General features: G+C 46.8%; 9 protein-coding genes and 1 long non-coding RNA gene across 16 annotated transcripts in view; 6 read left to right on the forward strand and 4 right to left on the reverse strand.

Moving 5' to 3' along the window:
* The window catches only part of LOC113035357 (glycine-rich cell wall structural protein 1-like), a 1,753-nt gene extending 749 nt beyond the window's left edge, over positions 1–1,004 (forward strand). The window contains exons 2-3 of the mRNA XM_026190891.1: positions 1–39; positions 712–1,004. The exon at positions 1–39 is cut by the window's left edge and continues 132 nt beyond it. Coding sequence (XP_026046676.1) covers positions 1–39; positions 712–746 — 74 coding nt within the window. The 3' untranslated portion in view covers positions 747–1,004. The remainder of the gene's footprint in view (positions 40–711) is intronic.
* Positions 1,005–7,036: 6,032 nt separating this feature from the next.
* LOC113035356 (PE-PGRS family protein PE_PGRS33-like) lies at positions 7,037–9,124 on the forward strand. Its single transcript, XM_026190890.1, has 3 exons — positions 7,037–7,170; positions 8,375–8,566; positions 8,889–9,124. The coding sequence occupies exons 1-3, from the start codon at positions 7,104–7,106 to the stop codon at positions 8,921–8,923; spliced, it is 294 nt and encodes a 97-aa protein (XP_026046675.1). The 5' UTR covers positions 7,037–7,103; the 3' UTR covers positions 8,924–9,124.
* Positions 9,125–16,235: 7,111 nt separating this feature from the next.
* LOC113034488 (circumsporozoite protein-like) lies at positions 16,236–19,627 on the forward strand. Its single transcript, XM_026189031.1, has 3 exons — positions 16,236–16,629; positions 18,304–18,654; positions 19,104–19,627. Exons 1-3 carry the CDS (start codon positions 16,593–16,595, stop codon positions 19,151–19,153), a joined length of 438 nt encoding a protein of 145 aa, XP_026044816.1. The 5' UTR covers positions 16,236–16,592; the 3' UTR covers positions 19,154–19,627.
* Positions 19,628–20,855: 1,228 nt separating this feature from the next.
* Positions 20,856–32,801, reverse strand: shld2 (shieldin complex subunit 2). The gene is made up of 11 exons (XM_026189508.1): positions 32,744–32,801; positions 27,165–27,332; positions 26,126–26,874; positions 25,354–25,504; positions 24,902–25,009; positions 24,634–24,828; positions 24,339–24,485; positions 23,775–23,984; positions 23,382–23,625; positions 23,147–23,262; positions 20,856–21,165 (listed from the first exon to the last, which is right to left on the reverse strand). The coding sequence occupies exons 2-11, from the start codon at positions 27,322–27,324 to the stop codon at positions 20,984–20,986; spliced, it is 2,262 nt and encodes a 753-aa protein (XP_026045293.1). The 5' UTR covers positions 27,325–27,332; positions 32,744–32,801; the 3' UTR covers positions 20,856–20,983.
* On the forward strand, positions 32,204–45,427 carry LOC113034681 (glutamate dehydrogenase, mitochondrial). Its single transcript, XM_026189509.1, has 13 exons — positions 32,204–33,123; positions 36,447–36,527; positions 36,625–36,680; positions 38,031–38,094; positions 38,285–38,379; positions 39,728–39,907; positions 41,224–41,361; positions 41,505–41,642; positions 42,331–42,411; positions 42,520–42,643; positions 42,724–42,815; positions 42,897–42,959; positions 43,745–45,427. Exons 1-13 carry the CDS (start codon positions 32,715–32,717, stop codon positions 43,862–43,864), a joined length of 1,641 nt encoding a protein of 546 aa, XP_026045294.1. The 5' UTR covers positions 32,204–32,714; the 3' UTR covers positions 43,865–45,427.
* Positions 36,687–37,501, forward strand: LOC113034682 (uncharacterized). Its single transcript, XR_003274209.1, has 2 exons — positions 36,687–36,822; positions 36,922–37,501. It is a non-coding gene; the product is annotated as an uncharacterized LOC113034682 (long non-coding RNA).
* Positions 45,428–47,402: 1,975 nt separating the features above from the next.
* On the forward strand, positions 47,403–67,255 carry nfkb2 (nuclear factor of kappa light polypeptide gene enhancer in B-cells 2 (p49/p100)). Of its 4 annotated transcripts, none has more exons than XM_026189781.1 (24): positions 47,403–47,501; positions 49,159–49,257; positions 55,704–55,743; positions 57,052–57,121; positions 57,825–57,865; positions 59,019–59,117; positions 59,888–60,039; positions 60,540–60,652; positions 60,935–61,093; positions 61,396–61,500; positions 61,582–61,670; positions 62,845–62,983; positions 63,230–63,340; positions 63,476–63,688; positions 63,782–63,923; positions 64,007–64,121; positions 64,442–64,649; positions 64,733–64,902; positions 64,987–65,089; positions 65,162–65,340; positions 65,544–65,631; positions 65,715–65,884; positions 66,536–66,647; positions 66,851–67,255. In XM_026189781.1, exons 2-24 carry the CDS (start codon positions 49,241–49,243, stop codon positions 66,919–66,921), a joined length of 2,706 nt encoding a protein of 901 aa, XP_026045566.1. In that variant the 5' UTR covers positions 47,403–47,501; positions 49,159–49,240; the 3' UTR covers positions 66,922–67,255. The 4 variants fall into 4 exon arrangements, with proteins under 4 accessions (XP_026045566.1, XP_026045568.1, XP_026045569.1 ...); XM_026189783.1 differs by lacking the exon at positions 47,403–47,501 and adding an exon at positions 47,564–48,265; XM_026189784.1 differs by lacking the exon at positions 47,403–47,501 and adding an exon at positions 48,289–48,354.
* A 4,690-nt stretch (positions 67,256–71,945) lies between these two features.
* On the reverse strand, positions 71,946–120,586 carry psda (pleckstrin and Sec7 domain containing a). Its single transcript, XM_026189008.1, has 19 exons — positions 117,499–120,586; positions 108,382–110,880; positions 107,872–107,974; positions 105,622–105,896; positions 105,276–105,544; positions 104,174–104,408; positions 103,838–104,097; positions 88,901–89,098; positions 87,142–87,222; positions 86,606–86,718; positions 86,472–86,530; positions 85,391–85,480; positions 78,993–79,036; positions 78,082–78,272; positions 77,916–77,986; positions 77,229–77,386; positions 76,943–77,087; positions 76,717–76,860; positions 71,946–75,875 (listed from the first exon to the last, which is right to left on the reverse strand). Exons 2-19 carry the CDS (start codon positions 110,710–110,712, stop codon positions 75,552–75,554), a joined length of 5,091 nt encoding a protein of 1,696 aa, XP_026044793.1. The 5' UTR covers positions 110,713–110,880; positions 117,499–120,586; the 3' UTR covers positions 71,946–75,551.
* Positions 82,060–85,368, reverse strand: LOC113034478 (uncharacterized). Of its 4 annotated transcripts, none has more exons than XM_026189011.1 (2): positions 84,000–85,368; positions 82,060–83,711 (listed from the first exon to the last, which is right to left on the reverse strand). In XM_026189011.1, the coding sequence occupies exons 1-2, from the start codon at positions 84,010–84,012 to the stop codon at positions 82,435–82,437; spliced, it is 1,290 nt and encodes a 429-aa protein (XP_026044796.1). In that variant the 5' UTR covers positions 84,013–85,368; the 3' UTR covers positions 82,060–82,434. The 4 variants fall into 4 exon arrangements, with proteins under 4 accessions (XP_026044796.1, XP_026044794.1, XP_026044795.1 ...); XM_026189009.1 differs by having other exon boundaries at positions 82,060–83,543; positions 83,628–85,368; XM_026189010.1 differs by having other exon boundaries at positions 82,060–82,519; positions 82,623–85,368.
* A 3,987-nt stretch (positions 120,587–124,573) lies between the features above and the next one.
* Positions 124,574–127,146, reverse strand: LOC113035101 (lectin-like). The gene is made up of 2 exons (XM_026190399.1): positions 126,197–127,146; positions 124,574–125,294 (listed from the first exon to the last, which is right to left on the reverse strand). The coding sequence occupies exons 1-2, from the start codon at positions 126,284–126,286 to the stop codon at positions 125,052–125,054; spliced, it is 333 nt and encodes a 110-aa protein (XP_026046184.1). The 5' UTR covers positions 126,287–127,146; the 3' UTR covers positions 124,574–125,051.
* Between the last annotated feature and the right edge of the window lie 13,629 nt (positions 127,147–140,775).

Genomic DNA, 140,775 nt, shown 5'->3' on the forward strand with positions numbered 1-140,775 from the left:
GTGGAAACAAGAATGAGGATCAAGGAGGAGCAGGAGGAGGTGAGCGCTGTCTAACTTCCTTTTCGTTTCCTCCTGTAACTGTGAAGCTCACAGCTACGGCAAAGCAACAGCTGTCACATGATGTGGATGTGATAAGATCCCAGCTGTGCCAGGATCTGTAACAGCATCCTTTTCTTACTTTAAAGTGAAACAACTTAAAAACTGATCTTATGTTGTGCAGGTTAATTTGCACTTCATGACCAGCAGTGGATCACAAACCTTAATAAATGACAGCACAATGCAGTTTCCTCATAAACGATAGACCACAGGAAACATGCCAAACATTTAAACTAACTAAAGACTCATTTTGAGTTTGGTAGCAGCTGAACATGTTTTCTGTGGGTTTATGAAATCGTTGCATCCCAGCTGTTAAAAAATTCAACATGTGAACAATAAAAACGTCCTCTGAGTTCCTCCTGACACATTCTTTAGCAGTCTGCCTACACTCAACATAAGAGCTGTAGAAGTTTCCTCCACACGCAAGCAAAAGTCAAGCAGTTTGTGTATCAGACTGTAAACATTTGTTTCTGCTGCAGTTTTAACATGGGAGTCTATGGAGACTGACTCACTGCTGCCCCTGCCGGACACTAGAGAAACTGCAGGTTTTGGCCCCGGCTGTTGATGTCTTTTCACATTCAGTGTCTTTTATTAATCGGATCCTTTTTCTCTCAGGTATGGGGAACGCTCTCGGGGGGCTCTTTAAGTAGGAAGCCAGAGGTCCAGATTCTCCTGCAGCCTCCTCAAACCTCCGTCTGCAGCCGCCTGAGATGAAAGTGTCCAACCGAACTGATGGGAAACTGCTTCTCTGAAAATGTGTATATTCATATATGTTCATTGGTTTAAAGGAAATCCTGAATGAGAGATCTTTTATTGGGAATACTTTAAAATAAGTGCTTCTGAAATGTACACAAGGTAAAAAAAAATTATGTGAAAATGAAATAAACTTGTTCAAATAACATGGATGATGATGTGGTTTTATTCATTTGAAGGTGTTTTTAATCTGGGTTCATGGAGAGACATCACTACTAATATGCTGCTAAGTGTGTGGATGTAGAGGGGGTGCATGGGGTGGAGTGATTGTGTGGTTACATAATTACACAAACAGAATGAATTAAATGTGTGATGCAGTAATACAATACCCACCTGTGTCACTCCTGCAATGCTCTCTTACATGTCAGCACCCAGCAGTTAATTATTTCACGATTAAATGCTAAACTTTAATAGCAGGCTTGTACAAAGTGAGATAGAGTCAGACCCTCTGAGGAGGGTTTCACTTTCTCTCTTCTTTATAACTGACCCTTGTTTTCTCTCTCTCAGCTCCTTGTCTCAGAGTGGGAGGGATTTGAAGCACAAAGGGAGGAGCTTGTCGTTTGGTTGGCTGATATGGATGTCCACCTGAGTGAGGTTGACCAGCTGACAGGAAACACCTGTGAAAAAACTGAAACAACTGCAGGTGTGGGCTTGTTTTGATATGATACAAACGTCAGAGACATGGTCCTAAACTGGACTAACAAAGGACAACGAGTCCAACATGAAACTAACCTCACATAATGCTGAAGTTCATTGATCATTTTAATCAAAAACGTTGTTTTTTACTGAACATGCAAACATCTGCTGGTGAAAATGTTATTTTATTGGTCTGTTATGAAGCTGTTGCTGTTTCTAATGTGTTTTTATCACTTTTTGACGTTTTATTAATTAACCAATACATGTATTCATTGTGTTATCTATAGATATAGTATTTATGTTTTTATTTATAGTGTAGTAAAGAATTTTATTTATTACTGTTTAAAACACTAATATGTGACATTTATGAGTAGTGATGTTGTGCTGAGGGTTAAAATGTCTTTTTGTCTTTTTGTATACTGCAAACTGGCAATAAACCATTAAAACATGTCTGTGCTGTGCTCGTATTTATTTTACCCTAGTCAAGACAATTCCATTTATGATGCATTTTATTTTGAAAGATTTAAAATGGTTCTTTGAATAACCACTCAAGTTTCTTTAAAATGATTCTGTAAAGAACCATTTTAAAAAGGTTCTTCAAAAACCATTAAAGGTTCCCCAACGACCCATTTCTTGATGGTTCTTTGGGGAACCTTTGAAGGTTCTTCTACGGCATCAGTCTAAAGGACCACTTTTGGTTCCAGTTGACACCTTTATTTTTCCGAGTGCAGTCCTCTTCAGTGTATTCCGCTTTGCTTCCTTTGTCTGGTTATGTCTGATCATTCCCAGCTGTTCCTCTCGTTGTCCTGCCTGTGTTGGTGTTTCTCCTGCTGTCATTCTCTCCAACGTTCAGCTTTTCTCTCGTTCTTTGTCTCAGGTTGCATGTTTCTCGTTACCAGTTTAGGTTTTTCTTAGTTTATGTCACTACCATTCTCTACTTTTGTTTGCACTTCATCCAGCCTGTAAATAAAGCTCACTCACAGGACCCCAGTCGTCAGTGCCTGCACTTGGTTCCTTCAGCATCCGTGACAAAATCATTGTTTTTTATACTTGGTGAGCCACAACCACAGAGTCCAAGCTCCACTTTCTGTCTCGTTTCTTAGGTGCTCTACTTCATTTGCTCCAAGAATATATTTATATGTGTGAGGCAGACCGTGTGATGATGAGAGAGAGCGGACCAAGCGCAGACAAACGGAGGTGTAGGCGGAGCTTAAACTGAGAGCAAGTCTTTATTCGGAGGCTCAACAAAAACACAACAAAGCTGAAACCAGGAGCAGCTAAACAAAAGAACACGAGGAACATGGAAAACATTACAAAAACCTTACAACCATGAGCAAAGACATCGAGGAGGAGGAGGAGGGGACACGGCTGACGACGAAGACAATCCGACAGAGAAGAGAGGGAAGCACACACACAGGGAGACGAGGAAACGGCAGCTGAGACTAATCAGACGAGACTCAAAACTCAAAGCACTGACTCTTCGCCTCCTTCATGTTCACGGTGGATCATAGATGTTATGCAGTAACTTCAACTGGAAAAGATGAGATGCTCCGTCAAAGGAGCCACGTCCAGCTTTCACACTAACTGGCAAACATTTCTGACATTTATTGGCAAATGGAAAGATGGACAATAGCTGCCTCCTCCACAGTGTGTCTGTACATGTCAAGTTTATATAAGTCGTTCTGCCTTTTTTGTTTTTTCTTTCTTTTCCTTCTGGCAGATGGGACGGTTTCAGTTTATGAGCAGTGTGTCCCTCTGCTTGTATGTTTATTTGTTGTTGTGACTGTATAAAAATCTCTTTCAATAAAAAGACCTCGATTAAAAAAAAAACTGCGAAACTCTCCAAAATACAACAGGAAACACACGAGCGTGGAGACAAGGAGGAGGCACACAGGAGCACCTAAACACTAGAAATAATAAACAAATAACCAGAAACTCAAACGATGAGTTTTAATAACACGGAGTCGTTCTGTACCATGACAGTGTCGGTGTTTTACAGAAAGGTTCTACGTTTAGATGTTGGTAAGATCTCCTGAGCGAATTTGAAATGCATGAATATAGTAAAGGTGGTGATGACGACTTGACCCACGTGTCCAAAACATACAGCTGCAGATCCGATGGTATGATTACAAAATCCTGGTGCCGCATGCAAATATGAACACCTTTATCCTTCAACACGGTGTTCAATGTGTGGTTAGCACAGAGGTCCAATAACAGAACACCACTCGTGTTCACACTGGGCCGTTTCTCCCATTCAAACCTGTCCAGGTCACACTCGTGCCCACACAAGTGTTGAAGTCCCTCAGCAGAACGATGGAGCACCTCCATGAGGACGCTCTGAGCTGCTGTGTGGCACACAGACACAGACGCCAGTCAAAGACCTGTTCCACGTAGCTTCTCTGCGTCTGCTCTTTAGATTCTTCCGGTTTTATTTTGCTCAGTCTCATCACCAGCTCAAGGAAGGCCTGGAGTTTTCTATCAGTCGTGGATTAAGACTGCATAAGGCTGGAGGATGACTACTGCTCATCTTACAGACCTCCTTTACAGCCAACTCAGTCATTCTATTGGATTCCCTCCAGAATCCGGCGCGTATCATAGGGACACGGAAGGTCAGCTTTCGTATTCCTGTGGGACACCTCGGGACATGACAAATCATCGGTATGTTACGCGTTGGGAATGAGAACGGTCTCCCTCAGCACACCTCTGCAGCTTATTGAATCACTGCACCCACAACAGGTGCAGACGTGGAAACCATGGTTCTACCTGTCAGGCAGAAATGTTTCCCCACGTGCTCGACTGACCAACCCCTCGAGCAGCAGCTGTTGCTTTAATATAACATTTTGATAATATTCCTGCACGCTCGCAACGTTCCTATTCACCACCGAACAAAAAGGCTGCATGTCCTGAACGATCCAGCAATAAACAAGTTTGTGCATCTGCCCATAATGTTTACAGAGAGGGAACAGGAAGGTCGGACCCGTCACCGGTGGTTACAGCGATGTGATATGAATATAATTAAATATCTCGTAGAACACAAGCTACAGATATCACAAAGATCACGGGTCTGGCAAAATTGTAAAGTAGCTTGAAATGTTGTGACTTCTTAACAAGAACAACATCAAGACTGGAGCAATTTCTATCCAATCACCTGGTTTCCGTGGTTACTATCCGCTCCGAGCTCCCTGACCTGCACTCAATCTACAGCAGGCGGTGCTGGACCAAGGCCAGGAAGATGGTGAAGGACCTCAGCCATCCCAACAACAGACTGTTCTCTCTGTTGAGGTCAGGAAAGCGATTCCGCTCCCTGAAGACCAACACAGAGAGACTGAGGAGGAGCTTCTTCCCGCAGGCGATACGGTCTCTCAATCACACCACCACACAGTCCTGACCCACACATATGGTTCTTACACACACTGGACTTTCTGGACATTGTTTTTGCACAACACTGGTCACTATATTCTTCATTTCCGGTTAATACTTGTACAGCTGCTGTTATTGTGTATATATTTATTTAGATTTAGATTTCTTCATACATTCTTATATAGTTCTATATTGTGTATTTTGTTGTACAGTTATTTTATTTTCAACTTTAATTTATATATTTATCTTATTCTTCCCAGTTAAATTTACCCTTCATTCTAATTTGTGTTGTACAGTTATTTCATTTTTAACCTTAATTTATATTTTATTCCTTCCTAGTTAAATTTACCCTTTTTAATTTTTCATATTTATTTCCTATCTTATTCATAGCCTTTTCCTTTTTTGTTCTCTTTAGGTCACGAGCAGTTGTCCAAGCATTTCACTACATATCGTACTGTGTATGACTGTGTACGTGACAAATAAAATTTGAATTTGAATTTGAATACTTAACCCACTTTTATTTGTGAAGCAAACAAAGAGAGGCGTTCAGTGACAGCAGGGCGGCTACAGTCAAACCCATAAATGTTAATCACTTGCCCGGAGCAACACCTGGATTCTGCAGCCAATCAGACACCGGATTATCCTTGGCGCCTCCATCGAGAGAAGAGCGTGAATCGACCGGTCTGACAGGTCAATAAACAACAACGAGCTTCGCAGAAACTGACAAGTGAACTCACACTGCGTTACTCCCCAAAAGGTTTCAGATTATAAAACGTGAGGCAGGCTGCACGTTTACCCTGATCACACATCTGTCTCTAGATGTTCAAACCAACACCAGGATGTGACTGAGTCCTCGCTGTGTTCACACGCTGAACGATTCCCGAGAGCTGTGAGGCAATCCTGCAAACAGCAGAAGATCCCAGTTTGGCTTCCAGCATGTTGTTTGTATCCCAGTGAAACAAACAACAAACTGCGAGATAAATGTAGGTCTCTGAGGTCACGGTGTACATGTGGACAGCTTCTGTTTCACTTGTTTGTTGTCTCTTTGTTTTCGTTGTTTGACCTTTTGAAATAAATCTTTGAGTTTCCATCAACGAACTGAGGCCTGGGATGTTGCAGGTACCCACGTGATGATGTCCTGTTGACCTGATTAACCCCGGAGTCCTGTGAAAAAGCTCTTTGTCAACGAGCTTATTATGAACATAAATAATACAGCGTGACTCATGCAGGGCTTTTAGAACACACACACACACACAGAGCAGGAGACTCTTCACATTTGTCAAAACATGAAGATTCAGTCACTTCAGCTCTGCCATGTTAAACACTGAGTCATTACGAAGTTTCGTCGGCTGGAGCATCGTTGGGATGAGCCTGAAGCTCATCAACTCCACCCTGCAGGGCAGCGTCAGCCATAGAGGAGCTTCAGCTGCATATTAACTCCTCATTCGGTCTCAGGGAGCACACCTGCCACCTGTCAGGCAGAAGAGCCCAAACAGATCTCTGCATTTCACCTACAAAACCTTATTATTATGTTACGTTGTGTTTTTTTGTCACACTGTCACTTTGTTGCTCTTGTTTGCACATTTGCACGTGCACTTTGCTGTCTCTTAACAAAAAAAAGTCTTCCTTAGATAGTTAGATAGTTTTTGTTCATTTATGTTAGGCCAGTCTGTCTTGCCTCTGCTAGCCAGCTAACTAGGCCTCTTAGTTAGCTAGTTTAGTGTTTTCTGTTAATTTATGTTGCATGTAGCACCTTGGTCCCGGAGGAACGTTGTTTCGCTTCACTGTGTACTAACTGTACATGGTTGAAGTGACAATAAAGCCAACTTGACTTGACTCATGCTGTTTTGCTCACATTCATAGTCTACAAATGATTTATGAGCGAGGTTTGCACTCGTCTCTCATCTAGAGGAAACTGTTCAGTCACCTGTTGGACTCCCACCATCACAGGTGTATTCCACCTCAGTGCTGCCATCTTCTCAAATTACCGTTCCTGTTTGAGCAGGTCTTTTATTAAAAGTCTGAAGTAACCAACCACAACAGCAGTTGTCGTGAGCTGACACTGTATACATAATATAATAGATAAATGATGCTGCCGCCTGGCCTCAAACCTGTGTGACAGGTCAGCCCTGTGCGGCAGCCTCACCTCAGCAGGGCGGGAGGGGCGCTCGTATCCCGTCACCTGAGGGGACGAGCGCACCCTCCTGTATAAGACAGATGCTTCAGCATCCACAAACACACTCCGGGCGGCAGCAGTCATGGCAGACTTCGGTGGCAAACCCGGGGGAAATGATGGGATTGCGCGTGCTTTGGGACAGCAAGCCGGTGAGTTTGAGGAAAATCTCTCAGATTTCATCAGCTTTAAATATTATTTCAAAGAAGAGAAGAGTTTTTATTCTGCTGTCTGCAACAGCTTCAAACCTCAGAGAGTTTCCTTCAAAAGGTTCAAAGTATGAAGCTAAAATGAAAGATTTTTAATTAGGTCATAACAGTTGAGTTGAATCTCTTCATTAGAAATGTAAACTTACGACCTCTGTTTATTTTGATGTTTCATTCTATTATCATGATTATGATTATCTTACTTTTTCTGTGGTTATCTAAACTGTCCACGCTTTTTAAAATCCTTTTGCTCTTTAAGCAAAAACAGAAAAATGGATAAAATGTTGTGTGGCGATCAGCTGACTGAGCACTCACACTTTAGTTCAGACTCACAACCAGGAAGCGATAACACTGTCTGATACTAAATCACAGACTTTATGAATGAGCAGTCATTTCATTTTCAGCCTGCAGTAAAAAAAATTTAAATATTTAACGTAATTTTTGGACTTTGTTGAGAAGATGAGGTGTGCAACAACATCGATGCAAACACCAACACCGACAGTTCCCCGGTTTGTCCGTCCACATTCCTGCGTGAAACTGACAGGAATTTCCACACGGCCGTGTCGGTGAGGGCGGCCTTGTTTACAGTGCAATCAATCATGTTGTCATAGAAACGTCAATGCAAAGTAAGTGTAATTATCGCACTCGGCCGTCGTTGTTCAGCCTGTTCTGCAAACTCAGCCGCTGAAGCTCAGGGAGCAGACACGAAGCACAGCAGGTACACGCCCACGTCACGCACGCCCACACCGCCCATCAGGTACTGCACACACAAAAAGAGGAAACTGGTCCACGCGTACCCTTCCACAGCAACGCTAACGTGAGGCCAGAAGCTTTAGAGAGCGAGCTGAGGCCACCAGCTCCAACCTAGCTGCTCAGCATGTCTCCAAAAGTAGGGTCACCACAAACTAGCAGCACTACACGCACAGACACGGTTCACCTTTCAGCGGCCGTGGCTCCTGTTTCTTCCCTCTGCCTTCCCTGACCTTTCTTCCATCTGTGGCTGTGGAGCTGTGTCGGCAGGTTGCAGATGGCCAAGTACAGATGAAATAGCTCACGCTGAAAGTAGAAATAAGCAGTAATAATCAGTACATATAAATGTGATGGTGAGAGCCCTTCAGGTGAGGATGCCTAAACGCTGTTTGTTGTGCAGGTAAGGTGGTGGAGGGTGCAGTGAAGAAGGGCATGAGTGCATACGCACAGAAGGGGCAGAAGGGTGGCCAGGAGGGTGAGAAGAAGAAGGAAGGAGGAGGAGGAGGAGGAGGAGGTCTCAACATCGATGACGTGCTGTCATTCGACGGTGGAAACAAAAACGAGGGTCAGGGAGGTGGAGGAGGTGGAGGAGGTGAGCGCTGCCTAATGGAGCAGCATTTTTAAACATTTTGTGTTTACATGTGACTTGGCATCGTGCAGGATGAAAGCAGAAAGCTGATTTAGACCAAATATTTAAATTTGATATGATTTCATTTTGAATTTGATGGCACCCTGTCACGTTATCATCCAAAAAAATCAAACCTGTACAGGTGTTATGAAAGAGGAAAATATCCACAGAGGTCAGTGTGTGGGAGTCGACTCGCTGCTGCCTCTGCTGGACGTGGGAGGAACTGCAGCTTCAGAGACGGCTCCATCTGTGTTTGTCTGATATTAATTTCTCGTTTCTCTCTCAGGTCTGGGGAACGTCGTTGGCGGGTTATTTAAATAGAAAACCTCCTTCAGCCCCATCAAACCTCCACCTGCAGCCTCCTGAGATGACTACATCATATCATGTTTGCTGTGTTTTATCTTCTTTCACTTCATGTTCAGCAGAAAATTCAAATTCTTCCGTCTGATTGTTTTATGATTATTATCATTATATTGTTTGCCTTAATAAACAGGCACAATTAAAAGAGCTTTGTCACCAGTGTGCATTACTTCCTGCTTTATTTGTTTAGTCAGATTTAAGCAGTGTCCCAAATCAGGGTCTGCATCCTCCTGAGGCCGCATCTGTAGGCCGATTACGTCACAGCGACATGACGAAGGCTGCTCCAAATGCGGCCGATAAATGCGTCCTTCATTTCCCCGGATTTGAAGGATGGCTCAGGTGTATAGACTGAGGGACCCACTGCTGCACATCATCTGTGAGGCTTTGCAGCCCTGATGATCCACCAGGACAAACTCAGCAGTGTGTGAGGAAGAGGAGGAGGAAGAGCCAGCAGCAGCTGACAGATGGAGAGAATAGACAGACTGTTCCCTGTTTGTGAAGGACTGCTAGGAAAGTTTAACATAACTAATTGTCTGTCCTGAATCAGTCTTATTAGGTAATGTTCACATAATGTGATCATCCCAGTGTTTCCAGTGTGGGAGAAAGTACTCAGAGTACTCAGGGCCTTCAAGTTACACACTATGAAAGGCAGCAACAAGTTTAATGTTCAGAAACCTAAAGTCTGTATCAGCAGCAGAATGGAGCTAAAATAAATGTTGGTTTCAGTTCTATGAAGCTTTGAGTATTTTGGATCAGTAGCTGCTGTGTTTGTTGCATCATATTGCTGTAATTGTTTATATGCTTTATATATTCTGAGCTAAGTTGATCTATAGTGTTACATCATATTCTATAAGGATGTTATGTGTTTGTAGACTTTCTGCCCAGTTTGACCCATTTAGCAGACGTCAGCCTGTTTAAGGCTCTGATATCTATTCTGTGTGACTTAAAGAATAATCCTTTAATTGTCCCACAGGGGGAGATTTGGTTGTAACAACAGCAATAAAAACAAATATACAAACAAACAGGACACAGAACAGAAACATACACTTTTTTTTTTAATATTTACATCAAAGACCATAGTTACCAAAAACAGAGTACTGTACAGTTATTAAAATTAAATACAGATAAGAGGCAAACCCAGGCTGTAGTGTGAATTGGTTAAAGCAGTTATGACATGGTCTGATTTTCTCACCCAATAAAGGAATATTTCATATATCAGTCGACTCTTCATTCTATCAGACACAGTTATCACAGCTCCTACATTTGCTTTTTACACATATATGTAAGCACTGAGCCAAATTTAGTGATGCCAACATATTAAAAGAACAATATTTGTCTCTTATATATAACACATCTGTATATACACTGTCAAAGATACTTACTTGTCTTTGAGTGAAGATTTAAGGTGAGGAAATATAAATAACTGCAGCTTGAATCTTTACTGAAGCTCAGTATTAGACACAGAGTTCAAGCTCACTGCTGTAATAACTAATTAGGACAGAGGCCTTAGACCTCCTGTCCTAATTTCCTCTCCTTTCTATTATTGTACGATCTTCTGTACGATATAAAGCGCCAATATAAATTCCAATTAGTTGAAGAGATCAAAGCATTATTCAGATTATTAAGCTTAAGTAAAATATACTAATACGCTGTGAAAAGACTTAAATGTTATAGACTTCATCTGTGTAAACAAGCTTTTTTGTGAACTCTAAAATAAGCCTGTTTTCAGCTTTGTGACCTTTTTGCGTAGCCTAATGCTCTCCAAATTCAGGGGCAGCATGCTTCAAAGGACCCGACCCACCTGGTCCACGTAGGACGGGTCCTTCAAAGGCCGGGTAGGCCAGAAGTGCGGAAGCGTAGAGCTGCCACCCAGGCAAAAGAAAAATACAAGTGTATCACGTTATAACGTGAAAGGTTTATTGTTCTAACAAGATACTTTTCCTGTTTGTACAATATAATATTTATATTGTAATAACGTGATATTATGTTGTTCAAACAGGAAAAGTATCTTGTTAGAACAATAAACCTTTCACGTTATAACGTGATACACTTGTATTTTTCTTTTGCCTGGGTGGCAGCTCTACGCTTTCCATACAGAAGTGAGTGGCCTACCCGGCCTACTGAAATTATCCATTGAATTAGCTAAGTAATTCCTAAATGCGTGTAGATTAAATAAAATTATTTTACCTGGATGTGATTGTCTCTGATGAGTCTAAGGTACCAAACATGCCGGTGACAACGATAAAGTTTTTCCAGCTCCTCGAGAATGAAAAATGTACAAAACAACGGAGCGACATTTCTGGGTCAATTTTAAAGTTTTCACGCTGTGGCGCTAGTGACCGGACAAAAAGCGCTACAGCGCACACTGTTAAACCTGGCACCTGGCAGACACACCCACCAGGCCTGAAGAACCGGTGCTCTGTCACACCCACACACACACCTATACACAAACACATGGAAACAAAGGGCAGCAGCACCAAAAATACACATGCTTATTCAAAATCCCTGGATCCTTCAGACCCAGGCCGGTGACACCGGCTCCTGTCATGTTCCTGCTCGCTCGTGGCGTTCAGCTGAGCAGCTGTTGCTGTCGGTACCTATGTCGCAGCCAAAACTCAGGAGAACGAGGGTTCTCAATTGCAGCTCCGATGCTTCCCCTCCATATTAGACAAGCGTCATCAGTGCAGGTCTTTAAATCCAGATTGAAAACCTATTTTTATTCCCGGCTTTTAACTCTGTAGGAAACTGACACCTTTCTTCTCAGTTTTATTGTATGTTTAATTTTGCTTGTTGTGTTGATTTGTGTTGTTCAGCACTTTGGTCTGCCTGCTGTGTTTTTAAAGTGCTATACAAATAAACGATGATGTTGAAATATTAAAGGTAAAAATATTAATGCTGCAGTAGAATATTCCGACTGCTACAGGTGTTGAACTTTGAGCTCATTTTAAATACTTCATATATTCTGTTTATGCATCATATTCTATAAATCATGTGTTTACATGACACGCAGCACAATCACGTGTGGATGTCCACATATCTACGAAATCTGCTGAAAAGGCTCAAGCTGTGTGGGAAATGGTTAACCGTTGGGATCTACAGGGTTATTAAAATGTAAATGAAAAATGAAGCACTGGCAAAAAAAAGTCAACAGGCTGTAAAGTAAAAGAGTAAAATGTCTGTGACAGCGCTGTGGGACACGGGGACACGGGGAGAGGACAGCGCTTTACTTTTAGATTTGTCCTGCTGGGACACCACTGCTCCAAACGAATGCACAAAACCATCACCGCAGCACAACAAACAGCAGTTCAGCTGTCAGAACCACACTCTGTGTTTTACATTTCTGTGAGGTCACAGCAGGTGGAACAGGTCGAGCTGGTCTGCAAACACACCTGAGAGGTGTCACCGGCTCCAGTCTCACCTCCACCTGCCTGAGAAGGGAAACGTCTCCTCACAGCAACACAGAAAATCACAGACATGGACAAACTGGCCGGGATTGTCGGGAAAAAAGTGGGTGAGTGCAAAAACAGTAATAATGATAAATGGAAAAGAAGTGAAGCTGATTCGTTTTTCTGCTCCTGCTTTGATTGGTGGAGCAGGCGGAGCTGCAGTCAGGTGGAAACTCAAACTTAAGTTTTTTTAGTTGAGCTGATGCACAGACAACAGTAACAACAACTCTTTCAGTGTGCGCTCAAATACTGGACTCAACAGGACAGCTTTTTTCATAATGCTCAGACACATCACAGACCCTGATTCGCTTTGATGGAGAGAAACACAAATAACAGTTTAATTCTTTTATCTTTAATAGTTTTGATATTTTCATGTTCAAGCATTGTCTCAGATTTCAATGTGTGAAAAATACTTTTACAGCTTACATGACAAAGTCGAGACTGGACAACCTTTCTAAACCAGTACGATACACAGTGACATTGCAAACATGCTCACTGTGATCTCACAAGTTCAAGTGAGATCATCTTTTCAAAGATGGCCTCCGGAGCTGGAAAATATAGTTGGAAAATTACTCTCGTTGGGTTCAGCTGAGTGATTATTACTGATTATCAGTATTAACAGTTACCTGGCATGGTTTAACATCCATAAAGCCTTTATACGAGTCGCAGTGGGACAACACCTGATTCTGCGGCTATAAAGGAAACTGAGGAAGAGGAACAGGAAGTGGAAGTGCAGGAAAGAACGTCGTGTATACCCATTATTTTAAACTTGTGCTTTTCGTACAGGAGATGCGGTGGAGGGTGCGGTGAAGGGCGCTCTGCATTTAGGGAACAAAGACAAAGACAAGAATAAGAAGAAAGGTGGAGGAGGAATCTTCTCACGGACAGGAGGCGACAAGGACAAAAAGAAGGAGGTGGACAAGGGCGAAGACAAAGGAGGACTCTTCAACAGAGAGGACGAATATGAGAAGGAGCGGAAGTCCGGATTCAAGGGTCTCTTCACTGAAGGGCCGCTCCCTGAAGCTGGCGGTGGTGGCGGAGCAGCGATGGAAGGAGAAGGTGAAGAAAAACCACAAAGTGCTTCTGCCAACGATGGGGGTACGTATGAGGAGCAGGACTGCACATCGCTCCGTCACACTGAAGCCTCTTTGTATATGGCAACCTCGGAAGTGTACAAGCTGTGCCGCTGAATGGATTCGTTCATAATGTCTCACTTTTGGTTCTTCTCAGATTTGCTGGATGATCTTTTCGAATTGGCTGAAGAAACATCTCAAGGAAACTAAAACAGGAAGCTGTAAAGCACATCCCGACCCCCGAGGAATCAACTCCCACTCCTGAATAAAGACTAAAAAAAAAATCCACTTTTTTGTCCGTCTTTCAGAAACGCACAGCTTCAGGCAGATAACTCGTAAGCTGGAAAGGAAATGGCGTGCCACAAACCATTAGAGGAAAAATGACCAATAATCATCCCACAGATGTAATATTATCTACAGCTACTTTCAGTACATTGATGTTAAGTTAGACTCTTTTTCTCCAATTGATCTTTCTGAGTTAACTTCAATAATTACTTCCTCCAAACCATCAACGTGTCTTTTAGACCCCATTCCTACAAAACTGCTCAAAGAAGTCCTGCCATTAATTAATGCTTCGATCTTAAATATGATCAACCTATCTCTAATAATCAGCATTTAATCATTTGTTATTATTAGAGCTGTCAGCATTAACATGGATCAATCCAACCAATCACAGCAGATGGCCCCGCCCCTCCCTGAGCCTGGTTCTGCCGGAGGTTTCTTCCTGTTAAAAGGGAGTTTTTCCTTCCCACTGTTGCCAGAGTGCTGCTCATAGGGGGTCATATGATTGTTGGGTAATAAAAACTAAAATGCTTGAACATGGACTTTAAATACATTCATTTATTGTTTCTGGTTTGGTTGTCCTTTAATATTGAATAAATTAAATGAATAAATTAGTTATGTGGAATTATTACTCTGGTCAAACAGAGTCTCTGAGGTAGCTCATCACACACATAAATAATCCATTTCTATGAACTGATCTAAATGTGAGGAGAAAATACCTGAAACGTTGCACAGGTTTGGTATGACAGTCTACCTGTGACACAGGTGACCAATCAATGACCTTTCTGTGACCTGATGGGGGGTCGTGAATATATGTAATACATGAATACATAAATTAGATGTATAACAAAAAAATAATTATAAAATATGTAATATATGTATATATTGTAAGGCAGACCCTACAATAGTACATACAGAGAAAAACCCAACAATCATATGACCCCCTATGAGCAGCACTTTGGCGACAGTGGGAAGGAAAAACTCCCTTTTAACAGGAAGAAACCTCCAGCAGAACCAGGCTCAGGGAGGGGCGGGGCCATCTGCTGTGATTGGTTGGGGTGAGAGAAGGAAGACAGGATAAAGACATGCTGTGGAAGAGAGACAGAGGTTAATAACAGATATGATTCAATGCAGAGAGGTCTGTTAATACATAGTGAGGGAGAAAGGTGACTGGAAAGGAAAAACTCAATGCATCATGGGAATCCCCGGCAGCCTACGTCTATTGCAGCATAACAAAGGGAGGATTCAGGGTCACCTGGTCCAGCCCTAACTATATGCTTTAGCAAAAAGGAAAGTTTGTGTCAAGGCTCTGTGTGCAGGCAGGCAGAGATGAGGATTCAAATGCAGGACTCGGAAAATGGAATGTAACTCAAAAAACCTCAGCTTTATTGCGGGCAGGAAAACAAACATAAAGTGAGGACGGAACACTGAGACCAAGAACACACAGGCAAAAACTGATGGTACGACGCGACACTGAGCATGGGAAAACACAGGGCTTATATACACAGGGTAGTAACGGGGGAATCGCCAACAGGAGGGAGACACAGCTGGGAGAGATCAGGGCTAACGAGACGGGGGAGCTAAGCTGCACACACTAACATAAAGACTTTCACAATAAAACAGGAAACATGAATTACTAAACAAGCATGCAGACTTTACACTGCGAGACAGACAGAATGACACATGGAATCTGAACTAAACTAAACGTGAGATATAACTGAGAACAAATCCTTAAGCACGGATAAACAGAAACAAGAAACTAATAATAATCATCATCATCACTACGAGAAGAAAACAATCCATGAAGCAGAAATAAACCAAAACATAATAAACTCAAAATACTGGGTCCAACGGACCCAGAACCGTGACAGTTTGAAGCCTAATCTTGAAAGTAGAGATAGTGTCTGTCTCCTGAATCCAAACTGGAAGCTGGTTCCACAGAAGAGGGGCCTGAAAACTGAAGGCTCTGCCTCCCATTCTACTTTTAAATACTCTAGGAACAACAAGTAGGCCTGCAGAGCGAGAGCGAAGTGCTCTAATAGGGTGATATGGTACTACAAGGTCATTAAGATAAGATGGGGCCTGATTATTTAAGACCTTGTATGTGAGGAGCAGGATTTTGAATTCTGGATTTAACAGGAAGCCAAAACAGGAGAAATCTGCTCTCTCTTTCTAGTCCCTGTCAGGACTCTTGCTGCAGCATTTTGGATCAGCTGAAGGCTTTTCAGTGAGTTTTTAGGACTTCCTGATAATAATGAATTACAGTCGTCCAGCCTGGAGGTAATAAATGCATGAACTAGTTTTATTCTAGGGTCAGATTTGTTATTTTACAGGGGAGCACGTGCACATTGTCTACTGTGCACGTGCACTGGTACAGACTACAAATAACATCTGAGCATCAGAGCAGTAGCTGAGAGTAGAAGCAGAAACAGAAAGTAGCGTATCATAGAAATACTTACTCACTGATTTTGCTTTTGTTTTCAGGTGAGTCACAGTTTAACAGTTCATACACTGTTATTTAAAGTGTGAAGTGTCTGTGGCCTGAAGAGCGTGGCAGCACTTTGAGCTCACATTCAGTGATGGGCGGTTTGTGTTGGCTCATGTTTTGGAACTAGTTCGATGCACAGAAACATACGAAGTAACATCAGTACAGAAAAGGAGAGCACTTCTGTGAATGATGAATTAGCCGGTGGAACAGGTCGGGCTGCTCTGCAGACACACCTGATTCCTCAGCTGAGCCACCTGATGGGCGTCGTCGGCCGCGCTCTCACCTGAGAGCTGAACTTAAAGCACACCTGAGTGCGCCTCAGAGACAGAAACACCGCAGAGATGGACAACCTCGCACAGATAGCCGGCCAAAAAGCGGGTGAGTAAAAAAACAAAGCATCCGTTTATGGTCTGATTCGAAACAGTGAAACTGGCATAAACTCTTCTACTGCAGACATGTAAAGAGGAAAAGATGTTTCATTAGTAAAACCTGAGATTTTCGCAGCCTTTGTTGTTGGCGAGACGGGTCAGAGCAGCTCCTTCCTGCCGGGCTTCACCTCCTCTTTGGCTCCTTTGGTCAGTTTTGTTGCTTGTTGTTAGAAGCAGGCTCAGAGGCAGAGGGCAGATTTATTCTGCGTATCAAGAAAAAAAACAGCTCATATTTTCTTTCGTTTTTGTTCATCTTTACGTCCTTTTGTTCAGGTTACCTGACTTTACCTGGTGCAGGTGAGAAGGCTGCCGTTTTAGTTAATATTCCCCTTTTCAGATTAAGTTAACTTGTGTTTAAGCATTTATTAATGATTGTTAATTATGCATACCCGACCTGTTAACTGATCGTAACTGTGATGTGAGTCCCACGCCCCCCTCGTCAGGGACGAGTCAGAGCTGAGGAATTGCTAGAAAAACCTGTCTGTGTGAGGAGTCAGTCATTTGGGAGGGGCTCAGAGTAGAGACGCCACTTGTCCACGTCATAACATGGGTTCATCTGAGGGCACCTCCCGGGCACCTCTTAGGTGAGGCCCTGGGGCACTCCTGAGTGTCCACCAGAAGATGAGGAGGAGGAGGAGGTGAGGTCATCTGGTCTTTATCGGGTCTAAAATGACTCGATACAGCCTCAGAAGAACAAAAGTGTGACGCACTGCATCATGTCAGCATTTATTTGATAGGAACTAAAGCAAACTGACTCCGCCCCCTGATTCAGCAGCATTAAGTTGCAGTGATGGTTTCTGTTGTGTCCTGTAATGTTAGATACCAAACGGCACCAGCACAGGGTGGTGCTGTAAAAAGGAAGAAAATGTCGTCCAGCGAGAGATCGCCAAGGTGACGAACTGATAAACAGACATGTGACTCCCTGCTGCATTTCATTATGTAAACATATGTGCTGTGTCCATTAAAGGGCAGCAGTTCCTCTTTGCAGCGTCGCTTCAGCTCATTCAGGTTTGCAGCATTCATTCATGCTCAGCTCTGAGCTCTGCAGCAGCTCCATGCAGACGTGCTGTCGCAGATTTGCAGCTGCGCTCAGAGCTTTGTCCTGCTGATGACCAGTTTGGTCCGAACTTTCTGTGAGACAGACGGCCTCACGCTGACTCAAGAATACTTTGGTGTAGAGAGGAGCTCGTGGTGCACTCAGATCATCATTCCTCCTCCACGGTGCTCACAGCTGCTCTGAGGCGTTTGTTTCCTCCAAACGTGCTGCTGTGCATGACGGTCAAACATCTGCAGTTTGGTGTTGTTTGTTCAGAAGCAGCTTTGCTGCCGTGTTCTGTTAAAGAGAAGAATATGGCTTTCTCCTGCAGCCCTCCAAACAACCCACATTTGATGGACAAGTATGGCTGTCATGAAATTTAACCTTTACTGAGGCCTGCAGAGTCTGAGACAGAGCTGTTGGATCTCACCTCTGGGTGAATTTTGGGAACGTTACTGAGTTTCTCCTCAGAGCCTTCAAAACATTAAATGAGGAAAATGTGTTGGAAACCTGAGCTGCAGAGAAGGGGGGCAGTGGAGATCGAGAAAAGATGTTTTTGAACCTAAAGTGTTTGTTTTTTCCGAGCAGGTAGCTTGGTGGAGGGGGCAGTGAAGGGAGCTCTGAATTCAGCCAACAAGAACAAAGGTGAGAAGAAAGGAGGAGGAGGCGGCATCTTCTCGATGTTTGGAGGCAACAAGAACAAAAATAAGGACAAAGACGATAAAGGAGCGCCCCTCCCAAATGTGCCCAACAAAGATGATAGTGGGGGCAAGAAACCAGTACCCGAAGGGAATTTAGCGGGAACTACAGGAGGGAGCGTGGGACCGACGATGGGAGGAGGTGCAGGAGGGAGCGTGGGACCGACGATGGGAGGAGGTGCAGGAGGAAGTGGAGGATCAGCTGGACCTGTAGGACAGGAAGGAGTCACAACAGACAGAGGTAGGGATAAAGAGACCCTCCTGTTGGTGCTCAGCTGTCCGCTCACTGAAGATGAAGCCATGAAGGCTTAAAGTCAGGAAGTTGTTGCTAAAAGAAAACATGTCAGGAAGTGACAAAAGAAAGAATCAGCTACAGGCAGGGTGCTCGCTGCAAGCACCAGTTTTTGCCCCTCAGCAGGCTTCCTGAAGTCAGCCATTCAGAGGAAGCCTTGATAAAAGTTAAAGGGGTTTTTAGGTACTGGGATTCTGGATGAGTCCAGAAATCCAAAGCAGATATATTCACACACGTGTTGCATCTTTTGGTTTAAGTATGTCATGACTTTACGCCTTCATCACTCACTGGTTTAAGTTGTCTTTAGTGAACCTCCGACTGACGTATCAGCAGCCCAGACTCACGTATAATCTGTTTAGAGTTAGTAACCTATCCTCTGTCTTCTTGGTTTGTCTCAGATCTGATGGATGATCTGTTCGAGCTGGGAGACGAAATGAAAGGGAACTGAAGCAAAAGGAAGAAAACCCGACTCCCACAACCACTCAGAGAAGATCCGGAAGGACGAGAGCGCCCACATTTTTCTCTGGTCTACAGTTTTGCACAGAACTAAAGATTTTAATGCATTATCAGCCTATTATTCACCGTGTTTTATTCACCGTGTTTTCTGCTTTTAGATAACCAGTCAGTGTGTTTAACTTTATCATAATAATAGCACCAGCAAAGACGTTATGAATGAATAAATTTAAATGTTTTACTGGAGGGGACTTTTCCTTCTTTTGGTCAGTTTGTCAGTATTTTGTCTCGTAGAAGCTTCTCGTAAACTCCATGGTGGATGTTTTAAAACATATATTAGTTTTAATTTTAAGAAAAATAAAAATCTTACACATAGTTCAATATATGATCATTGAAAATCAATAAAAGCAATCTGAAATAAATACTGTCATAACAAACAGAATTAAATAAAGAAATAAATTTATGAAAATGTGTTTTTTTCCATTTACTTCTGATGTTTTTCCTTATGTTGACATACACTTTGATTCATTATAAACTCAATCATTTAAATAACATTTCAAACCTCAAGATTACTCAAGTAGTGAGTAACTGTTTGAAATGTCCGATTTATTTTTTAGATAAATGCTATCAGACAAACAAAAATAAATAAAGATACAAATCTTAGTATTTTCAACAGGAATATATGTAAAAACAACAATTCTAATTTCCAGATTTCAGTTTTCCCAGCATAAAGCTTGTTTTCACCAATACCTGCAGTAAATAATATAAACATATAAACAGTGCAAACAATGTCCAGTGACAAGATATGCTGTAAACTTTATATTCATCTTTGCTCCAAATGGCACAGCAGCCTCAGAGAAAACTGAGCGAGGCATCTTCACACAACGCAGCTCAGTTTACCATAAGTTGTGCATCTATTTCTGCATATTCAGCAAAAATGTGCCCTTTCTTCACTCGGTGAGGTGATGGTTCAGCTTCAGCAGCAGTTTGCTCTCAAGGTTCTTTCTGTGAAGCTGTGACTGTTTAGCAGTGAACAGGAGTCCTGCACGACTGAGACGTCCTTCACAAGCAGTGCTCGCCAATAGATCCTCCTTGCACTGTTTGGCTGTTACTCTGGGAAAAGACAAAGGCAGTGATGGAAGCCGTGACTGGAGCTGCGATGTAGCCTCTAATCTCAATTGTATGAGATCAGAGGCTAAAAGAAGTTACCGGAAACTCCACTGGCAGCATGTTATCTAATGTGTTAGACTAATTTTTTTTTTTTAAAGTAACAAGTCGAATTTTGCAAATGTAGTGGAGTAAAAGTACCGTTTCTTCTTCACAAATGTACTCAAGTAAAAGTAAAAAGTATTGTGCAAAAAGGGTCCTTTAAAAGTACATTTTTTTCAAAAACTTACTCAAGTAAATGTAACTCGTTACACCTCAGCTGGGTTAGGGAGCTAACCCTGCTGCTAACAGTAAATACGAAGTATTAAACATTATTGTGCAGCACGTAGGATCGACAGCGCACAGTGTGCTTTGAGGTAGGAGCCAAAAAGGGTGCAGTTTGTGTGTGAGCACCCGTGTGTACACCTGTGAGCATGGACGCGCTGGCATTTAAAAGGTTCCTTCATGTAATGATCTGCTAGAGGGTACTCCAGAATATAGGGTACTTATCATTTGTAGGTATAAATGTGAAACATGAAAACATCACTGAAGCATTGAAAATGAGTTTTTATTGACCTATGACCTCTGATAAGCCCCGCCCTGTTCTTTACTTATGTCACACGTGTCCTCAGGACCCACAGATCCCAAAGCTGCCATCAGGTCTGCAGTCACTGTGAGGTCAGCGGGGTTCAGGGAGGAACTGAAGGTCCAGCAGTGTGAAGTCCTGACTGATGGGGATGCTGTTCTCATCGCACAGGAAGTTGCTTCTGATGGTGGCGATGAAGGTCTTCCTCGGGAGGGAGAGGAGGGTGTGGATCCTCTCTGCTGCCACCTGGATGTGTTTCACCTCCGACCCCGGAGCTGAGGAACAAAACAGATGCAGACAAGATGAGCAGAGGCGCCGAGAATCACACCAGGAAGGATCTGAAACCAAGAACTCCTTGTGTAACTCCTCCCCTCTGACTCCTCCCTCTGACTCCTCCCTCTGACTCCTTGTGTAACTCCTCTTCTGACTCCCTCTGATTCCTCCTTGTGACTCTTCTGTATGAGTCCTCCTCTGACTCCTCCCTCCTGTGACTCCTCCCTCTGACTGATCATTCTGCTACTCAGTGTACTGTAACCCAAAAAGTGCAGTTACCACAGACACGAGCAAACTGCACAACAAGTGCAGAAAGAGGAAACAGGCGATATAAACTACATTTTGGGTTACAGACATTTTCTACCTCGCGCTGCCTTTAGGGCCTCAGTGAGTCTGTGTGCGCGTTCAGCTGGCCGTGGGACGTGGACACGTGACAGCACAGTTACAGGAAGGATGCTCACTCAGCTTTCTTTCTTTGAACCAAACCAACAACACTGTTTATGTTTACATTTTATGTTGCTATATTTTATTTTACTGCTAATATATTATTGTAAGGTGACCTTGAGGGTCTTCAAGGAGGCCATAAATAAAATGTATTATTATTATTACCAAACTATTTTAACAGCCTGGCTTCATCAAACACACCTCAAAAATAGAATTTGCATGACTAACGATGATGTAATCACCAAAGAAAGCATCCCGGTGCAGCTCTCTGAGCTTTTATAACGATGAAGTTGGTTCCACCATGGAAAAGATGGAGGATGGAGCCTCGTCACCATTTTATTCCCTTTCCACTTGAAATGTTCGATCTGAGCGCCAGACTCTGAGGAAGAGCTTTAACAATCGGTTTGCCAGACCCCGATTCATCCATGCATCCACCCATGGTCCTCCATGGCTCCTCTATACCCACTGCGAGCTCCGTTTCTATCCCGCTGGTTTGGATTGGTCTTCTTGTGCATTTCCCGTTTTAGAGACTTGGAACTCCCGAAGCTTTGACATGTTCCACGACTGACCGTTTGTTTTCCTTTTATAATCGTCTCGCTGACAGGAACCAGCAGTCAGTCCGTGTTGGATTCATTCATGGAAGCACAGCCACTCATTAAGATCTGCAAACACGTTCTGCGAACTTCAGGCTGTTTCACACATTTACATCTGTGCACTTGTTTCAGGAATGCAGGTGACAGTAAATCCATATTTTTCACCAACACTGTGTCATTACAATGATTAAATGACTTCTAAGAAGCCAGGATGTTCAGCTGAATCAGCATCCTCTGACTGTCCTGCATATTCATTATTTTCCAGCAGGTTTCCTGTGCAGCAGGTTTGCAAAGCAGCGACTCCCTCTGCTGGACAGTTTCTGTAACTGCAGCTCCTCCTGCCCTCAGACGGTTGGACTGACATCACCTTTGCAGGGCTGAGCCAGGTGAGACAACTGCTCAGTGAGATTTACATGTACTGTATTAGCACAGGCCTCAGTTCACCTGTCAGAGGAAGTGATCAACAGTGAGGAAGGCGACATCAGTGAGACACACCAGCAGACACACTCTGGGTGTGCTAGTGATGGGCAGGAGAAGGAGGGCTGATTACTAGTGGATGTTTTTGTGCTTCATCTGCTTTGACCAGAGAGATGGTGAAATTGGAGGATGTGAGGTGGATGTGGTGGAGGAGTGTGATAACCTCGCCATCCACATTGAGCTCCGGCTGAGCTGGAAAAGCAGCACAGAGCAGATTCCTGAGCAAGCTGAGCTCCTTCGGCCAGTCGGAGATGTTCCATCACTCTGCATCGGAGCTGCAGACAGCAGCAGACCAGAGAAACCGATGAGGAGGTCGGGCTCTGTGGCTGGACACCGACCCAGCTGTGGCTGGACACCGACCCAGCTGTGGCTGGACACCGACCCAGCTGTGGCGGCAGCTTGTGGGTCACGCCTGTGCTGCCACATGCCTGCTTGGAATAAAGCGTCACTCTTTGAACGACAGTCTCACCTGAGCTACGATGGAGTTTATCAGGCGGAGCCTTGAGGATCTTCTGCAGAGGATCAGGAGGTACCTGAACACACACCTGGATGGAGCCCCGCCCACTCACTGTCAGCACACCTGGTCTGAAAAACACACCAACACATGCTGGTGTTTTTATCTGTGAGGCTCTGAAACTTGTTATTTTTTATATTTAAAACTAAAAGAAAGAAAACCGTTAATCATCCGATGATGTCATCAGTACCTGTAGTAGCGGCGTACAGCGGTGTGGGGCAGGCAGGGGTAACACGGCCTGTAGATGTCGTTGGCGTCTGTGTCGAGCTCTGCAGAGCAGCGCCCGCAGCCGGTGTAAGTGATGTCACCGCTCAGCGCCACCATGATGCCTTCCAGTGACGTGGAGCAGTCCAGGACGGGCTGAGGTGCATTCTGGGAAGCCGGTGCATCCTGAAAGCAGAACGTGATGACCTGGACTCTGAGCTCCACATCACCTGATGGAGCGGAGAAGAGAACCTTTTAAAAATGTAAAAATAAAAACGAACAGGACCATGAATGGAACCCTGAGGAGCTCCGCTGCTCCTTAAACGTGGCGATAAAGCTGCTGTGGACGTTTCAGGCGAGTTTTCGTAGTTTCACTCACCGCTGTACTTCTGGGACAGCAGCGTGTCCAAGTCCAGCTCCGGAGTGCTGCTGTTTCCTTTCTGGCACCGTCGTGTCCGGTGGAAGTCCTGCACTCGGCGGTCAGTCGGGTCCACGGGCTGAACGGTGCTCCAGGGGGTGGAGTGCAGCTCTGGAAGGTCAGAGGTCAGACCCTCCCTTACCAGGAGGACACGGAAGTCCCAAACAGCCCCTGAGGAGGCAGGATTTACTGTCGGTGTGATTCACAGCAACAAACTCTTAAAGTAACGCTAGAATCTAAAGTGACAGTTTCTTAGTTTGGTGGTACCAGGACGTCAGACATCCTCCTAAGCATTGTATCAACACAGCTTTTCTCCTTGTGTCCATTTCTAAGGAATCCATTTGAACTTCCTCTCACCAGCTGTGCTGCATGTGAAAGTGTCCAAAGGCTCATCCCTACAGTAGAAGTACTGCAGTACTCGTACCGTCCCACAGACACTAGAGTGAAAGTGAGATTTCACCCCACAGTGGGGTCTGGCGACAGCTGTGTCCATCTTTGACGTACAGCCTTTGTTCCAGAGCGTACCTTTGTCTCTGCTGAAGCGAGGCAGCCAGTCCACAGCTGCTCCCCACAGTAACACCGCCCCCTGCTGGTCCTCTGGCTGCTCCACAGTCAGGACAGCATTCAGCTGAATCGCCGACCTGCTGCGAGACTCCGCCTCAGCACGCCACTCTGAAAAACAGGGAAGGAAGCGTGCAGCGAACAGTTCAGCCGACTTAAATAATCTACATCACTGACTCGACTCGACTGCTGACAGCATTTCAAATGCTGAAACACTCAGACCTTCAATTAGAGCAGCACAGGTAAAGGTAGGACTCACCTGGGCTGATGTGTGTATGCGTGACTCGCAGCAGGGCGTGAACCAGTGCGTTTGCCCTCAGTGACCTCAGCGTGGCGTAGGGGAGGCGGTTCAGGTCTTGAGGGGGGCGACGTGGCAGAGACACCAAGAGGGGGCGCCGCTCTCGGAGAAAGCTGCACAGACACCTGAGAGAGCGAGCATTAACCTGCTGGGAAACTACAGAGAGAGAGAGAGGTAACTGAAGCAGGTCAGCTTTGGAGGCACGTGATTGGACGAAGGCTCGGCTTACCTGGTGGTGAAGAGGAGGAAGTGATCTGTCCCACGTTGAGCAGTTTGCTGCTGAAGGTTGACTGCAGCACAGTCTCCCCTCTCCACCTGTCCTCGTTCACCTGCAGCGCTGACAAAACACACAGAGAGCTTACGCACGTGGACACAACTCACCTCATGGCAGGGCGGCGACCATCTGAAGGTGACAGCCCCGCCCATTTATGAAGAAAAGTTGCAGACTGTAAATTAAAGATGGACAAAGCTGCCAAGCCTCAAAAATGAAGCCGAGGTGGGAGGAAGACCTGTTTTCTTCAGTGATCCAGAGAAACATGGATCCCTCCTGATACGACGCTGCGAACAGTAACTGAGAGAGTTTCTCTTTCTGCCTCCAGGTCTGTTTTGACGTCTTTTCTTCATCCATCCCTGACACAGAGCATCGTGTTCAAACTAAACCAGTCAGCTGTGTTTGTGTACCTGTGATGAGCAGAACGTCTCCAGGACCGACAGTCAACGCCCAGAACGCAGCCCGCCGCCATAGCACCACCTTCATCTCAACGCCAGATTGGTCTGTCACTACAATAGACGCTAAAGGCACAGAGGCGCCCGCCGACGGCCCCGACTTCACCTGTAGACATTAAACAAACATTCGTGAATTCAGCTTTTGAAATATTTCACCAGTAGATGGATAGAGTGTGATTAGAGCTCCAGTTTAGTCTAAGCTCAGCCCCCCTCTATCAGTAAAGGTGTAGCTCAGGGCTCGAGCTCACGTCTGTTCACCTGTATGCTGATGACACTGCCCTTTACGCTCGACCAGGCCGTCTTTCAGCAGTCGTCACTGATGAGCCCAACAGTCACCGCCCGGCTCTGCAGGGCTCGATCTTGCTTTCTTTTCTTTATATGACATCCTCCTTCATGTTTCTGGTCCCTACCCTGATGGGGCTTGTTTAGGGCCTTTTCTGCCCCCACACTTTTGTTAAATACTGCTGTCACCAGTTACTGGCCAGTCCAGAGCATCACTGCTTTCCAGAGGTTGTCCTAAACTGGTCACTAAGGTTAAATATTTTGCCTTTCTCACAGCTCATATCAGAGGAAGTAAAACATCTCATGCTCATGATTAGAATTTATTTCTTTATCCAGGTGTTTATTATTTCATTTCTTTCTAACCAAACATGGTTAGAAAGGCGTTATCCCACTGTAGCACGCTGTGGTACAAACTGGTGTTACCTGGAAACACACCTGGACTCACCTTGACTTCCTTCAGGTGACAGGGGTGAACCACCGCCACCAGAACTGAGTACCGCACCCCTGGTCTGTCACATCGGGCCAGGAGTGTGGTGGGACTGTGGAGTCTGGTGTTGGCACCTCTGTCAGGTGACTGTGGGGAGATTCTGGCTTTTTTGCTGCTGGGGGACACGGCGGGGGACACGGCGGGGGACTCGGCGTTAGTTGTGGACTCTTGAGAACAGAGGACCCCATCGGTGGTGGCCTCAAGGACAACACCGCCTTCCTCCACTCTCGGGGTCAGACAGGGGTGACTGAAGAGCTCGGCAGAGGCTGCAGGTGATGGCATCGCTGGGCTGAAGAGCTCTGGGGTGCTGGACGAGACGGAGGGAGGCGTTTGGGTGTGTTTGGGCGGGGTTTTCTCTAGGCTGGATGCTGATTGGACACTGCGTCTCAGGATTAACGCCTGGCTCAGAGTCCAGGTGGTGAGGTAATGAGTCTGGGAGGAAAGAGGTGCGGCAGCTGGCGGTTGTTCAGGTTTTCGATGATCTGGTTGAGCGGCAGGGAAACAGCGGTCCAGGTACTCGTGAACCGAAGCTGATGGCTGATCGTCCCGTCCAGCGTCTGACTCCTGAAACTTCTTCTCAGGCCGCAGATCCTCCTTCAGACTCCCTGTCTCTCCTTCCTGTCCGACTCTGTTTTCTGTCCAATCGCCTTCAGCGATTGTCGGATCATGGTGTGTACTCGCCTCTCCTGTCTCATTTCCAGGATCACCTGAAAAATTTACAAATGTCCTGGATTATTTTTCTTAGTCTGACGTTCAGAGAAGCGTTCACGATTCTGCCTCCTGAGGGATCCTGATCACTAAATCTAACAGGTGAGTTTTAAAACTGAAGTTACCTGCAGCCCATAAAGAGACACAAAGACGTCCTCACAGAGACTCGTTTTCCAGACAGCCATGGCCTGTGGCTGCCTGCACATTTACAGCTCAGTAATTCAGTTAATAAAAAGACCAAAGCAGCAGTGAGTGCTCCTCCCCCCTGTTTGGTCCCTGAACGTCTCACCTGCAGGTCTGAGCTGCCCGTCCCTCCAGGTGAGCTCCAGGTGTCTCCAGCGAGCAGGAGCACGATCGTCTTCCTCTAACCCGGCGCCAGGCTCTGAGGCTGGGCTGCAGGCGGGCGGAGGAGCCCCGAGGAAGACGTGGATCTTTCTCTGGTCACACATGCTCCCTGCTGGAGAGGCGGACACGTACGGAAGTTTAACCACTTCACTCTAAATCCATGCATGGATGCTTTTTCACAAGTGACTGATTAATCATCAGCTGCTGCTGCACAGAGCCTTTCAAAATAAGAGCTCCACTCGTAAAATGACTGTGAAAAATAAAAAGCATTCAGTTAAAGCTCTGAATGGTTTAGGACCAAAATACATCAATGACCTCCTGACCCAGTATGAACCTTCCAGATCCCTCAGGTCATCTGGATCCGGTCTTTTATCAGTTCCCAGAGTCAGAACCAGACACGGAGAAGCTGCATTCAGCTTTTATGCTCCTTATATCTGGAACAAACTCCCAGAAAGCCTCAGATCAGCTGAAACACTCAGTTTATTTAAATCCAGGTTGAAGACTCACCTGTTTTCAGCTGCATTTGAATAAAGCACCAAATCCACACTTTTAAGCTTAAATTTCAAAACTTACATTTAACTACTGATTTTATCTGTTTTGATCTTATATACTGTTGTTTGTTTGTTTGTTTGTTAATTAGTTAGTTAGTTTATTTGCTTGTTTTAATCAATTTTAAATCATGCTTTTTATTTGTTCTTGTTTCTAATGTCTCTGTAAAGCACTTTGAATCACCTTGTTGTTGAATTGTGCTATACAAATAAACTTGCCTTGCCTTATACTTGGATGGTCAGAAAATTTGGTGCATTTCCTTCAAAACAGGGCTGAAAAAAGGAAACGTGCGTCAGCATGAACAACAGTCCTGTGGTCACCTGGTCCAGTGTTCCTGCAAACTAATGGGATTAACTGTTTTTCCTTAAAAAGTCCTTTAAATACTTACAATTCTGAAAACTAGCTGTCACCAGTGTTCCTCTCTCATGAAGTCAGTATTTATTTGGGCTAAAAGAAGATATTTAATGATAAAAATGTTTAATTCTCTTAATCTAAAGAAAACGTAAAATGATGCACTTTATTCTGGAGCTAAATCAGCTTAATGCAGACAGAAGCCCAGCACAAAAAAGTAAATAATAATAAATAGGTTTTACCAACAAAATATTGATTAAATGACCCATCTGTGAGTCTCAGACTGTGAGACCAAAGATTTTTATCTTCTGAGACCTGCAGAAAGTCTGGACTCTGACAGGAAGCCAGGACGTCTGCGCTTTTCAGACGTCAGAGAATCCAAAGCTTCGTTAGAAGTGAAACATCTCTCAGCCAAACTCAATAACAAGTTACACAACAATGACCGAGCAGAAACGCAGAAGTGAAGACTGATGATGTGTTTCACAGCTGGGAACGATAACAGGGCCGTAAACAGCCCTCCAGCAGCTCCACCAATCAGAGCGCGAGACGCCGGGGGAGGGTCGCCCATCGGTGAGGGTTTACAGAGGCGCAGACACGTTTTAGACCCGCAGCCTTCAAAAGCACTAAAATCACTTTGAATCCAGGCCGACAGCTTCTGTTTTAGCATTGGGGTCAAAGGTGAGCACACCTCAGCACCTGCAGCACCTGACGCCTCAGCCACTCCTCCACACCGAGTAACCGTAACGACTTCACGTTCATTTTCTGATTCACACAACAGAAAACGGTGAAGTGCTCAGACTGCAGATACCTGCCAATCAGCAACATCCAATTCAAATCCTAGAATTTCACTCTGGCCTGGAACTGGAGAAAACACAGACAGGAAATGCACTTTCATAATAAAGCCATTTTTAATGACGTTCTTTTTTATTTGCTCAGTTAGCAGTTGAAGCCAAACATGGCCGACAGCATTTTCCTGGCAGCGGCCTGCTGGCGTCTCTTCCTGTGTCTGGTTTACCTGCAGACTCACGCTCCTCCCGTAGGATCGCATCACTCGGAGCTCGTACAATCTCCTCTTCATCACACGGTATTTCCAAACTTCCTGGGAGCAGGTATCGGTGTTCTCTTCGTCCTTCAGTGACTGATGTTCCTGCACTTCGTTTTGGTCCTCCAGCGTTTCTTCTTCTGGGGTTTCACCCTGCAGCTGGACACTGAGCTTCTTGGAGATCTCGTCGATCATCTTTTCGCTCATGTTTCTCCTTCCTCCTGCGCTCAGAGATCTGTGCTGCTCCTGGATTTGAACGTCCAACTCCTCCAGCTGTTTGACCTCATTGCTCAGCCCACTGTAAAGCGCCTGAGACACTTTGTCCTGTGAGGTTCCACTTCTAACCTTTAAAACGTTGGGACGTCATTCTTAACGCTCCTCTGTCTGACCTCCAGCTGCAGCGTTTTCTTTAGAAATCATGGATGAGTCGTGGAGCAAACTCTTCAAACAGCATTTCCATCAAAGCGTCTTCCATGTCCACCTTTGACTGAAGCTTCCACCATTTCTCGCTCCGGACCTCGATCTCTCCATAGAGGTTCTCCCCGTCCTCCCTCCAGGTCACTCAGGTACTGTAAGCCTGCTCTTTCAGCGAGTGAAAGCAAAGCTGAGCGTGCTCCCTCTCTGACCTTCTGAGTGGTTTAAACCTGCATTCTCTCTGATGTCCAGCAGGGGGCAACATAGTCTAAGCATCATCGTGTTCGTTGCATTTCGCATTCTCACACGAGACACACAGACTTGGATGCAAAAATTCTGATTGGCTGTTTTGGTCTCCAATCAGCTCGCTAGCTACTGTAGCCAAACCCAGGCAAATATCCCAGAATGCAATTCGTCCAAAACCCAAACGAGACAGTTGCGAGACCCAAACTTTTAAGATATTTTCAGGTGAGAATGGTGCTGTGCAAACTTCAAATATCTGCTCGATGTATCAAGACATCACATGTTTGCACTAGTGCTCAGAAGTGTGTGCTCAGAATAGAGGCACTAAAATAACGCCATACATTACATCCTAACCAGCAGTAGAAAAATGAGGGAACAAATATATGATGAGCCAGTATCTGATTGGCTGATAGCATCTGAGTGCTGGGGTTTGTCCCTAACACTGTAAAATCATCTTCAGACAATGTTTTTGTAAACTGAGGAATCTGCACTGACAATATTTACTTATCGTGTAAATGTTGTGTTTACACAGTCTTGGGTTTCATGGTGATATGTATGTGAATTTTTGCGTGTATTCTTATAATTGTTACTTTTTTCTTTTACCCCTGGCTTTGTGTGTTCATGTTCTGTTGTTTTGTATACTTCATCCATTCGTATGTTGTATATACTCATTGTTTGTTAAATAAAGTTTATTTAAAAAAAAAAAAAAACTTCCCCTGAGCACAACATCAGCTATGAAGTTAGTGTTGCTATGGACAATATCATGGTAGCAAAAGAACAAATAAAAACATCAACAACAGGACACAAATGGAGTGTAAAATGCTTTAAAAATAGGAGTCCGTCTTTTATGTACAGTCTTTGTGATATTCAGCCCTTTCTAAATGTGTTAGCGCCCGTCTACTTCAGGTCCGCCTCCCTACACCCCACTGTTTCCTGATTGGCCAGCTGTATGAATAAGTCTGTGACATGCTGACATCAGCGCATCACTAAAGAAGTAAGAACAGTGTAAAGTCAGAATCAGAATCAGAAAGGGTTTTATTGCCAAATGTTGAGCGGGTTTACAACATTAGGAAATTGCTGCGGTGCTTCAGTGCAAACATACTGTCATAAATTAAGCTTAAATAGACATGAAAATAAAAATAAGAATAAGAATTAAAAGTGCTAAGTGGATAGATATATACATGATATATACATGAGTGCAGGTGGTGATCAGTGCCAAACATAGAATGATGCAGTGACACAGCGTAGGGTCATGTGTTAGTGGTGGGAACAGTCATACGGTTATTGTTCATGTGTCCGACAGCAGAGGGGAAGAAACTGTTCTTATGGCGAGAGGTTCTGGTGCGAATGGACCGGAGCCTCCTGCCTGAGGGGAGCAGGTCAAACAGACTGTGTCCAGGGTGAGAAGGGTCAGCTGAGATCCGAGCTGCACGCCCCAATGTCCTGGAGGTGTACAGGTCCTGCAAAGATGGGAGTCTGCAGCCAATCACCTTCTCAGCAGAGCGCACAATTGCGCAAGTGAGCGTGTAGACACGGTCAAACCTGAGCTCGTGAACAAAAAGTTCGTGAGTGACCTGTTGGCCACATGCAAACATCCATCACTTTCACTTTTCACCGTTTTGGTTCTGTGGATTTTGCTTTAATTTCTCTTCGATATTTTTTAAATCGATGCTCAAACTGAAGTTAGAGTAAAACGCAGACATTTCTACTCTGGACTTGTTTTCAAAGAAGTGTCTGTGAGCTGCAGAAAGCTCAGAAAATCTGAACAGAAAAAGTGTGACGACCCAACAGATTTAGCTGGCGACCTTTAGCAGGAGCCTGACCCCTATGTTGGGGAGCGCTGGACTGAATGTACTGCTCGTACTTCTGCACTTTCACATACGTTTTTTGTGCAAGTTTGCATGCTGGGTTTTTTGTTTGTTTTTGTTTTTTTACAGCGCATTGTGTTCTGCGTCCTGATCGACTGTAGACCACTGTCAATCAATCCCTGTCTCCTGTACAGTACACAATGCGTTCAGCTTGTCAAATGTATATAAATCTTCGATCCTACAGTGTAACTCTGAAGTGCTGGACTGTGTGTTTTTAAGTTTTCTCCCCAACAAACACAAACAATGTCGTTTTGCACCCTCAAAGGCAACCGCGGGTGCCTTTGGTTTCATTCTATAATACTGGACTTTTTTTCTATGAAGTTTTGAAGTTTGAGTGTTTAAACAAGAGGACAAAGTGTGAAAAAGTTCACGTGTATCTGAGAAAAGTGTACAAAGCTTGTAGTGAGGGGTTTTACAGCCTTAAAACACCTATAATAATTTTAAAAAATAAAGTTGGCTACTTCGCGGGTTATTTTTGGAACGTAACACCCGCGATAAACGAGGGACCACTGTATCAGGAGAAAATGGCTGAAAATCTGCAGTGAACGTTGGGCTTTTATTTGGAAAGTTGAGTCCAGACGACCGGATATGCAAAACTGTGGCGATGCTAGCTTAAACCGCCACACATTAACTCTAAACGTGTTAAATACCATCAAAATGTCCATTTTTGGGTGGATGCTTCCGTTTTAGAGCGGTATTTGGTCCTCTCCGTGTGCTTCTCTGCACTTTATTTAATAAGTTGTTCAGTTTTAACGACTTTTCCGGGTGTTGCCAAAAGCTAACGATAAGCTAAGCTACGTGCCTCCCCGGTGCTGCCGTTACAGTCTCGTGCGGGTTTTTGTGTATGAAATTGAGCCGCACGTCTTGCCCGGCGCCGCACGCGGCGGTGTAGCTTGACAGGAAGGGGCGGCGGGAAGGAGGAGCCGCTGCTGCGGTACAGCTCTGTGTTTACGCGGCTCCATTTCCTCGTCTTCCCCGCGGTCTCGTCTCACCTCCCTGGGACAGCGAACTTCTACAAACCGTGAAAATGTACCGGTACTTCGGAGAGCTACTCACCCGGGGAGCGGGCGGCGTCCTGGCCTCGGGGTACCCCGCCGCCGCTGCTGACTCTGTTCTGCCGGCGTCCGCGTCCCTGCTGCGGCACCGCGGCTACAGCCAGGCCGTAGATCCGGCCGACGACCCGAACTTCTTCACTATGGTAGAGGGCTTCTTCGATAAGGGCGCCGCTATCGTGGAGGACAAGCTGGTGGAAGACCTGAAGACTCGAGAGACTGCCGAGCAGAAGAGGAGCCGGGTCCGCGGGATCCTGCGGATCATCAAGCCGTGCAACCACGTCCTGAGCGTCAGCTTCCCCATCAAGAGAGACAGCGGGGAGTGGGAGGTGATCGAGGGCTACCGGGCTCAGCACAGCCAGCACCGGACGCCCTGCAAGGGAGGTGAGTCTCCCGCGCCTGTTAGCACCGCTGAAAAAAGTTTCACTGAACAACGTGAAGCGACGTTCGCGCAGAGCCGGCGTGACACGATTTGAACCCACATGAAAAATGAATGTAAAGGGTTTGAAAGCAGCCTGATTCAGACAGACTAGATTTTTGTGCTTTTACTGTGATTTAAAACTAGACTCCCGTCTTTTAACCAACTAAAACCACATTGTGCATGCGCAAAGAAACTAAAATCAGATGTGCAGGAAATGTTATTCACACCAGCCCGAGGAAGCTTTCGTCCAGTGAGACAGCCACTTTAGGATTTTACTCTCCTCTCACTAATTAATGTGCATTCATCCCCAAAGCAGGGATTTCCTGTGTGAACCTGAAACACAGCTTTAATAACATCAGACGGTTGAGGTAAAGGTTCAAAGATAGCTCGGTTAAACCAATAACGACGTCAAGCAAACGGCAATGAACAATAATGCAAATATTGCACTGTAAAAGAGCTGTAGTATAAGAGCTGGGGTGGGCGAGAGTGAGGCGTGAATGCTGCATGTGTGTGCGTGTCTGGGGCTTGCTGAGCCATGACCCCTGTGGGATGTGGCCCCGCACCCTGCTGGAGGCTTCTGTTCTGGCCTGTAGCGGGTCCACTGCCTGCTGCAGATCACAGTTCTGACTGCAAAAGCTGCTGGACAGGATCTGTGTGTGTGACGTGTATGTACATGCTGAAAGGAGCGTTGTCTCCTGGTGCTGACGTTTCCGCCTGAGGCAGGAATGTTGTCAGTCCGGTTCGAGCTCAGGGCGCCGTGTTTTTGTTCTGAGCTCTGTGCCATCACTCTGTTTGGTCCGAGGTTCAGACTCTGCAGTACATGTGGAGACGGGGGTCACAGTGGTCCGACAGGTGGAGGTGTCGTGAACGAAATGCTTGGTTTATTCGGAGCACGAAAGACCACGTTTGGAGACTTGAACAGATACGATGGCGCAGCAGAGGATTCGAAGCTGCTTTGAGTGACTTTGAATGCAGACTTGCTGTGACACAACTCAGCCTGAGCCGCACTCACTCTTTAACATGTCAGCTCATGACGCTGACGGGGTGTCAGGTTATTGCCTGAGCTGCACCTTAATCCACCCACACACTGTCTCTGATGACCAGTTTCCTCCTGTGTGCTGGACAGAAACTGTCCTGCTCTGAGCTCACACCCCAGCCTCACAGTGGAAACGCTGGTTTTACTGGGGTTTCCACTGTGAGGCCGTGCCTGCTGGCTCCGGTCACACACAGACCTGAGCTTTTCCTGCTATTACAGGTTTACTCGGCTCATGTTTCTGCTGACAAATTGGTGCCAGTTTGAGCCTCGAGCCGCCCAGTGAAGGTTTCCTGGAAAAAATCCAGCTGAGTAAACGACCGCAAGCCGTCAGCGGCCTCCAGGGGGGCGGAGCTTGGACAGAAGTTCATAGAAAGGAGGGAAGCGATTATTAGGAAATGTTCCCCTCAGGTAGATTGTAGTTAGACGGTTTATGAGAACACAGAGAGCCTGTTTAATGCGTTCATGTGACCTGAACCACCAAACAAACAGAGACCTGAGCTGTCCAATCAGCTCAGAGCTTTTTCACACCCGCCTCAGCTGTCGTCATGGACCCCTCCACCTTTAACTGTCCTCAGAGTTCCCGCAGCTCCCCGAAGACTCGCAGGAACCTGAACGATCACATGATGCTGCTTCGCTCTGAAATCACAGAGCCGGTCAGATTAATTACTCAGGATTTATTCACGTCTGCTGCTTCGGCACACAATTTAATCAGTTAAACTTATAATGTTTCAAATTCACTCACATGATGGACGTGATGAACATACAGTCTCCGGACACTTTATTATGCACATCTTGCTAATATTCAAGTCTTCTCGATTCAACAAGATGCTGCAAACGCTCCTCACAGACTGTTTAACCTGATGTCATTAGTATTATTGCATTAATGATATTTGTAATAATAATAATGATGGATTGCATTTATATAGCGCTTTTCGAGACCCTCAAAGTGCTTCACAATGCCTCTATTCAGTCACTCTCACATCCACACACTGGTGGAGGCAGCTACAGGTGTAGCCACAGCTGCCCTGGGGCAGACTGACAGAAGCGAGGCTGCCATATCGCACCATCGGCCCCTCTGACCATCACCAGTAGGCGTTAGGTGAAGTGTCTTGCCCAAGGACACAACGAGCAAGACTGTCCGAGCCGGGGCTCGAACCGGCAACCTTCCGATTACAAGACGAGCTGCCAACTCTTGAGCCACGATCGCCCCATTGTATATGAGCTTTGGGTTATTAATCTTATATGTAATTGACTCCTGCTCATCAGTGATTGAGGGGGAATACAGGGCTCCATTAAGAGGCCACAAAAGGCTTTTTATTCCTGTTCACCCGTCATTCGCTGGTGACTCCACTCCACAGTGGCCTTTATGATGGCATTGTCCATCTTTGATATACAGTCTGCAGTTGGAGTTGATTGCTGGGATGACAGAGGGTTGGTTTTATTTCTATTTATTGGCATTTGTTTGTCCCAAAGAGCTTTGCTGACGGTAAGAAGAGGCGCTGTACGAGCCACAGACGTGTTTTACTCAGTAGACTGGGAGTTGTGGTGTGCTGATGGTTTGGTCACAGCGGTCTTTCCCGTGACTCTTGTCTGCTGCTGTGTCGTCAGCTGTGTGTCTGCAGGTCCTTCAGCGAGTCCAGCTTACAGCTTTTACTCATCACATCCAGTGTTGTGTGCGAATAAAGAGACGTGGTGGAGCAGGTGGAGGGTGTGGTGGTTTTCCTATAAAGCAGCGTGTGTCTGAGGCGAGGTGGCCACACCCGCCCTGAGTCACACCGAGTTTCTCTGCTTCCTCCTCCACGCCGTCCTTCTCACTTCTGCATTTCTCCGTCTTCCTTCTCTGCTTTTGTCTCCTCATCCATCATGTTGTCACTTCCTCCCGCCGCTGCTTTCACATTTCAACCTGCCTCCATGTGTTTTTGTTTTCCTTCCCACTCGCCTCCGAGCGCAGCCATTTTGTCCCTGCAGCCTGTGTTTGCAGTGATGCGTGAGAGCTGCTGGCCCACTTCCACGCTGACCTCCCTCCACTTTCTGAGCGCTCGCCTCAGCGGCTCAGGCCACCTTTATAAATGTTCACATAGCTGCACGTCCACCTTAAAGCTCAAACACACTTCCATTATGGACGGAACGTTACCCAAATATGGGCAGAGGCCTCCTGGTGGCCAAAGCAGGTAGTGCAGGTGGGCTGGCACAGATGGTGAACTTTAACCATTGAAAGTCTCGTGAAATAACGGCGTGTGTCTGTTGCAGGTATCCGTTACAGCACAGAGGTGTCTGTGGACGAGGTGAAAGCTCTGGCCTCGCTGATGACCTACAAATGTGCCGTCGTAGGTGAGGACACACTGAACCCAGCACCCCGTCGCCCTCTGCTGTGTTTGAGTGAATCTGCTGCTTGTTGTCTTGTGAACTAAAGTGACTTTGTTTCCAGATGTGCCTTTTGGTGGAGCCAAAGCCGGCGTGAAGATCAACCCGAAGAAGTACTCGGTAAGTGCGACGCTTCCACGCCGGCCGGCCCTCCTCGGTGATCCTTGTGGTTTTATTTCTTGATCAGCGCTCGGCCTCGAACTAAACTGGAAATAGGATTATTGGGGCGATTGTGTTGCCATGGAAACCTAATGCCTTGTGGGTAAGTGAACGAAGCGCGAGTGTGCAAGTGTTCTTTCCCACGATGCTGCAGTCGGCCCCGCTCATCAGCTTGTTGTTTGTAATGGTTCCACGGCTGTAGATGGAGAACCCGGAGCAGCTGCCTGCTGTTTTACAGTAAACGTTCCGACCTGAGCGGAAACGCTGAGCCATCAGCTGGCAGAGAGACGCCAGGATTCACTCTGAAACGTGATGACTCGTGACTTTCTCCCCACATTGATGTCAGGGCCCTCTGCCACCCCCTCCCTCTCTAAATGTTTGCTCGACCTTCGCTCTTTGCTGCTTTCTCTGCTGGAAAACTTCGATCAGCTGACACGAGCATAACTGGGAGGACTGCTGACCTCTGACCTCTTGATATGAGAGAAATACAGGAAATGGACGGACAGACATGATGAAATGTTAAAAGTAGAGCTGTTCTTGTCCTGCCGAGCGCTAGGTCAGACTTTGATTGCGTTTGATTTATACCACAAGAAAAATCACACGAGTTCGTTTTGCTTGATTATCGTGTTTTCTCCTTTGTGTAAAGACAGAATGATCGTTTAAATAAAAATGAAAGCGCAGTTACAGGACGCCATATTTACTGTAACATACGGATGTTTGCATCGCTTCACTTTCATGGTTACATAAGAAATAAACTCCAGAGATGCCTGAGGGCCTCTTAATGTCGTGGTTTATGCTGTTGTTCGCCTGAAGGTTGCTGGTTAACCCCCCCTGGAGACACGGATCCTGTGTCTGGTTTAAAACTGCCACTCGCGGTGACGACCAATTATGACAAACCCGTGAGGAACCATATCAGAACATCAGCAGAAGCTTCCTCGGGTCATTAACGCAGAGAGCTCATTTTCACTCAAACCCGTCGTGACCACAGCGCTCAGGGACCGCCTACAAAATGCCGCAATGGAAAAATAAAGTGGAGGATCACAAGAATCACGCCAAGCATTTCCCTTTGATCACACTGCAACACATAGCTTGTGGTAGTGGGGACTTTCCTTCATGTTCCCAGTTGCTGCTCTTTGGTTTCCCTCGTCAGACACAGACCAGACAAATGTGGGCGTGCACTCGTGCTGTCCTATAAAAGTGCCTGCTGTGTTTAATGGGGGTCAGACTGGGGTGTGTACTCCAGCCAGCACCGCTGAAAGGTGAAATGCATCAAAATAAAAATATGTGTATTTTTTTAAATTGTGTTTTCAGGACAACGAGCTGGAGAAGATAACCCGAAGGTTTACCATCGAGCTCGCCAAGAAGGGCTTCATCGGTGAGTGATGTCACACAGCGATGTCACACCTGTCAGCTCCACTGAAGGTGGTGCGGCTCTTAGAGCAGGAGGTGGGCTGCAGAGTGGCTTGCAAGTGGCTTAAATCTTACTGACAGGAAGTTCAGACAGAGTCAGCTGACGTGGGCTAATTTTCACTTCGCGTCCTCCCTGAACCGATGTGCTCTTGCAGGGCCCGGCATCGACGTTCCTGCTCCGGATATGAGCACCGGGGAGCGCGAGATGTCCTGGATCGCCGACACCTTCGCCACCGTCATGGGACACAATGTGAGTACTGACCCAGCAAAAAAGACGTGACGTCCAAATGCGTATGATTACACATTAGGGCTGGGCGATATGGCCTAAAATCCATATCGCGGTATAATTTGAATCATGTGCGGTAACGATATATATCACGATATAGTCTGTTCTTCTTTATAACGTATTTCCCACACTATAAGGACTTAAAATCCTTTAATTTTCTCAAAAGTCGACAGTGTGCCTCATGTATGAATTCTGGTTGTGCTTACTGACCTCGAACAGATTTTCTGTGCTACACGGCGCTCAGCAAACTGTCAAAAATGTTTTAGTCCGACTTTGATAAGCTACGAAGCCGGCTGCCGTAGTCAGGAGCCTCGCGGAGTAATCTGGGTCCTAAACTCTGTCAGATTCAGGTCCCAAAGTCAAACGAACACTGAGAGTTAAAAACGGTCTAAATTCTTTCATCTTTAATAAAACGATCAGCGTTGCTGCTTTACCAGGTGTAACAATTAAGTTTAACATCCAGGCATCCATGAAAACAAAATTTATTACATTTAACGGAGTTAGAAGTTTGCAGGGAGTTAGCTCGCTAGTTACCTAAACATGATATAGCATGTTCTGACTGAGAGATTTCTGAAAAATTCAAACGTACAGCTCTGTTATCACTTCCAACATAAATGAAGACAGAAAACTAAACAGCAGTGACGTTTGTAGGGTTACTGAAGTTGGGCTAGCTGGTATATAATGATGTGCTACGTGATCGCTAGCGACACAGCTATGTTAGCATAAACACAGAGAAGCTGGAGGATGAAGCTAACTTTTTTTCCATTCGATAAAAGTTAACGTGAAGGTTCCTGATGGTTAGAGACAAATGTAATCGCATGGCAGGATGCTGTAAAAGGACCAAACTTCAGTCAGGAGAACAACTGAGATAATCCATCCACAATACGAGGTTAGTCATTCATATACTGCTGCATGGGAACAGAGCAGCTGTGAGAGAATTCAGCATTAGTGAATCAATGATAGGGAAGTGAAGGAAGCGCAGTTTTTGGCTTTCCCCATATTTCAAAAGTGCTTCGTCTCTTTGCTTTTACTGTCGCCGCCATAATTTGCAGATGTTATTGCTGCAGCCGCTGCCATGCTTTCAAGCAGAAACAGGTGCAGCTTGATGACACCATCAACATGCGCTATCGTGGTAGAGCGGTATAGTCAAAATCTCTACCGGTGGCCAGATTTATATCGTTTCTACCGTATACCGTTTATACGACCCACTCCTACATGTATTTGTAAAAACGGTCACGAGAGCATTTCATGTGTTATTTCAGAATTAGGCTGTTGTTTTTGTCTTTGACCTCGGCGTGTCGTCCATGTTCAGGACATCAACGCCCACGCCTGCGTCACCGGGAAGCCCATCAGTCAGGGAGGAATTCACGGCCGCATCTCCGCCACCGGCCGGGGAGTCTTCCACGGCATCGAGAACTTCATCAACGAGGCGTCATACATGAGCCAGCTCGGGATGTACCCCGGGTTCCAGGACAAGACCTTCGTCATCCAGGTATGCTCCGCCATCGTCACAACAGAACGTCTGCAACGTTCTGACGAGTTTCTCACACTTCGTTTAAAAGCAGGATGAACAGTGAACGCAGCACGATGACCACGAGCCCGAAACCTCCGTGTAAAGTTCTCACAGAAGAGCTGAGGGACGTCAGCGGGAGTGGGCCGATGTGAAGAAGGGTTGCTCATGTTATAAATGATGAGCAGATTAAGCCTAAGTGACGTTTCCTCATCCGTTCGGGTCCGAGTGATGTAACTCTCATCATCAGACGGCGAGCATGAGGCAACGTGCAGATGTGCATGTAGCTGCCTGCTCTGACCACACTGACTCGGCTGTGGATAATTTACATCACACTGCAGCAACTGCACCTCAGACGGGGACATCGAGGAGGAGTAACAGGATCTCCAGCTGTCCCTGTCCATCTTTTATTTACAGTGTGAGAGCAGACGGCTCGGTCTGGATCCATTTATGAAGAACAAATGAGAAAAACTTTTCTTCCTCCTCGTCACTTCTTCCATCCTTCCCTCCTCAGGTGACTCATGTCCAGCTGCATGTTTTCATTTAATCAACAGGCGACCGCAACAAAGAGACCTCAGGATGCCCTTCATGACGTTCAGCACAAGTGTTGCTGGAGAGCAGGGAGGAGGCTCCGCCCGTCCTCTGTGCTGATGATGTTTGGGTTTTTTCAAAAGGCAAATCATCCAGCGACTAAGACGCAGAAGGACCACGAGGAGACGACGCTGACTGAAAACAGACCTGAGCAGATACAGCGACGTCGTGCCCACAACATCTGCTGCTGCGAAAACTCAACCACTAAAGTCACAGAACAACCGCCGAGGACTTCAGTCGAGATTACAGACGCACCTCCAGGTTTACCCCTGAAGGTGGTGCTCCTCTACGTCACCGCCTCAGGACCAAGTGAGGTCAGAGGGCAAACTGAAGCTATCAGCTTTTCCCTGAAGTTTTGTGAGCGCGTTTCCTGTTTTTATCTTCTGGCACTGACTTTGGTTGAACACACTGGAACATTTTCTCTCAAAGGGCCTGAATGACTTGGATAGAGATGGATGAGTGTCTGGATCCTCGCCACAGTAATGCAGCCACTTTAGACTGTCACAGAATCTGAGTTACTTATTTTTTCTACCCATACCGTGCTGGTGCCCAGTCTAAAACCAGTGCTGTGTCTGTCCACCAAATGGCTGACCCGGCTTCTAATAACTCTACATAAAAGTGTGCAGTTTCCTATTCAGGAGAACGCTGTGTGATTTCTGACAGTGAAGCAGACACATGGGTTAATGCGCCCTCTGCTCTGCCTGCAGGGCTTCGGTAACGTGGGGCTTCACAGCATGCGCTACCTTCACCGCTTTGGAGCGAGGTGCGTCGGAGTCGGAGAATTGGACGGAAGCATCTGGAACCCCAAAGGCATCAACCCCAAAGAGCTGGAGGACTACAAACTGGTGGGTACACAGAAACAGGAGCAGTGTGCCACCTGCTGGCAGTACTGTGTCACTGCAGTGTACTAACAGTCCAGCTGGTTTGTTTTATGATTCGTGTGAAGCAGCTGCTGTTTTCATCAGTTTGAACGGTTTGTCGTTTCCAGGCCAACGGGACCATCGTGGGTTTCCCGGACTCGACGCCATACGAAGGAAGCATCCTCGAGGCCGACTGCGACATCCTGATCCCCGCCGCCAGTGAGAAACAGCTGACCAAAAGCAACGCCCACAAGATCAAGGCCAAGGTGCCACGGTTACCAGATCAGCTCATCACGTATACGTGCGACGATAACTCATGCACGCAATATTTAATTCAGTCTTTAGTCACAAATTATTCCGACTCTCGGGAATAACGGCACTGGCAGGAAAACAAAATCCTTCATGCAAGAAGCAGAATTCATAGAAGGAAGAAACCCACAAACTTATACAGAAAACAAGGTTTAGTAGATTATAAATATACTGCGTATGTATGAATTTAAAGGAGTGAATGTTCTCAGATGTGAAGAGAAAAAAGTGCTTTACATAAATAAAACCTACAAATAAAAGTAAATAAAAACCTTTAAAAAGTACAAAAAGCAGAAAATTATAAAGAGAAACAAACAGAAGTTGAGGAAACAAGACTTTTGATTTAAAAATAGTCGTTGTTGGATTTTCTGACTGTTTGGGAACAGCTGCTGGGAAACATCCTTAAAGCTGGAGATGAACGTTATATTAAAATCCAGTGGGCCAATGATGGAGGAACTCCACATGCACCCCTGTATACCGCTGTGTCTCATGCACACATGAGGAACCGTGCCGGTCCAGAGGCTGGAAGCCGTAAACATTTCAGATAAATTCAAGTAATCTAAATAAATAGCGCTAAAAATGTCCGTCCTGGGAAACCGTTTGTGGGTTTCCATCAGTAAACTGACCTGGAGTCTGTGGTACCTTCAGATCATCGCAGAGGGAGCCAACGGGCCGACTACACCTGAAGCTGACCAGATCTTCCTGGAGAGAAACATCCTGGTGATCCCGGTCAGTGGACGCAAACGCTCGTGACCTTTGTCAAAGGTTAATTAGTCTCAGACTGAAGTAAACGAGACGTCTGTGTTATCCCCTCTCTCTTCTCCTCTCGTGGGTCAGGACATGTACCTGAACGCTGGCGGTGTGACGGTTTCCTACTTCGAGTGGTTGAAGAACCTGAACCACGTCAGTTACGGGCGACTCACCTTCAAATACGAGCGAGACTCCAACTATCACCTGCTGAGTGAGTCTGAGCATCCACTCAGGAAGCCTCCCACCAACGCTCTGATCTTTGTTGTCAGTAACGCTCTCGTCTCCCTGCAGTGTCGGTCCAGGAGAGTCTGGAGAGGAAGTTCGGCAAACACGGCGGCTCCGTCCCCGTCGTCCCCACCTCTGAGTTCCAGGCTCGGATCGCCGTGAGTACACACATACTCGTAGTACTCGAGTACTGTCTCCTCCTCTTCCTCAGGTGTGTAAGCTCCACTCTGTGGTTTCAGGGAGCGTCTGAGAAGGACATCGTTCACTCGGGTCTGGCCTACACCATGGAGCGCTCTGCCCGGGTAAGCACGCCAAACCTGCAGCGCCGCACGAAGGGAAAGTCATACAACGTCACCGCGACCAGTTTATGACTCAAAATAAGCGATAACGCAGATGATGACAGAGAATCGTTATTGTCACAGTCGATGTGGAACTGAGATAAATATACACGATGATGATGATGAGCGACTTCATCCGTTGATCCCAGTTTTGGTTTAACGCGGGTGATCAGACGACCCAAAGGTTACATTAAACTTTCACATCTCACATCTGCAAACACCTGGATCATAACCCGACTGTTATGAAGAGTACGTCAGAATAAATGCAGATGTACGTGTATTTTTATTTATTATAGTTGGCGCCCTCAGAGACCACACCTCCCCGAAGGGCGTGACCCTGACCTGATTTTGTTGGTTCGTTTCTACGGTGACACAAAAGTTAAACAGAAGCTGTAACTTTTGTCATTTCAACTGTCAAAGCAAATGAAATCTTTGGAACGACAGATATTCCTCCCGTGCTTCCTTCTGAAGAAATCTGAACGTGACAGCGTTAGCGGCTACACGCTTCCTCCCACCGAGGGGGGAAAAGGAAGTGAGCACATCGCCAGGAACTCCTGACGGATCGTTTATGACACGAGACAGCACAGTTTAAACGCAGTGTCAGGGTTATTAGAATAAATCTACCCCTCACCCTGATGAACACATGGATGATAAATCAATGCATCGCGTGCTCGCTGATAAAAGTCTGTAATATTTGATTTCATGAAACAAACGTGTTTGAGTCACTTCCTGTCTCTTCTCCAATGCAGCAAATCATGAGAACCGCCAACAAGTACGACCTGGGTTTGGACCTGCGGACGGCGGCGTACGTCAACGCCATCGAGAAGGTGTTCAAGGTTTACAGCGAGGCCGGCCTCATCATCACATAGACCCGCCTCCATCCACCTGTCCGTCCGTCTGTCTGTCCTACCTGAGTTTAGTTTCCACGTGTGTTTGAATTTCTCTGGGATTCTTCGTCTTGGTGCAGTCGCTCCTCCTCCTCCTCCTCCTCGTGTCTGTGTCCTTCTTTGAATTTAAACTTTAAAAAACCAAAGAAACTTGCGGTCGGCAGCTTTAACGCCACGGTCGCTCACCTGAATCGCTGCTTCCTGCACAGAAATGACAAATTATCTGAGCTCACTGGCCAAAAGTATGTGGACACCCCACAGATGATGTGGGCGGAGCCTTTCAGATGAAACGATTCCTTTCTCTGGAGTGTCGCGGTCCCGAAAGCCTCGAGTAGACGAGTCATAAAACGAGCTTCAGGAAAAAACAATATTTGTTTTTTCATTTTTATTGTTTTATTAATATTTTCGGGTTGAATCATGAACAAACTGAGCTGAAGTGTCGGTTTAACACGCATGATTAGAAAAAGGTGCAATCACTGAATAAACCTGAAGACGTGCAGCGGGACATTTCTGTTGGCACACTTGAGATGATTTCCTTTTTCTCATTTCTGTAACTGTGGGGAAAGTGCCGGCGCTCTGTGGGAACGCTGGATCAGTGCTGTCACAGAGATCACACACAGATCAGACCTGTGAGAGATTATAACTTCAGGATTAAATGAATCTTTTTCTATCTTTCGAAAGGTTAAAAACTTGAAACGAGGCTGAACTCTGTTTGGACGAGTGACAGTGGTCTGTAGGTCGCCTTCTTCAGGCTCCGTTAACGGGCCCGGTTCGTATCATGGAGGGAACGTCTGCTGCTGCAAACACTGATCCCAGATCAGTTCGTTGTGGGTGTCCACATACTTCTGACCGTGTCGTGCTTTTCTTCTTCTACTGTGACGCCGTGCGCACGTGCCTCAGGACTGTCGCTTTAATGTTCTTCTGCCCACAGTCACTTTATTAAGAGCAATAACTCGTTTACAGCCATCGCTGAAATTTTAAAAAACATCCAATTGAATGCAGACGTTTACAGCAGAGAAAACTTCATCATCTTATCATCAGTCCAGCCGCCGGAGCTCCAGACCCAAAACATTCAGGTCAGGAAAAACTCGACCAAAGAGCCGATATTTATTTTTCACTGTTTGAAATCTGTAGATTAATTTAGAAGATTTCATCTTTAGCTGCAGAAAGTTTGTTTCACTTTAAAAAAAAAAAACCAAAATTTATTCAAAAATTTGAAGTTTCACAAAAGTTTGTTTTTGTTAAATGAGGGGAAATCTGCTGCGCCGATAAAGTGCCGTTCAGTCAGGACGTCTGTTTCATTCCAGCTTTAGTTTTTATTTTCTGATAATGACCACAACCAAAAGTTGTTTCTTCTTCTTTGAAATGTTTGAAAAATCAGAAACCTGCTGTAAGAAAACTACAAACTATGCAAACACAGACGGTTCCCTGCGACCTCGCCGTCACAGCGCCCCCTGGCAGCCTCGCCTCTCGGGGTCAAACACTTGTTCCTTCTGTGGACTCTGAGTTTTTATGTTAAAGAGAAATAAAATCCAAACAAAGTGACGCCTGAATGTGTTTCGTTTTTTTAAAATCAAGCTTTATTGTTCAGTCTCCAGCTAACAGCGTTTTGTTTCAGTGCAAATACAATTTATATTTAAGAACAAAAGAGGTGCAGGGTCCGATCTGGCCGTAGGTCGAGTTGGAAAATGATCATTTAAAAAATGCAAAAAAAAAAAGTTTCATTTGTATTGGTGTCAAAATAAAATCTCTAAAGTTTGTTTTGTTTCCAGTTGTTTTTGCATGTTGCCAAATCATTTTGAAAAGCTGGATGGACCCTGTGCTGTAAGGCAAACCTGCAGGTTAATATGAAAACAATGTTATCAAAGTGTTTGATGTGTAGAGCTGGTCGTCACACACTGGAGTGAGCTCGTGTGCACATGTTGGCTCGTTACAGACGTTTGTTTGTTTACATGCTGATAAACACAAACAATAAAAATCAAATCAACTTTATGATGCAGAAGAGGAAGAATGAGTCACTCTGACCACCAAAAGTCAATAAATGAGGACGTTGAGTCGTAAAATGTAAGCTGTGCGAAGGAGTGCTGCAGGGGAGCCAGCAGGGGGCGCTGTCGCAGCACGACCTCTGCTCCCTGCTGTGACTGACATCTGTGGACGTGCAGGTGGCGTCTCACAGCTTGACCTGAAGGTGGCAGTGTTGCATCACTGGCTGCTGTTCATGGCCCTGACAGTGTTGTCTAAATAAAGTTTACCTGCTGAAGTACAGCAAAAACTATCTGAAGGATGGACACGGGTATGATGAACGAGCTGAAGACAGAATCTTAATGGGTCATCGGCTGAGCATGACGTCAGCACTCGCTGCAGGTGCAGAAGCACCTGAGACGTTTACCTGGATTCATGTTTGGTGGATCCAGGTGGAGAGCGGGGAACAGCGTGCACCTCCCTCCACACCGTTCTCAGCCTGAGCTGATGAGCGATGACGCTCACGACTCATCTGACGAATCAGTGATTTCATAGATACACAAGAGGGTACTTCCCCGACTGTGACCTGCACAGGCCGGCTCAGCTCATGCCACAGTGCTGTGAACGTAATAACACCTGAGTGCAATCACGTACACACACACACACACACACACACACACACACACACACAGCTGTATAGGAGCAGTAAAAGAATATATGTAATATTTTTCGTGTTTTTGTATTTTTCTCTTTATGATCATTCATTTGTTTTTACTATTTTTGTAAAGTTTTTAACTTGATTCGTTTTTTAAAAAACAAGTTTTTTTTTGTTTTTTTCTTCTTGTTTTTCTGCCTGGGTGGGCGTGGCTCCCCTTTACCATCCACCAATCAGTAGGTAGAGTTTGCCACGTGGTGCCGGAATTCCCCTTCAGCTCTGGGGCTTTCCAATCTGACTGCCTGCCTGCGGTCACCATGACAACCGAGCTGACCTAAGTCAAGTTTGTTGCGGAGGGCGGGACATGACTTCCTGATTATCAAAACAAAAGCATCATTTTACCGCACATTTTGAAAGGATAGTGAAATAGTTAAATATAATTTAGTTTAATTTTTTTTTTAATTTTTATACAAAGCATTAAAAGCTTCTTTTTTTGTTTAAATTTCTAATTTTTCTGTTTGTGTAAAAATGTTTGTATCTTTTCGCTTTTCTCCTTAAATTAATTATTTTAATAATTTGTATAAAATTATCTGGAGAATTTTAAATAAACAAAATCTAAAAATTCAAATGAAATAGTGATATCTCTGAACTGAATGTATTACAGTCGATGAGTTCACAGGAAATAAATAAAAATTAAGATAATGTGAATTTTTGATATATAAATAAAAAAAACATTTGAAATGCTGTTTTTTAATTTTCCTGAATATTTTTTGCGACTGTTATTGTTTTATTGTCCTCCTTTTTTGTTGTTTTTTTCTCTTCTCGTTTGAATGTTTTTCACACTGATTTCTCTCCTGTTCGCTTCACATCAGAGGTGCAGGGTTCTTAGCTTTATTTTGAAAATCGGGAGCAGGACGTGACCTTGGGGTTGTGATCTTGGTCTTGTTGCTGAATCCAGTTTGGAGTTTCCAGACTGAAGTGAACCTTGAGAGCTGCGCGCAGGTAACGTTTCTTTAACTTCGTTTAAAGTCAAACTGCTGATCAATAAAATAAAATTATTAACCGAGCGCTGGACACGCACCTGTAACTCAGGTGATTCCACCACAGCCGAACTTTAATGTGCCTCATTCTCGCGTGACAAACATTCGGGGTGACGTGAGCAGCTGTTACTCGATCACTGAGGATTATTGATGATCGATTATTGGGTCGTTTCAGCGCTGGCTGTGTTTGATGCAGATGAAGTGTGGAGGTGTTGGAGGTGTTGAGGTTGCGCTGTGATGTTTAAACTGGCTCGTTCTGCTTCTGTAATCCAGGCTCGTGTTTGTTGTCAGGCGCAAAGAATCCAGTTAAATAGCCACTGTGCTCGGCTCCTGGGGTTTGTTCTTGAGCTGCTTCACAGTTCAAAATGATCCTTTACCGCATACCGAGCCCTCAGATTCGCCAGTTTCCGGAATCCTGCCGAGGGGCCGCGGAGTGAGGACTTCCAGTGTGGCGTGTGGTGGTCTCGGTGTGGCCCACCTGCGGCTCAGATGTACCTGAAAGAAGTTCCAGAGGAAACAAGGCCTTTCTAACAGGAAGCGTGCTGCACGCCAGCCCTGCCGTCGGCCGTTTTACCCCGTGTGACCCGAGGCGGCTCCAGGCGCTCCGCCACACCTGCATCACCTCCATCCAGGTGTTCACGGTGGATCCAACGCGTGTGGCTCTGCTCGCACATTTCCCCGAAACGAACCCGTGAAACAGCCGTGCTGACGTCAGACATCTGCAGGGTTAGGGAACATTCATCGTTATGACACTGACCTCTGACCCTGAAGTTTTCCTTTAAGGCGCTCTGATGACATCCACAGACTTCATTACTGTAAATATGATCAAAAGAGAATTTTCTAGACACAGATGTTACAATATTTAATCATCTTGTCTGTTTTATTTATAAAGCACCAAAGACAACAGCAGTCGCCTCAAGGTGCTCACAGACTCACAAATATACAACAGACAGCAGCCAACAATCGCGTGACGCTCGCAGAGCACAGATGTGGTGCTGATGGTGCTGATGGTGCTACATTAAAATGAGACTTTTCTGTCCGCTCTGGAAAAATGAATGAAAGGAGAATTTCTACCTTACAGACGTGAAAATATCAAAGCAGATTAAAGAAGCTGAGGAGAGTTTAAATAAGGCTGAGGTCCGAGAGTCAAAGTTCAGAAAACTGTGTTTGGAGGAAGCAGCGAAGCTTCAGCAAGTCTTCCTCGTCTGTTTGTAGGACAGAAAGTTCTGACGGCGCCTAAACGCCTCGTTTGGTTTGCAAATCATTGAAAAAAATTCATCATTTTCTTTGAAAGATGAATTTTTCTGAGTAGCTTGAAAAACATTTTTCCAAAAACACATGAAAGCAGATGTAAATGTGACCTTTCCAGAGCTGCTCCCCCTCCTCCTCCTGTTGGGTTTTAGGCTAACAGTTTCCATTGGTTCTCAGTGTTTGTGCTAAGCTAACCCTGTGAAACCGAGGCTGTGGTGAAGGCGGACTGCTCCTTTAACTGTGTCTGTTGGGCCTGAGCTCCCTGATCGTCCCCACACATCACAGAGGAGGAGGAGGGTGGAAATTCCCACTGATGTGACTCCATCAGCACCGAGCTGTGTCATTAACCCTTCGCTTACCATCCACAGGAAAATCCCTGAAGGAGGAAGAACAGGTCAGCTGCCTCCTCCTCCTCATCATCATCATCATCGTCGTTGTCAGCGCTGAGCCATGGCAGGAGCCCTGCGGTACGTCTGCTGTTAACCCTGTAATGTGCTGTGATGCGTTTCCTGTTTGTTATGAGATGTTTTGGAATCCTGTTGCTCAAAGCTCAGCGACGCACAGGAATGTTTCTGTGGTTTCTACGGAAGCCCCGAAGCTCCAAAAAGTGATTTTTGTTTTGGTTTGTAGGTTGTGCACTGAAGTTAAAGCAGGTTGTGTATCTCACTTCCTGTCCTGCTCGCTGCAGCGCCAGGGTTTTGTTTTAAATCGCCATGGCACTATTATTATTATTGTTGTTGTTGTTATTAGTAATATTAATTCAACTTTATTTATAACAGTCGCCTCAAGGTGCTTTATATTGTAAGGTCGACCCTACAATAATACATACAGACAAAACCCCAACAATCATGTGACCCCCTATGAGCAGCACTTTGGTGACAGTGGGAAGGAAAAACTCCCTTTTAACAGGAAGAAACCTCCAGCAGAACCAGGCTCAGGGAGGGGCGGGGCCATCTGCTGCGACCCAAGACGTTTGGGTCCATGTTCTTTTCACCATTTTTAATCAGAACGACTTCACTTCAATGTTACACTGACTGCACTCACAGCGCTTTATGCAGCACACACAAACACACACATAAAGAGCAGTGATGTGATTGGTCCTCCAAACGAGTTTTTTACCCTCTGACAGTGAAACACCGACCGTGAGCTGATGAATGAGAGCAAACACAAACATGAATCAAAAGGTTAAAGGTCGTGAAAATGTGACAGTGTCACGCTTGGTGCACTCGGGTGTGTTTGTCCTCCACGTGTCTGCGTGGGTTGCCAGACAGGTGTGTTCGATCACCTGAGGAAATGAACCCAAACCTGCGTAGTGTCTGCGTCCTCCGGCTGTAGGCTCCACCCCCTCGCCCCTGACTTGATTTGCAGGAAAGAAATCATTTTTAAACCTCCAACAGACCGCCGCTCTGAAGCGTGTCATGCTTTCTCTCGTGGATTGCATAAATCATCATTCAGCGCAGCTCACATGTAGGTACGTAGTGCCCCTCTGCAGGCTTCCACAAGTTGTCCAATCAGAGAAAAGTATGTTTTTAAAGAGACAGGAGCCTGTTTGAGACGGAGGATGGACTGATGCTTCGGTCCCAAGCCGACAGCAGCCTGTTTTAGATTAAATAAATCATCTGACCAGCTGAGACCTCAGTCTGTTTTGTGTTTCCGTGACAACCAGCAGCTGATGACTAACACCTCGTTAAGGCGCATGGAGGTTGTTTCTGAAACAGCGGTTGCTACAAAACATCCCAGCGCAGTGGAAAGTTTGACTCTATATGGCTCTCACCTGAAAGCGATGGGAACCTCTGATGCAGACTGACGTTTGTTTATTCGTTCAGTTTGTTGCTGCTCTTCCTCATAATCAGAGCCAAGCTGCAGGAAGCGCCTGATGTTTACAATAGGGGCCAGTTTAATACGGGTCAGAATAAGAAAATAAAACTGACAAACCATCTCATCCTCAGATTTGGATTATAAGTGACGCCCTGTCTGCGCCTGTCAGGTAAAAATACACGTTAGACGCTGTCGGTTTTCTTCATCACTCCTGTATCAGCTCAGTGTATGTTTGCAATAATAATAATAACAACAGGAAATAATAATATTGTAGTGAGAATAATAACAGGTGTATTCGAGTCGTTCTAGTTCATTTTTCCTTGATGAGAAACTAAAAGAGCAGCGTTTGTGTCCCCGTGAAGCCCACACACACCCTGGTTTATTTAAAGTTTATTAAAGTTCTTCTGGCGGTTGTTCTGCTAACAGGCAGCAAAGACGACGTTGTTGCTGTTACATTTAGAAGTTCATATGTGGGGAATATTCTCTGACTCATGGCAAATATTTCCTGATTTTACATGCCTCCATTGAACTTCTCATCACAGAACAATAGTGGATTCAGACACTCGTATCACTGCAGTAAAAAGAACATAAATGTGTTTATCAGTGTGGAAACTAGTGCTGGGTCATTTCACACCGTTCACAGTAACACCGGTATGATGTTGGGCAACGATAAGAAAATGAAATATGGCGATAGAATATGGGTAAAACGCGCATGCGCAGTGCCTTTGTTTACATACGCACATGGCCGAAAAATGGCGGTGACGCAGAATGAGAAGAGCGAAAGCGGATCGTTGAGTAAAACCATGAACCTGAACTGGTTTGTAAAAATGCTGCAGCTTCACTGGTGTGGAACTGGTTTAGCTTCCGTCCGTCAGATACACAACAAAGCACTATTTTTGGTAGCGCATGCTAGCGGGCCGTCGTCATTACCGTGTTGTTTGGAAAATACGGCGCACTTAAAATCAATCCTTTGATTTTTCTGAAAGTCGACAGAGCCCCTTATAATCCCGTGTGCCTTATGTATGAACTCTGGTTGTGTTTACTGACCTCGAAACGATTTTATGTGCACGGCGCTCGAAAATCTGTCAGATGTTTCAGCACGACTTTGCTAAGCTACGAAGCCGCACCGCTTGATGGATTGTCGGAGCGTTACGGCTATCGTAGGCGGAGCCTCGCGGAGTGATACGTACTGTGCTTCAACATAATATTACCGTACTGTGTGTGTATGACCTCTTTTTAAGTGTTGTGGATATTATATGGATATATGTGGATATTATGCTGAGGATGTGTCGGCCAGTTTCCACTGGAAATGCCTTTTGGTTAAACTGTCAGTGAGGAATTTGCATTTGCACTGTTACGTTTTTATATAACTTTAATGCAGATAAAAAACAGCTGCTTGTTTCAGTGGAAATACATTGATGGGGTTTTTTGCACTAATAAAGTTGAGGAGTTGTAAAGTATTTTGTCTCGTGTCAATTATATCGTCAGTTATATCGTTATCGCAAATTTTCAAATGTATATATTGATATAAATATTTCTGCTCTGGTGGAAACAATCTGATTTATCTGAATGGAAAAGTTAAAGTTCAGCTTTTAAGGTTTTAATCTCTACTCGAGGCGGTTACAAGATGTTTGTTTTCATGACAGAAGCTCTGTTAATAATCTGGATCTGATTTGAGATTATTTCAGTTTCTTATTGGCTCTAACGTTCTGATCCATCACTTTGAGCGTTTCTTACTAACTAATGTTACTGACAGGTCGAATCCTCCTGCCTGTAAATCACTGTCTCATCTGTTTTAACATTTAGAAATGTTTGTGAGTCTAAGGGACGGTCTACGTAAGCATGAAACGCTCCACCTGTAGATCTCCACCCTCGTCCTGCTCTTCGTCTTTTCCTTCTAACGTATTGGAGGACGTGGATTTCCAGCAGCTGCAGGTTTTTCAGCCTGGCTCCACAGAAGCTGCTCTTTTGTCTGTTGTTAATGATCGCATGTGTTGTTGACGGTGGTGATGCTGCTCTGATACAGTGGATCACATGATCTGGATCTCCTGAACTGTCGGATACTGTCTCTGGGGCATACCTCAGGGTTCGGGTCTGGGACCACTTGTCTTTTCACTGCATGTGCTGCCACATGTTGCGGATCATTTCTATGCTGATGACGCTCTGACGGGTAACTCTTTGTTGTCATTGCACAGTCATACCTAGAACAACAGTACAATGAAATACGACACACAACACAAACAGGACAACACAGTAACTTAACTAAATAAAAGGAAGAAATAAAAGGGACGTTTTATTGCACATTTTTATTGTTATTATTATTATTATTGTTGTTACCCCCCCCCCAAAAAAAGTCCAGGGAGGTAGCCAATCAGGTCAGCTGATGTGCCGGTCCTTCAGGGAGGGAAGAGGATGTCCAATGATTTTTTGGGCCATATTAATGACCCTCTGAACCTACATGACGTTCATCAGCTGCCGGTCGCACTCTCCATAACTCCTCCTTCAGATCTTGAGCCCTGACATCAGGTAATGTTGGAGTCATATTTGATTCTTTCATTTGGCTCAGGTATCGAATACGTTGATAAAGCAGCGTACTTTAGACTTAACTGAAGTTAAACCGTCTGTTTCTGGTAGAAAGGTCTAATATAATGATTGCAGCGGGTTCATAATGCTGCTGACACGGAGGCGTGGCCATTATTGGCCCGTCCTCTGATTGTTGCACTGGCTTCCGGTGACGTGCACACAAACATTTCAAATATTGTCGCTAACTGCTTTACGGGGTTCGTCTACGTCACGTGTCATTCACTGAGGTCCGCCTACTAGCTGCTGATTGGTTCGCACTCCAGAATCTGTGAAACTCCAGAATCGTCTTCCTCATTACCAGCCTTCAAACTGAAGAAAACCCTTCTCTTCATCATCGTTCTCAGCTTCAGACTGGGTTCAGCTTCTGTTTTTCTATCATTGTTTTACTTTTTATCTTATTTCTCTTGTCTTTCTTTATTAAATGATTATTCTTATTTTTACTTGTTATGCAGCACTTTGCTCGTTGCTTCAGTGTGGGGTAGAAATGCAGCGACAGAATCAGGAGCGGCAGTGAGGCCGATAGCAGAAACTCAGTCTGCAGCTCGAACGTCTCAGGCTGATTATTTATAACCATCATAAACCAAACATAACCAGATTCAAGCTGCACAAGTTTCATGAAGGTCAGTGCAGCTCACAGCTGACTCACAAACCGTGAATAAGACACGAGAAGAACAAATCCAACAAAATAAAGAAAAGACACAAATAAACTAAACTAGGAACAATGTGCAGTAATCAATAAGCGCTGATCAGCAGGTGGAAGAAGCTTTCAGATCCATTCAAACCTGCAGCGTTTTTATTTACTGGTGAGACGAATCAGGATCCACAGTTTGGTTAAATACACACAAACGAAGAATGTGACATCACATTTGCACTGGCATGTTTTTTTTAAATACAGATGTTAATAATGTGCGTGACGATGACTCATTGTACCATCTGCTGGTGCAAATCGGTATTACACAAAAGTCAAACTGTATCTGAAGATAAAGTTTCACAAACTGAGCGCGCGGCTCTGTTCACATCATACATGCTTCCCTCAGGCTGGATCATCATAGCAAACATTTCTACTGCTATGCTGATGACACCCAGCTCTCTGTCCGTGAAGCCAGATAACACACATCAGTTAAACTGCAGGTCTTAAAGATTCCTGCAGCTGCTGTCAGCTGTTCTTCTGTGGTGAATGACTGAAGCTCTTCGGCTGTAGAGCGTCCGGATGCTTCGGGAAACAAGCTGAAGGAGCTGGAAGCAGCCTGGGACGTCTGCTCGAGGTCACAAACATGAAGTGTGTCGCATGGGCATCCTCAGCTGTTGTTTGTGTGTCTGCATCGCGTTCGGTGCTTCTCACGCTGCATGTTTCATCAGGTTAATTCAAGCGAATGACTGAAGCTGTTTCAGGGAAACATGAAAGAAATAACCTCTGTGGATTCCTGCAGACTTCCCCTCGGGTTTTCTCTCATCTTGCTCGTACTCTACCTTTGTGGGTTTGTCTCTGCACAGCGCTCTGATTGGTCGATGCGCTGAGAGGGGCTGTCCCGTCACAGCGGGTTGAAGCTGGGAGAGCAGTGAGCTTCGCATCAGTTTTGAGTCAGAGGCGTTAGACGAGGGACAGGAAGTCGAACGAGAAACCAGCAAAAAGACAGAAAAGAGAGCAAAGAGGAAGCAGAGCGGAGCCGGACGCCCGGCTGTGACAGAGCGCCGTTCACAGCTGTAACCTCTGCAGGTTCGTCCCTGTCTGCTGGTTCTAGCTTCACGCTGGGCTTCAGCTTTAATCAGCTGCTTTGTCTCAGTGTTAAACTGCTGGGGTCTGACGGCTGAACGCTGTCGGGCCGGTTTCTCGTCCGCTCTCTCGTGACTGTGCTGCAGACCTCATCAGCTGTTTACGCTCTGATGAGGTGAAATAAGCTGTGAGAGTGCGGCTGTAGTTATTTACTGCTCTTTAAGCTCCACACGGCTGCTTCCATTCGAAGCTGTTTCTGTAGAAGTCGTTCACACCATCATGAGTGTTATTTAAAGACTTTAACTGTCTCAGGATGTCGACTCTGTCTTTATTTTTCAGCTCGAATGTTTATCTCTGTTTTTCTTTTTGTTTGTTGTTGCTCTTCTTCCTCGTCTGCCTCACCGGCAGCAGCAGAGTGACATCAGCAGCTGTAGCCCCGCCTCCTCTCTCTGCAGGCCTGGGATTCTGGGGGTTTTCCTCAGCTCAGCCACTTCCAGGAAGTGACTGAAAGCAGAGCGAGATACGGGAAGGGGAGGGGCAGAGAGAGAGGGGGGAGATTAGAGACAAACAGCAGAGAAGAAGGAGGGAAGGAGAGAGGTCGTGCAGTGTTTGAGTGCGTGAAAGTGAAACTGCTGAACTTTGGATCGCTTTGCTGCGCTCTTGTGTCTTTGTCCGCCTCTCGGGACTTTCAGCTTCAGCCTGAGGGGGCTTAAAGCGACTCGGCTCGGCCGATGGTTCCTCCGACACGCCTCTGACTTTCTCAACGCTTCTCACTGACTGTCTCTGTTTGTGCTGCAGGATGACTGAAGCCCAGTTCATCGGCGGCTACGAGCACGACGTAAGTACTTTCTCTACATTTGTCTTTATTCTCTCCACTACAGGAAGTGTGTTTTTAATCCAGCTGATCAGCGAGCGTGCCTGAGCCTCGCTCTAACCGTTCGTTCTGACACGAGAACGTGGAAATGATTTCAGGTCTCCTCTGATTACATCATCCTGAGTGGATTCAGAGATTTTCTGCACATCTGTGAAGTTTTATTTGATGTCTAAAAGAAGAGACGCGTTTACATCAAAGCCTGAAATCAAAGCGTGCGGTGGGCTCTTTGTTGTAAACCTGTGGAGACCTCAGCAGGAAGCAGCGACACAAAACCAGTTCAGAAAACTTTTCATACGGTGCGCGAGGATCGGATCAGTGTTGGATGTTGACTCGGGAGCAATGACACCGTTTCCAGTTAAAGAGGAAGCCACTTCTCATTCAAAGAAGCACAGCTTTGTATTTAACCAGGCGAGAGGTGCAGGTGACACAACGAAGCGTCGCAGAGCTTCAGTCGGTTGCTGCTCGTTTTCGCTTTGATGCAACAACAACGCGTTTGAATAAAGTTGTTCCTGCTTCTCATTAACTGAGGAGGCCTACCACAAGCCAAACAGGCTCCAGATGTTTGCACTGGGTGTCTGCTTCAGGTTAGCTGCTGGAGTACGAGCTCAGCGCGGTGCGTTCATTAGGACGGCCGCAGTTGTCGCTCCTGTAGACGTGGCTCAGGATTAATGTGCAACTTACAAGCTTAAATTTGGTAAAGCATCCCAAAAATGACATTTAAAATCTTCTTCATTCTCTATATGAGTGAATTCTGTGCAGCTGAATGCAATCATGCAGAAAGGTGTAAAACAAGTGGAGGCAGTTAAAGAACAGAGTGCTTCAGTTACGGTAAGAAATAACCGATTCGTTTGAAACTCGTTAAAAAGCAGAAATCTGAGGGGCTGCGAGGGGGTTTACAGCGCTAATGATTCACGTTTAACTGATCAATCATTTTGATACCAGGGATGTGTCAGTTTTGCCGATAAATCGATGATTCACAGGAACGTTATGAAGCCCCTGAAACTGTTTTACAAGGGTTACCTAGGCAACTGGAGTCTGGAATGTCCGCCAGCGACCAATCGTAAGCCACAGAGTGAGGCACAACGAACGAGCCGCTTCCTGTGTGATGGAGGTGTTCCACAGGGATCGACATTGGGCCCGCTGCCTTTATACATCACAACTGTAACATGTGCTTTTACACCGACAGCACAGTCTGATGGTACTGAAAGGTCTGAGCTGTAAAGACGATCGATCGACGCTCTGTTAAAGATGTTTCTGCTTGTTCGTCCTCAGCTGCAGCAGTTCATGCCGTACGACTATATTCCAGTGGACATAAAGACAGAGCCCTTCATGCCTGAGACAGGTGAGCATTCAGGACGATGTCACAGTCACGTCAAACTATGGAACAGGTTGAACTCCCAGCTCATTTTTTGCCTCCTTAATCAGAAAAAAGATGCGTGCCATTGTAGGAAACAACATCAATCTGCAGACTCTCATTTGTGTTTGTTATTTAAGTCAGTTTGTTGCCTTTAACACACTGACCTCCTGTCTGAAGCATCTCACTGCACCACAACATCTGGTTTAAAAAGGTCAAAGGTGAACCATTAACGGGTCTGACTGAGAACACGGTCAGGCTGGAGTCAGGAGCTCCTGAGAACACACGAGTGTGTTTGAAACCAAGCCTTGTGAAGTCCAGAGCCTTTCACCATCTTTAGGTTTTGCTACAACCTCAAACAGCTCAGGATGGACGCAGCTCTCTGATCCTGCCCTGGGGGCGCCCCAGTACCCTCCCTCAGTTTTAGAAACATGTACAGTCTGGGTTTCATACCCAGAAGTGTGTGTGTGTGTGTGTCGGTTAGTGGGCATCAGTACTGTAACATGTTACAAGAAACTCCACAAAACTCCAGCGAATAACACCTGGTCATCTAGAACCTTCTAGAATTTACTCACGTCTGGTAACATTTTGCTTCTCACTGATGAAATAGTGAAAGTTGATGATGATTTTGAGAAATGATCAGTCACAGCGACTGACGAGTGTTTTTTCTTCACCTGTGTTTGTGTTGTAGCTCACGGCCCGTACATTCAGATCATCGAAGAGCCCAAACAGGTGAGACTCACATCTTACTTCCTGTTACAAACACGACAAGGCAGCGGTGGGTGGATAAAGACTGCAGTGGAAACATGGAGGTGACAAAGATAAAGATCGAAGCAGTCGTCAACAATATAGCGTAGCAATAAGACACAGACGGCCTGATAAACCTGGATTCTTGGTGGTTCAGATCTTCAACAATGGTTTAAACGTGATTGTTCCTTTGTTAGTGATTAACAGACGCCAGCATTACCGACGAACGGTCCATTAAGTGCTGTAGCTGCTGATGGTGTCCCACAGGGATCAGAGTCAGGTTCACTGCTTTGTCCCAGTCCAGTTTTATTCCCCTGAGCCTACCACAGACATCATAACATTAACGTCTTATCCTGATGTTTTAAAGTTTGAAGTAGAAAAGCTCTGACAATACAAAGTCTACAGCTGTGGTGGGATGCAGCGTGATGACGTAACACCAGCAGCACGACACAAAAATGTGTTTGTTGTTGTGTGTAACGTGAAGCCGAACGATGCCCTGCATGGCAAAGCAAACAAACAAAGGATTTGAACAGCGTGAGGTGATGAATGAGCTCAAAGCTCCGACCTGAGCTGAAGCTCAAACAGGAAGAAGAGACTTCGTTCAGACTCAGAGCGGTGCTTCCCCGGCGGGCTGATCCGCACGTTAATACAACAGTCACTTCCTTTTATCCAGGGTTTTCCCAACAGTCATATAAGAACACGGGACAGAGCCGACGAGCACAAACAGGGAGTTTCTGCTGCTAAAGGTTGCGTGTCTGCTGACTGTCTCTATGCAAATCGCTCAGTTCTGCTCTGAAGACAAAGGAAGTGCCGAGTTTACGCAACCAGTGCTGAAGTAGTGACGCAAACGCTCACAGCACCACAGCCTGCACACCGGCTCTGATATGCAGTCGCATTTTTAGCTTTTCTTCAGAATAAAGTTTTAATAAAGTTTAAGATCACGAGTCATGCACACAGCAGCTGTTTGTAATGAAATGAACAACAGTTTCAGACCCGTCGCCTTGTTTTAAATGTTGTTGAATTCATGCACTGCTTTGAAGAGAAAGTGAAACTGTGAGCGTGACGGCTCAGGGAAACAAATACAGATGTTCCCTTATCTTGACTGCTGTGCTTATCTTTAACGTGTGTGTGTTTACAGAGGGGATTTCGTTTCCGTTATGAGTGCGAGGGTCCATCACACGGCGGGCTCCCGGGGGCCTCCAGCGAGAAGAACAAGAGAACGTACCCCACAGTGAGGGTGGGTAACACACGTCAATAACAACCTCGGCATTTTGCCACGTTCACCTCTCCGGCGGTCAATGTTTCTGTACGTCGACCTAAAACTGAACTCAGTCAGGTCGTTTTAAAAACCAAACCTCGGACATTTGTTTCTGGACGAACGATCCAATAATCAATCAGTGCTGATCGGGAAATGTGGACGTGGAGTTTCCAGCCAGGTGGGGGCGAGCGCCACATTTGTACCGATCTTCACGACAGTTTGAGGAACAAATGTTCTTCACGCACACTGACAGTTTGCATCCAGGGAATCCGATGAGCGTCCCTGTTCGTGCTGTCTCTCTACATTTACAGTTAAAGACTTTTTGGAACTTTTTTATCGGGTATTTTCAGGACAGGAAATGTGGGAGAGCTCGGTACTACACCTGATCTCCCTGTGCGTGGAGACGCTCGGAGGAGCTCTTAGCAATAATAAACATAAATGTTTATCCGCAGAGAGCCACGCGTGTGTGGTAATGACGTAAAAGCCGGTGTCCCACAGGGCTCCACGCTGGGCTCGTTATCGTTCGTGTCCTAAAGCAGGTTTTGAAACGTTCTCCCACAATACGTTTTCTGATGTTTGTGTAATAATTGTGCAACACGTGGCTCAAAGTTCACCACTGCAGAACCTCCAGCCTTCATCTTTACACACCTTTAACCAGAACATCCACCATTTTTATTAAAGCTGTTCATGGAGTCCAACCTGAAGCCCGCCTGTGGCGTGCAGACCGTAATGCTGTCTTTGTTCCTCAGATCAATAACTACGTGGGTCTGGCCCGGGTCGAGGTCCAGCTAGTGACGCACACCGACCCTCCTCGCGTCCACGCCCACAGTCTGGTTGGACGCCACTGCGTCGAAAACGGCACCTGCACCATCGACATTGGCCCCAACGACCTCACCGCCTCGTCAGTATCCAATCACATCACGGCATTATTACCCCCTCCCTTTTTATTTACTTCCCCTTGGCCTTATTATTATTAAAAAACACAAGGACCCCCTCAGAGTCAGCTTCTAGTCAGTCTTTGGTCACTTTGAATCTTTTTTATTTAATATTTATTTTATTGTTATTTCGTTTTCTTTGTCAGTTGGATGTTGTTTTCGATGTGCTCTTTGTTGCTCTAAAGTTTGGATTTAGTGTCAGACAGTTTAAAGACAGAGAGGCAGACGGTTTGTGTGTTTGTGCCTCTTTGTGCTGCTGTGAGGGAAAAGTCCAAAGAGGAAGTCGCAGCTTTCTGTCTGAGATTCAGATGAAATCCAGCAAAGTGTTGGGAATCTTTACTGCAATGAAAAAACCCAGAGAGAAAAACAAAAACACACTGAACACATCGCTGCCTGTGTTTCACTGCAGTCACGACCTTTATGTAGAAAAGAGACTGTGCATAATGGATGATGTCACTTCCTGTAGGTTCAGCAACCTGGGGATCCTCCATGTGACCAAGAAGGGTGTGGTTGAAGTTCTGACCCGGAGGCTGAGAGAAGAGAAGAAGCGGCTCAAAGGGCCGCACTGTCACCTGACAGGTAGACTCACCTGAACACCTCAGTCCTGAGTCTTTGTTTCGCTTTGTCACCGTTTAAAATGGTTTGCTGTTCGTTTTCAGAAACGATAAGTAATCGTTTTGCTTTCAGACGTTCAGAAACAGAAAGTCAGAATTCTCCTTTCAGTTTTTGAACTTCCTGTTTCTTTAAGCATCAGAACATGCCGTGCTGTCATGTCCGCACACAAACGTCAGACCGTACACGTAGCGATCAGCTCAGCGGGACGAGCAGAATAAAAGGTGTCGAACTCGTGCGTGTTTGCAGATGTCGAGGAGTCGGCCATCGTGAAGGAGGCCAAGGAGCTAGGGAAGACGATGGACCTGAACATCGTCAGGTTAAAGTTCACCGCCTACCTGCAGGACAGCACCGGCGCCTTCACCCGAGCGCTGAAGCCCGTCGTCTCCAACCCCATCTACGACAGCAGTGAGTCCTCAGTAAAGATTTGCTTAGACGAGAGCTCGCTGTGCTGCAGAGGTGGACGAAATCAATGCTGACCATGCAGCGTCCTCAGGCCTCTGATTGGATAGAGGTTTGAGCGTCCTGCTCAGCTGATCTGAGCGCAGTGAACTTTGTAACGATGAGCTGTATTTGCAGACGTGTTTAGTGCTGAAGTAACCAGTTTGTTTATTAAAGTAAACAATGTAACTGATGAAGAAGCAGAAAATGAACCGCACTGCAGACGCTGACAGAAGCTCAGCTCTGATAAAAATCTGTTCCTCCTGCAGAGTCTCCCAACGCCTCCAACCTGAAGATCTCCCGCATGGATAAGACGTGCGGCTCGGTGCTCGGAGGAGACGAGATCTTCTTGCTCTGCGACAAAGTCCAGAAAGGTAAACAACAAACCTCCAGTGCTTTGTTTTCACCGCCGCTCAGGCTGCAGACATATCCCATCATGCCTCTGTGCTCCTCAGATGACATCGAGATCCGGTTTTACGAGGAGGACGAGGACGGATGCTGGGAGGCATTTGGGGACTTCTCACCTACGGACGTCCACAAACAGGTAAGTGTGTGTGTGGGAACCAATATCCCGTCCCCACAAGTTGGAGACTCAAAATGTGGTTTTAGTGTCAGGGTTACATTTGGGGTGTGTGTGTGTGTGTGTGTGTGTGTGTGCGTGTGTGTGCGTGTGTGTGTGTGTGTGCATGTGTGTGCATGTGTGCGCGCGCTCTGAGGGGAATTCCTCCAAACGGGCTGCAGACACATCTGCCCGCTGGACGAGTTCACCTGCCTCAGCTTCAGCTTGAGGCTGCGTTTGGGGGAAGCAGCTCTGCCAGAAATCCCGTCTCAGATCTGCTTCGTAGGAAATGTCTGAGTCGCCGAGAGACAAACAGAGGCAGCCTTCAACACAATAAACCTGCAGTTTGTGGGTTTGTGGTGTGTGACGTTAAAAATTGTGAAAAGAATATTAATAAAGTGTCGGTGGCTTTTTTCGATGTGCAGGAAAGCCCCCACGCACAGCACAGCATGTGTAACGTCATTAAAGAGGAAGTCATGTGACGCACTGCAGCTGTGCACAGTGAACACAGACGACTGTCAGTGTTTTTATAAATGCTCTCATCACTGCACTCACCTCAGGTTTTTCTACTCCTGCTCTGTATGATGTCACAAAGGGCAGGTAGCTCCCAGCCACAGAAGCCCCACCCACTTTAAAGTCTTGCATTTGTGAGCGTGCTCAGAGAGGAATAAGGCGTTTATTTAGTAGAGATCCATCGTGGATCACATGTCTGAACTGAAATGGAACCAGCCCCTTAGTTTGGCTCGCAGTGGAGCTGATGTTTCCCATAAGGCACTGCTGTCCTGCTACTGCGTGCTGATTGGTCGGTTAAGGGTTTAGGATGCTGTAAAGCGGCTTGTGCTGTTGTGATGTTCCTGATACTCACAGAAACCAGCAAAACTTTTTTCTCCAGTCTGTTAAAGACGCTTTTACCAGCTCAAGAGCGCCCCCTGTGGAACAGGAAGACCATACACGGGCGGTTCTCCGTGGTGTTGGAGGCTCTTTGGCATTGTCTTAAAGGGGGAGGAGCTACAACAGCTTATTTTAGGCCAAGGGTGATCTGAGGGGCTGTGTAATGTAAAGAAGGATTATTTCGAGCCTTCACTCATGCAAAGCTGGTCTAATAGAGGCCACGAAGAAGAAAACACTTAACACTGAGTAACTGTTCTCCTCCCTGCAGTACGCCATCGTGTTCAAAACGCCGGCCTATCACAGCACAGAGATCGAGCGGCCCGTCACCGTCTTCCTGCAGCTGAGGAGGAAGAAGGCGGGCGACAGCAGTGACCCCAAACAGTTCACTTACATCCCGCAAGTCCTAGGTGAGCCGCCACGCTGCACACAGCACATTCTAACCGGGCGCTGCCGGTAAATCCCCACAGAGGCTCGCAGATGTTTGGGGTTAAAGGTCACAGTTCTGGGGTTTCCCACAGTGGAAACTGTTGCCATGCACAGACTTTCAGTCCTCACCTACTCACTCAGGTGTTCATTACACAGCAGCGAGAGACACAAAGCGCACTTTCTAGTTTGTTTTCCGTCACCATCGTCTCGTCTTCTCTCCCTCGCAGACAAAGAGGAGGTGCTGAGGAAGAAGCAGAAGCCGCTGCCTCACTATGAGCACTGGAGAGGAGGAAGAGGAGGAGGAGGAGCCGGGGGATTTGGTGGATCAGGAGGAGGAGGTAGGAATGTTTCTAAGGTTGGCATGAGAAGGGGGATTTCCTCGCATGAACACGAGGAAGGCGTCTCTCAGACTCAAACGGACGCGGCGCCGGGCTTTCCTCAGCCGTCCTGAGTTTTGAATCTTCTTTCTGCAGGATTTCAGTTCCACCAGGAGATGAATGGAGCCGGGGGAGGAGCAGGAACGGGAGGGTTTTTTAATGTCTCTTTCTCTGGCTTCGGTAATGGGGGAGGGGCTCAGATGTCAGGCTCCGCCCCTCAGTCAGGTGCTGCTCAGCAGCAGCAGCAGACCGACAGACAGACAGGAGGACAGAGCGACTCGCCGCTCCGTCAGCAGCTCCTTCAGATCGGTAAGAAACAAAACTGTTCTCCTCTCGTCGTACGCCGATGACGTGCCGCTGTACGCTCTCTCACCTGAACCTCCACCTGTGCTGCGTTTCCAGCTGCTGCCCTCAACAGCAGAGTCTCTCAGAGCGCCCGGCAGACCGCCACCGCCCTGCTGCAGTACTGCAGCACTGGAGACGCTCGCGTCCTCCTCGCCATCCAGAGACACCTGTGTGGCATCCAAGATGGAAACGGAGACACGTGAGTGTTTCTGAGAACCAATCACAGCAAGTTTCTCCTCTGAGGTTTGTTTGGTGGCTTCACGTGTTTGTTTCTCCTTCCAGACCTTTACACCTGGCCATCATCCATCATCAGACAGGTGTGATCCAGCAGCTGATCCACACTCTGCTCAGCAGCCAGCAGCAAGGCATCATCCACACAGCCAACCACCTCCAGCAGGTAAGCTCCTCCCCCTCCTGTCTGATGTAGATAATGAGTAAACCCAGCTGTAACAGGTAATAACATCCTGCATAGTTTACAGGTTACTAGGTAAACTAGAACTCGCCTCATCTTTTTAGCTGCAGTCTGAGGACAGGTAAGCAGAAACTGGCAGATCAGGTGTTTTCAGATGCGCAGGTAAAGTCCTGGGAAGTTTTTCCTGTTTGGAGTGTTTGTGCTCTGATCGGAGCACGGAGCACACACCTGTTGGGCAGGTTAGGGCGCTGCAGGAAGCTGCAAACATCCTTATCACGTGACCGCTGACTCCTCCTCCTCTGCAGACTCCCTTGCACCTGGCGGTGATCACACGGCAGGTGAAGGTGGTGGAGGTGCTGCTGAAGGCGGGGGCTGACCCCAGCCTGGTGGACAAAGATGGCCGTACCCCCCTCCACCTGGCGGCGCTGGCCGGGGACCACAACATTCTTCGCTTCCTGCTGGCTCACCTGGGAGAATGCCACGCCCACCTGGTCAACATGCCTGATTTCCACGGTGAGAGGATGCCACACACACACACACACACACACACAGAAATATAAAAGGCTGAAAGTAACCGAAACGTTTCTCTCCGTCAGGCCTCCACCCACTTCACCTGGCTGTGAGGAGGGACGGCGAGCGCTGCCTGCGTCTGCTGGTGGAGGGCGGAGCCAAAATAAACGAGCCTGAGCAGAAGAGCGGGAACACCGCCCTCCACCTGGCCGTCAGAGAAAACCTGTTCAAGGTGGCCTGCCTGCTCATCACCGAGGTAACGAGACACAGCAGGGGGCGGAGCTTCTTTACATCAACCGGCAGTGTGAATCTGATGTCATTAATGTCTTTGTGTTTCCAGCTCCGAGCTGACGTTAACGCCTGCACGTTTGGAGGAAACACGCCGCTCCACCTAGCCGCAAGCCTCAGCTCGCCGACCTTCTGCTCCATGCTCATCGCTGCAGGTGAGACACGCACACATGGGGAGGCGGAGCCACGTTTAACAAACAGGTGATTAAAGGTGGGCTGTTCCTCAGGTGCTGATAAGTCCATCGAGAACGATGAGCCGCTCTTCTTCAGCTCCTCCTCCTCAGACGATGAAGATGAACCAATCAGAGAAGAAGAGAAAGAGCGAGAGGTCGCCCCAAAGACATCCAATCCCCGCAAGAGACCTGCAGGAGGCCACACCCCCCTGGACCTGGCTAAATGCCAAAAGGTAAGTTGTACTTTCAAAATAAAAGCATATTTTTCAGATGTAGAGACGACAGATGTACATGTGATCGACCAACTGCGTAAACAGCGGGGTAATCGATTCAGAGTAATCAGAGTACACCCTCAGGTGGCATTTTCTGAACGTCGTTACGGTTTGTGAGGACGCTAACAGAGAAGCTGTTGTGTGTGGCTACATCACCTCTTCAGGTCAGGAAAGTGTTGTCGCCATCTAAGAGTCCGAAGTCGGATCGCCGCGGCAGCGGGAACATCAGACCGACGACCAGCAGCACTGAAGGTTTGTCGGTTTTCTCTTTTTAGCTGATCGGCTTTCAGATGTTACTAAAAACAAGCTAACGTGAAGCTGCGATGCCGCCACAGAGGTGGAGCGCGCGGGGCTCGACGAGGACACGCTGTCACAGCTCGTGAACGTGCTGAGCGTCGGCGACGTCCCCTGGAAGAAACTGGCGGAGAAGTTGGGCATGATGACGCTGACTCACCTGTACCAGGACAGTCCGACGCCCTGCCACCAGCTGCTGCGCCATTACAAGGTAAGAGCCACGCCCACTGCACACGTGCCTCGCTGAGGCTGCGCGGGGTCACGTCTGACAGCCGGCCTCACGTGATGGCACCCCACGTGTCCGCCTCTCCCTCTGCCCGAGTCAATTAGAGGTCTCTTCCTGTTAACAGGGAGTTCGTCCTCGCCACCGTTTTAGGGTCTTTACCCTGAAATCAGCTGCAGGTAACAGCTCACCTGCCAGCCACGCCCCGGCTCTGCGACACAAACAGGAAGCATCGCTGGTGCTCATAGATGTTTCCGTAAGCTGTGCTGCTACTTCCTGTGCACACAGTCACATGATCGCTGTCAGTTTATTATTTAGAGGAAGACTCTGTGAGGGACGTTTCCTGTTTATCTCGATCAGGTTGTCAGACACACCTGTGACACCTGTGAGCAGCAACGCGTCTGTTATTACTGCCGAGTCTCTAACGTACCGCGTAAAGCACCTGGAGGGGACTTCGGTGATTTTCTGTAGAACTGAAACAAACTGAATGTCATGGGCTCCTCCTGGTGGAGTATGTGGGTACTGCAGCAGTGTGACTCATGTATCTCACAGGAGCTCGTGGCAGTCTTCCACGTTAAGCTGCAGAGGTGTGCTTTGTGACAGCTGCAGGTCAGATTAAACGTTTGTGTGTGTTTGCAGCTGGGTGGAGGTGCAGTCGAAGGCCTGGTTGAAGCTCTGCAGTCTCTCGGTCTGACAGAAGGAGTCCGACTGCTGAGGAACGCCGAGCTCCGAGACGACAAACACAACACAGGTAACTGACGGAGGCGTCCGTTAGCTCTGCTCAGATCTGATGTTTTACACGCTGCAGCGATAGAGCAGGACGGTACTGAGCATGTGCAGAACAGCGACGACTGGAATCTGTTTTTAGTCTCACATCTAACATCGAAGTGCTGCTTACGTTTTGTTACGTCCAACAGACCCACTCACCTCGTTCTTATTCTTCTCTTCAATCAGACATCACTGTCGACAGCGGCTTCGGCAGCCAACCAATGGAGGACGTGGAGCCGCCCGCGGGCGTGCAGTGACGAGTGCGTCACGAGCACCATCCTTCTGCGATCCATCAGAAACCTGCAGCGGGTTTCAGAGATCGGACTGTAAACGTTTGCTTCCTGTAGGATCGAGACGAACATTTGAAATCCAGCTCAGCGAATCAAGATGAAGTTTTTTATAAAACAAATACAGAGGATGGACGAATCGACGCTGAAACTGTACCATAGATCTCAGAGCGTGCTCTTTTTAACTTATGTTTCATTTTCCTGTAATAATTTCACTTTATTAAAGAGTATGTGTGTTGTGTCAATAACCTTTTTGAAAAGTTGGGTGGATGAAATGATCAATAAATCTGTTGTTTCACTTTCACACTGAGCTGCTTCTTCTCCATTCTGGAAACTGGAATTTCCCATTTTCTGTCCGGTCTGAAACGCAGCACGCCTGCTCCCTGATATGGACGATCCCAGCACCTCAAAAATAAAGTGACGATACCAAAACTAAACGTATAAGTTTGATGTGAAATATGAGCCAATCAGACCGCACTTCAGAGAGGAATTAAAAATAAACATTGAAGTTTACCAGAATGAAAAGACGGCGACCTGCCCGCCATGTGGCCGCGTTTTCTGAGGTAAGTTTAAAGGAGGAGCTAAGATCGCGGTCTCAGGTGTTTGACACACCGTAATCTCTCAGCAAGAGGATTTTAACTCTGATCCAAGAGGCGAACAAAAAGTGGCGGCTCACCATCAGCACAGGATTGATCCACCTGGAGACGGAGGAGCTCAGACTGCATCGTGGATTCTTTCACTGCATCTGTCTCCTGTGCAGAGGTCCTCCCTGCACTGCTGTGTTGTTGTGTGTCTGAGCTACACTGGGACATCGTGCTGGGAGAAGACTGTCTGACAAACCTGACTTCCTGTTTGTCCTTCTGATTCTCCCTCGTTGGTGTCTGACCTTCGTTTCTGTGCAGCTTCTCTGATTTGATGATAACCTTGTTTTAAGAGCCTCCTTTGCACATGTGTGTTCCTTTGTGGGAACATTTTCTGTGTTGTCCTGATTACTCCCAGTTTGTGTTCCCGAGGGTGGTGGGAGTCAAAGAGGACGAACTGGTCTGTGTGTGTGGGTAAACTTCCTCAGTGTTCACAGCACAGTGCAACACTGGTAACCTACAGCAGAACCCGCTTCACCCGATCAGACCTCAGACGCATATTTAGATACGAGTGGGAGACCAAGTTCAATGACATGAGTTTATCGGCTGTTGATCAAGTTGTTTCTTTGTGTGACGAACAGATTTATTTTTAGATAACTCATGACCAGAACTTGCCAAATTTGGCATACGCCATGAATTCATTTACTAGATGATGTCATTGCTGGAAAAACTGTCACTATGTGAGGGAGGGAAGATTAGCCAGTAGTAGCCTCAGCGTAGGTACAAAGTCCTGTCTGTGTCACAGCACCGGGTCTGCCACTCAGTGTTTTGTGTATTTCCTGTTTTATTCTTTGATTATTGTGTTTTCTCAGTGTTTCCTGTTTTATTTTGACAGAGTCGTTAGGTTTGTTAGTGTCAGCTGTTTCCTCATGTGTTTCCACTCCCCAGATTACCTCTAGTCTGTGGCTGTATCCCAATTCAGGGTCTGCAGCCTCAACGATCCTCAAGGGCCGCGTACTTAAAGACCGCTAAGGCCGGAAGTGCGAGGCTTGTGAAATGGGACGGTCTAACCTCCGTTGTGATGCCCAGGTTGCCTAGCAACCATGATACTAACAGCTGGAAACGTGTCATACAGCTGTGTTTGACAGAAATGAAGGAGAAAATCTTTTGTTCATGTGTTTGTTTCTACATGAGCTTTGATCATTCTCTGTGAGATTAAGCTCAGCTATTGAACGGCGTATATTTTAAAGTAAAGGCTTTAAAACCAAGTTAGTACAAACGTCACTAATGTCACATGACTTTGCCGACATGTGGCCAACAGTCATGTTTTAATGTTCTTCGTTATTAAACATTTGCACATAAATAAGTGACATCATATTCAGTACTTAAAGTTCACTCTTCGGCCGCCCCTCATCCGCCGTTTTTTTTTTCCTGCAAAATTATCCACACCCACCGCCGCGCTATGCATTCTGGGATATGTTGGGCCATGTAATCGGCCTTAAAATGCGGCCTTTAAGGCTGCAGACCCTGGATTGGGATACAGCCTGTGTGTTTCGGTCGTCTGTTGCAGGCACGTGCAGAGGGGGGGGGCTAGAGGGGCTTGAGCACCCGCCCCTTTCCTGATGGGTGCCCAAAGTGCCCTTTTGTTGAGGCAACTTTTAAAAAAATAATAATTTTTAATGTGTGTGTGCGGAGTCCTGTCTGTGCTCCTCAACAATAATATTTAACTATTAATCACAGTTTTGCTAAATAAAAGGATCTGGCTTGCATCAGTCACATGACCACATTTAACCAATGATCGCCCTTGACGGCAGAACGCGCTGGTTACGAGCCGGGAACGAGCTCACAAAGAGCACGCGCATTTTTAGCGGTCCGGAGCTGCAGGAGAAACACAAGTTAACTCAGAGACACAGACTGATGCGACACAACCAGTAAGTAGGTGTACAGCGCACACTGTAGTGTGTAGCACCCAGGAGTATCAGCTTATTACGTACACGTTGGACTGACGAACTGAAACAAACGAGCGTGCTGTGTGTGCAACAGCGCGACAAACATTACCTGTCCTTTTATTAACTGCACAGGTAGTGCTGGTCACAGCTGCTGGCTACCTGTGTAAGGCTGTCATGGGTCTGCAGCTGTGTCACATATTTAGGGAACATATTTAGTTTTAAAGTAAGTTTCTGGGCTTTTCCTGCCTTTCTGGAGGGATTATATTTCACTAAAAAACGATCTAATATGCATGTCCACATAATTATGCATTATTATAATATTTTAAAAAACACACGCTGTATTTTAAAGAACATACATTAAGAAGCAGATTATATTAGATTTATATTTTAAATAAGACAAAATGTGGATTTTACAGCAGTAAAATGATTGTATCTCTGCAGTTTAAACATGTAATAAGCTTTGCCCTGCACAGAGTGGATAGTGAAACACATGGAATCATCATAAATACATTATTTCATATTTATTACTTCCCCCTCCTCATTGCTTTATTATTGTAGCTCTAGTAATAAATATGTAAGGATTCTGGATCAGCACCATGATGCCCATAGTATATACAGTATTCTGAAGAAGGTCTAACATGTCACTGTGTGTGTGTGCATGTGTGTGTTTTATTTAGATGGATTTTTAAAAAAAATATTACTCATGATATAACATTGTGCAGACATGGCTGGTAAGGACATGAGGAGGAAACAGTAGGAGCTGTGTGAGGCTACTAAAGGCAGGGCTATAACATTTTTCTGTCATCATTTTATTATAGATTAAGTGCTGGAGTTGTTAGGTGTGGATAATTAGATTATAGTTTATTGCAATAGCAAGTTGTGCCTTGTTCTCAGATAGACAGCAAGTGGAGAGTGATATATGAAATGATGGGATGGAAGGAAGAAGAGAAGCAAAGAGTGATTCACAGGCAGAGCCTAAATTATTTCTCACAGTTTTTTGTGTCCTTATGGTTCCAAGCGCTGTCACCAATCTTTGCATTTTGTTATTATCTCATGACACTTGTTTAATCTGCTACCATCTCTCCTGTGGACTTTTTAATGTCTACAGTCTCAGATCAACACAGCCCTGCCCTTCCCATATTAGACTCTTGATGAATGTGTGTTGTTGTTATTCAGCCTGGTTCAATGTGCCCCTTTTTAACTTTGGGCACCCGCCCCTTTAAACCTCTCTGCACGGCCCTGGTCTGTTGTTCCTCACCGCAGTCATCATCGTTTTCCCAGTTCATAGTTGTTCAAAGGCTCACTTTTGTTTTGCTAACCAGCTCCGTCGTCTCTGCTCTGGGGTCAGTTTAAAAAGACATCGGCGCCCTGACAGCAAGTACAGTGAAATGACATTAAAGAATCATATAGTAATATTAATGTTTCTATACATGCATACAAAATTTCAATGATTGTAAAATAAAACCCAGCGTCAACCCTGAAGTTACTTAGACAAGCTTAAAGTCTTTCTTCATAGTATTAGAGGCCTAGGAAACAGGATCTTTGACTCATCCCGATAACCTCAGGGTCGATCCTGGTTTTCTGTGCCACAGAGGTGGTTTACTTCTTACAATCGTCCTGCTAACTTATGCTGTGAAGCTATAGTCCTGCCACTGCAGGTCAAGTTCCACATTAGAGATCAGCAGGTATGAAATCTGCCTGATGGATGGAATTTTACTTTAGTGGCAAAAATGATGACCTCCATCCTAAAAAGCTAACAAAAGCCAAACAGGAGCTCCATGTCATCACAGAGACGTTTAGATGTTCAAACTTAGCATTCTTGAAAGCAAAACAAAAATCTGCTATTTATTTTCTCTTAAATGAACGTATACTTTGATTCTTAAATGAAAATGCATTGGCCCTCGTATATAATATAATATGCAATGTTTCTTACAAATACTGTTGAATGAATAATTCCTCACTGTTGTTCGTTCTTCTATTAATGTAAAAATGCTCATGAATATAAACATTTCTTCTAAGGTCGTTTTCAACAGTTGTTTCTGAGTTAGCAGCTGGAGCTTTTGATAACCAGCGAGGCACCAGAAGCCTTTCAAACTTTGAAACCAACGGGTGCTGCCCCTCGGCAGGCTTCCAGAAAATGGCTGAATAGTAAAAGAGAGGCGGGTTTTAATAGAAATGACAGCGTCTGCATACAGATGACAGGAATCATGTTAAAACTACTAAGAGGAGACATTAAGCAGATAACAATCATTAAGAGTGTTTTCACATCGAAGGGGCTGGACTGTCACAGCTCCTTGAAGTCGGTGCATCAGGTGAGGTTGCACCGAGGTTCTGCAGCTTAAAACGTGAGCCTGTAAACCGAAGGTGCTGGGTTCAAATCCCAGCCACGCCTACCGAGTCAGAGGAGCCGTGACTCGCACGGAGCTCTTCACGATCCTTTGAATAAAAATACTCAACGTCGATGTTTTCTTTTGAAAATCTCTTTATTTTTTGCCTCGAAGCCTTCAGGATGATACAAACAAGTTGTTTGCGTTTCACTAATACCAAACCTCACAGGAAGTGACAGCGTATGTACAGATACTAATCGGCGAGCCGGCGGCGAACATTCAGGCCGCAGCAAAGCCCAAAAACAAAGCAAGTTTTCACAGGAACTAGTTTGTCGTCCTTCGAGAGACGAGCAGAATAAATTAATGGCGCCGCCTCTCTGAGGAGGCTCAACCTCTGCGTCACTCTAAAATATCTAAACCAAAGTGCTCTAAAACGCAGCGAGCGCTAGCTAGGCGTCCAGCCCAACTACGATATGGCTTCTCGAGGTTAATGCGAACATTTATTTACAGGACACAGACGAAGAGCTGAAAGCGGCCGCGACGCTCACACAAAGTCATCCTACGCTGCTTCACGTTGCACAGTGCGGAAATACACGGAGTGTTACAGGATATGTGGGAGATAAATAGGAGTCGGCACCGCGGGAGCAGAAACGAGAAAAGTTAGCAGGCGAAGCAGCGATTTCTCCGCACGGAGATCCACGGCATCGCTGACCCAAATCCTGCCGCCCGGCGGTCACCTGCGCGCAGCTCCAGGTCCAGGCTCAGGAAAAAGCCACAAACGATTTATGTACACTGAACCAAAATGGTTTCCTGAACCTCAACCAGAGCTCAGAAGACCCGAGGGCTTTGTTCACCCTCCATCCACCCCGACCTCCTCCTCATCCTTCATCCTAATCTGAAAGATCACGCTGCATCTACATATGGAAAAATGATTCCTGCAGCCGTAGGCGTGTTGATGTTGAAGAGAAGGATGATGGATTTTCAAACGGATGCTGACTCTTCAGGAATCAGCAGAGAGTTCGGAGCCATTTCAAAGGTACCGGCGGAGCTGTGCTCAGAGACGGGCCAACGAGACGAGAGCGTCGCAAACGAGCCGAACAATTCAGAGCCGCAGTTCCTCAAAAGTGCTCCAAACATGACTCGTTCCCCAGAGCGCCGTCCATCTTTTAACTACAGGCTGTGTTCCTGGTATGGACCAATCACAGCTCTGCAGCAGTGCCCTGTTAGCTGATGCCACAGACGCCCCCAGCTGGATCTTCCAGCCTCACGTCGGGAACTGCGAGAAGGCGAGGGGAGCAAACCTCAAACACGGACAAAACTACGATGAGTCTGTTTTATAAACAAAGACCTGAAAGCTGCGACTGAGACCACAAGTTCACTTCTATACAAGCCGCCCCCTGCTGGACATTAGACAGAATGCAGGTTAAAACTCAGGATGGATTCAGGTTTTTCCAAAGACGCCAGCTTAAACTGAGCGGACTTCTTGTGTCCAGAATACCTAAAAGCGTTTTTTTCCTTGTTTTCAGTCACATGAAGACTCCCAGTGACCCGGGTTTCATGTTATGAGGTAAAAATGTTCACAAAGAACTGATTTCTGTTCGGTACCTTTGAAATGTTCCCTCTGTGGCGTTGTACCTGCAGCTGAAACACAGCGTGGAGACGCTTGTTCTGGAGATAATAGTCCAGAACGTTTTTCCTGATTCCAGCGTGGAAGCTGCCGTTTCCCCTTTTTCTCTTTTTTCCACAGCCTCGAGTTTCCTCCACAGACGACGCCGGCGGTTCCAGCATTACGTGGCCAACAGTGACAGAAACAAGCTTCAGAGTTTTTCCCTGACGTTAGAGTTCAACATTGATCCTCTGCTGCCACCTGGAGGCCTTCCCTGTCACTGTCAGCCTGATGAGCTGCATCGTGCAAACTCTGCAGCTTTACATAAAAAAAACTTCCTGTTCCTGAGCTTCAGACCTGCTGAGGTACAGAAGTCACAGAGTGCCAATATTCAAATCCACCTGAAGTCACAGATTTTACTGTCTAAAAAATAAAGGTCAGCACTTATTTCAGAATTAAAAGAGTACCTACTGAACAGGAAGTCATCTTCACCGGATCAGAGGGAGACGTTAGGATTGTGTAGATTATTTATAATATTCTCAGAACCTGGATGTAAACAGAGCAGATTAGATCCCTCTGGTTGAACGCACGTCCATCAACACTGTGATTCAGGACTAATGTTCAGTTTTTGGCACACATCTCGTTTTCAGTCATGGTGTCAGAGACGCTCTGGGCTGTAATCTGAACTCTCAAAGTGGGAAACAACATTTCCACACAGCGTTGAGCTCAGACGAGACCACGCTGTCACATTAACACCCTGACTGACGACCTCCGCCAGTGAAGAACATGTTGGTGGACGCTTACAGCACTCTGGCGACCCCTGGTGGCTGAAAGAGGAAACTGCTGCTGAACATCAGCACGCTGGTCAGGATTTGAAACAAAGGGCTCTTTAACAGAAAGCTGTCAGGTGCTTCTTCCTGGATGTCAACGACGAGAAAGGTTTACACAATAATAACTCTCAACTCCTCCTCTCCTACGGTCATGTGACCGAATCCACCTGTCACCTGTTTGGTCCACAGCACTTTACAAACATGTTAAATGAGATTTACATGAAGAAGAACACCGTCCTCATGACGATGAGGTGGACGGACTCCAGCACACACAGAAACTATGGAAGCCCATTAGTGACAAAACCCACAGAGTGAAACCAGCTGCAAAACAAATCCGACTTTTTCAACAAGAGAAAAAATTAAACATACTCTCACCAAAAATGTTCGATTTTCCAAAATTTCTCTCTTAAATTTAAATTTATCCTCATATTTTTATTTAAAAGTTCACACTGAGATTTTTAACTTGTGGTTTTTAAAGTTAAAGATTTTCAAGTAGTACAAACAACAAAACATCAAAATCTGAATAAATAAGACACCTGGCTCTCTGCAGTGTGAACTCCTGAAGTTTTATTTTGTTCCCTCAGCAGATTTTTGTCACTAATGGTCTTCCGTACAGCCTGTTTTTTTCCAGCAGAAGTCAGAAAAACTAAAAACCCGTCTCCATCCAGCATGTTCAGGCTGTATTTACACATCAACGCAGCACTACTGTGATTACTGTGCACACTCACACACACACACACTCGCACGCGCTCAGTGGAGTGCAGAGGACGAGGAGGTTCGGCGTTCCTGTGTGGCCGCTCCCTTTGTTTGTTTGTTTATCTCTCGCTCTCTTGTCCCCTTTGCTCGGTTGCCATGGCAACAGTCCCACGCACTCTGTCCGTCACATAACGTCGACATGGCAACCCGCTCTCCTGTGGGTTAATGGGAGAAGCAGAGCGGCGGCGGTGAGGTCGAGGACTAAAATAAAAAGTTCCCGCTGCAGCTGAAAGCTGAGCGGCTACTCACACTCCAGCAGGAAGTAAAGCTTTTATTCTGAAAGTCTGCAGCTGTCCGTTCCTGCTGAGGCCTATGGGAAATAAAGGGACGGCTGAGCGATGAACCGTGTTAGTGTTTCCTGGACGACTCGCCCATCGGGTCGCCCTCAGACCTGACAGGCGTCTCCTCTCCCGCGGACCTCGAACGTCTCGGCCAATCAGGCGACTGAGGTTTAACAGAAAAGGTTTAAAGGAGGATGTCAGCCTGCTACCCATGATGCTCCGTGTCCGTCTCCAGCTACATGACACTTACACGACGCCGTCCTCACCCCTTTACGGCGCCTCCTCCTGTTTGCTGCTCTGTTTCTCCAGCTCCGCCCGCTGGCCGCTCCCACCGCCGTTCTTCTTCTTGCTCGCCTCCCTGCTGCTGCTGCCGCCGGCCTTGGAGGTCGAGGAGGACGTGACCTTCAGGCTCTTTGACGTCTTGGAGCTGCGGGTCTTTTCCTTGTTGGTGGTGTCCTGGGGCAGCGAGGGGCTGGAGTGCGCCCTCTGCAGGCCGCCGTCATCAAACAGCCGAGCCTCAAAGGCGGAAAGGTCCTCATCGCCGCTCGCCAGCTTGGCCCGAAGCAGCATGGCGTACGTACCGTACCGGGTTTTCTGTGGGAGAGAAGAAGGAGGAGATGTGAACAACGAAAGTGCTGTTCTGGGTCTAACGAGGACCAATCAGGGGGCTTTTCAGAGTCTGACCTGATAAATCATCATTATTATTATTATTATTAATAATAATAACGGTGCTTCTCTCCGGTTTTCCAGCATCTCTGTTGTTATGTGACATCAGGGCGAAACCTTGTGTGTGAAGGGGGCAGGAAAACGGCGCTGTGTTCCTTCCTCTAAGAACACGGCGTGCTGGAGTGTGTGCAGCCTGTTCGACACCCGACAGACTGATGCAGCGACCGTCTGTGACGAAGACGAGCAGACGCGAGGCAGAAGACATTTTACGGCTTCGCATTCAGCCGGAGACAAAAAACACGAGACGAAGATGAAACGCCGCCACAAACAAAGCACAACTCCGGTTATCGTCTGCTCCAATAACGTCTGGGTTTGGTTCCAAGGTACGGAGGACCAAAACCGCAAACAAAAAATCAAAAATCAAAAATAAAACAAAAAACCCACAAATAAGTGACTCGATCAAAAAAATCAAAAGTCAAAAACAAGAATAAGGTAGTGAATCTAATTAACTTGGACTTTGGCATCTCTGGTCCTCCATACTTGGCCTGGAATAATTTTTTCTACGAAATCATTAATTAATTAATTAACTTCTTTCTTTTAATTTAACTGCTAACTATTTTTAATGAATATCGTATTTCATTGAAATGCATTTAAAAATTATTTTGTAAACATTTATTTTTGGCAGCTTTGGTCCTCCATAATAAGGTGCAGATTCAGTACTGAATACAAGTACTGAAATACTTCCTGCGGGTTATTTTAACCTCCTCACCTCAAACTCCAGGTACTCCTGTCGGAGTTTCTGCTCCTCCAGCTCACGACCTTTCACCTTTCGGTCCGGCGTAGCGGCGGTGAGGTCAGACAGCTCAGAGGACACCGCCCTGAAACGGTTCTCGTGAGATTTGACCTGCTCCTCCTGTCGGGACAGAGGGTGGGGGAAGAGGTGTGAGTCTGGTGAAAGTGGGCGGAGCTGAAAAGGACGGCGACGGCGTTTTTACCTGTGACAGTTTAGTGTTGGATCCCGGCAGTAGAGGACGGCTGAACTTCTTCTGGGACCCGATCGCGGCCGGGAACGGGGGAGCAGAAAACATGGCCGCAACTACGTTGATGCGCGTGATCCACGACTGCATCTGCTCAGCGTTCCTGCAGGAAACACAGGAAACACCGTAACTTCCTGTCTCGTCCGGTTTAGTTTAAGCTGTTTGTCCTTCTTGTACTGCCTGCAAGCTGCTTGGAAACCCTCCTCCCCCCTCTCCCTTAACACAGACAGACTGAGGTGCTTACGGGGCCTGGAACAGGAAGACCCTCCAGTCGGCGGTCCGCAGGTAGAACACGTTGGGCCTCTTGCTGTAATCGGCAGCCCGCATGGCCAGAGAGTGATGGATGGACACGGCGTTCTTCACGTCCTCCTCCGTCAGCTCCTTCTCAGCTCGGTACTCGTCCTGCGGATCAGATTGGCGTCAGCTCTCCAGAAACTCAAACATGAAAGACGCTTAAACGCGATGCTCACCACATTCCAGCTCGACTGTCTCGCTATAAACGCTCGCCGTTTCTGATTAAAGGAGTTAAAAAGAAATCTTTGAAACTGAAACGGTTCTTTCAAAGCTCTGACAAAGTTTCAGAGAAAAAGTTCTCATGGCACAAAAATCTGTGTTTTCATGTTAAAGTGGAGCTGCGAGGAGTCCATAAGTATGTGGACGGGTACTCACGCTTTATAGTTTAACCCGTCCACTTACTTTTGTGCGGCAGTGTGTAAAGCAGGCCTCACTAGTTCAGATATTTTAATCAAAGCTCTAAAGTTAAAGATGAACGCGGCGGTGGGCGGAGACGTTAAAAACTGCCGCTCTGGAATCCGTGCAGATAGAAAAACAGGCTGACGCCTAATCAGCTCGCTGCGTTTCCTGTCCTGCGCCTGACCCGGGGACACAAACAGAGAGAGGGGCTGCTGGGAAACGTAGTGCAGACGCTTACCTTCTGCAGGTAGAGGACCATGCCCTTCAGCATGGCGTAGAAGGACTTCCACCCCCTCTTCCCCCGCGGCGCTGCAACAGCACAAACACCAAACAAACAGGAAGTGAGGGATCAGCTGACAGGGGGCGTGGCAAAACTGAAAACTGAAGGAGGAGGAGCGGTGTACTTCTCTTCCCGTCGGGGTCGGCGTGGACTTTGCGGACCAGGAAGCCGCTCTTGTACAGCTCGCCATCGGCCTGATGGGCCACGCCCACCAGCGGGTTTCCGCTACTCCCGAGGCGTTTCATGGTGTGGGAGGCAGAGTCTGTTCTAATGTCCGCCAACTCCGACATGGACTTCCTCAACTCCTCTTCATCACTTCAAGAGAGGAAACAGTTTAAAAGAGCCTGCGTCAGCTCGTCCTCGTCGCCATCGCAGAGCGTGTTTACGTTTCATTGCTAACGACTCGCTCGGGTAACACCGTTCTCTTCCATCATCCCGTCGGGTTCATGTTTTCCGCTTACCGTCACCTTGCACTTCATTTTCTTTAATTCTCATAAATGAATAAATGACCTCATTTCCTGTGTCAGCCTGTCAATCAGTTTCATCCTCTCAGTGGATCCATTTCACCAGGTTATCATTTTAACAGAAGTTTTCGAACCTGCTGAAAGTCGTCAGCTGTTTGATGGCAGAGATTTTTAGATGATTTCTCTTCATAACAGCATGAATGTTAAACGTGACCTGAATAAATACGTTATTTATCAGAAAGAAGCTGAATGTCACACAGGAAGGAAACAGTTTAGGAGAAAGAACAGGCTGAACACGAGGGCGGACAGATGCTGAACGGATACAGACACCCAGTAAATCTATGTATTTATGAGTGTGTGTGTGTGTGTGTGTGTGTGTCCACAGTCAGGCATGGGCGTTGGGATGCTGACCTGTAATTACAGTCAGGAATGAAGCAGGGAACGGTTACCACAGCAACAGAGGCTTAAATAAGGGAGTCAAGGCAGCAGGGACACACACACACACACACACACACACACACACACACAGTGGAGATGTTTGTACATGCTGTGTGTCGAAGCAGAAACTCACATGGTCCACTGCAGCCTCTCGTTCTTGATGGAGCTGTACAGCGTCTGCAGAAACACACACACACACACACACACACACACACACACACACACACACACGACATGAAGAGCTCATATGGATTTCAGGATTCACAGTAATCTGATTACTTGATAGGACATTCAGTATTTAATCCACATTTTTCACGTGCTCAGACTAAAGATGGTCACATGGCCTAAAAGCCAGGTGCTGATTGGCTGTGTGGATTTAATGGCTCTGGTCATCATTTTTAACGGAGACGAGTTTCCTTGGGCGATCACACCTGGTCCAGTGCTACCTGTTTAAAGGGCCGTCCACACAGGAAACCACGCCATCACCTGAGACCGCCGCTGACACTCAGCCTCATACGAGCACCTGCGAGCAAAATAATCGCTGGTGACAGGAAGTGGGATATTTTGATGTGCGCGACTGAAGCAGCTAGCAGTGAGAGCTGATTGACATATGAGCCGCTGGTACTTAAATTAGCTAGTTGCCCAGGCAACCAGAGGCTGGCGTGTGCAGTATGGACCAGCCGGCAGCAACTTAGGAAGGAGCGGGTCACTTCCTGTGTGGAGGCGCTTTCCCTCGAGCATCGATCTGTATCTGATCCCAGTCTCGGTTCACCCTGTGCCTGAAAACAGCTGGTATAGCCCCTCCCCCTTTAAGCCCCACTCCGTACCGACAACCCACTTTCTTCTGATTGGCCGGATTGTGGAAGCCTGCTGAGGGGCCTTTGTCCATTATTACAGAGACGTGAAGAAAATTTTAATGAACTAAACATAAATGTGTGTCTGACACGGACCGACAACAACGACAATAATAACAAAAACCAGCCAATGAAATATGAAGAAACAGCTGATGTCATCACAAAGGGATGAACACAGGTGTAATGTGAAGCGGTCGGCGCAGAGGATTGCTTTCATAGAGGTTTGTAAACGTGTGTCACGTCAGGAGAGCGTCTTCAGGACGAAAACAAACCTTCACAGGTTTTTAAACGGGGTAACTTAGGTACAGGTTCAGGTAAAGGTTCACAGGTGTGTCTCCGGCTCTACCTTCTTCTTGCGGCTCTGCGGGTGCTGCTGCCCATCCTGGGTTTTTCCCAGCAGGTCGGGGAAGGCCAGCGGTTTGAGAGAGCGGGAGCGGGGGGTCCTGGGATACCTGAACGGGTCGTTGTCCCTCGAGTCCCGCCCGCTCCGGACCGAGCACAGCGAGCGCGAGCGCATGCGGCCCGTGGAGTGGATGCTGTTGACGCCGATCATCTGGGCGGTTTGAGTCGGGATCCAACAGATAAAAAAAGTCCAAACTTTTTATGTTTCCTGTACAGAAGATCCTTGGGCCAGCATTCACCGCTTCCACGGAACGGCGCGGCGGATCTAACAAAGTCCAGCCCGTTGATGACCGCCGGTCTGCGTCGCTTCAGACTCGAACCCACGTCACGAGCTTCCAGACTGTAGATGAGTGCAGGAAGAAGCCGAGGAAGCGAGGAGGTGAGGGTGTGTAAAATAGAGACGGGCTAATGACGGCCACTGACGAGCGGCTGGATGGATGGTGCCTCTGCGAGCTCGGCCTGCTGCATTATGGATCCGGCTCTATTCATTATGCATAAAAACACAGCAGCTCTTCATCAGCCTCATGATCCTGCTGGCTGCCGGCCGGAGCCTCGCTCAGGTGTTCAGAGCCAAAAGCACGAAAGCAGGAGGACGCTGCCAAGAAACAAACCTGTGGACTCCTCTGTGCCTGGAACGCACTGGAATCTGCAGTTACGAGTCAAACGTACGATAGTTTAGTCCCAGGGCTGTGATTTCCAAACTGAGGGACGACTTTCTATCACTCAAAATGTTTCATTCTTGCTATTTTAAATCAAACAAGATGACATTAATGTTGGCTTTAAGGCTAAAATGAGCCTTTTTGTGCACGAACTCATATTTCTGTTTAGGAAAGCTAAAATCATTTTATTTTGAAAATAAATCACATTTATGCCGATGTCTGATAAACTATTTCATAAATAACTGTTTACAATTAGCTTTAATATGTTTGGACTGCAATTCATTTAAAGCAGAAAATTTTAGCTGCAGAAATGAGCGATTCAGACAATCAACATCAAACGTTTGACGTTTTCTACAAATTAATATATTTTTAAAGGGTTTTACAGTTTTTATACATTTGATCAAATTCAAAATCAATTAAAACTGAAAATTTGAGACTTTAAAGTTGCTGTCAGCCGTCGACACATCTGCCTCCAAACACGCACACTCCAGACTGTCTGAGAGTGCGTGTGTGCGTGTGTGTGTGTGTGTGTGTGTGTGTGGTGTGTGTGTGTGTGTGGTGTGTGTGTGTGTGTGTGTGTGTGCGTGTGTGTGTGTGTGTCTAATCCATCAGCGATTCAGAGGCAGTGACATGAAAATCATCCGAACCACAGCTCTGAGCTCGTCCTGGATTTTGGGGGGTCTGTGCTGCTGTTGAGCCTCCTGATGCAGCGGCCGTGGAGGTGCTGTTAGCGGAGGAGAATCCCTGGACTGCAAATAAAGCTGCGTGACGGAGGAGAGGCATCAGCTCGCTCTCACATCCAAAAAAGAAAAGAGGAAAAGCAGGGAGGCTGGGCGAGCGAGCACACCCACACAGGCAGACAAGGAGAGAGAGAGAGCACCCCCAAAACTGACGTCAGCTTCCTCCAGCTCCCTGATGGAGGACGGACGGACGGACGGACGGACGGACGGAGGGCGGAGGTGGAGGCACAGGAGAGGCTAATGAGGAGAAAAAAAGCAGAGAAAGGAGGTTCTCCTGTTGCACTCTGATGAAGAGAGAGAATCCCTCCTTCCTCCTCCTCACATCTCTCTTGATCTCTTCGTCCTCCAACTTCACTCCCACTCTTCTCCTCCTCCTCATTCACTTGATTTCCTCCTGCAGGAGAATCCCTCTGTCAGGTCAGGTGAGCTCACTCGTCCTCCTCTTCTTCGTCTTCTCTTCCTCCTCCCCACTGAGACACTGAACTGTTGAGGACTGTTTGCTCGCTCTCCCTCCTCCTCCTCCTCCTCTGTCTCCCTCTCTCTTTTTTCCCTCGCTCTCGCAATGCGCATTTTCCCTCAGCTGCAGCAGCCAATCGGAGGCCAGGGATGGGAGCTTCAGCCCGCCTTCTGTCCTCCTTGGAGCTGTCAGTCACGGTGGGTTCACAGAGCTGAATGTAAATGCAGCTGAGAGACGATCAGCAACAAAAAGTCAAATTCAGCTGAACGTGAAAAATATGACAGCGAGCCGACGACGTGTGAGCGAAGACACCAATCACATTCACGCCCAATAAAATCAATAATCAATACAGAATCAGTTTTAGCTCAACTTCAGTAAAAGCACACTCAGGACCTGAATGTTGAACTGTGGAAACCGTTTTCACAGCGCCGTGATGAAGAGAGGCAGCTTCCTCCACCCGAGCCTAAAACGACCCTACTATGCTAACACTGATGCCCGTTAGCATCAGCGCTTCTCTGACCTTCGCTGTGCCGCCGAGACCAGGAGACCACAAAGAGACGCAGAACAACCACAACGAGACGCAGAACGACCACAACGAGACGCAGAACGACCACAACGAGACGCAGAACGACCAAAAAGAAACATAACGACCACAAAGAGACGCAGAACGACCACAACGAGACGCAGAACAACCACAACGAGACGCAGAACGACCACAACGAGACGCAGAACAACCACAACGAGACGCAGAACGACCACAACGAGACGCAGAACGACCAAAAAGAAACATAACGACCACAAAGAGACGCAGAACGACCACAAAGAGACGCAGAACGACCACAAAGAGACGCAGAACGACCAAAAAGAAACATAACGACCACAAAGAGACGCAGAACGACCACAAAGAGACGCAGAACGACCACAACGAGACGCAGAACGACCAAAAAGAAACATAACGACCACAACGAGACGCAGAACGACCAAAAAGAAACATAACGACCACAAAGAGACGCAGAACGACCACAAAGAGACGCAGAACGACCACAAAGAGACGCAGAACGACCACAAAGAGACGCAGAACGACCACAAAGAGACGCAGAACGACCACAAAGAGACGCAGAACGACCACAAAGAGACGCAGAACGACCAAAAAGAAACAGAACGACCACAAAGAGACGCAGAACGACCACAAAGAGACGCAGAACGACCAAAAAGAAACATAACGACCAAAAAGAAACATAACGACCACAACGAGACGCAGAACGACCACAACGAGACGCAGAACGACCAAAAAGAAACAGAACGACCACAAAGAGACGCAGAACGACCACAACGAGACGCAGAACGACCACAACGAGACGCAAAACGACCACAAACAGACGCAGAACGACCACAAACAGACGCAGAACGACCACAAAGAGACAGAACGACCACAAAGAGACGCAGAACGACCAAAAAGAAACATAACGACCACAACGAGACAAATAACGACCACAACGAGACGCTGAACGACCACAAACAGACGCAGAACGACCACAAAGAGACAGAACGACCAAAAAGAAACATAACGACCACAACGAGACACTGAACGACCACAAACAGACGCAGAACGACCACAAAGAGACGCAGAACGACCACAACGAGACGCAGAACGACCACAAAGAGACGCAGAACGACCACAAAGAGACGCAGAACGACCACAAAGAGACGCAGAACGACCACAAAGAGACGCAGAACGACCACAAAGAGACGCAGAACGACCACAAAGAAACATAACGACCACAACGAGACGCAGAACGACCAAAAAGAAACAGAACGACCACAACGAGACAAATAACGACCACAACGAGACGCTGAACGACCACAAACAGACGCAGAACGACCACAAAGAGACGCAGAACGACCAAAAAGAAACATAACGACCACAACGAGACAAATAACGACCACAACGAGACACAGAACGACCACAACGAGACGCAGAACGACCACAACGAGACGCAGAACGACCACAACGAGACGCAGAACGACCAAAAAGAAACATAACGACCACAAAGAAACAGAACGACCACAACGAGACAAATAACGACCACAACGAGACACTGAACGACCACAACGAGACGCAGAACGACCACAACGAGACGCAGAACGACCAAAAAGAAACATAACGACCACAACGAGACGCAGAACGACCACAACGAGACGCAGAACGACCACAACGAGACGCAGAACGACCACAACGAGACGCAGAACGACCACAACGAGACGCAGAACGACCACAAAGAGACGCAGAACGACCACAAAGAGACGCAGAACGACACTCTGAGTGAAAAATGACCACAAAACAATCCAGGACAACGTCTGTGGCTCTGTGAATATTTAAAGATGTTTCTGTGGTGTTTGTTCACCTGTTGGGACTATTACTGAAGTAAACTGTGTTACTGTCTGAGCTTGAGCTTTGAATCTGATCATCCGTTTCCTTTCTTACAAACTGTCCCAAATACAGAGCGCTTCTGCTGTGGACAGCGCGAGGACTTTCCTTCCTCTCTGACTGCAGATAATTCATGTTTTTGTCTCATAAATATTCGACATTCACTGTTTTCTGCTCTCAGCCAGTCAGTCGGTGCTGCTGCCCACACACTCAGCGCTTCATCAACAAGCAGCCATCCAACCAGTGCCAAGCTGAAGGCAAGAAAACACTCAGCACACACGTTAACACAGAGCAACGACGATGATGATGATGGTGGAGGTGAAGAGGTGACGCAGATTCACGTTGATCGCTCCGAGGCTGAGATGGAAAAACTGAGACGGAAACAAAAGAGTGGGAGACTGACACACGTATCCACGAACGCGCGCACACGCACACTCGTTCTGCCTGGCGGCCATAAGAAGTAAAATTAATGCATCTCTCTCCTTTTTCTGCTCTGACGGCCACAAACCAAGAATCGCTGCGGGGACTTCACCTCCTCCTCAGGACACCAAGCCAGTCCTCACAGTGCCCATCATCCAATTTAACGCTGAAGACTAGTGTAAGGCTGGAAGAATGTAATGTCCTCACAGGGAATGGAAACAAGGATGTGTGCGCGCTCATGCTTTAGTGTCTCTGTGTAGTCCGATGTCACTTTGAACTCCTCACGCTGAGGACGCGTCCACATTACAGGGACAGGTCTGAAATCCGAGCACTCCACTGGGCTGGAGCGGCCCATTTAAGGGTTCACACTTGTGTAAGCATCGTTCTGGTCTGTGGGCTCGGTAGCTGCAAGCACCAACAGTGATGTCATCGCAGGCCGGTGGCCATCCATCCCGGCGCTCGAAGCGTGCTGGACTTGCTGCAGTCTTTTAATCAGTCATAGGCGTGTGTGTGTGTGTGTGTGTGTGTGTGTGTGTGTGTGTGTGTGTGTGTGTGTGTGTGTGTGTCGTACCTTGAGCAGATCTTTGGGAAAATCTTTTCCGTTGTTGAGTCCTTCCAGGTTGGAGATGAACTGGCTGCAGGACATCCTCTTGCCCACGTTCTGCACGCACACGCACACACACACACACACACACACACACCTCAGATGTGATTGTGACAGACTGAACATGAACACACAGTCAGCTGATCTGTGACGTTAGCTCGGGATGTGAAATCATCGGCTGGTTAGCAGATCAGCTCGCTGAGCTTGGACGACTCGTCCCCGCTCAGCACACAGTAAGTCACCCGTGTTAGCAGCAAAGCTAGTCTTACCCCAAATTACCCAAAGTTAAAACAGCTGTGGGTCGGATCTGACCCCACAAACCAAAGGACGCCTCGCTGATGCTGACGGGAGCGCTGAGAACGCTCTGGAAACAGAAACGGTTCCACCTGATATAAAAGCCGCACAGGTGGAGTTAAACCCTTCTATTCGGTGCTAGAGTCGGGTTTAACGCGAGGGGGGCAGCGGAGACCGTCTTCCTGTCACTCCTGCTGTAACGGTCAGAGGAAACGTGCAGGCATGTTGCCGCAGTAAAAGTCAGCACTTCCTTAAAAAAGTTCATTAGCAGAAATGAAGAATGAGCCCGATGAGCCCGCGGCGCTCCTCAGTGATGACGAGTCAGTCAGTTATTTGTTAGTATTTTCATATATTTGTCACATTTTTAGATCAATATTTCAATAATAACACAAAGTGGATTTTCACATTAACGTCTCCGAATATTTCTTTACTCATTTTTATATTTATTCACATTTTTATAAAACTTTCCTTTTTTAACATTTTTCAAATGATATCATTATAATGAAATTCTGGAAACAAATATTTATCATTTTATTATTTTTTCCGTTTATTAATTTGTTATTGATGAAATTCACACTGAACTTTAATATTTCCTGTATGTCACACCAACAAGGAAGCAGCAGGTGACATGAAACAGGAGGAAACTCGCGGGAACGCTCGAGTGGCAGATGACGCCGACGTGCTTTCAATCGACCAGATTAGGAGTTCCTATTAAACGTAACTACCAATCAGCCGACGGCTCGGGTTCACTCACGTTTCCGTGCAGGTCCGTGTTCAGCAGCATGATGGCACAGGTCAGAGTGTGGACGCTGTCTGTGGGACAGAGCGACAGACAGAGGGGTCAGACGGGTAGGACAGGTGAAAGAGGACAGGTAGGACTGACGGTACCTTCGCTGGTCAGGCTCTCCGAGTTGCACTGTCTGTACCTCCTGGAGAAATGAGCGAGGACTCTCTCTCTCTCCTGAGTTTCCCCCATCAGAGCAAACTGCCTCAGAAACATCCTGAACGAAGAAACAGATGTTAAAGAAGCTCATTATGATGTCACCAGAACACCTGAACAGGTGAGATGAACACAGACACACCCACTGCACAGGTTTTTCACATTAAGCCCTGTGATAGTGCCAGTCCTGCTGTAAACTGACAGAATTTGGGATGAAGTCAGAAAAAGTTCCGCGTTTAAACTCTGAGCTTCTCCATCAGAAAGGTGACAGCAGAGCACGCAGGAAGTGACTGACTGCACGCCACGGCACACCGTGACTGGTTCATATGAACATCTGGACCTCCTGCAGATGTTCAGGAGGCCATCGCGCAGTTGCACAAACATTAAAGAACCGCAGAGCGACGGGAGGTGCTGCCAGTGAGCGAATGTAAGACAATCGCGTCTGCACGCTCTGAAATACACACGGACAGGAAGCGGGACTCACCTGAGCGCCTGGTCGATGGTCAGACCCGTGAAGTCAAAGTTGGTGAGATATTCCTCGGCCACCATCTGACTGAACTCATTACTGCAGAGAGAAGCAGGCGTGTTGGTGTAACACGAGCACGTTTTTTATTATTATTATTATTAACCTTTATTTAACCAGGAAAAGTCCCATTGAGATTAAAAACCTCTTTTGCAAGGGAGTCCTGGCCAAGAGGCGACAACACGTTGAAATTACAAAGTTACATACATATTATAAATAACAATTACATTTTAAAAACATTTTTCTCTGGCTCTCTCAATCTGGACTTAAAAGCATTTAATGAAATAAGATCTGCTATCTTCCAGTCTTTTTGCATCATGTTCCATGTGAAAGGGGCAGCATAAGTAAAAAGTTTTACTAAGGATTATCACTGTATCACTACACCGGCTGCCTTATTTCTGTGACAGGATATTACAGAAAAGAACAGAGCATTAAACCTCCACCTGCAAACCAGAACTTTACCTGAAAGGTGAACAGGAAGTAAAAATCTGCATGTTTATATTAAACCTGGAACCAGGAAGTAACAGTAAAGCTCGACTAGCTCGTCCCGTGACGTGTCACTCAGACTCAAGGAAGTGAAATCAGGACATTAGCTCTGCTGAATCTGCCCGCGCTAACTGCGCGGTGACATCATCGGTTAGCTGGTTGAGTCGCTGCAGTGTGACCAGCAGGAGGCCATGATATGTTCACTGCACGCTGGAAATTCCTGTTTTTGTTGGATGTGAAAAAATGTAATGTTGTGAACCAGCTCTGTGTGCAGGTGTACTGCTGTAAAGGCCACACACTAAAACTCGCTGAAAAGCCTTCAGCTGATCCAAAATGCTGCAGCAAGAGTCCTGACAGGGACTAGAAAGAGAGAGCAGATTTCTCCTGTTTTGGCTTCCTGTTAAATCCAGAATTCAAAATCCTGCTCCTCACATACAAGGTCTTAAATAATCAGGTCCCATCTTATCTTAATGACCTTGTAGTACCATATCACCCTATTAGAGCACTTCGCTCTCGCTCTGCAGGCCTACTTGTTGTTCCTAGAGTATTTAAAAGTAGAATGGGAGGCAGAGCCTTCAGTTTTCAGGCCCCTCTTCTGTGGAACCAGCTTCCAGTTTGGATTCAGGAGACAGACACTATCTCTACTTTCAAGATTAGGCTTCAAACTTTCCTTTTTGCTAAAGCATATAGTTAGGGCTGGACCAGGTGACCCTGAATCCTCCCTTAGTTATGCTGCAATAGACGTAGGCTGCCGGGGATTCCCATGATGCATTGGGTGTTTCTTCTTCACTCACTATGTATTAACAGACCTCTCTGCATTGAATCATATCTGTTATTAATCTCTGTCTCTCTTCCACAGCATGTCTGTATCCTGTCTTCCTTCTCTCACCCCAACCAATCACAGCAGATGGCCCCGCCCCTCCCTGAGCCTGGTTCTGTCGGAGGTTTCTTCCTGTTAAAAGGGAGTTTTTCCTTCCCACTGTCGCCAAAGTGCTGCTCATAGGGGGTCATATGATTGTTGGGTTTTTCTCTGTATGTGTTATTGTAGGGTCTGCCTTACAATATAAAGACCTTGAGGCGACTGTTGTTGTGATTTGGCGCTGTATAAATAAAATTTAATTCATCAACTGTTCTGCATGAAGTCCCCTGCTCTTCATGTTACTCTGCGAGCCCAAAGTTTTAACACACACACACACACACACACACACACACACACACACACACACACACTGACTTCTTGCTGAGCTGGCGAGCGACGTCAGACTTCCTGAAGCCCTCCAGGTTGTAGAGGCGTTTGGCGAGACGTTTAGCCGCCTCCAGGTCGGGCTTCATGCCGTTGGCCAGCGTGTCGTCACTGCCGCCGAGTGCCAGGCGCTCCGCCACATCGGCCTGCGGGTAGAGCAGCTCGGGCGGTCGATTCACTGGACGCTCCCTGACAACATAAACACAAAAGGAGATTCATGCTTCAGGACTTTCAGATCCTTTTTCACTGAAGGACAAAATGATTTCTGGTTCCTGTTCTCAGAGTTCCTCCTGTGACGCAAACACGCGACACAAAAACACTTGGAGTTTATCTTAAATGTTACAAACACGAGGAGGACTCTGGTTTAATGTGAGGAAATCTGTTGGATTTAAGGCTCAGCTGAGCAGGAGAGGAAAAGATCCCTTAAAAGTTTCAGCTTCAGGGTAAGGAGGAATAACACCCAACTGTGGACAGTTGGAGGGGGAAACTCAAACCCTTTGCCTGGAATCAGCCTGCTCCCCAACAGTCACTGAACTTAGACTCAGCTCAGTGACCAGACTACAAGCTTTTAAAGATTACTGCATTCCACATCTCTGTGACAGGCTTATACCCGAATGTACAGGTCGGAGGGATGTTAACGGAGACGCACATCAATATGGAGAAACTCCAAGTAAAAGACGCAGTTCAACTTCCAAAACTCAGAAACACTTTAGAGCAGGGGTGTCAAACCCCATGCCTCGGGGAGTGAAAACGTATCCCTGCTGCAACACACCTGACTAAAATTAAAAGGTCATTAGCAAGACTCTAATGAACTAGACTGCAAGGTGGCGACCCCTAACCCTACTGAAGTAAATTTAAATAAATATAAGTGTTCGGAAAAATGTACTTCTAAAAGTTCTTTTATTGCACCGTGTTCGTTCACTCATCAGCTTCTGTAACATGAATCAAAAGGCTGAACTGCCACCTCAGCATGCAGTCAAGTTAATTAGTCTAATGACCTTTTAATTTTAGTCAGGTGTGTTGCAACAGGGACACCTTTTCAAGAGTCTGACACCCGAGCTTTAGAGGGGGGTTGGTTGGGTGTACGGAAGGACAGACGGATGGTTGTTTGAATGGATGGATGGATGCTTGGTTGTTTGGATGGATGGATGCTCGGTTGGATGTTTGGATGTTCGGTTGGCTGGACGGATAATTGGACGGACGTTCTGTTAGGTGGATGGATGGATGGATGGATGGATGCTTGGTTGTTTGGATGTTCGGTTGGCTGGACAGATAGTTGGATGGATGCTCGGTTCGGTGGATGGATGGATGGATGGATGCTTGGTTGTTTGGATGGATGCTCGGTTGGATGTTTGGATGTTCGGTTGGCTGGACGGATAATTGGATGGACGTTCTGTTAGGTGGATGGATGGATGCTTGGTTGTTTGGATGTTCGGTTGGCTGGACAGATAGTTGGATGGATGCTCGGTTCGGTGGATGGATGGATGGATGGATGCTCGGTTGGTTGTTTGGATGGATGGATGCTCGGTTGGATGTTTGGATGTTCGGTTGGCTGGACAGATAGTTGGATGGATGCTCGGTTCGGTGGATGGATGGATGGATGCTCGGTTGGATGTTTGGATGCTCGGTTGGCTGGACAGATAGTTGGATGGATGCTCGGTTCGGTGGATGGATGGATGCTCGGTTGTTTGGATGGATGCTTGGTTGGATGTTTGGATGTTTCACATCCCAGAGGAAGTTGTAGTTATTCAGAACTGGCAGCATCATGTTCAGTTAAAAACAAAACTTTATGAAAATCAAACTTATGGTGTCCTTCATATACAATAACAATAATAATAAGACAGTGTTAGATTATACAGCAAAATAAAAACATATAAACAAATAAAACTATAAAACTAAACAAGGTAACAATAGAGTAAGCCCAAGTAATAATGAAGGGCCTGCAGTTCTGAGACGTGATTTACAAATAGAGAGTTTATAGTCCGGAGACGGAGAGTTATCGTTGCAGTTTTAAGAGAGGGTGGAACAGAACAAGAGATGAGACAGGAGAGGACAGTATTAGTGATCATCGACCCAAGAGAGCGGACTGAAAGTTTAACAACATTAAGATTGGATCGAGTTACTAATAATAGAAGATTTTTGAATTATTATAGGAAGTTTAAAACTGGAATAAGAAGGTGACAGTAGGAATTACCATATCAGCAGAAGAAGGCAGCTGTTAATGAAGATTCACAGGTTTGGTCTAAGAAAGTCCATAAATGTGTGTGTGCAGCAGAGTGTGTGTGGTAACGGTATCTGAAGGCTTAACAATACTGTATGATGTCAGAGTACGAGTGTAGTGAGCAGATACAGCCTGAGAACGAGCTTCTTTCTAATGCTAGATATGTGAGATACACGTCCTTATGAAGTCCAGTTCGAAGAGACAGCTTTGAGTGCGAGCCCACCAGGCAAGGCTAGCTAGCCCACTCTGGTCAGCCTGGGTCTGCTGAGGCTGCGCTCGCAGCTGGCTCTGCTCGCCGTACCTCACCAACCAGCTCTCCACCTGCCGCAGGTTCTGTTAGAGCGAGGCTCCGCTCACGGAGGAGCTCCAGAACCGCTGGCTGCACCCAACGTGGAGGAGTCGAGTCGGGAGCAGCCGAATGACATCAGGGACGCCACAACCCGGCACGAGGGAGCCGGGAGCAGAAGCTTGCCAGCGAGGAATCGATCACGGGTGACATCACGCTCTCAGAGGCACCAGAAAATAAAAATGAAGCAACAAACGATCAGCGGATGTTCCAGGACACGGATTTATAGATCGATCATGAAACCGTCAGCGCGGAGCGAAGGCGCGACGATGACTCCGTGAACCTCAGTGTCTTTGTGACCTCACATCTCGCTCACGTGTCACATTTTGAGCATCAGCATGAATACAGCGATTGCTTTCTGTTGCCATGGTTACCCTGCAAACAGGAACTGTTAGCAGCTAATGCGGTGTGACATTTAGCAGGTCACAGAGTGGGAAAAGCTTCCTTTTACATACGTAGGCGGAGACACTGAAGAGGTTATTCCTGAAAAAAGTGATAAATTATGGAAACAGGTGGCGGCGGGCGGCGAGCAGCGGTTTCTGTTTTTATCAGCTTCTTTTTGGGTGTGGAGCGAAAACTCGAGCAGGTACTTGTCTGTTACTCTGGAGATAAAAATACAGAATTCATTCAAACTGAGGAGACGCTCTCCGTCCACTTTGATAACACCTGATATCCTCCTTCAGTAACATCCAACACACAAACATCCAGTTCAACCAGTGCTCAGTGCAAATGCTCCCAGCCAGCGTCAGCATTTGAACGTGAGAGACGGGGCACATCTAACTGCAAACACGTTAATGCGCCGTGTGCGGCTGTGTTTCCTTCTCCAGCCTGCAGTCTATTTATAACCCGAGTGTTTGCTGCTGCATCGACCAGCCTCTCCTGAAGGATCGATACGGCCTCGTGTGCGCAAACGTCACCAAGCCGAGCAGGAATACTTTTAATTTAACGCACCTATCTGCCGCCGTCGTCGTGGGAATGTGTCCGTTGTCCATCGGCCGTTCTTCGCTCGCAGTTGCTCTTTACATAAACGCACTTTTTAAAACATAAAAAAAACCTCAGGCACGAAGAGGAAATGAAGTCAGAGTTTTGAATGAGAGTCTGAAAGTGGGAAGTGGTCAAACCACCGTGTGGACTACATCTACTTCCCTTAATGAGCTTCCCTTTACTGGACCGGGCGGTCAGCAGGCCTGCAGGCAACTAAAGGTTGTCTCATAACATAATAATTCATTCAGTTATCCATGTAAGTATGATGGATCAGAAAGCAGCAAAGGCATGTTTGTCAGAGATTACAGAGAAACACAACGACGCCGAGAGCCTCTCCAGAAAGAAAACACACCAAATGCAGCCGAATACAAAGCTGGGACAAACCACAGGAAACACAACTACACAGCTACACGACCACAGAAATAAAACAGAAAAACACTTGAAGTGCAATCGAATCTCCTGGAGCACGACACATTACAGGAAGAGCTTCTAATATTAAAAACAGAAAAACATACTGAACGTCCAAATAAACACGACAGTAAAACACGTCTCATTCAATAAAGACAAAAGGTCAGAATAAGAAAACGTGACCACACAACACCGCCGGGTACAGAAAGCACCGCCTGATCCCTGCAACACGATAACCAGAAGCACACGAGTCAGAACCAAAACCAGACGCGGGCCAGAAAACAGAAAATACAATAAAACAACCGACACGACGAGGAGAGCGCAGGGCTGCGCCGCGGCAGCTCGCTGCGCCGCGGCAGCTCGCTGCGCCGGATCACTGCAACATGTTTTATTTTTCCTACAGCTTCAGTTTGTTTTGTTTGACATTTACTCTGATTACTCAAACATCATGTAGGAGTACATGATTACAGGGCGCTGCTGTTACAGCCAATGGCAGGACTGCGAGCGCCTCAGACTCAGAGCTGCATCAGTAGTATTTCCTGGTGAACGGAGGGAATGTGAGTCCGGATGTTTCTGTCGGCGAGTCCCTCCCACACTCGCCGATGCAGCCCACTCATCCCGGACAGAAATAACCAGCGGCCGGGGAACCTCGCTCAACAGGACGCCAGGAAATTCTTTCAGTGCATCTCTGAGTGCTCCGCCCACTTCCACCGACCGAGTTCAAGGTCAACGGCAGGCAGACGACGGCCTGCTCTGCCGCCGCCAACACGCTTCACAGAAAGCGCAGCTGCTTTTACAAAAGCCGAGTCTCGAGTCAGCAGGAAGAACACGCTCGGGTTTGTCGTCACGTCTGCTGTGAAGTAACAAACGTCCTCGTTCAGCTACGGCGGCTCATCGTTACTGACGCACATCAGCCTGCATCCAGCAGCCTCAACTCGTCGATGACCGCAATGTGTCATCAGCTCACGTTCATTTTGAGAGAAAAGCGTTTGAACGCCTGCGTTTCATTAAAAATGGCCGAAGGTTTGATTACACTGATGAGTAGGGATGAGTACTGATAAGATTTTCACGATTCCATTTTCGATTCTTTATCGATTCTTTTTAAAAAAGGAGAACACTAAGGTCGATTAGCTTAGAACTTTGTTTTATATCCTCTCTTGTCCCTGCCTACAATTAAACACATTCACTTACCGAAAATCATCTGCTGTGGCAAACGGCTGCAAGCCTTTGACCACAAACTGAGTCACTGCTCGGTGACATTCGTCTATCCTGGCCTGAAAGGAGACGCTACCGGTAGACTGCAGCGAGAACTGCCAGCATCTGAGCCAGACTCTGTCTCTCTCATCATGGTCACTAAATGCACAGTAATGGCAGGTTTGTAATAAGGCAGATCGCCCTAACATAATATGTTAGTTGATTATTTACCTGCCGCATTAACGGGAGAGGACGTGCAAACGTTACCGCTGGTGCTGGGTTGAGATTCACGAGTCTGGAATTAAAAACACGACATTCATTTAAGGTCATCGTTTTGTGAGCAAATGCTTTTGCATATTCGTAGTGTTTCCTCCCTTAAATGAAATATCTACTTTGCAAGTATTGCAAGTTGCCCTGTTGTCATCCGTTCTCGTAAAGTATAACCAAACTTTTGAGCGTTTGAGCCGCCATGTTTCCTGCCAGGTAAATGACGCTCCACAACGTGGTGACGTCATTCGGGGCGACTGGAATCGATAAGGGAATCGTTTGCAAAAATGGCAAACACTTCCAAGGAACTGAAACAGTGGGAACCGGTTCTCAACAAGAGATCGGGTTTCGATTCCCATCCCTACTGATGATGTCAGAGTTGATGTTATTTTATTGCTGATGCTTCTTAAACTCAGTGTGACTGATCCATCCTGTGACTGTCACAGCAGTATTACAGGATTATCATGATACTGTAATAGTTATGGATTCAAAATGTACTCTCCTTTATTTTTATTAACACATCATTAAAGCTTTAGCTTTAATAACTAGAGCATCAGGTGCACAGCACTCGGTGTTTCTGTTAAACATGTTTCACAAATGACAGACTGGACCTGTAAATCAGAACCGTGAGTCCTCTCTAATGGAAAAGCAGCAGCTCTGATAATAATTGTTATTAATTTGTGATGCTGTAAAGCTTTCACTTAAAGCACAGAGCAGCGGTCTGTTTCTCTGTGTTGTCCTGTTCTCTAATAAATGATGAATTTACTGAACTAAACATCAGAGAGAAGAACTACAGCAGGAAGGGGGATATTGAAAACTTTGAGAACTTAAATGTAAATGACCTCCTGTGACGTGCAGATTCTCTGTTTCCATACCAGGTGGAGATGGATGACAGCATTAGGATGCACGCCCAGATCCTTGTTGTTGAAAACGTCCATTTCCATTTTTCATCAGGCCCAATCTGGACACCTGGCGCTCCCCCCATCTGAGCTGAGACTGGTTTGATCCACCAGCTGAGACAGAGAGGCTTAGAACAATGAGTCACCGAGCAGCAGAGCGAAAAAACAAGACAGAAAGCTCGAAAACGAAAGGCCGGACGGGAGGAAAGCAGGAATGCAGAGAAAGGCAGAAACGCTGTTATTTTCCAGGGCGTGTCAGTCAGACTCACACCACAACAACCAAACCACAAACAGGCGCTGAGTGACAGCCAGCCGACACGAACATGAGGCTCTCGGAGCCCAGGTTTAAAGAGTTAGCCTGCTGTTAATCAGTGTTTGTGTTCATGTCAACAAAGCCCACATGCAGACCCCAAAACAGCGCCGATGGAAAGCGTCTACAAACAGCTCACAGACCGACTGGTTCACAGTTCAGAATGACGCACGTTTACGGTCCTCAAAATGTTTCTGAGCGCATTATATGATTACTCGTTAAAAAGGAGACTGCAGTCCCTCTGGTGTCCAGCAGAGGCAGCAGTGAGTCAGTCCCCACAGACAAACACGTTTACAGGCTGATACACAAACTGCTCGTCTCTGTAGTAACAACGGCCCAGCGAGTTTGCACCATCAGGGGCGTGGCCTCTTTGACTGACAGGCAGCTGTAGCTGCTAGCTGTGTGCTAGCTTCACCTGAACTGGACCTCTGCATTGTGTTTATACTGTTGGAGCTTTTTTAATGACATCACGTGACCAATAATATGGCTGCTGTGAGGCTACTGTACAGACTGTGTGAGGAGGCGGAGCTTCAGTTGGGCTGCACAGTGAAATTTGATTTGGATGTTACTGATTAGCAGATATCTGTGTCTGAGCGATGCTAACATACAGCCAATAGCTTAGCCTCGCGTCCAGACGTGGTCATCAAACCCGTCCAGATTTAGTGATCCGGTTTGGAAACACTGCCATGGCAACATGTGCCAGACTTTATCCTCAATCAGTCTGAAACAAACCCAAACGTCGTCCTGTAACCCGAGGACGATGAGACACCTCAGTGAAAGCGTGAGGCTTTCCTCAGACGGAGGTAAAAACAGCTCAGCCGTCACATGTCCCGCTCAGGCCTCACCACGAATCCAGCGCTTGATCTATAATGGATGCTCAGCTGGAAAGTTAAAACAGCAAACTTCCTGCAAACTCCAGAGGAGATCCTCTGCCTGCAGGGACTTTTATTCAGCAGGAACGTCTGGACCCAGTAAAAATCACAGAAAGGTTCATTATGGAGTCTGTTTGAAGCGATGCGGAGCGAAGCCTCAGAGCAGAGCAGAGTTCCTGCTGAGTCAGATCACACAGTTTAACAGGAAAACCGAAGCAAGCCCAGAAACATGCGACGAACTCCTCCATCAGCACCCTGAGAGATAAACCTGAGGCTCACGTCAGGCTGTTAAAGGAGTGAAGGTCACGCCCTCACGAATTCAAACCCAGGCTGTGAAGACTGGACCAAAGGCACTCACAGCATCGGGAAGGGACTCCTAAAAAGATGTGTTGCAGGAAAAGCCTCAGTGTCCTACATAGTTCACACAAAACACTGAGAGGCTGCACGAGCTGCAAGTTAGCTTTTGTGACTGAAACCAACATCTGAGGAATGAGAGCTTTACTAGAATAAACCTTTGAGCGCTCCGAGTGACTTTTAATGTGAACATTTAGGTTTCTTTGATTGAAGGAAAACTTTGTAAAGTCCAAGGACGGTCTGCCTTTAACCTGCACACACAAACGGCAGAGTGGGCCGCAGTTTGCAAAGCTTTCATATATCAGACTGGCTGATGGTCAGTGCGTGCAGCACATCACACAAACACCGGTTTGTTTTGGTTCCATAATGTGAAGTTTCTAAAACCACACTGTGTCAAATCCACAGTTTTAGTGTTTTTAGGGTTTTAACATCCAGGTTAAAATAGATGTGAAAACACATTTTAGTGAAACACGAATAAAAACTGAACGTACGGTGCACGAGAGCCTGAGTCCGTGTTAGAAATGTCCTGAAGTCCTTAAAGCGACTCAGCTGACTGGTTTTAAACCATCACGATGATGCGTCACATATCAAACACACCCCTTTGCTTCTCAGCCGTGTGTCCCCGTCGCCAACAGCTCACTCGCTCTTTAGTTCAGTTCAGAAACTTCAGTTCAGCAACAAGGACCGAGGTGCCACAGCCCGGACGTGCCCCAAAACCCCGCCCACCACAGCGTCCGACCATCAGGACATCCACGGCGCCATCTTTGGTGGTGACCGCTGCTCACGAGGTTAAAGTAAACTGTCGGTTCAGCTCTAGCCGGGACGGCACACAGAAAGTTTCAGTCAATAAAATAAATGTGGGAATGAAAGGATTCTTCTCCTGCTGGGCCAAAATCAATCCGTCCACAGGTGACTCGAGCTCAGATCAAAGCTTCATCTGTCACGTCAGCTGAACCAAACTGACGGACAACAGCGCGCCATGAAGCAAATCCCAACGCAACACTGTAGCTAAACAGTCGTTTTACTTGTAACTGAATGTAAAGCTCCAGCCTGACCTGCAGTTACCGGGCAGGTTTCCTAAGAGCGCCTCCTGCTGGGCTGGCTGGTACCAGCAGCTGTACTGTAAACTCGGTACGTGACGCCCGAGTCCCGCACCGCCTCTTTTTTATTTATATGTGAAATCTCCTGTGAATCAAACAAACAGCCCACATTATGAAAGAACTGAATCAGAACGAGTGAAAATACAGAGGAAGGCGTGCTGCACGGTAACGGCTGAGCAGAGGTTAAAACTGGCGGGCGGACGGCACGCGTCTCCTCCCAGCCTCCTTCCTCTCCTCGTGTACCCTGACACACAGCAACGACTGACAAACACTGCTGCGGAGAGCGCGCGGCGACGGCGTGGGGACGTTTCACAGAGTTGCATCAGTGGAACAAAAAAAACGAACAGGCTGAAGTCCTGGGAGACGGCGACAGGACTGAGGGGCGTCTAACAGCAGGCCAGCCCAGATCCCTCTCTGCACAACCGCACAAGTTCAGAAAGTCATCGACAGACTGAGCTTACCCTCAGTGAACATTTTTAACAGGCCGCTGTTGGTTTTACAGATAAACTGCAGCTCACGACGTCTTTGAAACAACTTCCACTCATGAAAACAGTTCACCAATCACAACAAGACCCAAGACTCAGCTGATTCTCGTTCACTTTTTTTCTGTAGCTCAAATCACAACAGCAGTCACCTCAAGGTGCTTTATACAGTGAGGTAAAGACCTGCAATAACAGACTATCAGCACACATTTGGTGACAGCAGGAAGGAAAAACTGACAGGAAGAAGCAGGCTCAGGGATACGGCCATTTCTGCAGCGCTGCCGGTGTTTTCGTTTGCGACGCTAGAATAAATCTGTGTTTATGTGAAAGACGGGCGATATGAAGCTTCTGGTAGACGGACGCTAGCAGCCACAGACTGTATGGGAGCTTCGCTCAGACACGGACGTCTGCGAATTAGCAACATCCAAATCAAATCCTCACATCTCACTGTGCACTCCGCAAACACCTCCAGCTCAGGTGAAGCTAGCAGACACCTAGCAGCTCAAAGAGGCCACGCCCCTAATAATGCGAGCCATTGTTATCTACAGAGCCAATAACAGTTCGTGTACCAGTTTTAACATGGGAGTCCGTGGGGACTGACTCGCTGCTGCCCCTGCTGGACGGTAGAGGAACTGCAGGGTTTGGCATCTGCACGCACTGGTTTTAAACCTCAGCATCACTCAAAAACAGCCGGAGACCAATCACACACCAGAACAGATCATCTCTTTGACCTTATGCTGTGGTGTTGTTTCCTGCTGACAACATTTAACTTTGTCATTTTTGTCAATAACAAATTAATAAATAATAAATTTAAAAGGATAAATTCCCTGCTGACATGTTTACAGATCAATGACATCACTGATCTCATGTTTCAGACACAGGAAGCTTTAACCTCACCTGTACACAGCCGGGTAGGGCGAGGCATACATGTACCTGTCCTCCAGAGCCCCGCCCCCCCAGCACAGGATGTATCTCGCCATTACGACACGGCCCCGCCCACTCTCACACAGAGCCTGTGAGAGAGCAGCCGTCGATCAAACAACATCCACATCGACGCCTCCGAACCACGCCGAGCTGTTGTCGAGGGAAACGGAGCGACGTCACCCACACGTTAATCTGATGACATCATTAAGCTATGACATCATCTGCTCCCAGTTCTCCCCTTCATTCGGCGCCTCGGTAAGGAAATCCTCCAGCAGCAGCGCCTCCTCTCTGATCCGTCTGCTTCCAGTCCTCCTCTTCTTTCTTCCACACTTTTGAAACCTCGGCGCGGCTCCTCTTCACAACTTTCCCTCTTTCTCCTCTCCGCTGGCCCGTCTCCTCGTGCTGCCTCTCTCGTCCATCAGCTGGCTTATTTTCCAGCACTGAGGGGAAGGAGGTATGCGCTTCCTCCCCCATTTGACCCAGGATGCCCCTCCTCCTCCTCGGCTCCTCGCCCTCCCCCCTCTGTCCTCTCCTTCCCCTCTTCCTCTCTTTGTCTCGTCTCACCATCCTGGAAGTTTTCAGCGGCTCGATAAACTTCAGCCTCATCGAGGCGCCGCATGAACGTGACTGAAAGCTTAAGGAGAAACTTGGAACATGAGGATTCCAGCTGAGCGCGAGCAGCAACTTGTCTTTAATGTTCACATGAATAAGATAAATTCAGAATTTACTCATTAAACTGAACTCAGTACAGCATTTATATACACACACATACAGGGGTACAGTGTGTGTGTCACTCATGCAGAGCTCGGCGGGGCGGGGCCAGAAGCTACACCTCGTCCAAACGCTGCTCACACATCTTCAATATGAGCCACGACCCTGTAACCATCACTCGTCTGCACCACGTCAGCCTCGCTTCAACTAAAGTGCGTTTTATTCACAACGTCGCAGAAACACGACTACACTGCACACAAACCGAAACAGCGACGGCTCTGATTGGTGGAAGTGTTTAAACAGCAGGTCACACTGTGAGGCTACATCTGTGCACAGCCTGCTGCTGCGCTCGACCCACATCACATCTTTAAACCTTCCAGCTGAAAGTTGATCGTAGAGTCGTTGAAAAGAGCGTGCAGCCGCCGCTCTGCACCACGGTTATCAGAATCCATCTGAAGACACACAACTCAGAGTATTTACAGCCGCACACGAATGTGTTTCAGCTCACAGTAACAGCAAGGGACGTAGCTCCACGGCAGAAGCATCACCACGAACCGAGGGGAAGCAGGTCAGAGGTCAAAGGTCTGAACACACAGACAACAGATGGAAAACATCCACATGAATGACATCGAGGAGGAGGAGGAGGAGGAGGAGGAGGCTTTACTGAAAACATTTCAGACTGTTTCTAGTTTTCAGACAGGAGTGGGAGGTCTTTACTTCCACCCTTCCTGAACCCATCTGGAATTTCCATCTATAGGCTGATGTGTGTGTGTGTGTGTGTGTGTGTGTGTGTGTGTGTGTGTGTGTGTGTGTGTTTTTACACCTATCCCTGTGAGGACAGACCTCCCACATGAGGCTGTTTGAAGCTGCAGATTAGGATTAGATTTATGGCGGGGGGCAGGGGGGCGGGGGCTGTAGTGCTGGAATGCATCATGTCCTCTTAGGATACGACGCACAGAGGTCCTTCGCGCATGTGAGCGTGAAGGCGCCTGGACTCGATGAGCGGGGACAAGGATACGAAGCTTCGGCCGTGATCCTGTTTTCATGTCCAAGTCTGAATTCCTCGCTCGCTGCAGCGCGATGTGAGTTTCTGCTGAGAACAATAAAGTTTTTGACTGCGTCTGAATTCGTCCACACCCAGCAGAAGCCGTGGCGCGAGGCCAAGAAGGAAAACGGCGAGCTCCTCCAGCTCGTGCTGGGAAAGCTCCCAGCAGCAGGCCGGCTGTTTCCATTTTTACTCCTCAGATGTTTGAACGTGTTCGTGAGCAGAGCGACGTTTCAACAACACGAAAGCAAGAAAACGTACGAATTCTTCCGCTGAAGCCAACAACGGGCGGGAGCGAGCTACCCGATTTTATCCCGCCCCAGAATTTAAATCCATATTCTGCTCATTTCCACCTGAATGCTGTTATCCTGCACTCCGCTGGAGCCCGAGCAGGAATACAAACGCTCCAGGTCGTAATCCTTCAGGAGCCGAGCTGCACGTGGGCAGATTAGCTCAACTAATCTGGAGAAAAATAGAACTAACGGTTCAATTTAACAGCCGTGCTGCAGCCAACACAAACAGCAACTGCAAATGACGCTTAGTCAAAATAAACTGAGCAGGAAATGAAATGTTTTATCATTTGTTAAAAAGTAAAATGAGTGGTTCAAGCAGCCCAAAGCAGGTGAACGTGTGAAACTGTGAAGATCTGCAGGAAATCTGCAAAATTAGAGTGAGCTGCAACGATGCGGGTACGGACACGGCAACAGTCAGATGTTGTATTTTGGTAAGTTGTAATTAAAGCAAACGTGACGGTAACATGTGATGTTTAAAGTCAGGAGGAAGCAGATGATTGGCTGCAGAGAGAGGAAGTACGTGAGGGTGGTGCAGGACACGAGGACCGAGGTGTGGAGCAGGAGTGACAGGTGGGGGTGGGATTACATCAGGGATCTGCTCTGAGCTCCTTCCTGTCTGCAGCGCTGACGAACAGACTGACAGGTGACGTCAGGCAGGAGTCTGCAGACAACACTGCGATCTGCAGCGAGAGCGGGCGGAGGAGAGCCTGGAGAGGTGGAGGCGTGCTCTGGAGAGAAGATGAAGGAAAGTCGGTGGAAGCGAGACAAAGAGAGAACGAGAAGGTTTAAAGATGAAGGTGTTCAGATGTTCAGACCGCTCAGAGCCACAGAGGCTGAGACTGTCTGAGCATGTGCAGAGGAGGGAGGAGGGAGGAGAAGAGGGAGCAGTGAAGGAGGACACGCAGAGAGGCGGTGTAACAGAGAAGCATGCTGGGACAGGAGGTGGTGGAGGCAGGTGATGCTGGTCTAATCAAATCTGTTTGTTTTTGCCTTATTAATCATCCTGATAAACAAATGAAACATCAGCTGTCAGGATGAGTTTAATGCATCAAGTGCTGAACTGGTTTAGAGGGATGCACTGCTGCAACACAATGGATGCAGCGGGACACGCTTCAGCTGACCACACTCCATCAGCTGATGGGACCCGCGTCATGTGACCGCCGTGGTTTGGTTTAAAGGAAAGTAACCGTATAAAGCTGGAAGTGGAGCACGAGAGGATGTGCAACCAAAACCGCTCGGCGAGCATCAAATACGCCATCTTTGTTCTCCACGCAGAGCACGGAGCAAAGGAGAGCGCCGTGGAAACGTGTCGCTCATCGTCCTGTGGGAGCAGCCTGCAGTCAGCCTGCGACTCAGTCGGGTCGAGCTGTGCGTGTTGCATGCTGCATGGACAGAAGTTCAACCATCACCCCTGCAGGCAGCAGCAACCAGAGGAAAAGCAGCTGCAGCGCTGAGTCGAGCCGCTGCTGTCAGGTGACCTGAGCAATCACGCCACACGTTATCCTTTAATAATATCACAAAATAGCCACTGACTTCCTGTTTCTTTGTTGCTATCGAGCTGTGAGCTCGCTCTGCAGCGAGCTTTATCGAGAGGATGATTTTTCAGCTGATTTAGCATGATCTCAGGGCGGTGGTGCGTGAGACGTTTGGGGATTTTTGTTTATTTAATGAAACATTTGATGTCCCTCATGTTTGGTGATATTTACTGTCTCTGTCTCAATATTTCTTATTTTGTGACCTCATACGTCTGACTGTGAAAATTCATATAAAACAAACTGAAACTTAAGAAATTTAATGCAAAAAGCCTGAAAAGTGTTTCCAGCTGCTCAGATGGCTGTTACACGACTTTAAAATGACGGTTTCATGATGTTTGTACGAAGCTGAGCCGAGGTTCAACACAGAAACACGAGCCGCCAATAACACAAATCGACTATTTCTCAACCATCAAACTTAAATTCATAGTTTAGTTCAGCTCACCTCGTGCCTCATTAAGTGAAGTGCGTGAGGTGAACGAGGCTGAAAGCTGCTGCTGGTTTTTTAGGCTTTTAATCTGAGGATTAACTGGAGGAAAATAAAACGAGGTTAAAAACAGCTGCAGAGCCAGAGGGTTAAAAAAAGAAACGGAAAAATGTCCCGACTCAGCAAAGCGCCAAACAGAGCCGAGCAAATGTCTGCACTCTCCATCTGTATGACACACACACACACACACACACACACACACACACACACACACACACACACACACACACACACACACACACAGAGCTGTGCTGCCACCTTGTGGCTGATCTGAGTCCCTGCAGCAGTTTTCAGCTCTCATCACTTTAATCTGCAGATCACGTTTGCACAGCATCCAGAAAGTGCTACAACACACACACACACACACACACACACACACACACACACACACACACACACACACACACACACACACACACACACACACACACACTGACACTAACCAGGAGCTCGTCTCCTCGTCTGGTCGGCCGCAGAACGAGCGAGCGCTCCGACTCACCTGATGCTGCTGTGGAGCGCTGGTGTCGAGCTCGCCTTCCTGAAGCCGTCTTTGAGGATGGAGCGACGCCACGACTCTCTCTCCGACTTGGACCTGACCGGAGGGCCGCCGTCGTCCTTGGAGCCTCCTCGGAGCCCCGCCCCCGAGGCGCAGAGTGCAAGTTCGGAGCGAGACGTTTCAGAGGCGGCGGACGGGTCCGGACGGGCCAGCGGGGCGAAGCTGAGCTCGATAATCTGCTTGGCGCTCTCGCAGATCTGACTCTGAACACACAGACGAGACAGCGTTATGTCCTGCTGCGCACAGGAAGCCGCGACCCGCCTCCTTTCTGCGTCCTACCTGGATCTCTGGCGTGAGGGTGGGGAGGTCGAAGGTGAATACGGATGTGGATCCCGAGGTCAGCAGGTCCACGCTGTCCAGGCTGCTGTACGACGTGCCCTTGGCCCGGTGGGACTCCATGATGCTCTCGAAGTGGCGGCTGAAGGAGTCCAGGTTGCTGTCGGAAGGTCGGCGGGGGCTGCCGATGGAGATCGGAGACTTGAGGCCCCCGTGGCTGTCGGAGGACTCGGGCGACCTGAGGAAGAAGAGTTAAACCGTGTTAAAGCCTGACTGCGTGTTTAATCCTGGCTTTCAGACGCTCACGCCGAGTCTCCTCATCAGACCCAACTGGGATCAAAGAAAAGTTTAAAAAGCCGAGCGGGAGGAATCTGAGGAGGAAAAGCCTGCACACGGCCTCTCAGTTTACACGCATGTGCGTTAAAGAGGATGAAAGAAGCAGGAGAGACGACTGCCTCCTACACAGGCAGCCCTTCTTCCTCAGCTGCAGCTCTGAATATAAAGCAGGGGGGTCAAATAGACGGCCTGCGGGCCAGAAACGGCCCACTGCGTGACATTTTAAAACGTGGCCTGTCATAGGCCAGAAAAGTAAGATACAGGAAGTCAGGACTTTACTGTTATGTTTAATCTGACAGGAGAAAAGCTTCTTCCAGGATTTACAGCTGAACACAACTTTTGTGGTTGTCGGATAATAAATCCTTCATTTCTGTGTAGCAGCGTCTCGTGTGATTATTCACGCAGGCAGGGCGGAGCTTTGAACATGAGCAGAAACCCTGATGAAAGTCGTAGTTTATAAAGTTTATAACGCAGCCAATAAACAGAAAACGTGCATATTTGTACAGGTAAATGCAGCCGTGTGCAAACAGACAGCAGACTGGAGTAAAAGCGATGCAGCGGCTGCAGAAGAGAGAAAAGCAGAGTTCAGTAAAGCTTCGAGGGTTTGTGGTGTAAATGAGCTCGATGCAAACAAGCCTGAAAACAACAATCTGAGCTTACATCGCCAAGTCTTTGAGTAATCAGTTACTCTAACAGCTCGACTATGAAACAAGCTGCTTCACTAAAGCTCACCCCCCCTCCCCCGCAGCCCCTTTCCTCGCCCTCTCACCCCTTCAGCAGCAGGCTGAGCACCTCCTCCTCCTCCTTCATGGCTTTCTGTCTCTGTCGGTCTCCCTGCATCCTGACGCTGGCCCAGCTCACCACTCCTCCTTCTTCCTCATCTTCCTCGTCTTCCTCCTCCTCCCCATCAACCTCCTTCCTTCCACCTGGGCGAGATTTTGGGGAGGGGTCAGCGGGGTTAAAATTGGAGTTTCCGAGGACACTGCGGTTACTCCCGAAGGCCGAGTCCGCCTCCTCGGCTGCCTCCGCCCGCATTACCTACACCATACGAGAGATGATGATAACGTATTTTAAAAGGAACCAGGTGAGATGCAAACAGGTGGAGGCGCACGCACCTCGTCCAGGTCGGTCTCACGGTAGCAGCGCAGAGGCACGGCGTCCAGGTCCGTCTCCGAGTATTTGAGGGTTCGCCGGATGATGCCAGTCTTGGGGGAGGAGCCTCGAGGGTCGGCGGTCACCAGTTCCACCTCGATCTGCTGGACCTCGTGATGAGACAGCTTTTGTCCCTCGGTTTCCCGCCCCCTCCTCTGATTGGCTGGTTTCAGATGGAGGGAAGAGGGTGGGGTGGGACTGGGCGAGCTGCTGGTCGGAGGCGTCGTGGACGGAGCGTCTACGGGAGGAAAAAGCAGATGTTCATAACGCCAAGTGTCAAAGAGCACAAAACAGGTCCTACGAAGTGTTGAAGCTAAACTCTGATTGGTCCCCAGTTTTCTGTTATTTTTATCCAATTCTAGTTTATTACCAAATCTTAGAGGCAACTTCAAGGTGTTCATATTGCAAAGTACTGACCTGCAATAACACAGAGAAACCCCAACAATCAACAACGCCATGTGAGCAAACACTTAGCGACAGCGGGCAGGAAAAACGGCGTTTTAACTGGATGTAACCTCAGAACGAGGTTCTGCATCCGGTCGTCCTTTGCTCAACTCAACCTGGTTACAGGATACAGACATGCTGTTTAAAAGAGGCAGAGATCTGGTTGGAGATTGGCCTGTAATTAGCTAAGACTGCTGGGTCTAGAGATGCTTTTTGAGTAAAGGTGTAACTGCAGCCAGCTTGAAGGCCTGTGGTACATAGCTGATTATTAGAGATAGGTTGGTATTTAAGGCTGAAGCATTAATTAATGGCAGGACGTCTTTGAGCAGCTTTGTAGGAATGGGGTCTAAAAGACACGTTGATGGTTTGGAGGAAGTAATTATTGAAGTTAACTCAGAGTCCAGAGTAAATATCAGTAGTGTTAAAAGTAGCTGTTCCTAATGATGCGCCTGTTGGATGGCTGTAATGGTTAAAAAACCCAGGGTTGCTCCTGCGCTCCTCGATCGGTGGTGAAGGATAAGCTGTTTGAGTCCAGCAGATATCCTCGTGAAACTTTGATGGATCATGGTGTGAATAAAGTTTAACACAGAGGAACCAGCACTAAAACCCTGGATTTGGACCCGTTTCTGATATTTCACTACAGAAACGTACGAGTGCAAACAAATTAGATCAGTTTATACACAGAAGGACTCCAGATAAGCTGTGTTCCATGTTGAGACTTGACTTTATCAATATCAAACTGTCTACAACGACCTGTTGGAGCTCAGAGTTACACCGACACGATCGGAGCTGCAGCTCAGAGCACGCCAGCGCAAACTTTAAGACTCGGTTCTGTGTCGTTTAGGGCTGACGCCCGGTTTTAAGTGAGAACGTACAGAACAGGAAGCGGTGATGTGTAGCAGCACCTGTGAGCACAGTTGTACTCTCTGTAAAACCCCTCTGAGCTTACGTTAAGCTGCAGCTTCGGCTAATTGGCTTAGAAGACGCTGGGAACTCCGGGAGCTCCGTGTTTACTCCACAGCAGCAGAGAAAAGACAGAACGGCCCTTTAACCTGCTGCAAACAGACTCCGGGTCATCAGCACACTGTTGCTGCTGCTGCACCACTACGAGCAGTCCCAGCATCAGTGCTGTCAGACGGTTGGAAGAACACAAAGCCTGTAAGGTCGTATTTACCTGCTGTGGTATCTACGAAGAGGTGGGTGTGGCTTCACTTAAGGGCTGCTGTTAAATTATATATGCTGTAACATTTACAGTGTGATGCCAGAAACACACACCTGCTGCACACGTCTGCGCTTCATAAACAGTCATTAGTAAAGAGCCGCCATCAACACTGGTATTTACCTGCAGACGCCCCGCCTGCTTCAGAAAGCCCACCAACACCGTCACTCAGCAGGTGACCTCCAACAACACTACTGTTTTAACCCGTCCAGGTGTCAGTGCTCATGCTCCCACCTGTTTAATATTCCAGTTTACACTCTGAGAAACTGAGACATGAAATTAGCTGACTGAGTGAATTATTGAAATCTAAGAATGCATTGGTGGAGCGTCGTGTGTCGTCCTACGACTGGACGCAATAAAATTAATCTGACATTTACAGATGTTAGAGTTTATAATAATGTGTGTCTGCTGACATAAACACGTCCATACTGAGAAACAGAGTCTGGACCCAACATGGACAGAAGCGGCTTCTTTCTGATAGAGTTTATGCGGATTTGGTCCACGGTGTAGGACCTGAGGTCAAAGGTCATGTAGGAACTGCCTACAGCACCTTTACTGCAGCGGCTCTTCTGGCTTCCGAACAGGAACTCCCACTTGGCCTGGGCGATCTTCTGCGACCTGGAGGACAGAGCTGTTGCTGATCCGACGTCTGACTGAAACGGACAGGAAGTAGCATGTTTACATGTGTTTATAAACACGGGAAGGAAGCAGCGGTGCGTTGGATACGTGCCGTTCGCTGACACATTAAAGAGAAGCAGAGTTTGAGCTGGTGCAGAAGCTTTTGTGCTTTAATTGCTGTGACAGTCTAAAGCAAAAATCATCATTATGTAAACGTTAGGCCGGTCCTGTTTCAGCACAGCGGGAGGAAACGTGCGCGACGGAAACAAAGACAAGTCGCTGAATCAAAGTGAAAGCTGCAGTTTTACTTTGCTTTCATTATCGAGTTATTGCAGTCGAGGTGAAGATGACGACTTACTGGAGCTCACTGACTCAACACACACTCTACTTGATGACCTCCTCTTACACAACCACACCCTCCTCCCCCTCCCATCCATCCGACCTGCATCCCGGAGCCACCGTCTGCCGTATCGTGGCTCGACTGGCTCGAGGTCTCCGGGGACAGACTGTCCCTCAGGCTCCCCGTCACTCCACTGGAGCTGTGAGAGGACGGCCCGGCACCGCCGCTGTGGTCCTGGACGTCCTCTGTCTGATCCTTGGTCACGCCCACACCCAGCCTCTGCTGCTCCTGCCCCGATGTCTTCACCCCTTTATCGCCCCCATCCTTTTCACGACTCTCGTCTTTGTGTGAAACGTAAACTCTGGGAGGTGCCTGACGGTAGTTTTCTTTGAGTTCGCTCCTGTCCTCCATCCACTCCTGCTGCCTGGAGGTCCAGCTCACAGGCAAAGCTTCCACGGTCGGTCTGGAGACAGGTTTCCTGGTGATTTCAGGGCTGTCTCTGGGTGATCTCTCAGACAGGTGATCGTACTGTCTTCGCTCCACGCCAGGTGACCTGTGGTCTCCGGTGTACTGTGGCGGCTGGTAGCGGTGCAGGGAGGACATGTCCTTAGTAGGTGATGCGCACCGTTTCTGCCGTGGGTCCAGTTCAGGTGACTGAGAGGCAGCTGCACGGTACAATCTAGCAGGCATGGCTGGCGATGCTGGTGAGGAGAGGCCTTTCTGTGACGAGACTGGGGAGATTCGTCCTGGTTTAGTGTGAGGTACTTCCTTGTCAGTTTTCCGGCTGTGGTTCCAGGGATCCACCTGTAAAAGCTCAGGGGAGCTCCGTCCATAAAGGGCGGAGTACGGTTGTGATTCTTTCCGTGCAGTCTTGGGACTCTCGGGCCGAAAAGACTCAGGAGGAGTCGGAGTTCGTCTCTCTGCAAAAATGCTGGAAAGTCTGCTGGCCTCCAGAGCTAACTTAGAAGCCACATCGAGGTTTAAGGATGGGGAGGCACTCCTCCTGCCGCTGACATCGCTGGCTGCGTCACTCGCTCTGCTGCAGCGTGACAACCTGTAGGGACTCCTGCTGGTTAAATTCAGTTTATTGCTTGAGCTGCTGTCTATCCCGTCTGTGGCTTTTTGGCTGGTGTTGGTAGTGTTAGCATTACGGGCGCTGTGATGAGAGGTCCCAGGTGTGCAGGAAGTGCTGGCAGGTAATACGTTAGTTTGAACCTCATGCTGGATGTCTGTGGGCCTCCCTGCAGGTAACGGTGGGTGAAATTTACTTGAGTGTCTAGGGCTCTCGTCTCCCATCCACGGCCTGGGTTTGCTCTGAGTCGGGCCATTGGAGTGCAGTTTAGCAGCTGGATCTGCAGAGTAAGACCAGCAGCTAGTGTGGGCACACAGATGGTTGGAGGCAGGACTTCTGGGTAATCCGTTCACTGGACTACGGGAGAGGGTCCTGTCCAGTTCCATGAGCTGGGTCTTGCACGGCAGGGTGAGGGTGCTGCGGGGCAGGTCAGGTGAGCCCCCCCAGGACTGGCAGCGAGAAGGCTGATAATGCCGAGGCAGGGAGGGGCTGCTGTTCTCAAATCGGTGACCTCCAAATCTGCGCTTAAGCTCTGGAGATCCAAACTCCTCAAGGGCCCTGTAGGTGGCACCTCTGGCCACTGAGTCCAGGTTAGCTCTCTGCAGGTAAGGTGAGCCCCGTGGGGCTGGACTCTGAGCCGGGCAGGTGTGGCTCTGTGACAGGTAACCATTGTACGACATTGGATCGCTGAGCCTCTTCCGAAGGTGAGCGGGCAGCACCTTCCTGCTTCCCATTTCCTTGAAAGGACTGTCCGGCTCATTATGAGACAGAGAATTTCGGCGGGCGGCCGTGTTGTGCACGTTTGCTTTCTCTATGTAGCTAAACGACACCACGGATTTCCTCCCCTCATTGCCCTCCACCCCTGGGACCTCGCAGTACCTGCGACCGCTGACTGGTGTGGAGGGCACAGTCAGCCTCCCAGAGGATGTTGATGATGGTGAGATAAACACCCTCCTCTGGTGGGGATCCATGTCTGAGGAACAGATGTGTCCAAGTGAGCCGTGGTGGCGTGGAACGGTCATTCCCGGTGTAAGGACTTCAAGTAACTGCCCAAACCTGTCATGCAGTGCATCTTCTTGAAGCTGGGCGTTCGACCGGAAGTTGACCGACTGCCTGGAGGAGGTCTTTGAGAGAGGCAAGCTGTGGTTCTCGCCCCCCATGTGGTGCTGTATCGGAGAGAGATCCGGACTGGGGTTCCGGCTGGAGTAGGCAGAGTTCCTCTGAGAGTGAGGGAGAACATCTGGACATTGACGCATCAGATGACTGGAACCATCATCTCCTCGGCCCGGCACCTTACCTTCCTCCTCAGCAACAGACCTCACCTCGACGTACAGGTGGAGGACCTTACCGGCCTGGGACATATCTGCCCTTCCTTTAAAACGCTCCAGAGTTCCCTGCTGTGGACCTGTGCTACAAGTCCAAAAGGTCCTTAGACTTGTTGGTGTCCAGCACAGAATTCATCTAGTCTTTGGTGAGGGGCAGGACTGGGGTACCAGTTCCATCCTGCAGCTGCACATCTTCTCTTCGACCTGCAGCAAGAAACACAGACAGAGTTCAAAGTTAATATTCCAGTTTATCCTCTACAAGGGTTGAATCCATAAAGGTTTGATCATTTAAGCTTTGCTGTTTTAAACCTTCCATTTCCTCAAGATATCAAATCATCCACTTCACCCACTAGGCCAACCTCTGCAGGGTTGGGTTTTGTTTAGGCATAAGCCGAACCCTTAGCTCCAAGTCTGGATTGGTCCACAGCGACAAAGTGGATGTTAAGAGGTTAAAGACACCTAGCATTCCTAAAACTTGGAGACTGAAAAAAAAGATCTTTTCCAAACCAAGAAAGTACAAACAAACTGAATTTGAGGCTTTTCCTGGGTGAATGCTTTGAGCATCGCAGAATGATCATCATCAACAGGAAGTAGTTATTATGTAACTATAACAGTTGCAGATGTCACTAGAAGCTACCAATCATATGGTTTCGACTGTACCACATGAAATTTGCATGTAAAGTGTGACAGAAAGACGTTTTCCACCCCACTAACTGCACAGCTTCAGGCTGATGATCATGTTTGACCTCACGCTTCATCAGTTCTCACCCAATCCTGTATTTAGGTCACAGTGTCCTCAGACTGGTTCACTGCTAGAAACCAAACACCTCATGTTTTAGTCATCAGAAGCAGAGTCCAGCCCCACAGTGTGGGTTAGGAAGGTGAATGTGTGGAAACTGGATGAGAACGAGTGAATTTCAGACAATGTCAGGAAAAAACTCAGAGCGGGAAATTCTCTGATAACGCTCACACTTCTTTTTTAAAAAATATATATTTAAACTTTATTTTAGAAGCATTTCCTTGAGATTAAAATGCATTTTTCAAAGAACGCCGGGCCCACAAAGAGGAGACCCGGCAGAGAGCAACACAACAGGAGGTTTTATCTAGCACGAACCTCAGGGACAGAAAAATGAAAGCAACGCTGTCAAAACAACAGCTCCTCTCCTCCAGGGTGCACCAGGCCGACTCCGAGGGAGACCGTCGCCAAACGCTCATGGTTTCAGTCCTTCAGGAGGTTCTGGGGGAACCTTGGAGGGGTTCTAGGTTCTGGCTCACAATTTGGTTACAGAAGCACCAAATGTGGATTCGACCACAACAGCTTTGCATGATTTGAGGTTCTTTATATCATACGTTGCCATAATTCAGCTCCTCAGATAATCCTCTGTCTGAAGTAGGCCGTTTAACCCCCACCCCCCGTTTCAACAGCACATGGGCGGGGCTTCTGAAATTACCATATGGGGGTATCCCCTCTGTACGATGTCATAAAGATCTAGAAGAAGAAAAACGCTGTGATAAACTGTTTATAGCAGTCACAGGATTACTGCTCATGCACAGAGCTCATCGTAGAAGGAAGGAGCGTTTGAATGTTTGGAGCGAAAAACTCAAAGTCTTAAAGTTTACATGTACTTGTTTGGTCGGTCGGTGAGGATGATGTGCGGCACGTCACTGTGACTAAACAGGAGCTGAGGGGTGAGGAGGCTCTGCGTGGCCTCAGGGAGATCTTGGGAGTGAAACCTTCGATCAAAGGGGTGAGGAAGGTGTTTGCTGTGCAGTGTGGCTCATTATCAGCTGAGAAAGACAAGCTGCTGCCCTTCTCAGTTCTCTGGTATCTACATGTGCTCTCTTGCCCTTGGCCGTCCTCCAACGGGGCGGCAGGAGCGCGTGGGCGAGCAGGCTGCGACTGACACGTGAGTTCAGCTCGTCTGTTAAAGGGAGGAGCAGAAGCAGCTTGACGGGTGTTCAGGTGAGGAGTCGGCAGCCACACCGTGACCTCTGTGACCGCTCCTCCTGAGCGTGTCCGGAGGAACGTCTGCGCAGACCGGCGTGTTTTACACAGCCCGCTCCTTCCATCACGCTCCATTTAACCACCTCACTGAGGCCGCTCGTGCTTCTATTCTCGGCTTTTTACAGCTCCTATCTGTGTCGTCGCCGCTCGCCTGTTCCACATTTTACAGTAAATCTGAGCTTCTGTGCTGCTCGCTGATGTAGGTCAGCAGTTTAGATCACGAGGAGAGGTCACATGAAAACACAAGAGGCTGCAGGAAACAGTGGCGTACAGGAGACGTTTGAGATGCTGATCAGGCGTGACACGTGCTGAGCAGAGGGTCGAAAGGTCATTTCGGTCCCTTTCAGTGTCGTCGGCGTTCACCTGCAAGCGTCTTCCACACGCGTGTGCGTGTTCGTCCTGCAATCGTGCGCCTTGCTGGCACGTGTGGGGGTGTGAAACGGCTTAAAAACCAGTTTTGCTGGTTTCTGTCAGAGGAAATGACACACACACACAAAGTGTTGCTGCTCTGATCTCCTGATCTCGAGTAGATCCAGAACAAAGAACCTGAACTTTGTTATTCTGCTGAGTGAACTTTAGAGCGTGCGCCACGGCGGCGTGCACGAGCAGCACGGCGGATGTGGAGCAGATGTTGGTGCTGAGATGCGAGTCAGTGCGCGTCTCCTCTCAGAAACAACAAGGCGACCTGTCGGCTCGTTTCTAGCTCCTACCGCAGCAGCTTAGCATGATTCATGGTTCAAAATAATCCTTCTTTGTCTTAACTCGGTGCTTCCTCGCCTCTCCTGGCTGCCCCTCACTAACCGGAGGTCTGAGAGCAGAGATTTATAAAAGCGGTGGCCTGCTACTTAAATCAGGCTGAACAGAAGCGTCCACGGTCAGAATTACCATGGCGTTCACTCAGAGGTCTGGTGGGAGGAGCCATCAGTGGAGCTGAGTGTTTTTAAGCCTCCTTTTAAAATGAGAACTTTAATCACATCTATACCTGCAGTTTTCATGTCCTGCAGACCTCTGAGATGAATCTGTGGAAATTCCACAATGGCTACCAACTCAGTGGGTGACTCCTTTGGTCCCGAGATGACCATACAAGATACCCACTCTCTATGACATCATATAAACCCAGGAGTAGAAAAAAACTGAGCGTTCCGATCATTATTAAAACACGTTCACCACGAACAGGAAAACAGGACAAACTCATCAAATCCACATCAAACTGTAGAGCAGGAAGACGTTGCTCTGTGATGAACGGAGAGCAGGAATGATGCTTTAGGGCGAGGAGAGCGAGGAGAGCGACTCCGTGGCGTGATCAGCGGCATTTACAGCTATCAGAGGGTAAAACCTGCATCTGAGGCTGACAGGGTCCAGCAGTGCTTTAATCAGATGTAAGTGCTGCCCTCGGGTTATGTCATACTCAGGTCCCGTGTTTCTGCACCGACGTGTTCACGTCCACAGAGAAGCGACGGCGCTGTAACGATCAACACATTAATAACAATCTGATCGGCGGTTCGTCCTTTTTGCGACGGCGTTTCTGGTAACAAACTGCTACTCTCGTCTTCACAACGAGCATCAGCTCCAAATAATCCTGACACCTGAGTGATGTAACCTGCTACAGGACGCCGTGTCAGGTTTTTGCTTCGGAGCGCGATCAAAGGGCGCTTTGTCTTTCCTGCAGAGGAACATCAGAGAGCTGCTTAAGCGCCCCCCAAACCTCTCTAAGCAGCTCTCTGCCTTTATTGAATCTGACTCCTCTGCTGCTCACGCATCAGTCCTCATCACCGTCACGTCCACTTTCATCACCTCCAGCACCGGACGAATCCGGTGAGATGGGTTTCGCTGTGAAATCTGCAGTTCCTCTAACGTCCACCTGAAGAAATCACAGTTCTTCCAGAACTGCAGCCAATCCGATTTTCTTTCCTTCTCAGCAGAAATCAAGCTGAAGCCTCGTCTCTGCACCAAAGCAGCTTCAAGACAATCAGCTTCCTGTCCTGAACAAAAACACTGGATCATCCCTCCAAACCTGCTTCATGGACAGGTGTGACCAGGGGGGCGGTGCTCCTTTTAATAAGCAACATCATCACAGGTACACAACTCGTGCCAAACCTGCAGTTCCTCTGAGGTCCAGCAGAGGCAGCAGTGAGTCCGTCCCCACAGACCTTTACAGCAGACATAAACATGTTTACAGCCTGATCCACAGACTGTGTGTGGGTCATTTCCTCCTTCATAACAGCTGTACGAGGGGAGGATGTTTTCATAGCTCACCTGGATTAAAGTCTGTGTTGTTAGGGGCGTGGCCTCTTTGACTGACAGGTGGACGGCACCACAGGCGGCCATAGCTCTCAGCCGTCTATTCGGCTTCACCTCAGCTAATTTTTATCTTATCCAGCCAATAACGTGGCTGCTGTGAGGCAGATGTACTAACAGACTTTCTGAGGAGGCGGAGCTTCAGGTTTGTGGTCACAGTGAGAGGAGCCCACTGTTCTCCGACTCGCTGACCTGGACACACATGTGCTTCAGAGGACATAAACACTGAAGTTCAAACGACGCATGGAAGGAGGCGCTCACGCTGATGGCGTCACTGAGAAGGTCTCTGTGAGCTGCAGCTCTGCAAACTGTTGCTGTCTCTGTGAAGTCATTTTCCAGACGCCTGGCTCGCATTTAGCAGCCGGAAAGTTTTATATCTGCAGCCAATTAAAAGCAGAACGTGACTTTAATTCCTGCAGCTGCTGCGAGCGCCCGACACGTCGCCGGCTCTCAGCTGGAACGACTTGAAGCACGAGCGCGTGCGAGTCCTTCCTCACTGACTGCGATCCTCACCCTGAGCTCTCCGGTCAAAGGTCAGAGGAGGTAAAAGAGGCTCCGAGCGTTGCTTCCTGCTGTCGTTGACAAAAGTCTGGCTGCAGAGGAAACACAAAGCAGCAGCAGCTCCTGAACTCTGACCTCAGTTTACAGCCGCTCTTGCACTGACGCTGCCGATCCTCGCTCACAGAGATAACCGAGAGGAAAGGACGAGGGTCAGGGGTCAACTTTGTTCTGCTTCTCTAACTGCAGCCGTGTGTTAAACTGCTGCTGTGCACCGATCAATAATTATTGATAAGGATTTGTCTGTTTCACCTGTTCGTGGTCCAACTTTGACTTCCTGATTCCATATATTTGAATAATTACTGCTGCTAGTTTCACTTTGCCTTCAAACCGTTTTGGTGATTTTATTATCGCCCCCTCGCTTTTATCTAACGGCCACTCAAAGGGGCCCCAACCACACTTTTAGCAGCCAAGCAATAGTTTCTAAACCAGACGACTGGAAACGACTTTGTTTCCCAGGCCTGTTCAAATGTGCCACACAGAGCTGTGCAAAAGTCTTGAGCCACCCCTCAGGTCTGCTGAGCAGCTCTCGAGCTTCCTGAAGCTCCTTAAAGTTCTTCTGTGGACATTGGCTGCTTTTCCTCTCCTGTTCAGTCCTTGTACGGGAGCTTTCTCACAGGAATGACAGTGAATCCCGCACACCTGAGCAGAGGTGCAGTTAGTTAGCATCAGCCTGTCTCACAAACTCATCATCTGTTCCAGTTTCTTTACCAAATCTGTCAAAAATGCCAACGATATCACAGCTTCTCATGAAAACAGGATTTTGTCTCCAACACGGTGATTCCAAAGAGCTGTCAGCTGAAACTCTGCACATCTCAGCGTGGTGTCAGTGTGTCCTCAAAACCCTGAGGAAAGTGGACAGAAGAGGAAGTGGGAGGCCATAAAAACTCGACAGCAGCTGAACAGGACCTTCAGCTGATCGAGAAGCTGTTCTTAATGAAGGCAACCTGGAGTCTGCAGCCATCTGTGAAGCTGGGTGGAGGCTCTGTCATGGTTTCAGCTGCAGCTCAGTCAGAGCTGTTGGAGATCTTTGATAAACTGATGAATCACAGAGTCTGATCCACCACGCAGGAACATCTGGAAACATCTGACTGACAGCAGCTTCCTGTTCCAGCATGACAACGATGCAAACACACTGTCAGTGCAGTGAAAGCACACCTGGATCTGACACCACACAGCAGGACACCATCAGTCACGGACGGGCCTCCGCAGAGCCGCCCTCAGCTGAGGAGACGTCTTCCTGAGGATCCTCACAGAGCTGACAGCTGCTCACACTGAGGCTTGTTTGTGTCTGCATTGTGCAGTTCATGTCTGTTTGCAGCTTAATAAATCTCTTGCACATTATTATATGTTAAAGTTCACAGAAGTTCATTCTTTGTGAACTCTGTCTGAAGCCACCAGCTGCTGTTCTTCCTTCCTGTTAAAACCAAAGTCTCACGATTACACGAACTAATCGACCAACCGAGGAAGCTTCTGTCCGCTGGGAGGTAAAGTCTCCTGATAACTGCAGCAGCTCCTTGAAATATGACCTTTAAAATGATTTTTTGGACTCTACATGGATGAGAGCGTTCAATAATCGTGTCTTACATGCTGCTGTGGTACAAACTGCCTTTGTTTGTGGAGCGTTCAGACACCCTGAGCTCTCCTCCCAGAGTTAACCACGAAGTACTTTTACTTGTTTCAGAGTATTTTTACAAAGTTTTACTGCAGTGAAAGGTCAGATTACTTCATACCTGAGATATAAAGAGTGTGAGATACCTGACATGCTGTCAGAGTGTGTGTGTGTGTGTGTGTGTGTGTGTGTGTGTGTGTGTGTGTGTGTGTGTGTGTGATAAGCACTCTTAGTCCTTCTTTTCCTGGACTCTGCTAATAGGATTCCCTCCTCCTCCTCCCACCACACACAGCTCAATCCACCACATAAAACCACACGTACACACACACGCCTGCCGCTGTAACCTTACCTGTGTGTCCTCGCTGCGGCAGTTGCCGTGGTAACCCGCCTCTCTGCGTGCTACAGCTGGTTTTATCCTCCTTCGGCCTCCTCTTCCTCTCTGAACACTTGTTGTCTGCAGCAGCGCCGGCTCATCGTGGATTTACAGACTGCGCTCAGCTCCTCCTCTTCCTCGTCTTCCTCCACCTCTACTTCCCATCTCCTGTAATCAGCTGACGCCCCGCCTACCCCTCCTCCTTCCAGACAGTCTGCCAGCCAATCGGGCGCTCCGCCGTCCGCACACCCGGCTCCTTCACAGCCAATGACGGGCAGCTGTGACAGATGGCAGCTTAGGAAAGGTGGGGGGAGCACGGGGAGCGGGGGGTGTCCAGTATCAGGATAATGTGCAGAATTACAGGCTGATTAAACTGTGATGTCACACGTCACTGCAGCGGGACCGGCCCACAGCCTGTGACCTCATCACTCTTTGCGTTACATCAGCGTACACCTGCAGGGGAAAACTGCAGCTGCTCCACAGGGGGCGCTCTTCTGACAGCCCAGTGACCACGTGCCGTGCTCTCAGCACATACACACATCAAGCTGGTACGTTTATACATTCGTGGCCTGTTTGAGTCTCTCCTGCCGACCCCCTCCAGAGATGAGGCGAGGACGTTACTCGCGGAGACAGCTGGGAAACAAAGGAGCAACAAGCAGAAGGTTACAGATTCACTCAATACGCAGCTGCAAAATAATCTGAGCCAAGCTGCACGGGTCCTCTTACCTGTGTCGCAGCTGCTGGGAGTGCTGGTCGGCTCCACTCTGGATCCAGTTTCAGGATGAAGAATATCCCAAACTCACAAAAATATACACTTGTTTTTTCCTGTTATCATTCATCATTTTTAATCTCCCGTTTCCTGAAACCTTGTTGAGGTGCCGATGTCTTTTGTAACAGCTGAAATTATAGGTTCAATTATAAGTTAAACATGAGTTTTTGCAGCATTAGTTACTTTTGCGTGACACACTACAGTGATCCTGTTGTCTGATATCAGCGGGTTCGGTGTGTGTTGAGTGCTCGTTCTTGTAGACCTGAGCATCGTCTCTGCCTCCGCTTAGACCGACAGCAGTGTAATCGTTTTCTCCTGTAAAGCACGGCGTCCTCCAAGAGCTCACTTTCAGAGGAACTTGTTTATTATCGCTCCGCATTCTTAAAACAAAGGTGCAGGATGGTTTCTGGCTGGGTGGTCTTGCCTCGCTCTGCGGTGTTTTGCAGCTCAATGCGAAGCAGCTGTAATGAGAATGAGAACCTCCGAGTCCCTCAGCTGCCTATTTGGGAGCATCTCTGGGTTCTGCTCGTGGGTGAGGGAACAGCTGAGCAGACAGACTCGTACAGCCATGACCTGAGAGTGAAGCCGAAGCTGTCCGGCTACTCGTCGAACCACGTTCCTACCCTGATCTATGACCACGGGCTTAGGGTGGTGACAGAAGGACGGGTGCAAGTGTCAGAAATGAGCTTCTTCTGAGGGGCGGAGACAGGATGTGCAGCTCAGTCCTCCATGTCTGAAGGACCCAGCTGAGGTGGTTCACCTGACCAGGCTGCCACGTGGAGGCCATCTGTGCTTAGACTACTGCTGACCAGGATACACAGGATATTCGCTGCTATGCTGACGACGCGCTGCTGTACCTTTAAGCCCCGTCATCGTCCCGTGGACTCATTAGTGCCTCGTCAGCTGTCAGGTCCCACACCTCCTGCACTCCAAACGTTCTCTCGTTTCAATAAATTCACTCTCGTGAAAATAAAAATCCAACCTTAGGTCAGTGATTCTCACTGTGGGCTCCTAAGATTACTGCCTGTGGGCCACAACAAGTCACTTACAACATTATTATTTCCTCATAAGTCTTTAAAAAAAAACTATCAGTAGAAATGTAACATTTTAAAAGTGGTAGATTTTTACATAACTTCACCTTTCAGAATAAAGTCATACTGAAGATGCACGTCTGGTTTTTACAGGTAAAATGAAATGTTTGGATACAAGAATCGCTTCTAAAATTAATTCAGTTTATCTGTTGAAGGGGAAGAAGCTGGATGAGGCTGGAGATGTTCGGGCTGAGGTCTTTTCTCTGCTCCCCTCTGCTTAAAGACTTTCTAACTCTCCGTGTAATAATAATAATAATAATAATCACAGAGCTGTTCTATCCTGATATCAGTGATCGTGATGAGGCCTGCTGTGTGCTGGATTACTTTAAAAAGCGTTAAGCTAATAATTTCACGTTGAAGTGAAGACGTGAAACGTGCGATAGAGTTCCTGCTTTTATTTGTGAGATGAAATGAGAAGCATCAAAGAGAAACTGAAAATAACTCGTGCAGTTTGTAGGGATGAAACGCAGCAACGACTGAAGCACGCAACAACTTCAGAAATGACCTCATCGTGTTCGAGTCTTCCACTTTCACGAACACTGTTTGGGTTTGTTAGCAGCTTCAAGGCGAGCACTGACAGCCTGAACACTGTTCGCCTGTCCACATCCACACGAATAAACACGGGGACCCGCTGCAGTTTCTCTTTAAATGACCTCAAATCTGATCCACACAACTTAAACATGCTCGCTGGGACTTTATTTTACAGCAAGAAGCCTTTTCAAGAACAAAGGGTCGGTTTTTGCTGCTTTTTTAGAGCTCTGGTTCCGGCTGTTTTCGGCAGCAGCCCAAACTCCTTTCAGAAATGTGTGTTTTTACCACTCCCCCCAGTAAAATCCACACTTCACATCCCTGCGTGTCATACTAAACCTTTCATTTACATCACAGGCAGACATTTTCATGTCCGGCATGCACTTAATCGACTCAGCAGCCCTGAATGATCTGAAATGTCGACTTTTCCAAGAGCCTGGCATCGCTGTTGGCACCGCTCGGCAGGGTGGACCATCCTTGTGAAGAGGCGCGGGGAGGGTTGTAAAAGTAGAAATGTGACTGAGGGAAACACTGTTTGTGGGGTCAAACGTACCCCGGAATAATGGGCAGGTGCTACTGCCCCGGGGGCAGACCCCCAGCTTTGTTCTCCCGCTTGTTAAATTTCATTCATGAGGGAATCATCTCAAAATGTCATGTTTTTCAAAGGAGATTCGCACGCAGTCCACTTACCTCCGGGATACGATGGGATGCAGCGGGGTCTGCAGCTTTCAGAGAGCCCTGCAGCAGCTCGGCGGCACCGCGGCGGACTCCGGGTCACCCGCTCGCTCCATTTCACGGTAACGCTGTCTGTAACGGCGAAGTGCGGGAGTAGTAACTGTAACGGCTAGCTAAGTGAACTAGGTTCCATGGCGGAAGCAGTGAAAGTCCAGCCGGAGGTGAAGAGTCCGCTCGGCTCCTTGTTCTCGCGCTTCCGCCGCTCTTTGCTCGCTTTTTCAGGCGCTTGCTTGACATTAGTTTACGTTCTCCACGGTGACTCCAACTTCCGCATCTTTGGTGACGTAACGGGTCGTTGAGCTACGTCAGACAGGCCCGAGCGGAAGACACGCCTACAACCGATTACGCGTACGCTTAACTTTCAAAATAAAAGCTCGAATAAACTGTGTTTATCCTGCTGCTTTTAGACTTGTGGATATTTTCTTCTTTATTCTGTTTAATATGAATCCTAAAATTATTTGTCAGACGTTGGTCTCATGTAAAAACAAGTTTTTGTATACACCTGTCTTTCACCTCTAAAATTACTTCTTTTAATAATAAAATTGTTTCCTAAAAAAACCTGGGACAGGTAGACCTTTGTATGTTAGCATATTCATAACGGAAACCTAGTGTCCTGGGATCCACTGGGATCCACTGGGATAACGTTCCTGAACCTGTTTCCACGTCACACAGCGCTGCTCAGGTGTCCCATCAGTGCCTCTATTTCCTCTATTTCACTTTTTTTTATTTTCTCCAGATATGACGTAATGATCTGGTACAGCATATATATATATATGTATACATATACATACATACATATATATATATACACCCAGTGTGTATATATATATGTATACATATATATATACACACTGGGTGTATATATATATGTATACATATATACACACTGGGTGTATATATATATATGTATACATATATACACACTGGGTGTATATATATATGTATACATATATACACACTGGGTGTATATATATATATGTATACATATATACATATATATATATATATATATATATATATATATATATATATATATATATATATATATATATATATATATATATATATATGTATGTATGTATGTATGTATGTATGTATATATATATATATATATATATATATATACATACATACATACATACATATATACACACATATATATATATATATGTATGTATGTATGTATGTATGTATGTATGTATGTATGTATGTATGTATGTATGTATGTATGTATGTATATATATATATATATATATATATATATATATATATATATATATACATACATACATACATACATATATATATATATATATATATATATATGTATGTATGTATGTATGTATGTATGTATGTATGTATGTATGTATGTATGTATATATATATATATATATATATATATATGTATGTATGTATGTATGTATGTATGTATGTATGTATGTATGTATGTATGTATGTATGTATGTATGTATATATATATATATATATATATATATATATATATATATATATATATATATATATATATATGTATGTATGGGGGAAAAACATGAAAAATACGTTTTTAACCTGGACTTAAAAACTGGCACTGGTCCGTGTTTAATATGGAGAGGAAGGCTATTCTAAAGCATCGGAGCCGCAGCAGAGCCGCTCGGTCTAAGTGTCAGCCGTGACTTTGGGACAGAAAGCAACAGCTGCTCAGCTGACCGGAGCGAACATGGGGCTTCAATGTTTCCAGAGACGGGTCTCCCAGCAGATTCTGCATGAACGCTGAAGATACTTATTATTTAGACGGAGGAATACTCACACGTGGAGCATCGGCTTTTTACCGGAACATTCACACCAATGTGAACTCTCTCCGTAGCATTACAGGAAGCATCATTTCAAAAATAAAATTCCAACAGATGACAATGAAGACATACCTATTAACTAGCCCAACATTCAACAAATCAGACAAATAAACAGGTGCAGGACCATTTAGAGATTTAAAAACCAATTAAAGGACTCTAAAACGGATCCTAGATTCAATTGGAAGCCAATGTAAAGAGGCCAAAACCGGAGTCATGTGGTAGAATTTCCTTCTGCCAGTTAAAAATCATGCCGCGGCATTGTGCATTAGTTGCAAGCGTGACAAAGTGCCACGTCCAACCTCTACTAAAAGAGAATTGCAGTAATCCAAACGTAAAGTAATAAAGGCGTGAATAACACTTTCTAAGTTACACTTGGAAAGAAAGGGCTTAACCTTCGTTAAACGTCTGAGGTGACAGAACGCTGATTTCACCACCGCGTTTACGTGACCATCAAAGGCAAGTGCAGAATCAATTTTTACTCCGAGATTTGTGATCGAACTCTTTAAATGTAAAGTCAAAGCGGGAAGATCAACATCTGGAGCGTCAGAAAAAGGATTTTGAACAAATAGGATCGCTTCCGTCTTACGATCATTAAAATGTATAAAGTTTTTGCCATCAATAAATAAATCGATCACAGGCTGATCACAGCCGGCTGCTGCTGAGCGTCACGGCCATCAGGATGAAGGCTTCTGCTGATTTCTCCCTGTCTTCTGTCCCAGCAGAGAAATGACGCCCTCTGCTGGGATGAAGAAGAAACTGCAGCAGTGACTGCGCTCATGCAGCACATCAGGCTGCTTTTCAGATGAAAACGTTCCCTTTTGATAAAGCATGCAGGTGGGACAGGTGACCCTGACCCAGCTTACACATGATGCACTCAGTGTTTCTTCTTCACTCACCACTGTGCATGCAATCAATACTTATTATTAACCTTTGACTCTCTACCATGCTGTAGCTCATCACCGTTTCCATAGTGACACTGAAGCTTCCAGAAATCAACAGAGACTTCCACAGACTGTAGATAAAAGATGGAAACAGCAGGAATCCACAGCAATGCTTCTCTGAATGACATCATCAGTCCTTAGAGCGCCACTTCAGCTGGTTTAATGGACACAGCGCCGGCAGAGCGAACACTGCAGCATGTCTGCTGTGGAAGACCTAAATGGACAGCCAGCCAATCAGAGGTCTTCATGGACTCTCTCCTGGTTTGTTAGCTGTGCACGTTTACCTGTGTAAGTCTGACACCCACCTGTGCACATCTGGACTCTTCTTCTGTGGTTTTGTCCTCCCAGAAACATTTTTGACTTTGGAACAAAATGAGAGTGAAATCATTTCAGGTGCTGATGAAACCTGATGAACTCAAAGTGTTCAGGCTGACGAGCGAAACACATCATTAAAACTCCCACCTGCCCCCCACACTCAGCTGTTTTTCATCTGCAGTAACCTTCATGTGTCTCATGAAGCCGTGCAAAGCTTCGCCTTCTGACTGTGAAGCTCGTCAGTCACAGACCTTCCTCACAGACCCATTGCGTCCTGATTGGGAGGTTTTTATTGTTTTTGCAGAATCTTTGAGGCCCGAGGACTTCATGAGCCGTCAGCAGATTTACACAGGAAACTAAAAGTTTCATGTCTGTGAAAAACTACCTGTGAGAGGCAGGTTGTAGTGCTGCTGTAGTCTGATCTACGTGACTGCACGAATCCACCAGTTCAGTTTATTGTGTGAAATCAATCAAATCACACTTGTGAACGCTGAGCTCTGAGCTGTCATGACTGATCACATGTGTGTGATACCGTGTGTGTGATCACATGTGTGTGATACCGTGTGTGTCCTTTTCAGGAAGACAGAAACAAACTATAAGAAGGAGGATGATGTCACCTCCAGCAGGGATGGTGCACACGGCCTCAGAAACATCCACCACATGAGGTGCTGCTGTTACACTAATCTCAGCAGTGCAGGAAGTTACCTGTTAGTGACGCATGTGTTTACAACCACTGGAAACTAAATGTGACCAAAGCAAGAAGACGTGCAGATTCACTGACACACATCTGAGTTTCAGGGGCTCTGACAGGCAGACGTTTGGCTCCCCCGACTGGATGGAAGAGAAATTTGTAAAACTCACCTGTGTTATCTACAGTACAGGTGAGAACGCCACCACACGGTCAGATTTGAGATTTTAAAAGCTTCCAATGAGCCCACAGAACTCCTTCTCAGTTGCCTGTATGTGTCAGCACACGCACACCTGGAGCCTGCAGGTTGGCCCCGCCCACACCTGCCCGCTGTGGGTCCACACAGAGAACAGTTAGATTTTTGTTGCTGTCCTGGAAACAGACGTTTTCCAGTCAGCAGGTAACACAGATTTAATACTACGTCTATTCTGTGAGCTTTACTGGACGCTTGTTTTAAACAGACGATGATAACGTGCTGAGAGTTCATCTGACTGAGACAGTAACACACACACAGCAGAAACATCACAGAGCTTTTATTCGGATGTGAAACAGAGCGCGCGGCTCTCAGGACATCACGCCTTTAGTCTGGATCTCTGAATGACATCGTGAGCTTTAAGAGCTCCAGATTTGTGCTCCATTCCTTGTAACAACCAGACGACCATCGTTGGTCAGGGTCAGGCGCATCGTCCTGATGTCGGCGTTAATGGCGGTTCCAGAGCTCCAAACTGGTTTATCGTCCTGGGTGTACAGGACCAGGTTGGAATCCGACTGCAGGAGGAGCCGCGCAGGGTTTTTGCCGTTTGTGGCTGTGGCCCAGATAGGAGACCACTTGTAGACGACAAAGTTGCCATCTTCCTGCAAAGTGGAAGCAAAGAGAGCGGATCAGTTTGAACGTTTATACTGTGAGCTACAAATCATATGGACGACGATACGATTCGTTAAAACAAGGTAGAATAGCTGTGCAGCTTTCAGCAAATCAGGTGTTAAGTGAATATTCAGATGTAATTGTCAGCGTCTGAGACTTCCCACTTCTCTTTATTTCTGTATTCCTAACTTCCTGATCATCCAGAACATCCAGATTGGCCAACAGCCTGTATCCACAGGCTGTGAGGCTCCTGAACTCTCTGCCCCCCTCTCATGGACAATAATCATATCCAACTTCTTAATAGCAATGAACTGGTCTGCATTGGTGCATCTTTCTTAAATAGATAACTATCTATCTGACATCAAATATTGAACGGGTTGCATTGTTGTTTTTGTCATGTTTTCTCATGTCTTTGTCTGAATTTCTTATGAACATTACTGTCATGTTCTCATGTTGTTGTTAAGGATTGTCTTATTGCACTGGAGTCACACTGGGTTAAATATTTACACTTGGGTTTTAAGAGGTATTTATTATTTTCTTCATTATTTTATTTACGGGTTGTACGGAAGCTCCAAACGCAATTTCATTGTTCTCTGACAATGACAATAAATAAATAAATAAATAAATCTCTTTGTTTTGGTGAAATCTCATCATTGGGGCTCTTTTATTCATAGATTCGTTTTATTGCCATTTTCTCAGGAAGGGTTTTCATAAACTTCACTAAAAAATCATTATCAAAAGAAAAGTTTTCTAGCCAGGAAAAAGTGGCCAGTAAAACTGATCTCTTTCTATATCTGCACGTTAAAGACCAGCTGTCAACTTTTAATGTTACCAGCTGTGTTTTTGGGCCATGTAATCATAAACTGATGAGGACAAGGTCACATTTTCCCACCTGTAGGATGGCTTTGAAGTTTCCATTTACACTGACGAGGGACTCGCCTTTACGCAGCTCCTGGTTAGTGCTGATGGAGTTCTTACTCATGATTCTAAAGGACAGAAGTTACAGTTATTTTCATTTAAGAGACATTTTACAGATTTCAGTTCAAATCAGAAACTCTGTGAATTTTAATGCGTGTAAATGAGCCTGCACCATATTTCAGTTTATTTTACCAAAAGATCTAATGCCTGCAGCTACAAACCCCAGGCAAGATTAATTCTTACAGCTGCTGCATTTATGTACAAAGCTGTAACTCACCGGCTATGAACGCAGAAACGTCAGTGGGAGAATCAGATGCTGAACGTGCTGCAGCGACAGAGCAGAGCCTCATTTATACTGTTTGATAGCAGCAAAGGGTGATGGGAGGGGAGATGGGGACATCAAGAAAGTCAGGTTTTTTTATTCCTTCTTCCTTGGAAATTCTTTTAAAAGAAAGTAAAATATGAGGATATGTTACCTAGAATTACCTCTGACAACAGATTTCTTCATGCTGAAACCCACACGTCCACACACTTTTATACAGGACACTGAAAATCTTTCACACACTCTAAATTTACAGTACTGGGCAAAAGTTTTAGGCAGGTGAGAAAGAAAAGCTGTAAACATGCTTTCAATAATGGAAGTGTTCATCGTGTATTTTCATCAGTCAACAAAATACAGTAAATGAACAAAAGAGAAATCTAAATCAAACCAGTACCTGGTGTGACCACCCTTTGCCTTCTTCTAAGTACATTTGCACACAGTTTTTGAAGAAACTCGGCTGGTGAGTTGATCCAAACATCTCAGAGAACTAAGCACAGATCTTCTGTGGATGTAGGCTTCCTCACTTCCTTCATGTAATCCCAGACACACACAATGATGTTGAGATCAGGGCTCTGTGGGGGCCAGAGCATCACTTCCAGTACTTCTTGTTCTTCTTTACACTGAAGATAGTTCTTAATGACTTTGGCTGTGTGTTTGGGGTCGTTGTCCTGCTGCAGAATACATTTGGCATCACCTTGGCCTCCAGTAACGCTGTGAGGAACCTTGGAGTCATTTTTGACCAGGACATGTCCTTCAACGCACATATTAAACAAATATGTAAGACTGCTTTCTTCCATTTGTGCAACATCTCTAAAGTTAGAAATATCCTGTCTCAGAGTGACGCTGAAAAACTAGTTCATGCATTTATTACTTCCAGGCTGGACGACTGTAATTCATTATTATCAGGAAGTCCTAAAAACTCCCTGAAAAGCCTTCAGCTGATCCAAAATGCTGCAGCAAGAGTCCTGACAGGGACTAGAAAGAGAGAGCAGATTTCTCCTGTTGGCTTCCTGTTAAATCCAGAATTCAAAATCCTGCTCCTCACATACAAGGTCTTAAATAATCAGGCCCCATCTTGTCTTAATGACCTTGTAGTACCATATCACCCTATTAGAGCACTTTGCTCTCGCTCTGCAGGCCTACTTGTTGTTCCTAGAGTATTTAAAAGTAGAATGGGAGGCAGAGCCTTCAGTTTTCAGGCCCCTCTTCTGTGGAACCAGCTTCCAGTTTGGATTCAGGAGGCAGACACTATCTCTACTTTTAAAACTTCAGAATCTCGCTTCTCAACTTCATATCCCATTAGCCTCAGTCGACCCCCCTTCAACCCTACCCGCTCCAGTACCAAACGCAGCCCATACGCACGCCCATCCTGGGCTATCCCTGGTTCTGTCGGCACAACCCCCATATCTCCTGGTCATCGTGTCAGATCCTGGGCTGGGGTCCCCGCTGTTTACAAAGCTGTTTCAACCCTGAGACCAGAATGGATCCCGCAAAACTACCCCCTTCAGAGCCCATTGATCTGGAGAAGATTCCTCAAGTCTTCCATGATCTCTCCGAGGTTCGGAGATACACTCTAACCTACCCCCACTCACCCCTATGACCCCCTATATGTACCGAGACGCTGACAGGTTTTCTTAACCAGGGTGTTAATGTGACAGGACCATGACAGGTCCTGAGTGATGTGGACACCCAGGTACTGGAAGCTGTCCACTCTCTCCACTGGCGCGCCACTGATGATTAGGGACTCACCTGTTTTGTAGCAAAGTCCGCGATCAGCTCTGCTGATGTTTAGGAGGAGGTTGTTCTCCTGGCACCAGTTCTTCAGGATCCTCATCTCCTCCAGGTCGGCCTTCTCGGTGGTGTCAGAGACCAGGCACACCACAACGGTGTCGTCAGCAAACTTGACAATGGAGGTGGTGTCTGATGTGGCTACACAGTCATAAGTGTACAGTGAGTACAGCAGGGGGCTTAAAACACAACCCTGAGGCGCTCCAGTGCTGAGTGAGATGGAGGGGGAGACTTGTTCTCCCACCCTTACAGATTGGGGTCCGTCTGTGAGGAAGTCGAGGATCCACTGACACAGTGATGAGCTGAGTCCTAGATCCTTCATGTGAAAAGCTTTGAGGGAATTATTGTGCTGAATGCTGAACTGTAGTCCATGAACGGATAAGAGAGGAGCGAGCCAAAAACAGGAAACACCTATTTCTTATGAGGGTGGCAAAGGTTAAACATTGAAGAGTATATAAATGATGTTTTACACACATATTGCAATCGTGCTCATATGAGTTGTAACTCAGCCCTAAGAAGGTCAAAAGCTTCGTTCAGCGTGACCGTCTGAACTGATATGCTGCAGGGATGGCGTGGAGTGTAGTGAATGGATGCATAACAGGCTTACATACACAAACATCACATAGATTTATTTTCTAGGGTAAAGGTGGAACACGTCTTGCTTTGTCTTTGCTTAGCAACTAGTGATGCAGAAGGTGTTAAAGATAAGCCATGAATAAGTCAACAGGAAACGTGTTGGGGTGCGACGGCTGAAACAAAATGTTGCAGATAACGGAAACTTGTCTAACTGTCATTAGCTGTAACTTTTGCACGTTATGTATCTGCTTGAAGCAAAAAGGGGCGTAAACCCTGATAGACAAAAATTTTGGAGTGTGCTTTCTAGTGGAGATTTATGCTGATATGGTGATGGTGTATATCTGACCCTGGGTGGGTTTAATACAATTAAAAGTGTTGCTCACACACATAAAGAGCATTGAGATTAAGTAAAGTTAATATAAAGGATAGAGCCCAGAACGGGATATTTTGAACCAACTTTGAATAATTAAGGGAACATTAGATGAACACAGTAGATTATTGAGGCGTAGCAGAGGGAGGCGTTTTGTTTTCTGACTTTACAGGAGAAGATTCCAGAACCAGAGCGAAACCACGGAGGGGTTGGTGAGAATCCAGAAACCAACCATCAGAAAGGGGAACTCACAAGAAGCACAGAGAACCACAGCTCCAGGAAATGTTGCTTAGGAGACTAAAAGCTCGTTGGACACACGTTAAATGTGAGCATAAAAGTAATGAAGAGTAATGAGAAGGACTTTAGGAATAGTTTGCAGGATTTCTGTGTTATTTAAATTGCCCAAGAATAGTGTTAAGACCGGATATATGTTACCCGTAGAGGGGGTGAAAACAGTCTCCATATTCTGGAATATGTCAAATTAAAGATCGTTTTTTGAGCTATGACCACTTTGAGCCGTGTCTTTCTTTGCCGTAAAGAATACAAAGAACTGGATTTAATACCCTGCTGTCTTGCAACATCTGATTAACAATGTCTTTCGTGACATGCTAGGCTGGTGGCCGTTGGCATATTTGGATTACATTTTGATCTACTCTGGTCCCAAGAAGACCATGTTAGTCATCTTAGGGTGGTGCTTAACAGACAGTTCGAACACCAGCTAGTCTGTGAGCTGGAGAAATGTGCCCGCCATCAAAGCTCCACCCCCTTCTTCGGCTTCATTAACTCTTTGTGGCAATGATCGGACCGACAGTGCATATCGGCGTGTTTGGGTTCCTTTATTTTGTTCAACAGCTCTTTTAGGCACAACTCGAGCCAGGAGTCTGCTCGTCTCGCAGCGTCCTCCACTGCACACACACAGTTTCTGCCAACACTATATATAAGGAGAGAGTCACTAGTCTCACCGCACCACCCCTCCACTGCCAGCAGGCCAGAGACCACCCCCCTGCCACACTCTTCTATGGTTTACCCATGGATTCGCAGAAGGTTCAAGCTGTTGCTCAGTGGCTGCAACCAACTAGCCTCAAACAGCTGCAGGGGTTTCATTAACTTCTATCGGTGCTTTTGTGACATGTTCTATTTTCTTATTGACATTTCTTCCCAGGAGGCTTTGGGAAAATGGCGCACGTCACCCGAATGACTACTTCTTCCGTCTGAGAGTGATTGTGAGAAATTCTCTGTCTATCTTGGACTTAACTGGATTGTCATTCACTGGCAATGCTACACACCAGTCACCATGAGCTCCAGGCCTGTCTGTTTTTGTGATTTCAGAGTCTGTCACAGCTCCTAAGAATGGTGCTGTAACGGTCGCAAGGTAATGTGAAGGGGACCAGATGGGAGAAAACAACCACACGAGCCTTCAAACGCCTTTCAGAGCTCTGAATATGTTTGTCTTAAACAAATACAGAGGTTTAACACTCTCAACAGCGACACATCTAAAGACGAACAACCCAGCCTCTCAAAAAAACCTATACGGTGAAATACTTCAGTTATTCTAACACACCTCACACATATCTGATCACAAACACACTCCAGCTAAATAATATACAAACTAACTAAATCCAATCAAACTGAAAGTTCAGCTGGGAAAGGCTCCAGCACCCCCACAACCCTGACAAGGATAAGTGGAGGAGAAGGGATAGATGGCTGGAAAATTAACTGATCCAGTGTCTGTGACCAGGATGGAAACTGCATTGTTCTTCCTCATCCCGAGGTTGTTGTCACACCTGCACTGCAGGTAAACTGCCTGGCTTAGTATGAAGGATATCTCTGATTAACTGAAAAAGAGACATCAGTGCACAAAACTTCAGATGGCAAGTTTTCAAGGCTGCCAAAAACATCCTCATACTCAGCGTGACTGATTAGTATGATCAGAAACTGCCAAAAGAACAGAGTCGAACTCTGTCCGGTTGTAATACAAGACATTTACTGCCAAGCAGTCCTGATTTGATAAACAAACATCACACCCTCAGTATATTCCTCTATGTCCACACAGTCCCCAGATGTTGTCTGAAAATGCTCCATGGTGTGCACTCCAAGCAGCCCATAGCATTGGAACAGCCTCCTGTGCCCACACTACAACGTCCACGACCACAGGCGGCTCTTTTCTCACTCTGGGCGTGTACACTGTGTTCATCAGCAAAGTGAGATGGTTGGAGCTTCCAGTGTGAGGTAAGGGGGCTGCAGTGTATTCATTGTTGATATTTATGAGTCCCTCTGTTTGCACACATAACACGCTGTTGCATGTTGAGAGCAAACAGACTTAAGCCTTGTTGAAACTCCTTGCAAAGATGTGAAATGCATCTGTGATTTGAGGACAGTGCTGTAGTTCTCTCATCGCCTGCTTTACATCTGGACTCGGCAGAATTTGCACTGCGGTAATGATGCTTTGTCATAGCTCGCGTGGTAGACAGAAAGGCCAGCATTTCACAGTCATCAATTCCACATCAGGAGACCAGGAGATGCCAGCAAATCAAAATATTTCCATAAAAGATGACCAAAAGAAGAATTGACTTTATGTACACTAAGCTTGGATACAGTAAACACATTGATGAACGGAGCAGAAACACAGGCTCTATGTTTGCTGCTTAGCAGACTGACCAGCAGTGCACTCAGCTTTAGGCAGACTTTACTTGATGTATCACTCCTCCACCTTATCCTGGTGGAAGAGTTTGTGTGACCGATTGATCCTTGGCTCTTTGTTATTGATAGAAATTCACCCCTGGTTGAGTTCAAACAGACTTGCATCGACTGGTTCAGTGCTTGTATGTTGGGGTTTACTCCAGTGAATGAAGGGGTCACTTTCCTGGTATTTGACTTGAGCACAGGTTCTGACTGTTGTCTGCACTTTAGATGCTAAACTTGACTTGTGTTCGGTTGTTGGAAGGAGCTTTGCAGTTTTGAAAGTCAAACTGATGTTAGTTTGGAGAACCAATGAAACCCCGGAACAATCTTAAGCATCTGGCTGTCAGCGTGAAACCGTTTGGACAAAGCCATCACCTTGATGCATCATCCAGGTAAGTAAATCCCAAAGAGTTGATTCTGTTCATCTGGATGTTTTCAGTGGGAGAAACATTTTGTCACTCATCCAAGTTCTTCAGTCTCAGCTGACTGCAGGTTTCCAACCTTACAAACAGGACATTTGCACAATGACTGAAACCAGCGCAGTGAAAGAACAACGGGCTGAGAGGTCAGCTCATCATGAATATGCAAATTTCCATGACCTTTGATCAACAACCACTGATCAAAGCTCACAGCATTGTAAGATGGTGACAGATGTACCCTTAGGCCCCCTCCTCGATTCAGAGATGGTCTTTCCTTTTTCACGTAAATGGCCTCCTTGACTCCGCCCTCATTTCTCCCACTGAAAACGTTACGTCCAGATGAACAGAATCAACTTTTTGGGACAAAGCCACCACTTCTGTCTGATTCACAGCTGAAGAATGAGGCTGCTCAGCATTGCCCTGTCACACCTGTCCGGCAGGTAAACGTATCAGTTTGAAGGATATTTGGTGATTTCCTGAAAGAGGGGAAACATCAGGGGAAGCCCTCCAGAAAAATCAAAAACTTCCTCGTTGTCAGTGTGACTGACTATTTAGCTTCTAACACCAATTTCAAACACCCGTGTAGACACCTGTGGGTGTGAGTGCTCGTGTTTATAAGGTTTCTCCATTCGAGTTTTTACAGTAGGTAGGTGCAGGGAGCCACAGCCCTGCCCCCCAGGACATGAAGCATGCATAGAGGAGGCCCCACACATCTAGAGCCCCCCACAGCCTCAGGAGGACCACCACAGGGGCAATCACAGCACCCACTCAGAAAAGAGCAAAGGAGAGCCCAGCAGCCATGGTGCCGAAGCCACTGGAGGCTGTAGCAACGAGGCTACGCAAGAGAAACGAGCACTGGCACAGACCCCCACCCCTGAAGCCCTGCTACATTAGGCTGCCAGAAAAACACCACCCAAGAGCTACCAGACCCCATCCAGGTCAGTGCGACACCACACACCCCAAGCCCATTAACCCCCCCCCCCCCCCCCCCCCCCCAAAATCAACTACAAAAAGCAAAGGTACGGCAAAACTATGGTGATGGAGACTAATATGGTAAATGGCCTGTATTTATATAGCGCTTTACACATCCACACACTGGTGATGGCAGCTACATTGTAGCCACAGCCGCCCTGGGGCGCACTGACAGAGGCGAGGCTCTGTCAGTGCGCCCCATGTGTTGGAATGAGACATGGAAGACACGTACATGGGTATTTGTGTGGACGTAGCCGAATGCTCTCCAAATTCAGGGGCAGCAATCTTCGAAGGACCCGACCCACCTGGTCCACGTAGGACGGGTCCTTCAAAGGCCGGGTAGGTACATCTACAAAAAAATGTAATAAAAGGCAGGCTTAACTCTGAGGATGGTGGTCTGGAATAAAAGACAGGAACAAAGTGGTTCTGAAAATATTTTTTTTTATTTTCATTGTTACCTCAGTATTGGTATGGAAATCCAGTAGAGGAATTGAATGGGGTAAAGTGTTTTGGGGAAAACATTTAAAAATTCAATGTATTTTTTGGGAGAAAATGGCTGTAGGGTTAAAGGCCCTTGTGAGTGTTTCAAAAGTATTTGAACTTGTGCGGGAAAATTGACGCCAATAAAATTAATGAGTGCTCACTGTAATTAAAATCCCTTAATCTAAGAAGATTCTGTGGTAGCACATGTGCTTAAAGCTGTTATCATAATTAGCAGCAAAGTGAGGTAAATGTATGTCTTTTGTTCGTTGTTGTTCTTTGCTGTGTCTTTCTGCCTTTTTCTTTGCCTAAAGAATTCACACAACCTCCGGTAAACTGAAAGTGAGTGCTAGAGCACAGAAGAAAAGAGAAGTGGTAGTAATCTCGGGTCTATTCAGCAGAGTGCGACACCGTGTGTGCATAAGAGGGTATTACAACTAAGAAGGGGAAAAAAGGACTGAGTGATTTACATTCTGGAATAATAAAAGCTTGAATAAACAGTGTTTATCGTGCCGCTTTTAGACTAGTGAATATGTTTTATTCTTTATCTCAAAATGCCCATAAAAGACCCGGAAGAACGTCTGAGGAACTCTTACTCTGATGATCAGAGGTATGAGCCAGTTACCATTCCGAGTGATATGCCACCTATCCAGGCACCTGAACACCAAATGGACATAAGACCACCAACATGGAGTGAAGTGGAGAAGGTAGTGAAGCAGGCAAGAGCAGCATTGGCTCCAGGACCTAATGGCATCTCATGTAGGCTTTATAAAAACACCCCACGAGTGCTCAAATACCTGTGGAAGCTGATGAAGGTAGCGTGGCAGAAAGGAGTGATTCCAAGGGCTTTGCGAAGAGCAGAAGGTATTCTGATCCCTAAGGAGAAGAACTCCTCATCCGTCAGCCAGTTTTGCCAGATCGTCCTGCTGAACATAGATGGAAAGATCTTCTTCAGTGATTTGGCCCAAAGACTACTTTCCTGCAAAGACACAACTATGTTGACACATCAGTGCAGAAGGCCGGCATCCAGGGCTTCTCGGGATGTCTGGAGCATGCCAGCGTCATCTGGCACCAGATTCAAGCTACCAAGAAAGAACAAAGAGCCCTTCACGTGGTCTTTTTAGACCTTGCCAACGTCTTTGGGTCAGTTCCACATGAGATCTTATGGATGGCCATCAACTATTTCAGCCTACCAAACCACATCACAGGACTGGGTAACTGTGACCGAGGACCTGTCCTGGGGCAACCATATCACCTCAGTTGTACGGAAGGCCCAACAGCGCCTCTACTACCTGAGGAGACTGCGGAGCGCACACATTCCCAGATCTCTGATGTTGAACTTCTACAACTGTGCCATCAGCAGCGTTCTGACGTATGGATTTCTAGTGTGGTTCCCCAGCTGCACCAAGGCCGATCAGCAAGCACTCCAGCGGGTGGTGAAAGAAGCTGGCAGAATTATTGGAACAAGTCTGCCAGAGATCAGTAATATCTTCCCCACTCGCTGTCTGAGGAGGGTGCACAGTATCCTGCGGGACCAACATCACCCTGCGCGCCACCTTTTCCATCTGCTGCCCTCAGGGAGAAGGTACAGGTCTATACAGGCCAGAACATCCAGACTGGCCAACAGCCTGTATCCACAGGCTGTGAGGCTCCTGAACTCTCTGCCCCCCTCTCACGGACAATAACCATATCCAACTTCTTAATAGCAATGAACTGGTCTGCATTGGTGCATCATATCTTTATTCTCTTCCCCCTCCTGTCCCCCCCCCTTTCTTAAATAGATAACTATCATATCTGATATCATATCTCACAGTACAATAATATTGAATGGGTTGCATTGTTGTATTTTGTCATGTTTCTCAGGTCTTTGTCTGAATTTCTACGAACATTATTGCTAAGGATTGTCTTATTGCATTGGAGTCACACTGGGTTAAATATGTACACTTGGGTTTTAAGGGGTATTTATTATTTTCTTCTTTTTTTTGGGTTGTATGGAAGCCCCAAACGCAATTTCATTGTTCTTGACAATGACAATAAATAAATAAATACTAAATACTAAATACTAAATACTAATATCCTTTCAAAGAGACTTCTTTCATTTCCAAAGTATATTTCATTTGCTTAAGGAACTGGAACATCATTTGAGTTCAAGAGTGTTTGTGTTGTACATTATTTTTCCTGCCCTTGCGTTCAGTAAACGTTCCCTTTTGATAAAGCATTAAAGCTTCAGCAGATGATGGACTGCTGACTCAGGAAGACTTAGCAGGTTGTAGTTTCTAAAACTCTCGGCCCCATGGCAGAGGAATATGAACCACCTCCTGAGAGTTTGGCCCAGAGAAAAATCTGTACAAACCATAAGGATCAGTTTTTACTGGGAGCGCGTCCTGAGGAAAGACAGCAAACAGTTAACCCAAATCAGAACCCTCGTGACCGTCTACACGAGGGTTCCCAGCAAACACTCATGTGGAGCCCCGGTGTGGGCACACCACCATTCAGCTGTGTTCTCCCAGTACACACACACTCTTAGTGTGGGCCGCCCTACTGGGGCTCCACATGTGTCTCATGGCTCAAGTCAGTGTTTTTTCTTCCTTCCTTATAAATTCTTCAGAAAGTGTGTGAAATACAAGAAGTAACACAGATGACCTCTGACACGAACGACTGCAGACTGCTGACACACTTGTACATAGACCACTGAAAATCCTTCACACACTCTAGATTTACCTGAGTGAAGTGGAGGGTTGGTCTGAAATGAAGATAAAATGTAATAAAGTATAACTTTAATCAAAAATATACAGTTGGTCTAAACGCAGTGGCAGCGTTTTTGTGCAGCACCACGCTGGATTTAAACTCACACTATCTGTTTTGCATCGACTGTTACAGCTGATGTTATGCACAGTCCCGTTGTCACAGGCTCAGAGGTACCTGGACAGCTTACAGATGTTTCCTCATTTTTCATAACAGACTACACAACGCCCTCGGCAGCTGGTCCAGTCTGTTCCTCAGAGCGAGGTGGTGAGCGGGGGTGGATGTACTGTTGTCTGTACTGTTCATACTTACTCACACTCGCTCTGAGATGAGAAGAAGGGAGGAACCATCAAGTGTCTGATGGTTCCTGATGGCTCTCTCACCTAGAGCCCCCTCTGCTGGACATCACTCACAGTGACGCTCCAAAGACTCTTATTATGTTATAGAGAGTTTGTCATATTTTATTCTGAAGGGCTTCCTGTTTATAATCCTGTTGTGTCTCACTGTATGAAATATATTAATCTGCTCAGTGCCATCAGTGTAAGGAAGTATTACCCAGTATGATTTGGATTATAGCTTGTACAGCACTTCAGGAGCACCTTTGCACCTTTAGCATAGATTTGCACATCAATAACATTTGCACAACAGAGGTTTAATTATTTCTTTAACATTTAATGAGTATTTTACTCATTAGCAAGTAGCCTTTTGTTCCTGCACAGCTGCTCCTCATCAAGAAATGTGGTGGTTGTCTGTGAGGAGGAAAGAACTGTTACTGGGAGCAAATGAGGTCTACCATTAAGGAAAATGTGTGTGCACAGTCCAGAGCAGGGGTGTCGAACTCCAGGCCTCGAGGGCCGGTGTCCTGCAGAGTTTAGATCTCACCCTGGGTCAACACACCTGAATCAAATGATGAGTTCATTGGCAGCCTCTGGAGAACTTCGAGACATGTTGAGGAGGTCATTTAGCCATTTGAATCAGCTGTTTGGATCATGGACACCGGCCCTCGAGGCCTGGGGTTTGAGACCCCTGGTGCTCTCGTGCTTTCAAACTGACTCGTCACCACTGACCTGTGCTCGTGGTGCATTTGGATGTAATTAGAGTGAATTAGCAGGTTTATGACCCTGATGGCACCATAGTTCAGCAGCACTGAGAGTGTTGCTGAGGTCAACAGGTGAGCCTCTGTGATTGGATGAAACCAGAGGAGTTGCCTCGAGTTGGCTGTTGTGCAGGTGTAAGCTTCACGCTGGTTCGTTTGGTGTGTTCAGGGCTCATCTGCTTAATATATATGGGCAGTGCTGTGCTGCAGTAACCAGCAGGGGGCTCTGTGGGTTTATATTCTGGGATGCGCTCAGCCAGGGTGAGAGGTCAGGTCACAGCTGAAGCTGAGCTACCACCAGTAAAAACTTCACCTGACTGATGATAAGGTCTTCCTGCTGTCAGTGTGTGAGTCACTAACCTCGCACAGATCCTCTCGATTGTTTACAAAACCTGTGCAGATCATAACCACTGATATTTGTGTCTGTGTCACATCAGGAGGTGAGTGGAGCCAAAGTGGCCAGCAGGTGTCACCGTACAGACAGGTGTCTGCTCTGGATCATCCACAGAGCCTCACTCAGCTCTGCAGAGGATGCAAAAACCAAAATAATCTAACAGGAAGCGCAGAGGGCGGCCCGCCACGGCTCCTGGTCCCAGTCCCAGGATTTTGTGCTGTGGTGGCTCTTCAGTTCAATTCACTTTTATTTAAACAGCACCACAACAGCAGTCGCCTCAGGGGGCTTTAAAGGGTAAGACAAATTCTTACAATAACACAAAGAAAACAGAAAAACCCAACAATCATATGAAAGCTCTCCATGGCGTCGGCCCATCTTATCTCTCTGAGCTGCTACAGCCTCATACACCCAGCCGCTCTCTCAGGTCAGCTGATCAGCTGCTGCTGCATGTGCCCAGGACTGGCCGTAAAGTTAGAGGAGATCGTGCTTTTGCTGTAGCAGCTCCCAGACTGTGGAACGAGCTTCCTTTAGAGATTAGACGGGCCACTTCTTTACCTGCTTTTAAGTCACTCTTGAAAATCCACCTCTTGACCCTGACCTTTGACACCACGTGAGATGTTGGTTTTTAGTTTTATTTTAGTTGTTTTAGTTGATTCTATGCTGTTTTGTCTTGTTTTTCTTTTTAATATAGGGCTGTTTTAATTTTTTATGCACTATGTGTTTTATTTATTTATTTTTGCTGTTTTCTGTTATTCTATTGTTTTTAACTTATTTTCTGTACAGCACTTTGGTCCTGTGCTGGCTATTTTAAAGTGCTTTATAAATAAAATTGGATTGGATCCCCTATGAGCAGCACTTTGGCCACAGTGGGAAGGAAAAACTCCCTTTGAACAGGAAGAAACCTCCAGCAGAACCAGGCTCAGGGAGGGGCGGGGCCATCTGCTGTGATTGGTTGGGGTGAGAGAAGGAAGACAGGATAAAGATATGCTGTGGAAGAGAGACAGAGATTAATAACAGATATGATTCAATGCAGAGAGGTCTGTTAATACATAGTGAGTGTCCAAATTCATGGGCTGCGTCCTCCTGAGGCCGCATTTGTAGACCAATTACGTCACAGCGACGTGACGAAGCCTGTCCCAATTCAATGTCTGTTACCCACCAGCTAGCCGGGAGGTCAAGGGTCACCAGAGCCGGCCCACGTAGACCGCGAAGGCCGGGCCTCAGGAGGATGCAGCCCATGATGAATTTGGACACAGCTATTGTGATTAAAGAAGAAACCCCCAGTGCATCATGGGAATCCCCGGCAGCCTACGTCTATTGCAGCATAACTAAGGGAGGATTCAGGGTCACCTGGTCCAGCCCTAACTATATGCTTTAGCAAAAAGGAAAGTTTGAAGCCTGATCTTGAAAGTAGAGATAGTGTCTGTCTCCTGAATCCAAACTGGACCTCGAGCGTTTCTTGTCTTTGTCTTCTTGTCTCAGTGTTGTCTCTTGGTTATTTCCTGTTTTAAGGTCCTTTTCCAAATCCCATTTCTTGGTGATACTGATGATAAATACTGTCAGCTGGGATTCTCTGGGGTAAATCTGTCTTTCTGTGTCACAGTGAATGAGTCTCGATGTCTCGATCCCGTCTCCCCTTTGTTCTCATCTTGCATTTCATCATCTGAGCCTCTTCGTTCAGCATCGATCACACTCTAAGATCAGCCTCTTGGCACTTAATGACATCAGCTAGAAGCGAGGCTGCCATATCGCGCCATCGGCCCCTCTGACCATCACCAGTAGGCAACGGGTCAAGTGTCTTGCCCAAGGACACAACGAGCGAGACTGTCCGAGCCGGGGCTTGAACCGGCAACCTTCCGATTACAAGACGAACTGCCAACTCTTGAGCCACGATCGCCCCCATTGTATATGAGCTTTGGGTTATTAATATTATATGCAATTGACTCCTGCTCATCAGTGATTGAGGGGGAATATTCAATTTAATTCAATTTTATTTATATAGCGCCAAATCACAACATAAGTCGCCTCAAGGCGCTTCATAGATACAGAGAAAAAAACCCAACAATCATATGACCCCCTATGAGCAAGCATAATTTAATTTAAAGGCCTTTGAAGGACGGAGCGTAACAACAAGTCTGATCATTAACGGATGATAAGTAATTGCAGAGACGTAACTGCGAGCTGTGATGTATCAGCCGAGGCGCCCGCACAGCAGGACGGGCCGAGCTCAGGTACAAAATCTGCTGACAGTGAAACATTTGGTGTGCAGTACACAACACTGCAGTCTTACTGTGTGTCTATTAATGACGAGGAGAAGGAATCTGATGCTTTGTCATGTCTAACATCTTTCATTCAAATACAGTGAAAATGACTCACCTATAAATACTCACATATACAGATTAAGCCTGTTTATTCCAGCGTCTTTGCACCATAAACATAAATATGCTGTCTTACACGATCAGTGAAGCTGATTTGATTCTAGGATCAGGTTTAGTTTCAGATGTAATCAAATACATTTTTGGTTGTTAGTGTCTGAGCGGCGCCGCGATAACGGAGAAATGCAGAACATGCTACACGTATGTGTAGGTTTCAGGAGGAGCAGGTGCTCGTGTCCCTGTTTAAAGCACAAAAGCTGCTGATATACGGCCCTGAAGGTTGTTTGTAACAAGGTTCCAAGCAGAGCTTCAACATGCAGAACCGGGAGTGAGA

This window comes from Astatotilapia calliptera, chromosome 13 (genome assembly GCF_900246225.1).
Source record: "Astatotilapia calliptera chromosome 13, fAstCal1.2, whole genome shotgun sequence".
NCBI classification, from domain to species: domain Eukaryota; kingdom Metazoa; phylum Chordata; class Actinopteri; order Cichliformes; family Cichlidae; genus Astatotilapia; species Astatotilapia calliptera.

Coding starts and splice junctions, on each gene's coding strand:
- LOC113035356 (XM_026190890.1), top strand. CDS start 7,104: ATGGCAGACTTCGGTGGCAAACCCGGGGGAAATGATGGGATTGCGCGT. Junction 7,171..8,374: donor TGCTTTGGGACAGCAAGCCG/GTGAGTTTGAGG, acceptor TTTGTTGTGCAG/GTAAGGTGGTGGAGGGTGCA. Junction 8,567..8,888: donor AGGTGGAGGAGGTGGAGGAG/GTGAGCGCTGCC, acceptor TTTCTCTCTCAG/GTCTGGGGAACGTCGTTGGC.
- LOC113034488 (XM_026189031.1), top strand. CDS start 16,593: ATGGACAACCTCGCACAGATAGCCGGCCAAAAAGCGG. Junction 16,630..18,303: donor GATAGCCGGCCAAAAAGCGG/GTGAGTAAAAAA, acceptor TTTTCCGAGCAG/GTAGCTTGGTGGAGGGGGCA. Junction 18,655..19,103: donor AGGAGTCACAACAGACAGAG/GTAGGGATAAAG, acceptor GGTTTGTCTCAG/ATCTGATGGATGATCTGTTC.
- shld2 (XM_026189508.1), bottom strand. CDS start 27,324: ATGTGTGACCAGAGAAAGATCCACGTCTTCCTCGGGGCTCCTCCGCCC. Junction 24,829..24,901: donor TTCCTCCTCTTCACCACCAG/GTAAGCCGAGCC, acceptor CTCTCTCTGTAG/TTTCCCAGCAGGTTAATGCT. Junction 23,985..24,338: donor TCGCTTCAGCAGAGACAAAG/GTACGCTCTGGA, acceptor CTGCCTCCTCAG/GGGCTGTTTGGGACTTCCGT.
- LOC113034681 (XM_026189509.1), top strand. CDS start 32,715: ATGTACCGGTACTTCGGAGAGCTACTCACCCGGGGAGCGGGCGGCGTC. Junction 36,528..36,624: donor CTACAAATGTGCCGTCGTAG/GTGAGGACACAC, acceptor CTTTGTTTCCAG/ATGTGCCTTTTGGTGGAGCC. Junction 36,681..38,030: donor TCAACCCGAAGAAGTACTCG/GTAAGTGCGACG, acceptor TTGTGTTTTCAG/GACAACGAGCTGGAGAAGAT.
- nfkb2 (XM_026189781.1), top strand. Junction 59,118..59,887: donor GAACGTACCCCACAGTGAGG/GTGGGTAACACA, acceptor TTTGTTCCTCAG/ATCAATAACTACGTGGGTCT. Junction 64,903..64,986: donor CCTGCCTGCTCATCACCGAG/GTAACGAGACAC, acceptor TTGTGTTTCCAG/CTCCGAGCTGACGTTAACGC.
- LOC113034478 (XM_026189009.1), bottom strand. CDS start 84,012: ATGTTTCTTTTTGGTCGTTCTGCGTCTCGTTGTGGTCGTTCTGCGTCT. Junction 83,544..83,627: donor TCGTTCTGCGTCTCTTTGTG/GTCGTTCTGCGT, acceptor TGTCTCGTTGTG/GTCGTTATGTTTCTTTTTGG.
- psda (XM_026189008.1), bottom strand. CDS start 110,712: ATGTCCCAGGCCGGTAAGGTCCTCCACCTGTACGTCGAGGTGAGGTCT. Junction 87,223..88,900: donor GCTCGCCAGCTCAGCAAGAA/GTCAGTGTGTGT, acceptor TTCTCTCTGCAG/TAATGAGTTCAGTCAGATGG. Junction 77,987..78,081: donor CGACCCCGACGGGAAGAGAA/GTACACCGCTCC, acceptor GTGCTGTTGCAG/CGCCGCGGGGGAAGAGGGGG.
- LOC113035101 (XM_026190399.1), bottom strand. CDS start 126,286: ATGAGTAAGAACTCCATCAGCACTAACCAGGAGCTGCGTAAAGGCGAG. Junction 125,295..126,196: donor ACTTCAAAGCCATCCTACAG/GTGGGAAAATGT, acceptor TCCACTTTGCAG/GAAGATGGCAACTTTGTCGT.